The sequence below is a fragment of the Lygodium microphyllum genome, chromosome 4, assembly GCF_053477565.2.
Source record: "Lygodium microphyllum isolate KBCC chromosome 4, Lygodium_microphyllum_v1.1.10, whole genome shotgun sequence".
Classification (NCBI taxonomy): Eukaryota; Viridiplantae; Streptophyta; class Polypodiopsida; order Schizaeales; family Lygodiaceae; genus Lygodium; species Lygodium microphyllum.
Genome location: NC_141138.1, coordinates 167,090,759 through 167,234,937, shown reverse-complemented (window position 1 = coordinate 167,234,937; position 144,179 = coordinate 167,090,759). Strand labels below are relative to the sequence as shown.

General features: G+C 42.3%; 1 protein-coding gene across 3 annotated transcripts; it reads left to right on the top strand.

Annotated features, from left to right (window-relative positions):
* Positions 1-37,373: 37,373 nt before the first annotated feature.
* Positions 37,374-94,288, top strand: LOC148037869 (uncharacterized). 3 transcript variants are annotated; one of them, XM_087676828.1, is made up of 4 exons: positions 37,374-38,391; positions 61,902-62,837; positions 62,925-63,328; positions 93,786-94,288. In XM_087676828.1, exons 1-4 carry the CDS (start codon positions 38,349-38,351, stop codon positions 93,945-93,947), a joined length of 1,545 nt encoding a protein of 514 aa, XP_087532954.1. In that variant the 5' UTR covers positions 37,374-38,348; the 3' UTR covers positions 93,948-94,288. The 3 variants fall into 3 exon arrangements, with proteins under 3 accessions (XP_087532954.1, XP_087532953.1, XP_087532955.1); XM_087676827.1 differs by having other exon boundaries at positions 37,376-38,391; positions 61,898-62,837; positions 93,786-94,286; XM_087676829.1 differs by lacking the exon at positions 93,786-94,288 and adding an exon at positions 93,621-93,772 and having other exon boundaries at positions 37,376-38,391; positions 61,898-62,837.
* The last annotated feature ends 49,891 nt before the right edge of the window (positions 94,289-144,179 follow it).

The following is a 144,179-nucleotide window of genomic DNA, read 5'->3' as shown; positions in this document are numbered from 1 at the left end:
TTAACCATGTTACTTTTAGCATAGCAAAATGATCATGAAGAAATTCCCTTACATGTGGGATTTTCTCATTGTTGGCCAAACAATCCCACTATGATTGGTGATTGAGATTGAAATCCATAGCACAATCTAATTAGATTTTTCTTAACTTACATATACTCACAGCATATCTTCTAGAATTTGCTTTATCTGCTTAGTTTTCCCCATCCATTTTGAGGGTGATTGGTGATACTTAGATTGAGAATTGTATCCAATCTTTTGAACATAACTCTCTTATAATGGCTATAAAAATTTTTATCGTGAATGATCACTTATGATATTGGTTGTCCACATAGTCTATAGATGTTCTCCACAAATAGCCATGCTAATTTGGGAGTTTTAATTGTTGTCTTTGTTGGAATAAATCTATATCTTAATAGCGAGTCTATCCACTACTACCCAAATGGCATCATTACCATGATGATACTAGGAAGTTAGCTTTGCTCACTTGATATTTTTGGCAATGAATAGTATACGTTCTATACCTTATGCATTCTAGACCAATAAAAGTGTCTACTATATGCATAGGTCTTTCTTATTCCTCAATGAACTACACTAGAATATCATGATACTTATAAAGAATTTAACAATGTGTGTTTGAGTCCTAGGGTACACATATCCGACCCTTGTGAAGCAAGTACCCATCATTGATGGTAAAGTTCTTCCATCAACTGAGCTCATTATTTGTGAAAGAGGAATCCTATATGTGGAATTCACATCTTGTACATGGATTGGTGTGGTATCCCTTCTTTTAACCACATTTCACACCTTTGCATAAGACTGGTCATGCTCACATTTGATAAAGATTCTACTATGTCACTCTTCAATAATTTAAATGAGAGAGACTCAACCTCAAGCATTCTACTCAAAGCAAGCTACATCATTACATCGACCCTTGCAATAATGAAGCATGCAATCAAATTCTTGAAGAAATTTAGTCCATCTAGCCTTCCTTCCTTTTAAACTATCTTTAGTAGTAAAGCACTTGATATTCTCTTAATCAAATACTACCTCAAATATAGCACCATACAAATAATGGTGCCACTTCTTCACAACATAGACAATTGCATAGAGCTCATGTTCATAAGCAAAATATTTGTACTAAGCCTTATCTAGCCTTTTATTTTCAAAAAAACCATAGGTCTATCCTCCTAGAGTAGCACGGCCCTAATGGTTGTGACATCTAGCATCAATTTATTACTATAAGTGGTTTGTGTGGATCAATTGTGGCTACTTCACGTTTATCAAATTTGCATTCTTGTTCCTCACCCCAAGAGAAAGTGTGACCTTGAGCTTTTAATTGATTTGTTATAGGAACAACTATGTTAGCATAATCTTTGATGAACTTGTGGTAAAATCCTACCAAACCAAGGAATATCTATAACTCATCGTGATTTGTAGGATGAGACCATTGTAAGATAGTAAGATAGTATGCACCTTGTCCGAATCCATTCTAACACATTCTCCAAATATTATATGGACAAAGTAGTGAACTTACATCTTGAAATTTGCACATTTATTTTCCTTTGCATAGAATTTTTGCTTCCTAAGTAACTCAAAGACTAAGCAAAGATGGTCCCAATGGATTGTAAATAAGGATTTCATGAAGGAAAACAAGAAAAGGTTTTCTTAGGTATATATAGAAGACTTTATCTATAGGTATCACAAGTGTGGTGAGAGCATTACTTAAGCTAAAGGCCATAACCAAAAACCCATAGTGGTTGAAATATGCTCAAAGGCTATTTTAGGCACACCCTTTGTGTGTGTTCAAACTTGATGGTACCCTAATCTCAAGTCAAACTTGGTGAAGTATCATGCCCCTTTAAGTTGATTAAACAACTTGTCAACATGAGGAAGCTCGTAGTGATTCTTTATTGTGATTACATTGAGATCGTAATAGTCTTTGCACATACTCATGGACCAATCCTTCTTCTTCACCAACAATATTAGGGAAGCCCATGGATAAGAACTAGGTTGAATAAATCAATCAATTACTTCTCCACTTTTCTAACTTCACCAACAATGAGTCAATAAGGTGGTTGAGTAGTATATTTACTTCCTAAACATCAATACTATGGGTTACAATAGCTTTGGGTGGTAAACTTGGAGGCAAATCGGGAGGAAACATATTGTCGTATTCCTTAAGCAACTATCACATCTTATCATGCACATATGGTAGAGAAAGAGAACACAAGTATGTAAGAGAATGCTATGGTGAGGAATTTTCTTTTAAATAGAAAGAACAAGCATGCACGGACACACAACAGCATGTACTTCATTTATTATTAGATTCTATTGAATAAATATCCACAACATCATCGATATAAGAGACAAATTTGGGTGAAGAGAAAAATGAGATAAGGCATAACAAAAATAAAGATCTCCTATTTCATTAGGTTTTGTCAAATAATTAAACTTAGTTGCAGATATAAGAGAACATTACGAAACATTTCGCTCACCTACTAACAAAAACATGCACACCATTTTTCTCAAATATAATAGTGTTATTTTTGTAATTATGCTTCAGAGTTCTACCTAAACTATAAAACCACTCTTGAGCTAACATCACATCTACCCTAGTCATGTTTATAACTTGGAAATTTAGTTTCACAAAATGTTCTTACACCTATAATGAGATAGGACATACTTCCATATTTCATCCATCCTTGTCACTCCCATTTATAAGAGAGACAACATATGTATGAGTATTAGACACATAGGGCAAACATAGTTTCTCAATCAGTGTATATTTAAGAAAGTTTTGAGTTTATCCATCATCCACTAATATATAGAATCATTGTTTTTTAATCATACCATACATATGAACCAAGCCATGCAAACCAAATGTGGAGGCAGTCCAACAACACTCATGCTCATTAGTGTAATGGTTCAATTGTACAACTAAATATTTTGAACAAGCTTCCAAACAAAGCATCTACATCATATGCATTGCTTTTTCATTGATCTTGTTCTTATTAGGCTCACTGCCCTTGAGTTATTGACAATCCTTACATTCATGAGATCCTAAGTAATTAAAACATAATGTCTCCTTATACACTCTCACAAGCTCTTCACTTGTTGAGAGTGGCCTTCTAGCACCTTTAGGGTTCTTAGCATTATTATATTTTAATGCAAGAGTTAACATTCTCTTCCTTGCTAAAATTGAGACTTTGAGCATGCAAATGCATATGCAAATGTTTTCCTATCTAGCATATCATAAAATTTTTTATATACTCTTGATGGCCTCTTCTAATATTTTAGGATATTGAGTTTGCACCTTGGCCTTGTACTTATTCTCTAAGCCTCAAATGAAAACTTTAACCTTTTAAAATCCATCTAAGTTGTCAAGTTTGAGAACGATTTCTATCTATTTGGAGATATAGTAGATCCTCCATCCAATACTTGTCATAGGTAGTCCAACTATGATCCTTTTCATTCTCAAGGAGAAATTCTTTTCAATACATCTCCTTAAACTTTGCCCAAGGTATAGGATGAGTAGTGGGATCCAAATTCATCGACAACTTGTAAGCTTTTCCCTCAAGTATACGACTTGCCTTGAGGGCTTTAACAAAATAGGAAAATCTCGATTAGTCTCCCAACCAAAGTGAAGCTGATAGCCTATTTTAGTACCATGTTGGTATCTTTAAGCAAATCCAGAGACTCTATATTTGGACTAACCTTATTAAGTCCATTCAAATTGATCACCCATCTTTCGATTCTTGTTCCATATACCCTTATGCTCATCTTGTGGCATCTTGTGCCCTAGCATAGGCTATCTCTTGACCCTGTAACCCCATCAACACCTTAGCATAGCAACTTGTTGCCTGCTATTAGCACTATGATCGAGCTATCCTATCAATCATGTTTACTCATGACCCTTTTCTTGACAAAACAAGTAAATTTCAATGAGGAAGCATCTTCGATCAATCCAAATAAGTAGCAAAAAAAAGACTACAATGCTACACGAACTATAACATCTCAACTTTCAAGCCTTCTTCAATCATCATGTAAGGTATGAACTATATAGACTCGCCTTCTTACTCCAAATTCAAGCTCAAAACCCATCAAGGTTTGCACCAACTCGGAATAAATTATGCTATGAACTTTTGGTCTGGAAACCAATTTAGGTATGTGCATCCTAGTTTACCATTTTGTTCTAATTTACTTTTAGTGAACTTAAGACCTTGAATTTTTAAAGGTCTAAATATAACAACTTTAAATCTATAGTTTATCAGTACCACCATGTGTTCTCTTTTGAATTTAGCTCTTTAAATTTTGAGAGATAGGATAAATAAAGCCACATTAAAACATTAGCTATCAATATCATGACCTATCTTGAAAAGCAGGATCACCTTTTTGGCCTAATTTTAATGATTGGACCTAGTTTACTTTGGTCATGCTGGTTAAGTGCATGAACACCCATTTTTCAAAGATTAGTATTTCTTTAAGATGCATGCTCCATCTTAAACCATTGATCCCAACTCTCACATATGTTGAATGCTTGTGTGAGATAATGCTGATGTCAAAACCGTTTGGGAGGGTGATCATTCCCCTTTTGTTTTATGTTTTTCTTTTTTTAATCAATTCTTTTTTTCTATTTTCATATTTGTTTCTAGCATACTTATTTTTATTTTCTATTTTTATTTTTAAAATTGTATTTATGGTATTTTTTGTATTTCTTGGTAAATACATTCATTTTGGGTTAATTCTTGGACTTTTTTATAACCATTATTTTAACAAGATTTTATGAGGAGGCAAACATTTTCAATATGTACATGTGCGTTTGTGCATATAAGGGGAATCAAGAGCATGCAATATATATGAGGGAGATCAAAAGGTGCACATTGCATGTGAAAAGTGATATGTTGTAAACCACAACTCGAATTGAGGGAAAAAGAGGGTAAAATGTCCTAGTCACCAAGGCAAACAAGTTGGTGGAGAAACATAAGGACCACAAAAAAGAGTGTCACTCATTAAAGAGAATTGGAGGGAAGTTGAGCTCACACACCTAAAAGATATCAATGAGATTGGGACAAGGAAGAGATAACATTTGCAAAGTCGTCCCATATGTGCAAAGGAATGAGAGAACATTACCTAACCCCAATTGTCACCTTTAAATTAATTGAGAAAGGACTTTTCACACTCAACCCTAACACCACACTCTATTAGGAACACTAGAGGGCAACCCGATTCCTTACATCCATTGATATATCCTTACACCATGTAAGTTATGCATGCCTTTTATGCAATTGAGGGTGCAATAATACATCCCACCTGGTGCCGGTATTTAGTGCAAAAATAGAACTCCATTGATTCATATATTGTAGTGTGCAAAACATTAGGTGCATGAGACATTGAAAGGCCCATTCCATGCATGCAATGCTCATCATTTACACACCTCATCTCTCATGGATTGAAAGATAATCAGTGCACCCTTCATCTCACTCTCATCAATAAATACAAAAAGGGAAAGAAAATCTCAGAACACCATTTACTGATGATGAAAGCTCACGTCACCCAATTGTCAAGGAAGTCCATTGATTCATATATTGTAGTGTGCAAAACATTAAGTGTATGAGTACATTGAAAGGTCCATCCCATGCATGCAATGCTCATCGTTTACACATCTCATCTGTCATAGATTGAAAGACAATTGGGCTCTCACCTCACCCTCTATCTCACTCTCACTAATGAATACAAACGGAAAGAAAAATCCATTTGGCAAAAAGAGGTCTAAGGACTTGGAGAAGACTAAAAGCACTACTACTTTTTCAAGCATTCTTCTTGTTCAAGACTCTTTTAAGCTACCATGAATACTTTAGCTCTTTTTCCTGTGTGATCATTCCTTCTAGAAATCAATGGACCATAAGAGGAGCTTCTAGACATTATTTGGAGTCTATTGGAATGGAGTGATTAGCACCGGTCGTAGTTCCACAATAGTCCTTGCAATTTGCATCACAAATTTTGGGCTATTTTTGCTACTCTTCCATTGATAATCTTGCTATGCTAATCATCACCAACTCTAGTGCTCCAACTTCAAGCTCAATTTTGGCACAGTCTCTTGGCACAGTTTGATACCTCTTTCTCCATCTTCTTGGCATTTTCACTCCTAGAGACACTATTATATAGCAGGAAAGAGCAATTGATTCTTCAACTAAGCTTCAAAATTTTTTAAGAAGGCTTCATTCTCTAATCATAGGGTTTCTCTACAACAAGCATTAATCAAGAATGCACCAAGAATGGGAAGATTGAATATTCTTTTGGATCAAGAATGATACATAGAGCAAGATTTGGGGAAAAATTTGCCATTTCAACCAATTCTCTATTACTAGGGTACTCATGTTCATTAAGAAGTATACGGAGACTAAGAGGAAGGTGTCTTTGAAGCCTTATGCTTATAGGATCAACCTATGCATGCATTATATGAGGGATTCTTTATAAATCTCTTTTAAGTCTCTCTAAAATCCTATTGTTGGGCTATTTCCAATGGTTGTAGAGAGACTTTAAGGCTGTCATTTAGCCTTATTTTCATTATGTTTGATCTTTTGAATCCTTCAACCATCACTTAGAGCCCTCTTTTATCAATAACATTCAAATTTTCTATTTCAATATTCCAAAAAAATTCTTCTAATTGATTTGATAATGCTATGGATTCAATTTAACCATGACCATTTAGTGGTTTTTCTCTAAGTTATCTGTTCATTGAAAAATGATAAGTGAACAATCCATAAGTTTACTAGGTAGTTATGGGAAAAGATATGCAATCTTTATGGCAAGCAAAGTCCTGCAAGCATCATAGATGTATTGGTTGAAACAACTTATGGACCTTCAATGAAGAAAGGAATTAGCGTGTCCTCACATTTGAATGAATTTCATTCAATTTTTAGCTAGTTGACTTTGCAGGGCATTGAGCTCAAGGATAAACCTACCTTCCTTATTCTTGCTCATGGCACTTCTTGAGCCATGGGACACTTTGAGTATAGCCAAATGTTGCTTGAAACTCCAAGATGTTGAGGGTGCCTTACTCATAGAGGAAATAAACAAAAAGAATATGGATGCAGCCCATACTTCTCATGTATTGGTTATTAGAGGTAGACATGATGGTAAAAGCAGTAACGATCTCTTTGATATATCATTATTGTGGGAAGTAGGATCATATTCGATCGTAGTGTCATAATATCTGCAATGATAAGCACAGAGGGAAAGGCAATGGTAAAGTATAGGAAAAGTCTGATAATTGTAGCATTGTCCTTAGGAAGTTTAGTGTAAAGATTGAAGAGACAAATATAGTGCAGCTAGAGTTAGATGATGAGTATATCTTAGCAACTTGTTCTCTTAATGCTTCTTAGTTGACCAATTCTTTGTCTACATATTCTCGTTGTTGGCTCCTTGATTTTCGAGCTTTTTTTCATGTTATCCCGCATAGAGATTGGTTTTAGTCCTATCACAACATGACATGTTCTATGAGATTGGGAAATGACTTGATATCGGACATTATTGGCATTGGGAATGTACAACTATAGTTTCATACATGCAACTCTTTTACTATACATAATGTACGTCATGTATTGACTTTGATCAAAAGCCTTCTGTTTGCTAGACAGTTGGATGATACATGCTACTATGTATCTTTTGGTGATTCCACATGGAAGATTATCCGTGGGAATCTTATCTTTCTTTGAGGTACCAAGGTTGGCAGCCTCTATTCTTTATTTGTATCTAGGTCTCTTGTCTCTCGACCATGTTTTGGCTATGGTTAGCATACCACATGTATCTTTATGACATAGTCACCTTGGGCACATGTCCTTAAAAGGAATGAAAATGCTCTTTCGTTGGTGAACATTTTTCTTCCTTTTAAGGACATGTTGCTTGCGTGATCCAAATCAAGCATTGGAGGGTTTCCCCAAAACCGGTGCTTGAGGTAGATATGTAGGAAGACGTGGCATTTGATCCTCATTGTTGCAAGTAAGTGTTTCGAGTTTTTCAAGTTTGAATGAGTTGGTTTGATTAGCATTAGCATTTGCTTGTGATTTTTAGGGATCTGTAGGCATTTAGGTTGGAAAAAATGGGGGAAGAGAAAGAAAACCACAGTAGGATTTTGTGTAACAACATGCCTAAATCAAAGGAAAGAGGGGTTGTAATCTAGAAAAGAAGATTTAAAAAACATGGAAGGAGTATTGGAGAGGGGGTATAAAATCTTAAGGAAGGGGGAAGTGAGCTCATTTTTAGTTTCTGAGCTTTGAGAGAGAGATAGAGTGTGTGTGTTGAAGCTCAAGGGCAAAGAAGAGAGATCAAGTGCACCAATTCAAAGGTTTACGACTATTCTAGACGGTCATACGAATTGAAATCATGTCTCGCAGGACAGTTCTGCCGCCAAAATCAGACACTTGTCACACAAAGTCCAATTTTGAGAGTTGAACACTTGGACTCAAATAGTTCAAGTCGGTCCACTTAGATACCCACAATACTTGGACTTGGACTCAGATAGCCAGGCTTGGACAATCTGAGTTGGACAACCAACTCGGAATTTTTGCAGTCAGACAGACCCAAAATTGGACAGAATCGGATCTCTAAGAATCAAACCACACTAACCAAAACCCGAAATCTGACTAATCTAGCACATAAGCTAGGTAGAACTCAACCCGAAGCAAAGCAACACCCCTGTAGGCATCCAGACACGTCAAACAACTCATAGTGCCTCCAGACTTCGAGATCGCAACTCAGCCTCCTAAGAAGTGACCTTGACCAAGCCCCCCCAGACCACCCATCTAAAACGTTAGAGTGATCGCAAAAGGAAGTGAACTAGAAAAGTGCATTGCATCTTTTTTTTTTTGTCACAATCATGCACTGTGCTTGAACAATCACTTGAAGTCCACTCAGAAAGTAGAAAGCTTGATTTCACACACTGCACACGAAAAGAAGCATCCCATGAACACCTGACCTGGTCAAACTAATAAGGAACTCACATGCAAGATAAGCGACCTGAATGAACCCACTAATAGGAGCAAACCCTCAAATTGCAAAAGAGTGAGAAGACTAGTACGATTAGGGATTCAACCTTACCTGAGTCGACTAGTGTGATTGACTACATATAGGACCGAGAGCCCGACAAGATGTCACAACCAACTCTAGCCATGATAGTGACTAGCTCAACTTAGAAGAATTTCCAGTTGACATCCAACAAATGATCAATCGTTTTACAACTTACAAACCAAGATGGAGCATCATGGTAGACCATCAAAGGATATTATAGTTGACCTTGAGGATGAGTGGAGATTGGCCAAGAGAGCGTTGCAGGGCATAGCTGCTTACAACCAGGAGCAGCATGCTCAATGGATGAGGCAAGAAATAGAAATGCAAGAGATTCAATGCATTTTAGCACTTGGCAATTGGAATAGGACACGACCCAATATGCGAAGAGGGAAAGAACGTTCGAAGCCAATCTCACATTGAGCGTACTTCTCACTAAGCGACTCATAGACAACATGGTTGAAGAGTAGAGCGGAGCAGCCTTAGCAACTTCGATGCTAGTGGGACTAGGAATCACACCAAATTTGAGGAGCCAATCAAAGATACATGTAGCTGCCAAGCAACTCGACAAGTATCAACCCAATAATGACCCGTATAGCTTCATAGAGCAGTCTGAGCATGTGTGTGAGGTGAATGGCCTAGTGAACTCTAAACAACATGCACAAGCCTTCGATCTTTGTCTTGAAGATAAAGGACAGACGTGGTACACCAGTTTAGATGACACCGAATGCAACATTTTCAATACTCTCGAGAGTCTCTTCATTAAGAGATTATCTAAGCTGGGGTATTCAAACAACCTCATTATTTGACTACAATCAGAAGAACAAGGAAGACATTAGCGTAGAGCGACCTAGTGAGTGAGGTCTCTACCATCTTCATAAGTGGAATTAGGAGCAAAGAGCTTTACAAGGCCTTGGTAGGAAACTCAAACGTGCAAAGGGACGTGCTAGCTAGGGTCTTTGAGGAAGCCATACATGTAGGAAACCTACTTAAGGAGAGGAGCTCTAGAGCCATGAGCCAAGATAGTGTAGCCTCTAGAATCTTAGAGAGAGTTGCCACCGCTAGCAAGAGATCCAACTAGAATACCTAAGAGAAAGGGAAGAATGTTGACACTAGCCAAGAATTGATGGACACAAAGCTAGAGCTTGCCAAGTTCCAAGAAATGATTAGAAGACATGCACGACCTCATGTGCAATGTGTCTATTGTGGAGGGAACCATCTCTTGATCGAGTGTATGGATCCTAGGTCCAGACCTTGTGCCTGCGGTAGGTTTGGTCATGATGCTATATGCATTGCCGATTACTGAGGCGATTACCATATCCATAGCTTTACAACTAGCCATACTACTTGGATAATAGACTGTTGCAATTCAAAATGGGAGCTCCATTAGCTCTCCCAGCACCTAATGATGCCAATTAGCTATCCCCTAAATGGATATCAACCCTATAGGCATATCTAGACCACCTGGACCCTTTATGACCCATCCACTAAGAGCGACACTTCAACACATTACATAGAGGAGCCGAATGAGGACGAGTCGCGACGTTCCTCCCCCCCACCCATGACACGACGCGACGTGATGTGCCCCCCCTCCCCCTTCCCCCCTCCACTCACACCACACCATGTCGCGACGTGCCCACCCCCCCTCCCCATGACATACCCACCCCACCCCCCCCCCCCACCCATGACACGACACGACGCGACGCGCCCCCCCATGACATCCCCCCCCACCCCCCATGACACGACACGACGCGATGCGATGCGCCCCCCCATGACACGACATGACACGACAGACATACATAAACCCTTACATCTCATACAACGATAAGGGAAATCCCATCTTAATGGACTTTAGATCAATACCAGTGATGATGTTAGGTCAAGGAAGGGGTAGAGGCCTAGGAGGGTAGAGCCATGACTCAATCTCATGCTAGACTTATAGCCACCCAGGGCATACCTTGAACAAGAGCAAGCTAATTGAAAAAAGGTTGATTTGATATGCCTTGAGTGTGGAATCACTCACTTTTACACTCAATGTCCCATGAGAAAACCATCTACTAGCTCAGCCATCCTACCTTTGATGCCCTTGGGGCTGTTTAGAGTCGAAACAAGGATGGTGAGGCCACTCCCATCTCGTTGAATGCCATGAGTAGGGCACAAACCAAGCATGTCAACATTTCATTGCCAAGACCCAGCAACCTAAATGCAGCCTCGATAGGAAAGAAGATCCATTGAAGGAAGACAAAGAGGGTCGATGCCAAAGTGACGATAAAAATAGATAGCGCAACCACACTAACAAGAGGGAAGCAAGTGGCAGATACAAAGGCTGAGACTTTAGTGTCTAAAACTGCAAAGAAGGGAGTGTCAAGGTTGAGGAATACCCTCATCCAAAGCACCAATTAGAAATATTTGACAAGGTTAAGGAGTAGGTGAGAGAAGCCCAAGAGCATCTAAAGGATGTCGAGCCCATCCTAGAAGATGAGATCGATGAGTTCTCCAGTGTGAGTATGCCCATCTCACTGACACACATGAACTCAAGAGATGCATACGCACCTTGCGCAAAATCAAGGAGACAAGGCTTGGATGCCAATGGTAGGCAAGGTGCTCAAGACCAATGGCAAACGAGTGTAAGGAAAAATAAAACGCAAGCGGCTAATGGCCTTCTTGCAACATTGCTATCAGCTCCTATAGCGTTGCTGATGGTGGGGGATCTGCTTAGGCAAAGCCCTTCATTATGGCAAGAATAGAAGCAATGGGTAGAGGGGTCTAACAATCCAGGAGTACCTAACTTGCATGAGAATGATGCAACATGCGCAGATACTCAGCCTTACATTGAACTCAGTGCATAGGCCCTTGTATGTGAATGCCTTCTGGGAATGCACGAAGATGCATGTAGTCCTGCCAATGGTGGCACTAGGAGATGTCACCAGAAAGGGGATCGTTGACCACGAGAGCGAGATTCATTATACTTAGCCATGAAGTTTTGTAGGTTTGGGGTAACCCACCAGTGAAAACCACAAGGTTTAATGTCACACGGGCTAATGGCATGAAAGTCAAGCCATTCGGAGTGTTGAAGGAGTGGCCCTTGAAGATAGCAGGTGTCGAGTTCTCGGTGAACTTCATTGTTCTGAAGGGAGTAGACTATGACATCTTGCTAGGCCAACCGTGGATGAGGAACGCGCGAGTAATCAAGGATTGGGAAAATGGCCTCATATTCCTGGGCAACATATCAAAAGCATTGAGAGTTGAGATGGACACTTGGACAACCATGCTGGTTGACTTTGATGTCATCTCTTTTATCTTGAAAGGAGACACACAAGCCAAGAATTCGGGTGGACCATTGATGAAGTACATTCCCTGCCCCAAAGATGAGCAAGATTGGATGCATGTACTAGAGCCACCATCGACTTGCCATTTTTGGATGAGGAAGAAGATTATAAGTAGGTTGCAAGAAAAGCCAAGGAGTCCCATAAAGCCATCTCACCTCAGACTCCAAAGGGTAAGACCTTGCCATCAGTAGTATCACTCTATATGATGGCTAAAAACCCTAACAGCCAACAAATACCCACCCCTTTCCTCATCCCATCTAACAAACTTGAGCTCCGGGGGATTCTTGAGTATCTAACAAGGGAGTAGCTAGTCATGTAGCTGCTAATCTCAAGCTGCTCCAATATCTCATGGATGAATCGAAATGATGATGGACCAAAGTGCACGACCTAAACCTTAGGTACGATTGGGCACTGATCATGGACGAAAAGTGAGTTGAGAATAGAGACCTAAATGACAACGAGTAGTTAGGAAGCATCGATTCAGACGGTGAGTATCTGAAAGTAGTGAAAAAGAGGTCAAGATGATAGAGTACAATACTAATTGAACAAATAAAAGTAGAATCCAAATCGCCAAAGAGCCAATGTAATTATAACTAAAAAAGGAGTCCTTAGAGCTGCATGTGATCGCACTTGGCTAGATCACTTAGGTGTGATGGACTATAAACAAGCAAAGCTAGTCCAACGCCAACAAGTGTCACGCCTCTCTTAAGGATAGAGTTGACCTTAGAGTTGTGACCACTGGGGGGAAATCTATCCTCTAGCGAGGGTTGTGAGTTCAACTCAGAATCGGAGGTAAGCTTGGAGAGCAATTCAAAGATACCTCGACCACCTAAAACTAGATGCACCAAAGGGGACTTTGCTGGTCCACCTAAGCCCAGACTGTTGAAGGACTGAACGGGAGGACAACCAAGAGGGACAGAAGTTGAACCACAAAAGAAACTCCAAGATCACATAAGACAAAGAGGCATGGGACCAAGAGGCATGCGTTCTTTCCTACTACCTTTCAATGTCATAATCATGTGATCTTGGGGACCAACGGTTGAAGGAGCGAAAGGGAGGACAACTAAGAGGCATAAGACCAAGAGTGGGGAGTATTTGCATACATAGTCATGCCATTTGGGTTGATGAACGCTCATGCTACCTTTCAACGTCTAATGTACACCATCTTCAAGGACATGCTTAAGTGAGAGCTCGAAGTGTTTATTGACAATCTATGTGTACACTCTAGCTGGAAAGAGCACCTGGATAAGCTCCATGTAGTCTTTGAATGATATAGGCTCTATAGTCTCTCTCTGAACCCCCTAAAGTGCCAATTCTGGGTGAAACATGGATGCATCTTAGGGCACATTTTGTCCAAGAATGGCATTGCCACTACTAACTTCTCAAAGATTAGGGTTATTGTCGACTTACCACTACCAACCAACTATGAGGAAGTTCATTGCTTCCTAGGATACACAAGGTACTATCGGCGCTTCATTTTGAACTACGCATTGATTTCCAGATTACTCTACAAGTGGATTAAGGAGTTCCAATGTGCTTTCCAGATAGTGGAATTGCTGGAGGTCACTTTAGTGGAGATACAATGGCCCGCAAGGTGCTGCAATCTCTATTGTGATGGCCCACCCTCCTCGCAATGCACTTAAATTGGTAAAGCATTATGATGATTGTCAAAAGACTAAGGTTCCTATTTGTAAGGACAAAATGGAGTTGACCTTAGTCATAACATTCCAACCATTCGAAAAATGGGGCATTGATTTCATTGGGCCAATCAGCCTCGCAACATAGTACTCCAAAGCCAAATACATCATTGTGGCGACGGGCTACCTTACAAAATGCACCAAAGCTTGAGCCGCAAGAAAGAATGATGTTAAAACCAGCTAAGTTCATGTGGGAGCAAGTGATTCCACAATTCGGTTGCCCCATCAAACTAGTTAACAACCAAGGCACTCATTTCAGTAATGTAGTGATTGCCCACTTGCTCTCAATCTTCTTGATCATCCATAGGAAATCATTACCTTACTATCCTCAAGCTAACGGTTAGGTGGAGTCCACAAACAAGATCCTAGTGAACGTCCTAACTAAGGTAGTCTTGGCCACCTTGTGTAGTAGCAATTGGGATAAAAAACTCATGGAAACACTATGGGCCTATAGGACAACCTATAAGACGACAATTGGTTAGATGCCCTTTAAGCTAACCTTAGGAATTGAAGCAATTCTACCAGTATGGAGTTTTTTGTTCCTAGCTTGAGAGTGGTAGTACAAGAGTTATAGGAAGGGAAAAGAGCATGGACCAAACGCTTAGTAGAGTTGGAGCATCTATCCGCCTAGCTATTTATACACTAATCTGTGAGAAGGCAAGATGCAAAAGTTAGTTTGACAAGTATACCAAGCAATGCGACTTCGAGCAAGGGAACCTAGTATTGCTATACTCAGTGAAAGGCCATAAGAAAAAGATGAAATTCAGGGGATTAGGGTCTTTAAGAGTCTACAATATTAGTCAAATAGGCAATGTCGAGCTCAAAACTTTAGGGGGAGAGGGCATAGACTTCTTCAAAGGTAGTTGTCTCAAGAAGTACTACCCTCCAACCCATCCATTGCATGAGCCGCCCATGTTTCAAGTGCCTGTCAACGTGAGACTAACCACCATCATGAAAATCGAGGAGAGGACGAGGAATAGTAGAACCTGCTTATCTATGAATCAAAGTCGCTACTCAAAAGACATGTACTTTTAATGCACTCATTGATGAGGGGGCTAACTTCAACAACATGCTCACTTACGAGCATTCGACTCTCATTGGCCAGCCCTAGCTACAACCCATGAATGCTAAACTCAACCCCTTTGGGGGATAGTCCTACCCTCTGCTAAGGAAATGCAAAGTAACAGTCTCTACCGAGACGACTGAAAGCCTTCTTATGATTTTCTATGTGCTACCTAACACCAATGCTGCATGTAAAGAATTGTTGTTGGGACACACTTAAAAAGTAGAAACATTGCAATGTCGACTGCGATTCACAACACATTCACCTCGCCATTGGCACTGTGGGGATAGTAATGGCTTTCAGCAAGGGCAATGTGGCTCCACCCAAGCCCACAACACCACCGGTAGCAGTATCTAGCATAAAGTCTAAGGAGGGGGGTCATGACTTGTCCCGCCTGTGGGGTTTGATTGGGCTAGATAGTTCAAGAAGTGGTGTCTACCACTTCGACTAATCTGTAGGGTGTGGGCCAGCCACTTGTGTGAGGGGCTTGGTTTGGGGCTCAAATGTGTGCTACTTGGCTAGTTGTGAAGCTGTTGGGGTTCTAGAAACATTAGGTTGGGTCACTTGAGGGATAGCTAGTTGAGGTTTTGGTCAGTAGACATGTTGAAGTTCAATGGGTTTGGGCTATGACTCAAGTGGTTTTTTTGGTTTAGGTGGCTCATCAATCTTTAGAGATGGGCTAGTAGTAAATGGTTGAGGAGCACATGTGCTATTGTTGGTATTAGGCACCCAAATCGAGTTGTTGCCTTCATAGTAGCCTTGTGCACACAATAGGGTGGTAGGTGCCCATTGCGACTTGACTGTTCGTCAGATTCTAGAATGCCAACTACGTCTTCTATGCTAAGGACATGATGCCTGGGAGTTATGGGTCCTTGTGCGTCGACTATTGGATGCCAGTCATTGGTGTTTATCTACCCATTCTAGGTGTTGTTTAGTGGTCTTGGTTGTGTTTCCTTGGGGTTGTGATCGATCGGAATGACTTAGTCACATGCATTAGATGCTTGGTCGTCATTGACTCATCATTTTCAACACAAATGGTACACTCTCCATCTTCAATGGGAACAAGAGGGCTACCCAATTATGACCAATACTAAGTAGAGACACACCATCAAAACCTCTGAGTATGACCCGACTTGTATGGCTCCTACCTCCTTTAGAGTATTGGCCCTCACTTGCAAAATCAACCCTTAGAAGATCATAGCATGGCCCACCCCTATTTAGATCAATTCCTTACCAAGGAAGAGCTAGACATTGCTAAAATGATCAACTGTGGCGACTTCCTCATTGATGTCCTAACCTACATTACGCACGTAGGTATTAGACCTCACAACATGGACCATCATGCTCACGTGGAATATAACCCACATTTCTACGCCTGGCTAATGCAACTGTAAAGCATCACAAGCTTGTGCTTAATGCCCTTAACCTTTCGTTCTCCAATCCTAGGAAGAATTCATATCCTTCGGGGTAAGGTGGAAAGTAAAATATGTCTCAAACTTAACCAATGTTTAAAGGAATAAAACCAACTTATGATTCAAGAAAATTGTCATAATTTCTTTTGGATTGCATGGACTACTTGAAGCCAAAGTCTTTATTCTGCACTTAAGCATCTCACCTCTACATAGCTTACGATCATTATCTGCTTATTGTTTTGCAAGAGTTATCTCAAGAAAACTGATGGTAAGTTGTGGTATAGTGACAGGAACCTACGATGGTAGGCCAAGACAAAGGCAAGCTTCCATTCACAGAAGAAGAACATCCAAAGTACGGCCTAATGGTGGACATCAAGGCCTTCAATCGATTCAAGTTCAGAAACATCATGAACATGGATGACTTGGTCATGGAAGAACCACGACTCGTCAACCAGTGTAGGCTAGGGAAGTATGTGGAGAAAGTCATACAAGCTATAGACTACAACATGCGCACGGAGTTCCTACGGACCTTCGATGCCAATAGGAAATGTAGCACCGTAACATTATGACAAGGAGAAGAACCCCATAGGGTTGAGGTGGAATTGAGCCAAAAAGCAGTGGAAAAAGCATTGGACCTAGTCAACAAAGTTGAGAGGGGACCCAAGAGGGACGTCTATGGCATGCTAGGGATAGATAAAGCCCTAGTCCACACCAATGATGGCATCAACCTAGCCAACATCCTAGATCCCAAAGTTAGGTTACAAGCAAAGGTGATCCATGCCCTATTCTCTAGCCGTATAATTCCGTGATGAGCAGAATTGGAGTGCCCCTACTAGAGAGTCTTGCAGCCAAATCCCTGGATGAGATGAATCGGAATGGCTAAGTATGAAAAACCATCGAAGCTTTGACAAAGGCACTAGCCCCACAGGGATAAGACCAATGAGTGGGGAGTCTCCGGCTTCCACACTAGGGATGGCAAGGAAGAAGTCATCAATAAAGGCATCCATCATAGGGTTGGGCGGAGTGTGGGCGGAGTGTTGACTGCCATAATCCCCAAGAGGCTGTGAGGGAGGTAGAAGTGAAGAGGAAGTGGGGGAGACACCTAAAAGGTTGCCACCCTAGGAGCAGGAGCAATTGAGTGAGAGGATAGTGAGCGAGGGCAGAGAACCGAAGGTACCATCTCACTAAGGAGGGCCTAGGAGGCCACAGAAGACGACCCCTCGAAAGTAGCGAGCCAAGACTAGGGAAATAATGACAAGGGAAAAGAAGGCTGAATTATAGAGGGTGCAAGAGGATTTGAGAAGGCTTGAAAAAGAAAGAAGGAGGAAAGCAAAGGCAGAGGCAAAATAAATACTAAAGAAGGAAGAGGAGGACTTAGCTCGAGCCATCCGCATGTCGGTGGAATAGCCCTCAGGGAGGAGGAGTTAGCCGAGATGAGTCCACCAAGGGAAAAATGCCCAAGTACTAGCACCAAAGTGCCAAAGATTGAACCACCGCCGATGGCAAAAGGCAAAGGCAAGGGCTTGCTATATCAAATCCCGCCTACTTTAGTGCCCCAACCTGCAACTCCTACAACCACCCAAGGCGCCACTAGCACAGTGGATGTAAGCAACCTTATGGCCTAGGTGCAATACCTTGTGAACAAGGTGTAGGAAATAGCCCCAAATTTGAGTAGGGGAGCTCCGATGATTGGGACGAAGAGATTGGCAACTGCAAATGTTGAATCTAGGCAAGACCCCAAGAGGCAGAGATAGAGACGTATACAACAACCATACCAATAGCATCGCCATCGTCCATAGGCTACGACAAATATGTCAAAGAGCTTATCGCACAAATAGACAGGGCAAAAGGCGAAGAAGAAAATGATGGGTAGCTGAATTGGAACCCGAGAGAGATGCGATGGCAGCCTTTCAGTTGGAAAGACTTGCCATGTAGAAGGATACCAAAGAGAAATCTACGAGCTGAAGGAAGAACTTAAGGCTAGAAAGGAAGGGGAAGATAATTGGCAAGGAAGCCTAGAAGAGGAAGGGCATAGGGTTGCAGAGGGAGTACAAGCTCATCCTCGTGCAACATGAAGAGTTGAGAGAGCAGCCGAAGAGGATAGAGAAGGCAACGGAGGAACTTGAGGTATCGGACGTAGAAAAGGCCACAGAGAGGAAGAGCTTCGAAGAAACATGGAAAAAATGGAGTACAGGTTGCTGGTGGAGTTCGAAGAGCAAGGAAGACTAGAGAGGAACATCAAGCACATGTGGAAGGAAAAAGAAGAAGAAACCTAGAGGTGAAGACAGTTAGAACTGAGGATGGCAACCATAGTGCAAAGGCAAAATGAAAATATAGAGGAAACAAAGTGAAGAGCAAAATAATGGGTCATCAAAAGTGAGGGGAGAGTGAGAGAACTAGTAGGCCATCTAGCCCATGCTGAAGGGAACAGAGTGTTGGCAAAGAGCAGAGCAGAGGACGTAAAGATGAGCATGGAAGCCCAACAACATGCCTTCCTCCTCAGCACCATCTTAGATGACATACATCCAGAAGAGGAGGAGGCTGTTGAAACCCTACATAAGAAACTGGAATTTACCCACAAGGCCATCAGGCACGGCCTGTGTGTTCAAGCTCTTGAAGCAGAATCAAACCTAAGCCTACCAGAGCAAAGAGAGCACCTGCTAAGAGCTATAATAATAGTCCTTGAAATGGAATGGCTAGGGTATGTGGAGGAGTAGGGACCATCAGAGTCTGTGAGAGAAGAAGAGCAACATGTATCGCTATTAAAAGGGCAGCAGGTTTTTGAATTGAGGCAACGAGACAAGGAACAAGTCCCCCAACCACCCTCTCCAATACTTGAAGCTCAGTAAGAAGTGCCACCCGATGATGCAATGACTGAAAGAAAATAGGAAGTTCAGGAAAGAAGGAAGAAGATGTTGGAGCAAGCACGAGGAAGACTAAGGGCATGACCCCTAGCAATCCTAGAAGCTCCCATCCCGCAAAAAGAAGAATGCTTTCTAGTCAACTGGAACCTAGAACTCGTAGTGTGGGAGCAATTGGAGAACAAGTGCAAGCCCTTCGAATTCACCTTCCAATACCCACCCACACGGAGCCAAGTACTATCTCCTAAAGTGGTGGAGGAAGTGATTAGCATGGGCAGAAGGCTTGGGGACCGGTGGAGCGCAAAAAGAGAGACAAATCCAACACTGTGGGGGACAAAGACACAGGACTACTAGGAGGAAGACAAGATCATGGAGGTTCCCAAGACTGTCAAAGGGTACGAATCACAGCCGAAGTGGAGGCAGAGAATTTGGGATGGAAACATAGATGCATGGATGTCATTTTGCAGCACCCTACCCTACGAAAGAAATGATTTAGTATACATGTCATATCCAAGAAGGGTAGGGATGGACTTTAACCCCAACATCCATGGTTGTTACGATTTCCCTAAAATCTACAATGTAAATGCTACTAAGCCAAAGGAAGCCATTGTGCTCTCTGAAAAGGAACTAGGACCCTCCATCTCCCACTTGCGTAGCGAATTCTCTTGTTGCCCCAATCTTGATTTTATCACAACCTATAACTATCTTAGGCTACTTAGGGTTTTGCTTAAGCAACCACCTACCTCTCATGAATACTGCATACCACCCCTATTTTTTGATTTGAATGATGGCATAGATAGCTACGCTATGGCCAGGCTCATGATGAGAGCCACCCTCCTTCCATCCTTTTGCATGGCCTTACTAGAGGACATGAATGTCATCCAATTCACTATGTGTAGTTATCCATTTTTGTCAACAATCCCCTGAATGTACTCATGAATCTAAGGACTATACGCAGGGTAGGAACTTCATTAATAAATTGCTTAAGCCCCCAACCTCCTCCTCTCACGACCATGAATCTGATGACTAGTTCCTCATGCACATTTTTTTGGAAAAAGAAAAAGAGAGAAAAAGAAAAAAAAGAAAAGAAAAAAGGAACAATAAAAAAAAGAGAGAAAAAAAAGAAAGACAAGAGCAAGGAAATAAAAGAAAATCAAATAGAAAGAGGGAAAACACACCTCACTTGATGAGTGCCACAATCACTGCACCTAGGGGTCCTCAAGTTAAGCACGTCTAGTGGCCTTGGTTGGCCCCCCACTTTACGCTTAGGGCACATCAAGGGCAGGACACACCTAAAGAGGCCACACTCGTCTATGGTTAGACCTGTCTCCCTAAGCTACACCCATTGCACTTTCATCATACACAAGCTGGGTCCTCAAGTGGGGGATAACACCTTAGGCTTACCTGTATGGCTCCCAATTCCACTAGCACAAACACAATGCAGGGCATGGCGAGGTAGGCACACCCCCATGTAGTGCACTCTCTTTTCTTTTTCAAGTGAATCCGACAACCCATGCCTAAGCATCGACTCCAGAGGCCCCCTTCACCCACTTAATATATCCTCGGTCTCCACAACCTCAACCATTTCGACATGCTTCTCTCCCATGTTCAATCCCCACCACAAAGGTCCAATTACTAACTCACACAACCACCCTTCAGTCATACTGTTAACCCCAACACGAAGAAAGCAAAAGGAAGTGGAAAAGGCGCAGGGCAAAGGCGGAAAAAAGGTAGCCCGACTGAAGAAAGAAAAGGAGAAAAGGCCAAAAGCGCAAGGGCAACCTTAAAAGTCCAAGGCAAAGGCAAAAGGGGAAAGGTGCATTTTAAAATGAAAAGGTGCACCCTGAAATCTTGTAAAAGAGCACCGGGCTCTCACCCGTCCAATTTGTAAATGTAGACGGCCAGTGGAAAGGAAGCTAGGAAGATAGAAGGATAATGGGAAAAAGGGCCTAGGCTATGGCCGGCCATGTAAAAAGGGAAAAAGGGGATGACCACCCAAAAGGGATTTAGGGTTTTGTATATAAAGTTGAAAAGTGAATGAGAAGCTCATTCTTGTGTGTGGCCAAAAGTAGCTCTCCTCTTCTTCTTCTTCTTCTTCTTCTTGCTTGCTTGAGCTTGTGCTTGAGAGAGGGAGTGTGAGAGTGTGAGGGAGTGAGTGTGTGAGTGTGTGAGGGTGAGGGACTGAGGAAGAGAAGCTCTCTATCTTCTCCTCTCTTCTTCTCTTCTCTTCTCTTCTCTTCTCTTGTCTTGCTCGCGGCAATGGAGCTTGGAGCTTGGAGCTTGGAGCTTGGAGCGGGAGGATCGAGCTTGCTTGAAGCTTGCACTTGGATTGTGGAGCTACCGGAGTGCGCAGGAGAGGAGGTAACTCGAACGGCATCAAGGTAAGCTCACTACACTCGTAGATATGGATGGCGCGTCGGCTATGTGAGAGGTAGCCATTAGTGCTCGGCTTGGAACGCTTGAAACAATAAGTGGTCCAAGGGTCTTGGTGGTTGAGTGAAAGCCCCCACATTTTGGTTCCGTTGCCGGGACCAACGGATTCAAGCCTTGAGCGCTTGCGCGCTTTGAATCGAGCATCAAAGTAAGGGGTTTCCCCCGAACCGGTGCTTGAGGTAGATAGGTAGGAAGCGAGGGGGTTGAAGATGGTATTCGATCTCCTTGGTAAGTAGGTTTGTTGCTTTTTGAGATTTATATTGTGGAATGGAGTAGTGTAGGTATTTATTTTGTGATTTGGATGCATTTAGGGTAGGAAAAAACAAAGAAAAAGAAGAAAAAAATAGGCAAACAGTGGGGTTTTCTGTTGCTGTATAACAGGCTAAAACAGGGAAACAGGGGACCAGATTCAAGTTTCTGGGTAAGATAGGGACAAGGAACTAGCTGTGAGGTTCTGCAGTGCTCGGAAATGACCTTAAGAGGCCTGGGAGGCCAAGACAGACCTCATTTCCTTGGTTTGCCTTGTGTGAGAGAGAGAGAGAGAGAGAACTTCTGGTTCACAGGACGAGGAAGCGCTGCCCCGATTCCTAGGCATCGGTGATTCGTGCTGCTCCAGGTGAGTCTGATGTTTTCCAACAAGTGCCCTGATCAGATTTAAAAAGTTTGTGGTGATTGTGTGCACCAGACAGTGAGGAGGGAACAAACGCGCGGGAATCGCATCCGCCCGGCCGACGCACTCGGACCAACTCGCTGTGGTCCGATTCCCAGAATCGAACCACTCGAGTTCGGGAGTCAGACCATCCGATTCCCAGAATCGGACCAGCCCGATCGGACGTGCCACGTGGCACTCGGACCAACCCGTCCGATTTTGAGAATCGGACGCTCGGACGAGTCCATACTCGGACCAGGCCGTCCGAGTCCCAGACTCGGACCAGCCAAAATCAGACCAGCCAGAATCGGACCACCCTGTCCGATCCGATTCCCAAAATCGGACCACTTTTTGATCCAACTGCTAAAATCGGACGTGAGCAAAATCGGGCCACTGGTCCGATCGGACCCACCCAAAATCGGACGTCCTGAAAATCGGACATCTGAGAATCGGACAAAAAAACTGTCAAAATCGGACATGTGCCTAGAACACAAATTTTGATACATCTAAACCCCGAGATTGACCCCTAAGGCTACTAGAGCTGAAGGCATATCACAGATCCATAACCGGGCTAAAATTTAGAGCACGTAGTTCAAAATTTGGCTATAAAAGGTCCTCCAAATTGCATATGGCGTCTACCGTAACGGCCCTGCGGGCCGGGGGGGACTGCCCCCCCGGACCCCCGCAGAGGGGGCTCTGCCCCCTCCGCACCTCCCCCGAGTAGGTTGGAGAGAAAGCACGCGCCGTGACAGGTCTTCCAAATTGGACTCTAGTGAAGTAATGGCTCTACATGAGCATGGATTCTCACTTGCAAAAGAGCAACCAAAAGCCCGTACCCGAATAGAGACAAACAGAGACCCTGGAACCTCAATGGGCCCATCTAGCCATCAAGGGCAAAAAGGCCACATCACTAGAACACAAAGACATTGTGTTCATACCATGTCTAGTCAGAGTGAAATACAACATCAGCAAGCTACAAATGCCAAGATGACTAGACATGACACTCTTGACGAGAGATGTACCTTGAGCAACGCTGCATAGACAACCCAAGACAGCAGTGGAGAATCCACATCTGGTCGTGCAGTCGAGAACTTAAGGGCATCGATCAGAAGGCTTAAATTTACAAGCCAGGACCCGGAAGATGAAGACATAGTACCACTGGCTTATCTTAGGGTCAAACTCACCGCGAAAAGAGAGCATACTATCGATGCTCTGATTGATGAAGGAGCAAATTTTAACATCTTGACCTATGAATCATGGACCCTACTAGGCCAACCAGAGCTCACACCGACTAGTGCAACTCTTAGCCCTTATGGGGGACACCCACTAGCACTCATAGGGAAGTGCAAAATCCTTGCGACAATTGAAACAGAAAGCTTGTCTATCCTATTCCATGTTCCTCCAAAAAGTGCTAGCTGCAGGAAAGAAACCCTCCTAGGAAGACCCTTCAAAAGGGCTACCAAATGTGAGGCTGACTATGTAGCACAGAGGATACACGTGACACTACTGGGTGTGAGGATAGTCACCACCTTTAGCAAGGGTGACCTCATCGAACCTCAAGGGAAAGGCAAGGAAGGTGATAACATAACAGTCACGCCAACAAACGAGGGCAAGGACTTGTTGAAAGAGTTGATACAAGCACAGGTCAAACAATGAGAACCAGTGAGTGAGGCCATGCCGGAAACAAGAAGGTCAAGAGACAAGGCCAAGGATAGGGTTTGGACTCACAAATATCGTAGAAGACCATGAAAGAAGCCCAAGCCTTATAGACGGAGGCGTCGATGGAGAGTCAGCACAACACCACGATGGATATCCAAAGCGTTGCTACGTGCTCAAGGGTACTACGCAGGTAACCAATGGATTTGGGTGCCCAAACTCCCTGCTAGGCCACCTCTATCAGGAGCCCAAACTATGTCCAAAGCAAAGAGGCGTAGGAGGAAGACTAAACGAATGGCCAAGTTTCAAGCCAAAAATATTGAAGTGATTGAGCCCATCACTACTGAAATCAAGAAACCAAACATGGCCTATCAAAAAGTAGATCCTCAGCCTAGTGTGCTTGACAAGCGGACATCAGATGCAGCCACTGAGCGTGCACAAAAATCATTAGTGCCCAAGGAGCCTTTGATTTCCCAAGGGGAGAACAAACATCATAGGCACAACATTGCTCATGGCAAGGCTATTCGCTCAACAAAGCAAAAGGCACAATCATCTAATAGCCTTGAGAAAATCATTCAGCTAGTGCCACATCCACCTAGGAGTCCTAGATCTCCTACGCCCTCTTCTCCCAAACAGACACAGGAAGCACTGAAGCAGCTATCAAGGGCGACTGCTCAATTCCAATCTCTACCTCCATCTAAGCTTCCAACCGTCAAAGAGGTGGGGCATGATGCCATCTGTAGCTCTCGACCCAAGGATATGCTTGAGCCACCTGATGCGACTAGATCAGCTCATGTTCGATCTACACAAATGAGTGCTCAAAGGCCAACGAAAGACACAACCACTTCTGATTGCCCTAGGGACTTGACACCACAATCCACCAAGGGTAGCCAGTCCACTGAAATGGTTGCTACTACTTCCAATCCGGGATCACAGCAGTCACAGCCCTTGGTCGTGACAATGCCCCTTGTGGAACGTGTCCTTAGTAGTTTACCTGTGAAGGAGGTGTCGCAACCAAATCCCTCAACAACTCCAGCGCTTTCAAAGTGCCTAAAGCCTAGGACGGAGGAGTCAAACGCAAGGGAGTTGGTTGAAAAGCTAAACTCTTCGAAGGAAGCAATAGTTGTGCCCTCACAACCGGGCAAGGCTATTCAGCAAACCACGGGTATGTCCCATAAGGACGCACTAGAGAAGGGAAATGCTAAGGCCCGACCAAGCACATCAACGGTCGATATAGCCCAAGGTCCTGAGTCGTCGAGAGAGGCACCTTCATTGACCAAGAAAAAGAGGAGAAAGCAGAGAAAAGAGCAACAATTGCAGGTGGTTGTGGACCCCAAGAACATTGAGACGAAGAGCGCCGAAGAGCCGATGAATAAAGCCTCAAGTCCATCCACCAATGAACTCATTGATGCCTCTCCGAATAGCGATGAAACCCCAGACACATCCGTGTGTTCTGAGAAACCAAAGCAACCATTGCCATCAACAGTTGCTTGCAACACTCTATCCACTGACAATAGAACTCACATTGATCAATCAAGAGTGGATACAACGCTGTCACAACAGGGTGACAAATCTATACCAGTCACATCCGAGAAGAACCATGACGAAATAACAACAAAACCTCAGCAGAAACGTGAGAACCCCAAGGGCACAAGGAGTCCTAGAGTTGACCAATCTTGCTCATCTAGGCCTGAGCCCCCAGCCATGCTGAAGCCTAAGGAAAATCTTAGAACGGTGCATGAAATAGCAACTGAGCAAGCCCTCGCTGAACATAGAAATGTCGCAGAATGCTTAACTGAGTTGGAGGCTAAGCTCAAAGTAGTCGCACATGTCTACGTCCTTGCGGATGTGGGCACGATCCCCAAGGAGCAGCTCGGAGAGTACTTGACCTTTTTTCTATCATGGGAAGAACAAGAACATCTTAACGGGCACTACGACAGGCTCCTGCATGAACAGATGCGACTCATCCCTGACGAGGAGGCTGATGAACTACGCTTAACCGTCACATTCAATGAAGTGCTCTGCCGACCGAATCTCGTAGACCTAGAGCTACTAAAGCGACTGTCAGCAGGCCAGAGTCAATTTGAGCAGCGTTGGTGCGAAAGCCGTGTCGTAATGGCCGAACTAGGGGCTCAGATCATGACGGTCTCAGAAGAGCGACTGGCCAAATGGCTGTCTCAAAGAGACCCAACCTACGTGGCACCAACTTCCCTTCGAGTGCTCACTGACATTCGGGGTGCGGACTTGGCTGGGACTAGGCTACAGGGCCCTTTGATTGATAAGGTTCTCACCGAAGAGGAGTTACATATTGCCAGTAGACTCGGTCAAGGTTCCATGCTACTCGACGTGGCAAAATATCTATCAGTATTAAGTCAACTCCCACGAATACTAGATGCGTGTGCCATGCTCCGGTACAACCCCGAGTTCTACACTTGGTTCTTATCCTCGTGATGTGACATGGATTCATAGATATGTATATAAATAAACACTGATTTTTGTGTCACCATGTATAAACAATATCGACACACACAAGCAATGATAGTCAAGCGCAGGGAGAGGAGTCGGGTTTGACAGGCTAAGCTCCTCAGGTCCTCCTCATATCACACTTTTAAAAGTCGAGAGACCAGCCCCACCTCCAAGTGAAGGGCATGCAACCCATATTGCCGCCATAGGAGGCCTTGACCAACAACTCTGATGGTGTAGACAGGGTGGAGTCTCTTCCTATACACCTTCTTCCCTTTTGGTCTATCCTCCCGAGGAAGTACCCTGTCCCACTCCATGACAACCAGTCCACGCGACTTAGCATAAACTAATGTCCGCAAATGACTGAAGGCTATGCGAACATCAGCATGGGGACCATTCCCCTACAACAAACACTGCATGCCTCACTCCTCCCTTTTTTGACATATGCGCTTCATAAACCACACTAAAATCCCTTCTATGCAAACAGTGGTCTCCTATATCAAGGTCTGAACCCTTGGATTGCATCTTGCAGGTTTCCTTTTGCGGTAGAACGCATGGAGAATCATGGAGATCTAGCATGCAAAGACGCTCTGCACACAAGGAGGGAGCATGTGGCGTGCGCCCCTCCACCGGAGCGCTATGTGCCCACCATCAAGAGGTATGCCAAGAAGTGAGGCCCTAAGCGACATTGCCCAAGGCAAAGGCCAAAGAATCCTCGAGTCAAGAAAGTCAAGACTCGAAACATCCAACAGGTGGCAGCACTAGTGGTGCGCACTCCCAGCTCCCGCTCGGGCCCCAGACGCTCAAAGGCAGAAAGGGCAGCTCGGGAAAGAGAAGAATTTAATGAACTATTTAAAGATATTCTAGAGACGGTAGCGGGCCGGGATTACACCATTCATGTCCCGGCCGACATGTTCCCCGCTCACCCCCACGGGAGCCCCACACCAGCAGAGCCCCAATCACCCGGCCACCCAGACTCGCCCCGCCTCGCACAAATAGAGTAGCCCCATGTTGTATAAAGGGCTTATCAAATGCTACCGGACCATGAATTTTTGTCTTTAAATGGTTAAGTGTTGACATGATCCCGAAGTGTATGAACTTTTCAAATCTGCGTTTAATATATTTCATGTCTTTAGCAAAAGAAAAAGCTAATCAAGCGCAGGTGATAAAGATCTAAGTCAACACCATAAAATTCAGATAAGTGATGTCTCCTTGCATTGCACTGGTTTATTATAGTTGCGGCGTATACCATGCATGTACTCTCATGAAGCGGCAAGTTGATGCAGAATGACACAGGTCAATGTCTAGAAGCGTTTCACATCCAAGTCACCACAAGACCACCAACCCCACAAAGAACCATTATGGAGGAAGTGACATGAATACCAAAAAACAAAAGCCAGGACGGAAACGCCACTAGATGAGAACCCAAGGACACCTCTGCAAAAGCACATATTGCGACTGAGCATGGCCAAGCATAATCATCGATTACCTCCTCCTTCTTGGCTAAACTCTATGTTCGGCAGGAGCCACGCTTTCAACAAGGGTGAACATCTCTTCATCATCCAGGATTCAATTCCCAAGATGCTCTGCCCTTGTCCATGCACAGCTCACTCCAAGTGCTACCTCAATTGCTCGATCTCCCACATGTTACAAAGAGGTATGCAAAATCTCAAGTGTATCTCTTCATCTCAACAATAGTTCCTCTAGCAACAAGGCTGGTACACAATCATCTCTGTAACATCCATTCTTCATAGCCTTTGGATCCCAACATTTCTCAAATCCAAATGAAAGGCTAACAGCCTCAATGTATGGCATTGATTGTATTCACTTTTCCCAAACAAAAAAAAAGAAGGAAAAAAGAAAAGAAAAGAAAAGAAAAGAAAATGAATGAATGAATGAATGAAAAAAAAAAAGCACTCACGATCACAGCACTGCACCTAGGGGTCCTCAAATTAGGTACGTCCAGTGGCCTTGGTCGGTTGGCTCCGCCCCTAATCCCCTAGCCCTTTGTACATGCCCCACAGTTGTTCAGGGCACATCAAGGGCAGGACATACCTCGGGAGCTCGCCTCGCCTATGGTTAGACCTGTCACCCTGAACCACTTGCACACTTCTTTCGCACCCATCTCAATGCCATTACAATCAACGATGGTAAGCAAGACATGAAAGACACTGGACCAGTACACCATACTTTTCAAGCACTACGAGTAGCCACTAGCTACCAAAAGCTAAGACATCATAGAGCTTAATTGGGTTGCATTGCCTTGACAAGACCATAATGATTACTCAAGCAATCTTCAAGTATACTCCCCGTCTTCATCGACAAATTTTTCCATCAACTAAGCCCTTGCTTCACTGACCCATTGCTATACAAGGAACCAGGCCCATAGTCTTCTAACTAAGTAATATCTAAGTATTCACAAGCACTCATATAATATCTACACCGAAGTATATACACAGTTTGGGTCCTTAAGTGCAGGACAATACTCTCAGCTTGCTTAGAGTTCGACCTGTCTCCCAGACTAATCAAATATGTCTTGTGCACGATAAGAAGACTAGCACTACCCCTTAAGAAGAGACCACACGAGAGGTTTTCAATTGTAGGCGTTGAAGACTTCACCGAAAGTGTCGTTCGATCTTCATCAACACCCAACTCTGAATGCTTATCCCTTACTATCCGACAAGCCCACAAGGAATCGTCATGCACACAAACCCCCACCAAACCAACACTTGTGCTGGCCATCAATGCAATCCCCAACACAACATAGCCCTACCACCAACTCCAACAACCTTCCACCAGCCACCTTGGCCACCAAACAGGCCCCTAGGACCTTCTCCCACACCACCACCAACACTCCTCCACGCAAATCACAGGCGTCCTTGTCACCCATGTCTTCGGTGTATGCTACAGGCTGCTATCTACGACGGTGAGTGCCATGGGACTGGCACTCGTCTAGGAGGGGGGTAATGTTAACCCCAACACGAAGAAAGCAAAAGGAAGTGGAAAAGGCGCAGGGCAAAGGCGGAAAAAAGGTAGCCCGACTGAAGAAAGAAAAGGAGAAAAGGCCAAAAGCGCAAGGGCAACCTTAAAAGTCCAAGGCAAAGGCAAAAGGGGAAAGGCGCATTTTAAAATGAAAAGGCGCACCCTGAAATCTTGTAAAAGAGCACCAGGCTCTCACCCGTCCAATTTGTAAATGTAGACGGGTGGTGGAAAGGAAGCTAGGAAGATAGAAGGATAATGGGAAAAAGGGCCTAGGCTATGGCCGGCCATGTAAAAAGGGAAAAAGGGGATGACCACCCAAAAGGGATTTAGGGTTTTGTATATAAAGTTGAAAAGTGAATGAGAAGCTCATTCTTGTGTGTGGCCAAAAGTAGCTCTCCTCTTCTTCTTCTTCTTCTTGTTCTTGCTTGCTTGAGCTTGTGCTTGAGAGAGGGAGTGTGAGAGTGTGAGGGAGTGAGTGTGTGAGTGTGTGAGGGTGAGGGACCGAGGAGGAGAAGCTCTCTATCTTCTCCTCTCTTCTTCTCTTCTCTTCTCTTCTCTTGTCTTGCTCGCGGCAATGGAGCTTGGAGCTTGGAGCGGGAGGATCGAGCTTGCTTGAAGCTTGCACTTGGATTGTGGAGCTACCGGAGTGCGCGGGAGAGGAGGTAACTCGAACGGCATCAAGGTAAGCTCACTACACCCGTAGATATGGATGGCGCGTCGGCTATGTGAGAGGTAGCCATTAGTGCTCGGCTTGGAACGCTTGAAACAATAAGTGGTCCAAGGGTCTTGGTGGTTGAGTGAAAGCCCCCACACATACCAACCCTCACCAACAAAGTCTCGCAAGTGCCATGGGACTGGCACTTGAATAGGAGGGGGGTAATGTTAACCCTAGTGCAAGACAAAGAAAAAGAAGCAAAAGAAAAATTCAAGAAAATTCAAAAATGTGGAGCAAAATAGAAAAAGGTGGCCTAACAGAAGGATAAGAGAAGAAAAGGTGAAAAGTGCAAGGACAATCTTAAAAGTTGAAAAAAAAAGTAAATGTGCATTTTAAAATGTAAAGATGCCCCAAAAATTTTGTATAAGAGCACTAGGCTTCCTCTTGTGCAAGTTGTAAAGAGTAGATGGGCATAGGTGAAGGCATAATGTAAATCGAAGGAAATAGGAAAAGAAAACCTTGGCAAGATGGTTGGTCATGTAAAAAAGGGGATGGGTGCCCAAAGGGATGAGGGTATGTATAAAAGCCAAAGAGTGAATAGAGAAGCTCATTCTTGGTGTGTGGCAAAAGTGGTTATTATTATTATTATTATTATTATTATTCTTCTTCTTCTTTGCTTGCTTGTGCTTGTGCTAGAGAGAGGGAGTGTGAGGATGTGAGGGAGTGAGTGTGTGAAGGTGAGGGACCATGGTGGAGAGGCTCTCCATCTTCTCCTCTCTTCTTCCTCTTCTCTTGTCTCGTGCGCGCGGCCATTGAGTATGGAGCTTGAAGGCGAAGGATTGAGCTTGCATCTCGGATCGTGGAGCTACCGGTGTGTTTGAGAGAGAAGGGTACTCAATCGAACATTGAGGTAATCTCTCTACACTCATAGGCTTGAGAGCGCGTACGGCTATGTGAGAGGTAGCCATTAGCATTCGGCTTGAAACGCTTGAGCAAAAAGTGGTCCGTGGGTCTTGGCGATCGAGCGAAAGCTCCCACACCATTGTCTTTATGGTAGGTAGACACGTAATTCTCATAAAATTTCTAGCATTATATACATGGGTGAGTCTTTGGCTCTTGTGCATTCTGATGTATACAGTCCCATGCCCTATCAGTCACATCGGATGGTGGAAAATACTTTGTTTATGTTCATTGATGTTTATTCACATAAGGTTTAGGTATATCCTATAGATCAGATGTCTTATCTATATTTTAGCATTGGCTTACACTTGTTGAGAACCGGTCTGGGCACGAATTGAAATGCCTAAGGTATGATAATAGGGGTGAGGTGTTTTTAAAGCATTTGAGTAGTTTTATGAGAAGAGGGGTATTTAGTGTCAACTGCATCGTACACTCCACCCCAAAATGGTTTTGTAGAGCACATGAATATGACCATTCAAAAAAGAGTCCATAGTATGCTTAGTGAGGTAGACTTGTGACATTTTTAGGCTAAGGTGATTACTACTACTATACATTTGATAAACAAATCTCCATGTATTGCTATTGGTTGTTAGGTTAGAGATGAGGTATTTTTTGAAAAACCTCCCTCATATGCGCATCTTAGAGTCTTTGGATGTGACACTTTATGCCATGTACCCAAGGACAAAGGTAATATGTTGGATTCTAAGTCAGTGAAATGCAACTTTTTTGGTTGCGAGGTGCAAGTGAGATGGGCTATTGCCTATGGGATCCACAACCTCAGAAGGTTATCCACAACTATGATGTTGTTTTCCATGAGGAGAAGATACATAAGCAACCTGAGTAGGTAGTGGAGGTACACATGGTGATATTTTAAGAGAAGTCTCCTATTACAATATAATCAGTTAGACAACATGCAAAGCTGATATTCCAATGGCCCATTATCATGATGTTAGATTAGATATATAAGCCCCATGGCCTATTTTGAGATGATCTACTAGAGATAGATGTCAACGTAAACGATTTACACCCTCCATGGACTATGTTATGGTGATAGATTCTAATGAGCTCATTAGTTATGAGGGGTTCATGCACATAGGTAATAGTACCCTTGGGAGAGGGCCATGTGGTTTATGTTTGATTTAATGTAAAAAAGCCATACATGGGATTTGATTCTTTTGCCCAATGGAAAACATGTATTGCCATAGAAATGGGTATACAAGGTGAAGAGTACTCATGTATGCCCTAAGCTAGCATACAAGGCCAAATTGGTTGCTAAGGAATTTAAGCACGAGAATGGTATTGGCTTTGAAGAAGTCTTTTGTCATGTAGTTAAGATGACTATCCTAGGATTAGTTTTGGTCTTGGTTGCATAATTAGATTTGGATCTTTATTAGATGGATTTGAAAATGGCTTTTCTCTATGGGGACTTGCATGAGGATATCTATATGTAGCAACCTAAGGGCTTTATGGAAAAGGGTAGGGAATACCTAGTATACAACTTGTGAAAGAGACTCTATGCCCCTAAGCATACACTTAGGGAATGATACCATAAGTTTGATACTTTTATACATTTACAGGGATATACTCGTAGTGATACAGATACATATTTATACATGAAGAAGGCCCATGATGGTAGCCTTATTATGCTCTAAGGGGCTCCTTTATTCATCACAATAAGAGTACATACAAAAGGTGCTCAAGTGGTTCCATATATTAGATGTTAAGCCTATTGGATGTCCTTTACCTTTCCATGTGAAGGTCAGTCAGGCTAATTATCCCCACTAGTTAGATGAGTAGAAGGCCAAGATGGCCAAGATCCCTTATGTATTTGCAGTGCTGGGTAGTTTGATGTGTATACCATGATAGCCACTCATCCTGAAATGGCATTTGCAAAGGGAATTACAAAGGGAATTGTGGCATGCTATATATACACTTGGTTGGCAACATTAGGATGTCGTAAAGCGTATTGTGAGGTACTTGAAAGGCATTGTAGATATGTGCATTTGCTATGGTGGCAAGGATACTACAATCATGGGTTACACTAACTTCGACTATGGAAGATATATAGATAGTAAAAAGTCCACCTTTGGATATGTCTTCACCTTTGCTAGAGGTGTTGTTTCTTGGATGTCTAGGGTGCAAAAATGTATGGCCTTATCTACTACTAGGATAAAGTATATTGTAGCCAATGAGGCTTGCAAAGAGGCCCTACGGTTAGGCCATTTGGTATTATTGTTAGTCCTACACTGTATTTGGATTCTATGAGTGCTATTAAGTTGTGTTTGATCTCCCATGCGAAGACAAAGCATATCGAGGTGGGCTTTCTTCAGGGAGGTGATAGAGGACAAGTTTATTGAGCTTATCAAGATCTCAATTGACGAGAATCTTGCAAATTTGCTCACCAAAAGTCTCTCAACGAAACATTTTGCCTTCCTTAGGAAGATAATGGGCGTAGGATGAGATAATGTATATTCCTCATCCTATTGTACTTTATGTACATTTATGCTTTGTCACTTTTTTCTTATTTTCTCCTTAGTCAAGGCACATTTGCCTTTAAGTGGGAGGTTTTCGAGGGTAAAGACACCTGTGCCTACACTGCCCTATTTTTACTACACACACCATGACATGAATGTGGATAACATGTTTAAAATTACCCCACCATTATTGAAGAGCGTGCCTTGGTTTCTCACAATCTCAATAGGGCAATCAAATCAAGTTATCACCTACTCCCATAAGAATTTTAATGTCATCCTTACGACATCTTTTTGCATTGCTCTAGTCTTGGCCTGTAGGTGGTGGGCACCCATCACTATCACTTTATTCTTTATTCTTTTAGTGACTATTGAATAAGGAAGGCTAGTCACAATCGTTGGAGTTTCCACATCTTTTTTTAAAATGAAGATAATTGAATTAAGTAGTAAATATTTTACATTAGACCATTAGGTCAGCTTAGAAATAACAAAAAATAACCAACATAGACTCTAACACATAAATATTGTGACCGTTGGGGTTTCCATCCTTTTTTTCTCTCTCTCTCTCTCTCTCTCTCTCTCTCTCTCTCTCTCTCTCTCCATCCACCATAGCTCTTGCTTCTGCTTGTGTGCTTCCACTCAAGCACTACCTTTCATTTATGTCCTGAGCATCCCACATGGTATTGGCAGTGACTATGAGGAGTCCCTTCTCATGCTATTATTGTTTTAATTTAAGTATATAATATGATTAAGATGAGTGAAAAAAGGGTTCTTCGATGTCTGATATTCTATCGTATTTCTAAGTAATGGATCCATATTCTCTATTGCTTAATTCTCACACCACAACCTTATGAGTTGATCAATGGTGGGCAATTGTACCAGCTAGGCTAAGACAACTTGTTGAGAATGCAAGCATGGAATGTATAAAGTTTTAACAAGTGCATATGCAAAAATTGAAGGAGGATACTCTAATGAAGACTTAACCATGCAAAAAATCCTATAGTCTCACTTATGGTGGCCCACCCTTTTTTGCAATGTGATTAGATATACTAGGTTTCCCTTTTTTGAGGGCATATGAGGATACACCTATTCTTATTGACCTAATCCCAATAGCTGGTCTGGGTCCTAATTCCATGTGAATCACAAAAAGAGGGAAAAATCAAGGAATCTTGGTCAATATCAGTTATTATTCTTAAAACTTGTGAGGAGAGCCCCATCCCCATCCCCATCCTAGGTATGTTGGCCCCTCTGTCCTTCAACCATCGTGGAGGGGGGTGCCTTACCTAGTGGGCCCCTAACGTCTATGCAATCTACTCCACCATAACTGTCACAACTCTATAGAAATAGAATTTGTATCATTTTTCATTAATTTGTCTATATAATGATTTATTAAATTTATTTCCTTTGCACTAATTAGATATAAAGAAAAGTGCATTGGAGCTGGCCAATGATGAGTGGTCACAGGTTATGGTGGACCCACGCGGTGGGTTAGAGAAAAGATAGTTCACACTTCCACCTATATGACCCGATTGGGCGCCTGTGACTAGAACTCACGCATATCAGGGTTAGACTCGCACATAGAAAGGATTGATGCCTTGAAGTGTGGGCTAGATCCACTAGAACAAACAGTTACAATCAACAAGATGGCATGATCATGAAATGCTTGTATAATATGCATGTGTGGGCTGAAAGCTTGAAATGCACATTTCTTTGCATAGGAAAGTCACATGAAGATTCGGATACAATTTTTGCGATGTACACGGAAAAAGCTTTCATATGACACCCATATTGGGGGGGTCCCTAAATTTTAGGAGGTCCCTAAAAATTTTTAGGAGGTCCCTAAAATTTAGGAGCCTCGAATTAGCCTAAAAATGCTAGTCCTAAAAAATAGGGATGTCATTCTAAAAATAGTAAGTTCTGTACTCTGACTGTGCTTACTAAATTTGGTTGTTTCTATTCTTGACAGTATTCAACCCAAAAAAGAAGGCCATAGAGAAGAGACAAGTGTCAAGACACTTGTCACACAAGTTTCCAAGTGTCCCACCACTTGTCACATCTCATGACATGTGGCTGGACACTTGTCTTGTGCTACTCCCCTTTCCCCTTTTATACTAGCTCTCCCCTCTCCTATAAGTAAGAGCTCGTTTTTCTTCATTCAACATCATTTTTCTTTGCTGTAAACTCATGTACAACATCCACAGATAGCTAGAAACTGGCCCCATCCATCCCCATCATCATCCCCCACTTCTCCATTATCAAATTCCTCCATATTCCCTCTTCTATCATTGCTGTTTTACAGGAGAACAAGCTGTAAATTCATTACAGCACCTCCTTCTCGAGCTCTTTCTTCCATTTTAGCTACAAGAAGAAAACCCTATCCATGTACTGCTGATCAACGATGGAGAAATGTTGAATTTCCCTTTTTCTTCTCTCATACTGTAAAGAAATCAGTTCTTATCATTGCATAATAGATAATGCATGTGTGTTTGTACATCTTTGCATGATCTTGTGAGAGTGAGAATTACTTCTTCTCACTCTCAGGTTGATTGTAACTGAGCTCTTCCCTAAGGGACTTGGTTTGAGCAAGAATACATTCCTTCGGGGGGGCGGGGGGTTGCCCATCTTCAACCCTCAATCTTGTCTCCATTACTTTTACATTTTCATGGCTGTAATTTTGTGAGTAATTTTCATTTTCAGCTTTAAGTGTTCATTCTCTTTTATATTAAATCTCGAAAACAAGCGAATATCATAATTGTTAAGCATACTACATTGTTCGGGGCATTTACAGATGAAAAAGGATACAAATTCTATTTCTATAGAGTTGTGACAATAACCTTCATAAGTAATATCCTTCGGCCATAGATATTCATAATGATGATCAAGATAAATGATTTATGATGCCATACCTTCCCAACATCTTTGCTAAAGCTTCATGTAATTTGTGAGGCTCTCTCTCCAAGAGCTATGAATAATTGAATGTGCTAGCTCACAACTAAGGTAAAAAGTCTCGAGGAGGGAAGTCCATTCCTATGGCAACCTAGTTTAAAAGGTTCATAAAATGAAGTTTTACATATTCAAATTTCACACTATGTGGTAGTATGTTGCACTTAGATAACTAAAGATAATTTGGATACGTATGTGGAAGTGGATGGGCATTACCCTCGATGGGTGAATCCTATGGCTAAGTGAACATAGTCATACGGTTTTCCAATAAAATGAGAGAGAGAGAGAGAGAGAGAGAGAGAGAGAGAGAGAGATTTTAAAAAGAGAATAAAGAGAGAGAGAAGATGAAGAAAAAAAAGGAAAAAAGAGGAGAGGGAGAGAGAAGGAAAAGAGAGGAGAGGGGAGAATAAAAGAGGAGAGAGAGAGAGAGGAGGAAAGAGAAAAATAAAAGATAAATCGTTGAGCGAAGTTGCCGCGTGATTTCTCTTGGCCGCGCAACAACTAGGAAGAAATTGAGGGCACATGGCAGAGTACACTCTATTGATCTTATATAGAGTACACTGTATTGACCTATAAGATGAGATTTGCTTTGAAATGTAAAGATCGTAAGATAGGTGGTTTATCGGACACACTTTTTACAGAGAAAACTGTGAGCCTGGTACGGCGGGGTGGGTGGCTCGGCTGAGGTTTGGGCGTTGGGGCGATCGTCGAGGCATCATGCCGCATGCGATGCCTTGGGATTTCGAATTACCCATTGCTTGTGAGAATCGAGGAACTCGAACTGAGATTGGAGGAGTGGGCCCGTTTAAATGCCTTGTCTCATGCTGTCCAAGCTCATCTCTGATTGGTAGACAGACTCACAAACACGCGCACATGCCACACGCCCGCGCAGATCCCGGGTCGTTAAAAAGTTTAGTTCCAAAATGGAAACGCCTGAACTCTTCACTCAGTCTCCTTTATTTTATCCCTTTCCCCCGGACAGTACGAGCTCCTGGCTGCCATCCATCTCTCTCTCTCTCTCTCTGCCCCCTCCGCCCCCCCGCGTCTGTGTTCATGGTCATCAGCAATTCCATGCTTTACGGAGCTTCGGCTTCCTGAGGAGTTTCCTACATCTTTCCTTCAAGAGTTTTTGCACCTAGAGAACATCTTTGTTAAGCAGGTCGTGCCCTTAGTTACATGAATTCCCGCATCCCCCCTCCCTCGGCCCCAACAACATCAAGGGAGTCTTTGTTGCACCTAGTGAGGATTTTTTGTAAAGCAGGTCTTGCCCTTAGTTGCTAGAAGCTAGCTGTCAAAGATCGCTCCCTCCCTCCAAGATCAAAACTTCTTCACACAAGCTCTTTGTACTTTCCTAGTCAAGAGCTGGGAGAGCGTCTCTTCCTCTTTGGAAGAATAAACTTTCTGCATCTTGGAAACTGCACTGTTTCAAGAAAGTGCTATCAATGGCCTGGCAAGGCTGTAAGGACTTCGTTTTACAGCTGGGCATCCGATGGACCGCTCCTGCAGAATGGCATTCGCAGTCACTGTCTTTATAAGTTTATACCTTAATGTCATCGAAGGCCTATCGGAAGCCAGTCCCGATGGATTGACTTCACAAGAGTCGTAGCGGCTAGTCAAGCGGGAGCAGCAACGCACGTGCATGCCTTTTATCGGATGAAACCATGGCAGACTCTTCACAATGCTTGACTATGTCGAGTGATGACATTAAATGGAGACGGCCACCGCCACCTCCTGTCGTGCAAGAAGATTTTGTAAGTTGATCTATCTTGCTGTAACGTGAAACTGGTTTTCCCCTTTGACACGCCCCACCCCAAAGAAAAAGTCCCCATTACCACAATATGCATACATACGATCTGGACATCGTATCGTTTTCATGTCAAGGAAATAACATGCCATTGCTTTCATTCTTAAGTTGAAATCGAATTTAGCTTATTTCAGGGTTCTGAAGAAGACGGTTTATTTCATCTTAGAGCTGGTCCAAAGTTTTGAGAAGACCTTCTCGATGTCCGAGAGGAAAGTTTCATCTTAGAGCTGGTCCAAATTTTGAGAAGACCTTTTCACTCTCTAAGAGGAAAATTGCCTATTCAAAGGACCAATGTAGTTTCAAGTCTGGTGAAATATGGAAAAAAGACCAGCTTAAGCTCTAAAATTCCTCCTCATCCTAAGATGAAAGGGATTTATCTATGGTTCAAACAAATATGTTTCCTGTACTTACAGCCAATGTGACATTGGCTTCCATAAAGGGCTACGATTTACCATGCATTTCAAGGAATGATAGATATGCATCCTATTAGGCAGCACAATTTTGTTTGAATCTCTCATGCCATTGTTGAGTGCGTGGCCAGGGAATTCATGTCTTTGGCTAGGATAGTTAATGGATGCCATCAAGATGTATTGGAAATCGCAAGCTTGGCCTTTCCACATAAGAATTAAAATAGTGCAAAGAATCATGATACCGATGATTTCATATTACCTTCCCTTGCTCCCTTGGCCGAAGTCTCATTTACAACAAATCACTCAACCTGTGTGGTTTTTGCTTTGGAAAAAAGAGGGATCTCTTGGCACCATGTTTGCACTCCCAAAAGAATGGGTGGTGGGGGTGTTCTAGATTTGGAGACATATATGATTGCTCTTTGTTGGTCAAGTGTGAGGGTAGGCAACCCTGGTCCTTGATTGCTAGAGTTTTCCTTGAGAGACTTAGGGTATCAAGCATGGGAACACCAAGATTTCTGCCTCATGGTGGCATGTGCTTAATGCCGAACAGCCTATCCATCTGAAGTCTTCTATGCTGTTGCATCATTTGGTCCAATCATGGAGATCGGTCCTTGCTAAATCTTATTGGCACCCTTCTTTAGATCAGGAGGCAGCTAATTCCTGAGAGCGGAAGTGCTAGCGGTTTCAAAGTTGCTCTCTTGGCAAGGCAAAGAGAAACAAAGGCCAATGTTGAATAGGATGGCACGCTTGGGACTTGTCACTGTTGTTGATGCTCTTCTACTTGTTAGTGGGGCTGTTATGTCCAATAGATCAGCTTGATGCTACTTTCATGTCCCTTGAGGCTACCACAATTTGTGGAATGCCATCTCCACCTCTTTACGAGTCATGTAGCCTATCCTCTCTTTGGACCAGGAGGCCTCTTGGTAGGATTGGTTGATTAATGGTAGCCTCCCTTTGGGTTGTGCTTCCGCGAATCAAATATATCATTTGCTTATTCATGATAAGGACTGGGTTGTCTAGAAAGACAATACCACCACGAGTCTCTAGAAAGGCCAAGCGTGATGGAAATCAGTGGTGAAGACACTTTGGCTTAACAAAACGCCTTTTTGATCCAAGGTTTTCATTTGGCGAATGTTGATTGGTGCACTTCCCCTTGCCTCGACACTCTTCAAGTGAAGGATTTCCAATGGCTGCTGCTTTTTTTTTCAGACATTGGTCAAAACCTCTTGCCATTTGTTCCTTACTCCCCTGGTTGCAAGCAAGGTTTGGTCACTACTATTGGCCATTTGGTTGCGAGTGGTTGGCCTACTGATGCTTCCAAAGGACTAGGTCTTTGGACATCCCAAGTTTGCAGACCTCGTGTAGGCGGATATGAAAGTGCTCTTTCCTTTATTGTGCTTATGAGGTTGCCGGCGTATATGGACCATGAGGAATGCATTCATTTTTTATGCTTCATCGGGCATGCAAAGCCATATAGCCCGCTTGAGAGGGCTTCTTCATTGGTAGCTAGGCTTGATTGAGTTAACTGATATTCTTCCTCGATAAGATTTGCTTGCTTGGCATACCGTAGTTTCTTCTGCCTCCCTTTAGTCACTCTACTTCCTTTGTACCTCCATTGTGATGTCTTTGATTTTATGCATGATGGCTTAGAGCTATCTTGTATCTTGTAATCTTGTACTTTTTTCGTAATTAATACTATTACCTTTTATGAGAGAGAGAGAGAGAGAGAGAGAGAGAGAGAGAGAGAGAGAGAGAGAGAGAGAGAGGTCCTTCTTGGGTCAAACAATGCAAGGCATGGGATTTGGTTTGAGGATGTTTGGGCTTATCAATACTATTAGCATGGATTCCTCTTTAAGAGTTTTGCATAATGGTGGCATCACGACACCCTTTCCCCTTTGTTGATCGGTTAGGAAGGGTTGCTGTTCAATCCTATGTTCTTTGCCTTGGCCACTCACCCTGTTCTGACGATGTTGTGTCATCTAGCGGTTGGTGGTGAGGTGGTTGGACTCTCTCTCCCTTCATAGGAATAGTTGGTGGGGCAGGCCTTGGCGGATGACACCTTCATGCTTCTTAAGGCTGATCGGGATAATATACGAAGAGTGATGGCCACATGGGACTTATTTTCCCTCACCTTGGGACTACACAATAATGCATCTAAATTGGCCTTATGAGTTGCATTGAGAGTGATCTCCGAGCATTGGGTTGGCCAGGCGAGGTGGTACTTAAAGGCTTTGTCTTCATGCACTTGGGCTCAGGGTTGTCACATCCGATGGCATCCGATTAGTATTGTCCGGTGCCAGTATGGTACTAATTGGACTAATAGATCTTGGATCTATGTCCGATGAAAAAATAGTACATATAATTTTAATGCCTATACTTAATGTTGGGGCTCAAAATAATACACTTTAAACATTTAGAAACTTTATACTAGGAGTTTACATATTAAGAGCTTGAGGATAGAGAGGATGGCCGATGAAGAGCTTGAAAGTGGAGGTAGGGTGGAGATATGGTGAAGGACCTTGAGGCTGTGTGGTTAGAGAGTGTGAGGAGAGTATTTGACAGTAGAGAGCTTGAAAGTTGAGCTTGAAATTAGAGAGGGAGAAAATGCATTGCAAGAAGAGAGAGAGAGAGAGAGAGAGAGAGAGAGAGAGAGAGAGAGAGAGAGAGATTGGGGGTATGTATAAGTGTGTTGTGGAGAGGAAGCCTAAACAACACCTACAATTACCCCAAAAGTAACCCCAAATGGTTAGAAATAGGCACTTTGAAACAGTCAAACAATTTCCATCGGATGCCATAGGATGCGATCGGACGTGTGGTACCGGATAGGGTGGATCGGACTAGTTGACCCATCCGTCAGACATGGACAACTAGGCTTGGGCAATTCCTTGGGGGTGTAGGTTTCACCTAAAGTGCTAGTTGATTAGATTTCCTCGTGCATTATGGATAAGTTTGTGTATTGGAAATCACAAGCTTGGCCTTTCCACGTGAGATTAAAAATAACACCCATTTGGTTTTTGCCGTGGAAAAAAGATTCTACATAGATGGGTATTTCCTGGATCTCTTGGCACCATGTTTGCACTCCCGAAAGAATGGTTAGTGGGGCTGTTTTTTGGACTCGGAGACACATATGATTGTGCTTGGTTGGTTGCTATTCCAAGCTTTGTGCGAGGGTAGACAACCCTGGTCTTTGATTGCGAGGTTTTTCATTGAGACTTAGGGTATTAAGCATAGGAACACCAAGAGCTTTGCCTCATGGTGACATGTGGCTAATGCTCAGCAATCTTTCCATCTGAAGTCTTCTATGCTGCTGAATCATTGGTCCACTCTTGGAGATTGAACCTTGTCAAAGCTTCTTGGTACCCATCTCTGGATCGAGAGGTGGCAAACTCCCTTAGAGCAGAAGTGTTGGTGGTTTCGAAGCTTCTCTCTTGGCAAGGCAAAGAAGAACAATGATCAATGTTGAATAGGATGGTATGCCTGAGATTCATCACTGTTGCTGGTGCTCTTGTACTGGTCAGTGGGGCTGTTATGTCCTTTATATTAGTTTGTTGCTGCGTTGTGTTCCCTGAGGCTATCACAATCTTGAGAACACCATCTCGACCTCTCTACAAACCATGCAACCTCTTCCCTCTTTGGACCAAGAGGCCCTCTGGTAGGATTGGATGAGTAATGGTTGGCTGCTTTTAGGTTGTGCTTCAGCCAATTAGATATATCACTTGATTATACGCAATAAAAACTGGCTTGTCTAGAAAGGCACTACCACCTGGGGTCTCTTGAAAGACCAAGTGTGGTGGAAATGTGTGGTAATGACAGGTTGGCTTAATAAAATGTCTTTCCGATCCAAGGTCTTCATTTGGCGCATGTTGATTGGTGCATTTCCTCTTTCCTCTGCACTCTCCAAGCAAAGGAGTTCCAATGGTTGCTGCTTCTTTTGTTAGACGTCGGTAGAAACCCCTTGTCATTGGTTCCTTACTTGCCCGATGATGCAGAAGATTTGGTTACTACTTTCAGCCATTTGGTTCCCAGTGGTTGGCCTATCGATGCTTCCAAAAGATTGGGTCTTTGGATAGCCAGGTTTGTGGATCTCGTGTAGGTTGATATGAAAGTCCTCTTTCCCTTGCGTTTTTAGGGTTGCTGGCACATATGGACCATGAGGAATGCATTCATCTTTGATGCTTCATTAGGAGTGCAGAGCCATATAGCTTGCTTGAAAGGACTTCTTCATTGGTAGCTTGACTTGGAGTTAACAGATATTCTCCCTAGATAGGATTTGTTGGCTTGGCATGTTGCAGTTTTTTTTGCCCCCCTCTAGTCACTCTGCTTCCTTTGTACTTTGACTGTGATATCTCGGATTTTATGCACAATGACCTACAGCCATCATGTATTTTGTAATCATGTAATCTTGTACTTTTTTTATAATTAATACAATTACCTTTTATGGACACACACACACACACACACACAGATTCAGTCATTCGGTTATTGCCCAAGGTTCCCTCTCCCCTTTCTTTAAAACAATGGAAACCCATTTCTGTTATGGGCTCTTTATACAAAATCTTTTCAAAAATCATTGCCAACAGATTGCACAAAAAGTATTTATGCATTTGCTTCATCCTCACCAATACAGTTTCATTAAGGGTTGGAATATAATGCATAACATTTTGAATGTTCAACTGGGGATCGACTTTGCAAAAGCTTCAGGCTCGCAGCTGGTCATGCTTTAGCTTAATATTGAAAAGGCATTTGATCATGTAAGGTGGTCTTTTTTGAGGCAGCTAATGTTCACCATGGGTTTTGGGTCACGTATGGTTTCTCTTGTGGATACTATTGGTCAGGGGACAGTGGCCCGTATTGCACTTAATGGAGGCATCATTGATGAAATTACCTTATCCCGCTCTCTCCGTCAAGGCTGCCCTCTCAGTCCTTTGTTGTTTGCATTAGTTACTCACCTTATGCTTTCTTTGTTGGATAAGTTGGCCAATCAAGGTGAGATCGTTGGTTTGGTGGGGCCCAACTTGTGGGTCAATCTTTGGCAGATGATTCCTTTATGTTTCTTAAGGCTGATCGCTCCAATGTTAATCGGGCAATGGTCGTGTGGAAACTTTTTGCTATGGCATCAAGACTCCATATTAATGCTCAAAAATCCACTCTGCTCTCTTGTACGGAAAATGATTTGCAGGCTTTGGGTTGGAATGGTATTGTGATTCCCAAGGGGAATATAACTAGAGACTTGGGTTATCCTATTAGGGTGGATTTGGCTCCTCGTGCCTTGTTGGATTGGATGGCATCTCATATTCACGATCGGTTTATGTACTGGAAGTCACAAGGCTGGCCTCTCCATGTGAGACTTAAAGTTGCACAATGCATTATGATCAGCATGATTTCATTTTTCTTGCCCTTGCTTCCTTGGACTAAGAAGGCCCTATTGGAATTGGTCCAACCTATCCGATTCATGTTATGGAAGAAGAAAGAAAATCGCTTGGGTTAGGTATGGATTTCATGGCAGCACGTGACTACTCCTAAAAGGATGGGGGGAGCAGCTCTATTGGATGTTAATTTTCATATGGCTGCTTTGAGGTTAGCTCTTTTGCAGGCTCTTTGTGTACAGACTCATCCCTGGACAGATATAGCAAAATATTTTATAGAAAAGATTGGCATTTCTCATGGTAGTACGGTTATTCATGCTTCTTGGTGGCATATGCTTAACTCCACAAGATCTTTAAGGTCTCCCAGTCTTTTCTCCTTTCCCATATGATCCCATCTTGGAAGACGATGTTACGTTTTTCAATTTGGCATCCCCCGGATTCTTGCAAGGAGGAGAATTCTCTCCTAGGTGAAGTACTGGCCTTTTCCAGGTTGTTGGACTGGCTAGACAAAGATCTGCAGAGAGACAAGTTTAATCGCATGGCTCGGTTGGGGTTGCGGTCAATCCAGGATGGTGTTATTCTTGGACAGGCCCGTCTTTATTCATTTCGGCGTATTCGCAAGCACTTTCGGGTGCCTAGAGGGTATCATATTATTTGGACGGTCATACAGGACAGAATTACGAGCTACTATCCTTTGCCTACATTATAGCCCTCGTCTCCCTGGTGCGATTGGATCTTTGTGATTCTGGATGATTTCGAGAAAAGGTTGGCCAATCAGATATATCATCAGATGGTAGAGGCCAAGAGATGGGTCACATCTCCCTGGCGCGACTGGATGTTTGTGATTCCGGAAGATTTTGAGAAAAAGTCAGTCAATCAGATATATCATCAGATGGTAGAGGCCAAGAGATGGGTCATGGATAAGGCAAATAAAGTATGGCGCATTCGGGAAAGCAAAAAGAAGTGGCAGGACAGATTCATCCAGCTCTGGAAATCTAAGGTTCCGTATCAGGGAAAAGTGTTTATGTGGAGGCTACTTATTGAGCTCTTCCTACTGGGAATGTGTTGCGTACTCGTAAGATCTTTGCTGGGCGATGCATATTCTGCACTACATGTGATGAGACAGGGCTTCATCTTTTTGTCTCTTGCCCTGTTGCAAGGCAGATTTGGAATTTTGTTTTTCGTGTCTGGTCCTCGTTGACTTGACACCGGATATCAGCTCGTTCGTGGATTTTGGGAAAGATGACCTCCATGACCTCTTTGAGTTCAGATTATTCCTGCCTTTTCCATTTCCTCAGATGGACAGCCTTGTGGCATATTTGGCGTACTCGGAATGCCTTCATTTTTGATTCAATATTTGGGATTCATGGTCATGTGGCCCGAATCTAGGGTTTAGTGTTGTGGCAAATCACCTCTATGGTGTCTGCTGACCTGGTTCTTCCTGATATTGCTACTCCCTGGCTGGTACACTGTCCGCTCCACAGCAGCTGTGCTTTCAGTGTGATATTTCTGTGTTAGAGTCTGTGTAGACTTTCCTTCATGACTATTATTTTCTGTTATTTCTAAGCTGACCTGATGGTCTGATGTAAAATATTTACTACTTAATTCAATTATCTTCACGAAGAGAGAGAGAGAGAGAGAGAGAGAGAGAGAGAGAGAGAGAGTAGTGTATATATGATGGCCTAGAGCCACCCTGAATTTTGTAACCTTGTTATCTTGTACTTTTTTTTGTAATTAATATAATCAACCCATTACAAAAATAAAAAAAGAGAGACCAAACGGATGCAGTCAATTGGTTAAGTTAAATGCATGTTGACATAATCATCTTGAGTTCAATTCCTACAATTGTGTGGTCATTTAGTATAGGAATATAAAAGGGGAGATTTGAACCGGGGCTAGTGGGTTAATAAAAACAAGTGGCTTACCACTAGGGTAGCCACTAGATTACCGAGTGAGAGGGGAGAGAGAGAGATGTCTGTTCAGCTCACCTGATAGTCCAGCGTGGGAGGACAAGAGCAAATCAATGAGCGGAGATACATGCAGAGAAATAGTTGGATCCAAGATAGCGTAGTCCATCTACAACAAATCTATTCTTGTGACCTGTTGTGTGGTAGAGTTGGTGCGCATGGCGGACCTGCAGGGCTGCATCCCGGCAGCTGATATAATCAGAGAGAGAGAGAGAGCGAGAGTGAGAGAGAGCGCAGGTCATACTTGCATCACAGTAGGTCTTGATTGCAGCTTGTCTTTTTTTTGCAAGTAAAATGTGGTTGATTATATTACTTAGAAAACTGATTACAACGGAGTGCTCATGCTCAACAGACTAGCTGGAGTAGATGAAAGTCACAAGTATATCATATGTACAAGCCTCTCAAGGCGGTTCGGGGGGATGGCGGCAAGAAGCCATGGAGGGGGGTGTATCGCCATCTGGGGCTGCTCGCCTGCATCACGAAAAACAGGTCGTGGCCGCCCCAAGTGCACATGAAATGACATTGGAGCTCCCGACGAGCCCTGCAGTCGCCCTGCACCTGATCCCATTGGCCGTGGAGGAAGTGGATGATGGAGGTCCAGAGCTTTCCTAAGTTCGCCTGTATTGAAAGCCTCTTTCTACCGAAAGCCTCCTGACACCGTGCCTTCCAGATATGCCAACTAGTAAGACTCCCTATGATCTCCCATACCTCAGAGCGGTTTGCTGTGGGCTCCAGAACCTGGCAGATGGGTAGAGCCTCCAAACCGACCACTGCGCACAACCCTGCCTTAATAATGAATATTGTGTCCTGCATCCCGGCCTCATACAGAAGGTGGCGGCCCTAGCTGACTGCCTGCTAGCAGAAAGCTCCCCATGAGATACATCCAAGGCTGGGTGCTATACGGTGAAGGATGCGGCATGCACCTCTCCACACGAGCTGCGCCGTCTCACACGACCAAAGGCAGTGCTTTGGTGTTTCCAGAGGCTGTTGTATGCAGCGCATACAACCTTCCTCCTGCATCTGGACAAGCCAACTTTCCACCGCCAAGCCTCCGTGTGCCACCAGCCATATGAAATATGATACCCTCCTCGGCCTCCAACTATCCCAAAGGTGGCGCGAGAAGGCTCTTCGGAAAGGCTCCGTGATGCCGTGCTTCGCCCAGTGCTTGCTACGAGACGACGCCCAATCCATATCCTCCTGCATCAGTACGTGTTTGCCAATCCTGGCTGTGTACTCCAGGAACCTCGGTGCCTTCTTGGCGACTGCTGTGGCCGGCCATAGTCACTCTCCCGGATCCCACTCCAACTCATCAAGTGGCATGCCCTCGCAGATTTAGAGGCGCCACTCCTCGAGCTCCTGCCAGAAGACAAGAGGGTCTAGCTGCCATGTCTTCCGCGAAGGCCAATAACTCGGATCCTCCATGAAAGGACAGTTATCCCCTCCTCCTGTTGCTCTTTGTCAAGGGCTAGACGCCCCCCCTCCTGTACGGTGAAGAGGGTCCCAAATGGAGCGCCGCCCACTCTACCTACCACTTGTAGGGGGATGCCTGCTGGTGAAAACCTAGCGGCCCATACCTCCCAGGCTCTATCGGCTCTCGTCTTGGGGGAGCAAGCCACTCCTGAGGTATTGCTGCGTCTATCTTCCTTCTCCTTAGCTCCACTCCTCTCTGGCAGGCAGATACTCGCTGCAGCACCTCCTTGTCCACCATCTTGTACACCTCCTGCCATGTCCTGATGGTACAAGCCAGACCGGCCTCCCAGCGAGCCCACTGGATGTGGGAGTGCTCGCCAATCTGTGCCCCTTCCCGATCTTTGACCTGGGGGTTCTAGATTATCGGCTGACAATCTATCTCCTCCTAGTAGCCTCGGGGGCTCTGGATTAGGGTCTTATGGAGGCCCTGCCATACGCGGAGCAAATTGCGCAGGAAAGGTGATCTGGGCGGGGTGATCTGGACTGATGTGAAGATCCATCTCAGGGACGACCTCCACTCACCGCCAAGCCTCGGTCTACAGTCTCGAAGACCCTCCTGCAATAGGACCTTTCATGTCTGCTCTCCTGGTGTGAGGCCGCAAACAACTAGCTTGCCCAAGAGGGCCATACTTTGATACTCTGGGTCTATGATCCCCAGGCCTCCCTCTGACCGATGCCGTATGATGGTCGCCCAAGCCACCTTGGCCCTGGAATCCTTGGAGCCGTCAGACCCGGACCAAAGGAAATTCCGCACTAGGTGGCGAAGCTGCACTACGTAGGACGAAGAGAAGCACCAACACGAGGCAGTGTACCAGGCTGTCGCTAGGAGGACCTGGTTAACCACCAGGGCTCAGCCTGCTAGTGAGAGGCGAGCTGTACTCCAGTAGGTCAGATTCCTCCGAATAGAATCGAGGACTGGAAGAATTTGCTAGGCAAGAGTGATGTCGAGTCCCACCTAGAATCCTAGGTAATAGACGGTTTGTCCTCTGCTTAACCATCTAAATCCCAGGTGGACTTTCCACTCGGTGCTAGAGTCCAGGTCTGTGAGGAAACCAACAGACTTTCGCCATTTAATTTTCGCTCCCGCTACAGAACAGAACACCTCATTCTCTCCAACATCAACTCATCGTCCTCTATGTAGAGTGCTGTATCATTTGCATACTCTTGAGTCTAACAACTCAGTCTCCCCTCTCACGGGAAGTCAGAGGCTGCGTAATCCACTCATTCGTGACTTGAGGAAATGAGACATCGCCTCTGCAAAGAGTAGGAATAGGTACGGAGCTTATGCTCACATTCCAGGATGCAAGGTGTAAGCTCATGGGGAAACCTGTGACTGATCGAACAAGCATCTGTTTGGTGTGGAGGCTGCTGATGAGGAGGAGAAACTATGGGGCATGCAAGTATGCTTTGCCGCAGATCTGGATGGTGAACTCCAATCCCTCATGGTGGCCCTCGGCCGGGACCATAGGGGTAATAGATGCTCCAGGTGGTACTATCAATGCATCTATCAGCCATGTTGAGAGTCGTGACTCTGTACATTGGTAGAAATGGGCCGCGTGTGCTAGGGTCCACTTGATCACATCCCACGGAGCTCTCCACTGTGGAGGGGCTCGAAAGATAATGCTCAAGTGCGGGATCTCGGCACTAGCCCACCAGTTAATGTCCATCATGCAGCCAGACCGCTGTTGTGCAAACAGTGCTAGTCCTTCTTCTCCCATCCACTGGGAGATGTGGTCCACCTAACTCTTCAACTCCTCTATTTGTCGTCGTCCAATCCCCTGAGTGAGAAAACTGAAAGAAGAAAACGTAGTTTGGTCCATCCGGTGGTGCTAGTAGATGGACCTTGCCCCTCCTTGACTTACGAACCACGAAGATCCCTACCTCTAGAGGTAGTGGGAACTCTCTGCGCTCCGCAACTCTCAGGTAGGACCATGGGCCATTGTGGAAGAACTCCTGTGGCAACAACTATGCCTGTCGTGGGAAGGTGTGACGGGCTGTAGGGGCAGATGAGCTGGTGGTTGTGTGGGAGGGGGAAAATTGCTAGTGCGAGGAGGATGTAGGTGTGAGTGGCTTATCACCTCCTGTGGGAGGAGGGGAGGTGGGTTTGGGGGGGATCACCTGAATCGGGGGCGGGTCGGGGGGGGGAGGGGTGCTCGTCGGCAGGGGAGGTAGTGGGGGGGAAGAAGATCGAGGGATGGTGGGGTGGTTGGAGGTACGTGGCGGGTGTTGGGGGGGGGGGGGCTTGGTGGCCCTGGTGGGGGGGGGGGGGCATGGTGTTAGCATTTGAGTCATCCCTTGGACAGGTTGTAGACTGTGCAGGTGCCATGTGGCAGCATGCAGTGCAGTCGGACTGTTTTTTAGGCATTATTTTATTGCAGTCGGCTGCATTTAATGCAGCCGACCTGTTTATTTTATGCCCTTTATTTCTGCTTTATATAGCAGTCCTCCAACACATTGTTTGTAAATTATTTAGTGATTTCAGATTCTGATCTTGAGATTTGTTGGCTGAGACAGATTGTGCTCGGGCTGACGGAGATCGAGGTCATTAAGTTGGAGACATACGCAGATATTTCCTCTGTCCCCTTGTGTATTTCTGCACTCTTATACAGCATACTACACCGCAGATTTTCTGCGTTTACACTGTCTCCTTTTCTCTCTCTCTCTTCTCTCTGTGTTCACTCTTTCTCAGTCTTTGTCCTACGCTTCCGCATCGTTGCATTGTGACATGGTATTAGAGCAGTGAAGATGGAGTGACTGAGGTCTGAACCAATCTGAAGAGGAGATTTCAGCGTGATACAAGGCTGTGTTTCCAGGTTTCGAGGGTGAGTGGGAGGGCTGTGCATTAGATCAAGGCTGAAGCGAGCGTGGGCCTGCGGGAAAGGAGTCTAATCGGTGAATTTGCTGCAGGTTATTGCTGTTCGAAGGGGAGGAAGGCTGCGTTTGAGGCCTTCCATTGTAGATTTTATCTTTTCATCGCCTCCGGCGGGTGAAGAAGGTTTGGGTAGTGGAGGAATCAATCCTAGAAGGCTGCGTTTTCACAGTTAGAGGGGGCTGCTTTTGCGTTTGTGCAAGTATTGCAGGTTAACATGTCTACAGAGACTGATTTGGAGTTCCAAGCGATCATGGATAGGAATGTGTTTGTCCTACCAACTCTTCCAACGGATCAAAAGCTTGATGGTGACAATTACTGCATCTAGCGGGTGATGATGTTGGCCATTTTAGAGTCTTATGATTTGGCGGAACTGGTGCTGGAGGAGATTAATAGGCCCTCGGTGAGGGATGAGTCCAAACTCTCTTTCAATGCTAGTGCGGAGTTGTCCAAGGCCCAGTCTCATTGGGACAAACTGAATGCCAGGATTCGATCTTTTCTGTTTCTGTCTTGCACCACAGCCGTGATAGTTCACATTGAGTACTTGACGATGGCTCGTGAGATATGGCTGGAGCTCGACTAGATGTACAACCGGATGACCCTAATGAAGAGGGTTTCTTTGGAGGTGCAGATGTGGACTTTGTCTGTGAATAAGTCTTCTTTGCTTTGGGAACACATAAACAAGCTTCGGCAGCTTTAGATGTAGGCTCAAAATGCGGGGAAGTCTATTTCCTCCGAAGACATGGCGATCACTTTACTATCCCAGTTGCCGCCATGATTCGGTACTTTTTATTTTGCTCTTATTACATCAGGGCGGGAGCCGACTCTTCGGTGGGAAGAGTTGGTTTTTATGGTCTTGGACCAGGAGGAACAATTGAAGGGACAAAATGCTTCCAAATCAGAGGCATTGGTTGGTCAAGTCTCTTAGAAGAAGGGGAAGGATCAAAAGAAGGAGGACAAAAAATCCAAGAAGGACAAGGAGAAGGAATCGACTTGCCATATTTGTGGAAAGACCGGTCACTGGAAGAAGGATTGCCCCGACAAAGACAAGAAGGATACCAAGATGAAGGACACGAAGGACTTTGGAGCGGTGGTTGCACCCTCATCAGCTGCTTTTCTACACTTAGCAGTCATTGAGGACTCTACACCGACAACTTCTGATGTTGTGATGATAGCTCCCTAGGCTCGAGAGTGGATTGTGGACAGTGGTGCCTCACGGCACATGACTCCTTTTTCCGTTGGTGTTGCCCATTTGCGACCTTCGCGTGGGCAGATTCTCATTGGAGAAAACTCTTGTGTCTATTGCTGCGCGGGGTAAGATGCAACTTATTCCAGATGGACGTGGTGGTACCCACACCTTTGAGGTGTTGCATGTGCTAGGATTGGGGTATCATTTACTTTCGGTTCATAAGATTTGTGCTCTTGGCCTCTTGGTGGAGTTTGACTGTGATATTGTTGGAGTCCTTGATCGTGGATCGAGGAAGGTTCTCTCTGCAGGATATGAGGAGAATGGTGTCTACAAATTGAAGTCTTCTTCAGCTCTTACTTCTCTTCTTCTTACTTCTCAGACACAGTCCGAGCTATGGCATGCTCGGTTTGGCCACCTAAACTACGAGTACCTTCGGAAGGCGTCGCGAGGGTTGTTTATCCAAGGCTTGCCAGACATAGTGGTGAGCCAACAGCCATGTGTCTCTTGCATTCGTAGGAGACTACATCGGGATGCGATTCCCAACAAAGCTTCTAGGCGGTCTACTTCACCCATGGAGCTTGTATCTACGGATCTTTGTGGCCCGATGAGGATGGAGTCCCTAAAGGGGAGCTTGTACTTCATTTTGATCGTAGGTAACTACAGCAGGATGACCTGGGCCTACTTCTTGCCTTTGAAGTCGGAGGCTTTCTCTCATTTTTAAGGATTGGCTTCTCTTTGAGGAGAACCGTTCTGGCCAGTGATTGAAGACCTTGTGTTCAGACAAGGGAGGTGAATTTATGTCTAATGAGTTTGCTCGTTTTTGTGCAAATAGGGGCATTCACCAGGAGTTTGCTAACACCAACACTCCCCAAGAGATGTGCGGTTCGTGGAAGTTCCGGCCACAGAGGGGGGTGAGGAACACCCCGTCCTTAGAGATCCAGGGGAGAGTTGGGCTCTTGAGACAGTTCCTTTGGAGCCAGAGCCTCTTGATGGAGATTCTTCTTTTGATTTAGGGTCTTCTCTTCCACCGGCAACCCTCGAGGAGCTTTCGCCGGTGGATGTTCCTGAGTCTTTAGCAGATGGAGAGCGATGGAGAGAAGTTCGTCCTCCTCCTCGTTGGGCCCGTGACACACTTCGAGATTCAAAGATCGAGGGGGTCCTTGAGGAGTGGGAACCGCAGGATGGACTGCGGAGGTCAAGGAGGAACCAAGCACATTCTTCGGAGCTTGTTTGCTCCAACTATCGTTTATTGACCCGTGTTATGTAGGATCGAGAGCCCACTTCAGTGAAGGAGGCTTTACAGATCATTGGCGGAAGGCCATGGAAGCCAAGTTGGAGGCTATTGAGAGGAATGGCACTTGGTCTCTTGTGCCTCGTCCCTCTCATAAGAAGGTGATTGGTGTCAAGTGGGTATTCAAGACCAAGTACCTTAGCGATGGTTCTTTGGACAAGCACAAGGCTCGCCTTGTTGCTAAAGGTTTTACTTAGCGCCCAAGCATTGATTTCCATGATACTTTTTCCCCCACTGCTCGTATGGCGACTATTCGAGCTGTTCTTGCCTTGGCTGGCCATAGGAGATGGCCTGTTTATCAGTTGGATGTGAAGTCGGCCTTTCTGAATGGTGACTTGCAGGAGGAGATCTATGTTGAGCAGCCTCCTGGCTTTGGATCCTTGGATGGGAAAGTTTACAGGTTGAAGAAGGCCTTGTATGGCCTCAAGTAGGCTCCGTGTGCATGGAACGAGAAGATTGACTTGTTTCTTCAGTCAAAGTTGGGATATTGGCGCTGCAAGGCCGGTCCGCAGCTTTATGTGCACACTTCCGAGGTTGGTCGTGTGTTGTTTGTATTGTATGTTGATGATTTGATTTTGACAGGGGATCATGCACAGAAGGTCCGAGAGACCAAGACAACTTTACATCAGGCATTCAAGATGACGGATTTGGGGCTTCTTCATTTCTTCTTGGGTCACGAGATTTATCAGTCTCAGAGGGGGATTTCCATCTCTTAGCAGAGGTACATTTAGGAGCTCTTGGTGACTTTTGAGATGGAGACTTGTTGGTCCATTACCACTCCTATGGATCCGAATTGGAAGGCCACTTCACACTCAGATTCTCCCGTGATGGATGCTTCATGCTATCGTCAATTGATTGGATCCTTGATTTGGCTTCTCAACACTCGTGTTGATCTTTGTTTTGCTTTGGGTCTTTTGGCCGGGTTCATGACGGCACCCCAACAGGTGCATTGGCAGGCTGTTGTGAGGATTCTTCGGTATTTGAGGGGGACCTCTGACTTAGGGACTTCTTATCTCGCAGGTACAGATGCTTCAGATCCGGTTCTTGCAAGTTGGAGTGACTCGGATTGGGCTAGTGATGTGGACCACTAACGGTCTACTACAAGCTAATGTTTTATCTTGGGTACAGGTGTTATCTCTTGGAGTAGCAAGAAGAAGCCCACGGTAGCCCTTTCTTCTATTGAGGTGGAATATTGGGCTGCGTTTTCCACCACATGTGAGATTGTGTGGCTTCGGAGATTGTTGGAGGAGCTTGGCTGCCCCCAGACTCGTCCTACTCTTCTGTGGTGCGACAATGAGAGTTGCATTGCCTTGGTACGGAATCCATGCCTGGACGAAGCACATTGAGATCCAATATCACTTCATTCGGGAGAAGCTTCCGGATGGAACCATTGATGTGGAGTATCGAAGACGGAGGATAATCTCGCAGATTAATTTACGAAGGGCCTGCTCTTCTTCGGCAGCATTCCAGATCCCTCAATATGATGCCTCGTCCAGGATCTGAGAGGGGGTGTTAGCATTTGAGTCATCCTCTGGACAGGCTGCAGACTGCGCAGGTGCCATGTGGCAGCCTGTAGTGCAGTCGGACTGTTTTTTAGGCATTATTTTATTGCAGTCGGCTGCATTTAATGCAGCAGACCTGTTTATTTTATGCCTTTTATTTCTGCTTTATATAGCAGTCCTCCAGCACATTGTTTGTACATTATTCAGTGATTTCAGATTCTAATCTTGAGATCTGTTGGCTGAGACAGACTGTGCTCGGGTTGACGGAGATTGAGGTCATCAAGTTGGAGACATACGCAGATATTTCCTCTGCCTTCTTGTGTATTTCTGCACTCTTATACAGCATACTACACCGCAGATTTTCTGCGTTTACACTGTCTCCTTTTCTCTTTCTCTCTTCTCTCTATGTTCACTCTTTCTCAGTCTTTGTCCTACGCTTCCGCATCGCTGCACTCTGACACATGGGAGGTGGGTGTGGGGGCTGTGGGCTCTCAGGTGGAGGAGCTTGTGGCACGGGTGGTGGATGTGGGGGGTTGCAGTCCTTCCGGGTGGGGACTGCGGAGTGCTTTGCCGAGGGGGCGTTGCTCGCCCTCCTGCTCCCTACTTTCGAGGCTGCGCCTGAGGAGCTGGCTGCGGCCCCCCTTGCCACCTTCCTCTTTGTCATCTCTGGACCTGTGTGAAGCCGTCAGCGTCCACATACGGGCTTGTCGATAGAGCCGCCTTGACTCCGAAGCGCGTACAGTTTGCTGCATGATGCCCAAAGTCATGGCAGCGCAGGCACTGCCCTGGTTGCCCGGTCACAGTGACCTCCTGTCTCAATCTCCAAGAACTTGGGTATACTCTTTGTGTCTTTCACGACCACTCGTACCCTAGGGACTCCTGCGACTGTCACTGCATCCGCGAAGGAGGCAGGAAGAACTGTGCCAAAGAGCCGTCCAAAGTCCTCCACTAATTGGCGGTACTCTATCGCTAGTCCGGGGAAAAGTAAAGTGACTGGGTGTCTGAGAAATCTATTGTGGAGCTCAAATGATTTCACTGTGAAGCTGTTGTACCAAGGAACCATGTGAATGACCCCCTTCGTGGAGGCATAGGGCGAGCTCTCCACTAACTCATGAGCTACGTTCGCAGAGGTGAGACGAACCATGAAGATCCCTTGGCCCATGAGGATTGCCTCCATGATCTGCGCTGTGCCAATGCGCAGCGTAGAGTGAAGCCAATCCTGAAGTTGGGCCCTAGATGGAGAGTGTCCTATTACTTGACCGAAAATCGCCGTTTCCTTAAGTTCCAGGTTTGTGGCACGGACGGCCAAGAGCTGTTCCTCAGAGAGGACAACGCGCAAGGTGTTTGATTGGGGGGCACTTGCAGAATGCAACGGCATTTGACCAGGGGTTTCCATGGCGCGACCCTTTTGAAGACCTACTAATCCTGCTACTGTGTTGCCGAAAGGGGGGGGGGGGGGAGCGCAGTAAGTCCTGATGGCCAGCCAGGTGGGAGGGGGGTGGGCGTAGTGTGCCTGTTACAAAGCAGCACAGGGCGGAGGGAGAGGGATGGCTGGGTGGTGGGAGGAGGGGGCGAATGCTGAGGAAGGCCGGGAGGGGGGGGGGGGGGGGGACTCTTGGTTAGTGCAATGGAGGGGGGGACAGAGGAGGCACTGGTGGAAGAGAGGGGAGCTGATGAGAGCTGGCGGGAGGGGGGTGGGCGCAGCGTGCCTGCTGCAAAGCAGCGCAGGGCAGAGGGAGAGGGATGGCTGGGTGGTGTGAGGAGGAGGGGGCGAACGCTGAGGAAGGCGGGGGGAGCTCTGGGTGAGTGCGATGGAGGCGCTGGGTGGGCGTGATGGCCGCGGAGGTGTGACGTGGGGGCAGTGTTCGTGATGTGACGGGCAGGAGCTTTTTTCTTGGCTGCAGCTTTTCAGGGTTCGCAAGCAGTCAAAAAAGGATGTGACTGCAGCATGCAAGGGCTGCAGATCGGCCTACATTATGGCTGGATTGAATACTGCATTTAATGATCAGGTGGTGGAGGCCCTAGGACCAGATTCTGATATGGAAGAGGAGATGGTTCCATGCACGGAGGAAATGGCAGTGTGTTTAGATGTATAGCCAGCTGTCAAATGCAACAAACAGTTGCAGATGAACCTTACTTGAAATACCTTCATTTTTGATTTCCATTTGGGTGTTCAAAATCACATTGCTTGGCTGAAAGGCCTTCTTTAGTCACCCCTAGTTTTTGGTGCAGCATGCAGGGCTTCTCCACCGAGAAGATTTGGTCTCATGGCATACGATGATTTCCTTCGTTACTCTGCTGTCCATTTAGCTCTAATTACTCGTTACGAAGAAAAGAGAGAGAAGAGAAAAGGTGGTGTGTTAGAATCAATTGATTTTTGAGTTGTCGGGTTGCATATAATCACGATCGCCATCATCATCTGAACCCTGCTGTCCTGTATACCGGCGCAGATTGCATACAGGCAATCAGGCCTGATTATTGTTGGGCGAGCAGTCCTGGGTTGAGTGCAGACCCTGTACAGCCTTGTGCACAGACAAGTGCAGGATAAAAATGTAGACAACCATGCAAATAGGCTCCAAGACCTATTGACATGGAGTTGCAATGGTACAGACGTGCAATCACATGGGGCTGTAGAGACAAATTTGCAAACAGAGAAAGAGACAGAGGGACAGCAAAGTGTAGACCTGCAGGCAATCACACAATTCGCAGGCAGTAGTCCTTTGACATAGTAGACAAACTGCAGATTAAGGATTCACACAGAGTAGAAGAACTGCAGATCAGGGACTCGCTGTATGATTTTAGAATTCTGTGTTTTGACCTGTGAACAACTGACCTGTGGAGCATCATAGGTCAAATTTCCAAATTTGAAACATCATGCCTGATCTTTCAGAGATTAACTGGTGGCCCTGGGACCAGATTCTGAAGAAGAAGAGGAAATGGTACCATGCACCAAAGCATAGCCAAATTGTTAAACGCAGCAAGCATGCTGCAGATGAGCCCATGTTGGGTTTTGAGAATCTTACCCCTTTAGAACCTCCTGTGCGCTCCTATGCATAGGTTGCTATGCAATATGATGACTGCCTGGATCTAGATTGGGAACATCTGCTGGAATTTGCCAACACCCTGCTTGGTGAGTATATTGAACATAATCATCATAATCTTTCGAAGTGTGATAAGGAGGATATATTGGATACTTGTGTGGACACGAAGAGAGTGCTTCGCTACTTTTCTGGCATTTATGAGTGTTGAGTTATTCTCTTTTCCACTGCCAATATTCTGGCACTTCCTAGATCCACCAATGGCTGACCTCGATTTTGCAGGGGGATTGTGTGGAAGAGATCTTTGTGGGTCCCCGGGGCTTCTATGAGGTCATACTGAAATTGATAAAGAACTGGGATGATCTTTGGGTAGGTTGCCTCTTTTCTTTGATAGACAGCTGGTACATGTGGGGTACCATGGAGACCCATGGCTACTTTTCAATGTTTACTCAAACAATAATGTTCAGTATGAGTTGAATGTGAAAACTGCTTGGCAGTTTTGGCCTGTTAAAGGATGCAATGAAAGCTGTTGGCCCTATTTTGATGCCTCCAGGTATAAGGGCAGAAAATGCAAACCACATGTGTATGCTGTGGGATACTACAAGGACAAAGGCCAAGTGGTTGCATTTGAAATGTATTACTATACAACCGTTGAGGTTTAGACTTAAATGGGACACTTTTGTTGGTCACTGTTTCTCTTGTGGCAAGCTTGGCCACTTCATGGCTGAGTGCCTAGAAAAAATGGATGTAAGGGCCGACCATAATACAGACACTGGCATGATGGTTGATCCACCAGCCATTGATGAACAGCCTGTCCAAAGAGATTTGGCTAAGGGCGAGTAGCTTATGCTATCTTTGGTTCTGGAGGGATCAAGATAGATTGATGGTCGGAATAAAAAAAGGCAATAAGATTGATATTGAGCAGCCCACTGGCCCATCGGTAGGCTCCCAAGACTCCTTTTTGTTTTGCTAGTATATGAAGATCACCACTTCCAATATTAGTGGGGTCTGCTCTCGTAGAAAATAGCACAACATGTGGCATGTCTTACATGAGAATAATTGGAACATGTTATGCATAAGACTCATAGCGAAGCATGTAGAATTGTTATTCTTTTGTGGGTTGCATGCATCCTTTGCTTGGGAGAATATGGTGAGACTGTAGAATGCTGATGGTTAGATAGTCACAGACCCCTAGTGCATTGTTCATATGTGTAGACAATATTTTTTGGATCTTCATGGTTCGAGGTAGACATCTTTTAATTAGATTGCCCATGCTCGTTTAGTATTTTATGCCTTGGTCAGGGATCAGGTTGCTCCTGATATTCATGTTGTTTTGGAGGTTAATATTCACGAGGATGAGGCTGTGGATGTCTTATTGTGATTGGCCAAGGATAAAAGCCCTGGTTGGGGCGGTCTTGTGAATGAATTTTTCGAGACTTATGGTACTTCCTTGGTGAAACCTTTGACAGCCATGTGTTAGGAGGTTTGGGCTTTTGGAGCCATGCTTGTATCTTGGAAAGCAAGGGTTGTTAAGTTGATCCTCAAGGTCCCTTCCCCTTTGATACTCAAGCATTGGTGATCGATTTCCTTGATGGATACTACGTACTAGATTTTCTTGAAGGTGATGGCTAATTGCCTTCATGAGCATCTCCCTACAATTGTGCATTCCCATCAGTATATGGGTTCATCAAGGGCAGGAATATTTTGCACAATATCTTGAATGTACAGATGGGCATAGATTATGTGCAACACTCTAACTAGGAGGTGATTCTTGTTCAACAGGGTTTGGAGAGGGCCTTTGACTATTTGGAACGGTCTTTGCTTGAGGAGCTTATGCAGGCCATGGGTTTTAGGCCATGTATGTATCAATTGATATTCACTATTAGCAGTCATACTTCTTCGTGTGTCATATTGAATGGTGGTGTTATTGAGCCCTTTACCCTTGCACAGTGGGTTAAACAAGGCTGCCCTCTAAGTCCCTTGTTTCTTTCTCTTGCTTGCCATCGAGTTTGCACCATGTTGTCACATCTAGTTGAGACTAGGTAGCTGGCTCGTTTATGCCTCCCATTGAATCAACATTTTGTTGGCAGGCATTGACTGATGATAATTTTATGATTTTGAAAGATAATCATGATAGCCTTCGCATGGCATTAGAGATTTGGGACATGTTAGTTGAGCTTCAGGCCTCCATATTAATGCTACTAAATTGTCTCTCACATCAGCTACAGACTACAGTGAATTGGATTTGCAAGCCTTGGGGTGGCAGGGCGGAGTTATTCTGTGGGGCCATATTGCACGGGATCTAGGTTATCTTTTGGGTGTTGACATTCAGTCTAAAAAGTTGCTGCAATGGATTTCTTAGAAGTTGAAGGCTAAATTTCTTATTGGATTGCATGTGCACCTCAAAATTGCATAGACTATAATGCTGCCTATGCTTATCTGTGGTGATTATTTGCCTCTTTTGCCTTGAGTTATGAGTAGTTTGAGTGACATTACCTGGCATATCCATTTCATGCTATGATTTGGATGTTGAGACTCATATGGTTGCTCTCCGTTGGTCATTATTGCAAGTATGCTGGTCAACAATCTTGGATCTCTATTGTTCGTTTTTCTTTTGAAGACTGAGGAGTGGTGCATGGGAATACTAAAACTCAGGGTTCGTGGTGGCACATGCTCAACAATGACTCCCAACTCTCGGTTCCTTCTTTTGTTCTCTTGACCCATTTGGTATGCTCAAGCTTCATGGAAGGCTGTCCTATAGAAAGTGAATTGGCATCTATGGGAGGATAGATTGCATGCTACTTCCTTGTAGACTGAGTTGTTGGCTGTGTCTCGGCTGCTGTCTTGGGAAGGAAAACAAGATGATCGCTCCAATCTCCACCCCAAAACAAGCTATTACCAAACTTTCATAAAAAGGATCAAACTTTCCTAGAAAGTGTATGTGTCCCCTAAGCCAAACCCTAATTTGGGAGGATCCACATATCTACCATGGTAAGTGGCCCTCCCACTCAGCCAATCTCATCTTGCGAATTGCTGGTGCCTTGTCTACTACTGTCTACACCCCTTCCAGGCAGATATCTCAGTTCGTGCTGCTGTTCATCAGCTAGACCCTAGTTTCCAGCCCTCCACCATCCTGCGTTTGCTGCTGACCAGCGGCTGTGTTTTGCTGCCAACCATCACCAGAAGGCCACATCATCAACTAGCTGTGAGCTGCCTTCCAGACTGCTGTGTTTTCAGCTTGCAGCTGCCACACAGCCTGGTCACTGTTTAGAGGTTGCATGTTGCATTTCAGGATCCGTTCTGAGTACACCACACTCCCTAGCTCATCTCTTTGCCCCAGTCCTTTAGAGACATAGGAGTTCGAGGTTTTGTATTCACTCTGCACAGTTTGTTTTCTGCATTGAGAATTGTATTAATGATTCTTCATTCTTCTTCCATCTTCATTGTCTCTGAGTCACTCTTCACCTCTAACTTCTATTGTTATCACTTTGTGATTTGTCGTACATTTGAGTTTATCTTTTGGGTCAAACTGATGGTCAAGTATTTCTTTACAGATGGGTTGAACTAATGGTCCCATTTGTTGGACATGGTCAGCCCTGGAACATTGGTAGTTACATACACACATTAGGATAGTTTGGGCTGATGATTTGGATTTCAGCCCTTGTGATGGCAGCTTGGCCTGACATGTTGCTAGTAGCAGGCTGGCTGGTGACTCTATGGTTGGGAGGTGAATCTAATGTCCATCTGTCATGTCATGTCGTGTGCCGGTCGGGTTTGTGTGGGCATTTCAGCTTCTTGTTAACGATATCAGAGAATACACTTCAATATCTTTTCATAGGAAGCAACATAGACCTTGTCATCGATGTTTGTGCGATTATATTCATCAAACAAGTAAAATGTAAAGGATTGATGCATGAGAATGCTTTGAGAAATATTTACATGAATTTGCTAATGAAAACTGTTTGGGGCTTACTTTTAAATGCTTGAAGGTCTTGGCGCTTGAGCTCTGATTGCTTCATTTATAGCAGATCTTGTAACTAAATAGATGGCTTGAGGTGGACAAGCTTTTTAGGGCGTTTGTTAGGAAATGTTACAAAGGATTATTGTTTTATAGGTGATTATTAAATTTGAAACTTCCACAGTTGGATTCCAGATAGTTGGACAAGCTTTTTAGGGCATTTGTTAGGAAACGTTACAAAGGATTATTCCTTCTTAAGTGATTATTAAAATTTATAGTTTGCATTCTAGATATTTTGATCTTTAGAGTGTTTTCTCTTTATGAACATTTTGATGACATTCCTATTCCCTAGGAGGTTTGCTTCATGTCATAAAAATATATGTTATGTAACAGACAGGGTGGAGAAGCTGTTGGGGGAAGTTCCAGTGCTTAAGATCAAGAAGAAGAAATAATGGCATGCTCTCTGGTGAGGTGATAGTTGCAGGGACATCTACACTGGAGGCTCATTTTGAAAAGCGGGATATTGCATCAAATTCTCTCAATCAGGCAGCTGCTTCGTCATCTCCCCTTGTGCACGCCCCTCCATCTTCTCCTGCATCCATTCAAACTTCCACCAACCTATCTTCTGTACCATTTCCGGGTGCCGTGCTTACATTGTTTCCTTTGAGTTCTAATCAATTGATTATAAAATCCGATTCAGCACTGACAAATCTTCCAACAGTGCCATTTTCACTGGACACTGTGCTTGTAACTCCTCCAGTTCACTCTACTTTGACTACAGCCCCTGTGACTCCCCTTTCCACTGCTCCTTTTACACCTCCTCCTGAGCTTGCACATCTGACAACGCCTCCTTCACCTGAGGTTCCTTTTGCAGAGCTTCTTGCTTCCTCTTTGAGTGTTAAATGCTCTCTTTCCTTGCAGGACGCTGTACAGAATAATTTGAGTGATATTGTCCCTCCTAATTTTGATCTTGATGGCCAGCCTCTTAGTGAAAGTCCAGTTGGCCAGCTGATGTCACCCTTACGTGCAGTTTCCATATCAGAAACTCCCTGTTCCTTACCACATAGCATTCCCTTTTCTGAGAATGTGAACTCACAAGATACTGTCATAACAAGTTTGGTCTTAAAGGATGAAATCAATCAAGGGACTTCAGTAACTACTTGCCGGGCAAACAATACAGAAGTGCCACAAAATGATGTGCAGCTTTTAAAAGCTGCCCAGAGTGGAGAACTTACAACTGACATTGATGAGAAAGTTGATCTATGTGCTTCAAATGAAAAGAATGCAGACCAGAGCTTGTTACCACCAACTAAACAATTCAAAGATTTTGAAGGTGAAAGTGCCACGGCATCCATACATTCTTGTTAGTCCTTTTTCTCACATAGTGGACTAGGTTTTGACTCATCAAGCTTTTTGGCAGGGGCAAGAACGAATGCCTGTGAAGAAGAATCCTTCATCAGAGAAAGCTGTTGTGCTCTTCCATCAAAGAAGTTTGCAATGCCAAGGCAGTTGGCTTCCATAGCAGTTACTGATACTCCTACTGAAATCAAGGATGCTGATGAGCAGAGCAGAGATTCAGGTTTTTTCCAAGGTGAGGTGATTCATTCTTGCACAACTGCATGCAGCTTAGTGGAACCATCACAAAGTGAAGTACAAGATGGGGTCTGTTGCTCCACATGTGGACACCTTGCATCAAAATGTAATGCTTTGTCTAAAGCTTTGCAAGAGACACAAGAGAAGTTGATCCTAATTGAGAGAAAGGAGACCTTGATCGATGATCGTGAAAAAAAGTACAAACAATTAATCCAATGGTTGCAGCTGGAAGTAAGTCTATGAAACGCATATCTAATTTTGGTATACTAATTCTATGAAATAAATTTATACAGTTGGCATGATAGTGCTAAAATTTCTCCCTTTATGTGTCAAATCCCTTTTTGAATTTTGAGCATGTAAATATAAATTTTAATGTATCCAGGATGCCAAATATCTTAGTTTCTTTCTTGTACATGTCATAGAAATTTAAGTGACTTTCTTGATTTCCTAAAACAATATTGGCTTTTATCCCAAATTCTGGTTTAGGGTCCACTTTTGGCTGTGGTTGGTGCTAATGCTGATGTATTCATTTAAGCAAGAATCTGGCAAATTTGAGTCACATTTTGTCATATTTCTTGAGTCATATAGTCAAGGGATTGTGTTTCCAAAACAGCTTTTCTAGTATCTATCACATTAGTGACCAAATATTCTCATGTGTATAGCCATTGCTAATGTGTATAGCCATTACTAATAGTGACCACCCTCACCCCATGTTTACTTTGTGTTGACCTTTGGGTGGTAGGTGGGGTTGTTAATATAGTAGAGGCTATGGAGGATAAAAGGGGCATATGCATATTAGAGGAGGAGAGTAAACAACTTTGGAGGAATTTTTCTTTCGGATTAGGAGACATGACCCTTGGACCTTGGTTCATGGCAGAGTTAGTAAATCAAATAGTTCTCTTCAATTTTCCAGAAGAGATAGGGCAATTGAAACCAGAATCTTCTCCCGAATAGACATTTTTTATGTAGATGATTGGACCTATGATAGAGGAGCCTTAGTTGGATTTGTTCAAAGACCACTTTATTGGACAACACACCAGTGCAATTGGTTCTTATGGAGGGAGTTGGGGGAACTGCTACAATGTCAGGGTTTCTGCTTACCTATACTGCCATGAGGATCTAAGAGGATATTTCAAAGATTTGGGGGGCAAGACCCTACTCGGCTGTGGAAGGGAAGCTAGGGATTTGGATGAGAGTGTGTAGCAGATCAACTCTTTTTCAGAGAAGATGCTACTAGTAGGAGAGAGCCCCGTAGAGAGAGAGAGAGAGAGAGAGAGAGAGGGGGGGGGGGGGGGGGCGCTTCTATAGCTTCATTGGCAGCACATCAAAGAGAGGAAGAAAAGGCAGCTAAGATGTAGGTGGATGGCTGAGAGGATGCATGCTACCAAAGCAAAGATAGATGCTATGGAGGAGGCCAGATGAAATTACAAGTACCATGCAATGACTCCTTTTTGGACATAGGCAGGGAACAATATGTGAGTTCTTTTTTTCTTTTTCGGGGCACTAAAAGTCCTAGACACTTCAAATAGGGTGTCTTGCCTAGGGGGGGGGGGTGTGTGTGTAGAGAGAGAGAGAGAGAGAGAGAGAGAGAGAGAGAGAGAGAGAGAGAGAGAGAGAGAGAGAGAGAGAGAGAGAGAGAGAGAGAGAGAGAGAGAGAGAGAGAGAGAGAGAGAGAGAGAGAGAGAGAGAGAGAGAAGCGCGCGATGGCGGGAGCGGGACCGAAACCCTGACACGCCATCGTCGCGTTTGTAGCCGCCGTCGCCTGACACACCATCGCGTCTGTCGCCGCCGTCGCCAGACACGCCATCGCCTGTCCGCCGCCTCAGTCGCCTGTCTGCGCCGCGATAGTCGCCGTCGCCCGTGCTCGTCCGCCTGTGCTCGTCAGTCGCTGTGCTCGCCCGCCTGTGCCCGTGCGAATTGCTGCCCCTGTTGCTATTCCGCTGGTGTCGGTGGACTACGCCACGCTTGACGCAGGCCCCCATCTCGTTTCGCCATACTGCCGTTGCACTCCGGCCAATTTTCCTGGGCGTTGACGGAAACAGGTATTGCGGGTCCTTGCTTTTGTGTGTTCGCCTGTCCCGTTTCTGCCTTCGGCGAGCTCTGGCCTTGTCCTCCTGCGAGCTCTGTCCCTGCACGCCTGCCACCTGTCGTCTGTACCTGCCTTTCGCGACCTCGGCCCGTCAACGCCTGCAACCTGTTCGTGTGACGTCCTGAGGGTCGTCCTCCGCCGTGTGAGAAACCAGCTTACAGGGGTGCAGATTTCTAACTCAGCCGACAGCGATCTGCACTGTGCGTCAGTCCTCCTTCGAGATCAGATCGTGATACACGATGGCTGGTTTGGATCTGGATTTCATAGACCAAACGGTGGCAGCACTTGGCCCGGATTCTGATGCTGAGGAACCTGAGGATATGGTTCCGTGCACCGAAGAGATGCCCCCGGGTCTTGACATCCAGCATGCGGGTAAACGTACCAAGCATACCTCGGAAGAGATAGGTGTTCATCAGGATCGTTCTTATGCGCAGGTTGCTTCGGATTCTGTGGACTCTCAGGATGTTGACTGGGAGCATTTGCTGGAATTTGCCAACACTCTGCTTGGCGATTATGTTCAACATAATCAGGAAGTCTTTTCTGACTCTGCACCTGACGATGTTCTGGAAGCCACCGTGGACCCAAAAACTGTCCTACGCTCCTTTTCGGTGTTTTATGATCGCGCTGTGATACTCTTCTTCACTGGTCGAATCCCGCTGCTTTCCCGTATTCGCCAATGGTTGCAAAGTGTGCTACAAGGGGAATGTGTTGAAGAGATTTTTGTTGGGTCCCGAGGTTTTTTTGAGGTCCTGTTGAAATTTGAGACGCACCGTGCTGCTCTCCTGTCTAAACTGCCTTTGTTTTTTGATCGCCGGTTGGTTCATGTGGTTCCATGGTGCCCGATGGCAGATTTCCAGCGCCTGCTGCAACGTGAATGCCCTGTGTGGGTAGAAGTGGAAAATTGTCCGGCTGTTTATTGGCCACTATTGAAGGATGCTATGGCCGTTGTGGGCACGGTTCTGGTCCCTCCCAGTCTCAGGGCTGTGAATCGCAACCGCTTGTGTATGTTATGAGACACTGCAAGGAAAAGGCCTGCTTGGTTACGCCTCAATTGCTCTGGCATGCATCCGTTACACTTTCGTTTGAAATGGGGCAATTTTGCAGGACATTGCTTTTCTTGTGGACAGTTGGGGCATTTTATGGCCGAATGCCCGGAGCAGCAACACACTTCAGATGTTGGCCATGTTGCGCCGCCCATGGAAGATATGGTGTGTGATGCTCTGTCGCTGGATACTATCCACCCGCCCCAAGTTCTGGCCAAAGGTAAACAACAGGTTTCGGGTCTGGATTCCCGTGCCACTGATTGGGTTGAAGTACGTGCAAAAAAAGGCAACAGGGTTGTTGCTGGCATGGAGAATAGTGTGCCTACTACCTCACAAGATTCCATGCGTACATATATGCACATGAAGGAAATGTTGTCTTCCGAGCGCTCTGCTCCTACTATGGTTTCCTCTGCCCCCCGTCCTCAGCCCGCCAGGAAAATGTATTCGGATCGTCCAAAGGGTCCATCTGCTAAGCTGGCTTTTGATACCAGAGGCAACGTCATTACCCCGTGGGACCGTCGTTATCCCCGTTCCAACCCGAAGCCAGCAGATATGTCGTCTACTTCCAAATCTGGTCCTCAGAACTCTTTTGCGGTATTGGCGGATTTCTTGGACGAGGGAGTCCTGGACATTCTCGCCGACAAAGTCAAATCGAGGCAAGTTGTGCCTCGTACCTGATTTTGTTTTGAATACACATGAAAATAGCCACGTGGAATGTGCAAGGAATTTGTTCTTGACACAAGCAACATGCAATGTGGACTGCATTGTATGAGAATCAGTGGGATGTCCTGTGCGCTGTTGAGCACAAGAGTCACGGTGAAGCCGGAAAAGTTGTGGATTGCCATGGCTTTCATTTGTTCGATGCAGGAACACAGGCCATGCATTATTCGGGTGTGCTCATGATTGTACATGACAAATATCAGCCTGTTCTTATTAAAAATGATGTTCATGGCCGCTTTTTGGTGATTGAAATTTTATTCAAAGGGGAAATCTTATGGTTACTTGGCCTCTATGCTCCGAATGATTCGTTATCTCGCCGGGAGCTTTGGCAGACTTTGCAGACCTCCTTGTCACTTGGCAGACGGGGCTTCTTCATGGGGGATTTCAATATGTGTGTTGATTCTTCCGAGTCCACATCGGAGCACTCGGTAATGGATGCGTCGGAAAGTCGTATGTGGCATGAGTTGGCTCTTGCTGTTCTTAAGCAAGATCTCTGGTCCTGGCTACACCCGTCTTCTACAGGGTTTACTTTCCATTCTGCCCAGTATGCAACAACATGGTCGCGGTTGGACCGTATATATATCATGCAGAATGATGATTTTCTTTCTGAGATGCTCGAAATAAAAGTGTTGCAGCAATATGCCTTGTCGGACCATTTCCCTCTGCAGCTCGAGTTGCTTGCACAACCCATTGCACCTTTCAAGCAATTTCTGAAGAGACTCCCTTTGCGTTTCAACTCGTCTTACTTGAAGCATGCAATCTTTCAGGGCTATATGCAGCAATTGATTGACAGATTCTTCTTGAACTTTTCCTCTCAGGGCACTGCGTCATTTGAAAGATTGCTCTCTAATGTGCAGCGGGTTGCTCGGCAGTATGGGATCTATCATGCCTCTCTTTGTTGGCGGCGTCGACAGGCAGCGGAGGACCTGCTGGTTTTGGTTCGTTCTCTGCTGGTGGACACTCCGGATGATGCATTTCTGCTCGCACTGGCCATGCGGGTGGCTGATCTTATTAAATAATTCTAGTTGAAATCATGTCAGCAGGCCAAATTGCAACATCTGATAGAGACTTTGCAAGATAGTGCATGTCAGACCCATAAGTTCTTTCGAGCTCTCCACGCCTCTCCTGCTCGAGAGAATATGACCAGACTCGAGGATGCAGAAGGCCACCTTATCCTGGATCAACAGACTATTGTGCATATGTGCAGGAATTATTTCCGCGACCTTCTCGGTTCCACTTCTCCACCTTCAGCCCAAATTACTCAGGCCCGTTTGGTTTTTTATGACTTGGTCCGCAATCAGCTTCCGCAGGACATGCAAGCTACTATGGAGTTAGATATTTGTGAGGCAGAGGTTATGGACGTCTTGTTACACTTGCCCAAGGATAAAAGTCCGGGTTGGGATGGTCTCACCAATGAGTTCTTTGAAGCTTTTGCTACCCAACTAGCGAAACCATTGCAGGCTTTGTTTCAGCAGGTGTGGGAAACGGGGATCATGCCTTCCTCATGGAAAGAAGGACTTATTAAACTGCTTCCAAAAGTTCCTTCGCCAGCTAAGTTGACACAGTGGCGCCCAATTTCTTTGATGGGTTCAATGTACAAAATCTTTTCCAAAGTAATGGCGAATCGGCTCCATAAGCATCTCCCTGCCCTTGTGCACCCTCTCCAGTATGGTTTCATTAAGGGCCGAAATATTCTGCACAATGTATTGAATGCTCAACTAGCAATTGATTATGCAAGGCATTCTAATCAGGAGGTAGTACTGATTCAACTGGACCTGGAAAAGGCGTTTGACTATCTGGACTGGTCTTTCGTTGCTGAACTTATGTTTGCTATGGGCTTTGGTGCTCGGATGTCTCGTCTAATCTACAACATTAGTGCTGCGACGTCTTCACGAGTCATGCTGAACGGAGGTGTTACTGAGCCATTTGTCCTTGCCCGTTCTGTCAGACAGGGGTGCCCTTTGAGCCCTCTATTCTTTGCCCTTGCGACACATCCAGTTCTTTTCATGTTATCTCATATGGTAGCCTCTTCTCAGTTGGCCGGACTGTCGCTTCCTACAGGACAGCACTTCATTAGCCAATCCCTGGCGGATGATACCTTTATGATTTTGCGTGCAGACAAGGATAACCTTCGAAAAGCATTGGATGTTTGGGGTCTCTTTGGTCAGGTGTCCGGCCTTCGTATCAATGCGCTCAAATCAGCCATTCTAAGCTGCACGGAGTCGGATTTGCAGTCCTTGGACTAGCAGGGTTTGGTTGTTCCTCGTGGCTCCATTGTCAGGCATCTTGGGTATCCTTTGGGTGTTGATGTTTCCCCAAAGCAGCTTCTGCAGTGGATTTCTCAGAAAATGGTGGCTAAGTTTATGTATTGGAAGTCTCAGGCCTGGCTCTTCCATGTTCGCCTCAAAGTAGCCCAGACAATTATGTTGCCAATGCTCACATATTTCTTGCCATTGTTGCCCTGGACTACTACGACTCTGAATGCTCTTACTCAGTCTATTCGCTTCATGCTATGGAAGGACTCATTGCATGCAGGTATTTCCTGGATCTCGTGGTCGCATGCGTGCACCCCCAAACGCATGGGTGGCGGAGCTGTTTTAGATGCCCAAACTCACATGCAGGCACTCCGTTGGTCTCTTTTCCGCGCCATGTGCTCGGATCATCATCCGTGGGTTGATATAGCCCGTTATTTCCTTGAGGGCCATGGGCTTCTGCATGGCAATACCCAAATCCGGAGTTCTTGGTGGCATGTTCTTAATGTTGATTCGCGGTTCTCCAGTTCTTCTTCATCGCTGCTTACTCATTTGGTATGTTCCTGGAAACACGTCCTCCAGAAGGCTCAGTGGCATCCAACGGAGGATCGCTTAGCTACTAACTCTTTTCAATTGGAATTACTGGCAGTCTCGCGTTTACTTTCGTGGGAAGGTAAACATGAGCTTAGACCACAATTCAACCGGATGGCACGTTTGGGCTTGTCTTCGGTTGCGGATGCCACCCTTGCCAGTCGCAATGTGCTTATATCGTTTCGTATAGCTAGGAGGCTTTTCAGGATCCCTCGTGGATATAGGCCTTTATGGGAACAGCTTTTGAGGGTGCTCCAGAGCAGACAACCCTTTCCTGCCCTTGCTTCGGATCATCCCTGGCAAGATTGGGACCTACAAGGCCGGCTGAATTTAAGCAAAGCTTCTGCTAACCAAGTGTATCATCTTCTGATTAAAGATCATCAATGGCTAGTTACTAAAGCGAATGCTTTATGGGGATTGCGTAAATCTCGGTCATGGTGGAGGGCAACTGTGATGGAGGGCTGGTTGAACAAGACACCCTTTAAATATAAAGTCTTTCTTTGGAGAGTGATGATTGGTGGTCTTCCGCTTGCTTCAGCTCTTTCCAAGCGACGAATCTCCAATGGCACCTGTTTCTTTTGCACCACTACTGTGGAATCCGCCCGCCACCGATTTATTTCTTGCCCCATCGCTAAGAAAGTCTGGTTATTTTTGTCGGCTGTTTGGCAAGGGGTGGTTGGTTTCACCCTGTGCCCCTTTGATTGGGTTTTTGGCCAGCCCAAATACCCCACTCCGGCACAGCCACATATGAAGCTCATGTATCACTTTCTTCGATATTGGGGCTGTTGGCATAACTGGACCATTCGGAATGCTTTTCTTTTTGACTCTGCCTATAATGTTCAGCAGCATATTGCGAGGCTTAAGGGCCTCTTGTATTGGTAGTTAGCTCTTCTCCACCATTCTGATTTGCTCTCTAGGGAGGACTTACGTCCCTGGCATATGGCAATTTCCTCCGCGCCTTTGCCATGACATTGTAACTTGTAGTACTTAGAACCTCTTCACATGATGGCTTAGATTGTCGTCATGTATCTTGTAATGAAGTAATCTTGTATTTTTTTCGTAATTAATACAATTACCTTTTACGAAAAGAGAGAGAGAGAGAGAGAGAGAGAGAGATTAACGTATACATAAGGCCAATGTGGCCTATGAGACAAAATCCAGAGTACATCCATGTCTAATGTCATCCCATCAGTAAGGAAAAGATAACATTACAAATAAGTGGGTGGCCTATGAAACAATACTGAAAATAACTATACGATGGGACTATACTAGGGTTGAACCATGTGTAGTGTTGTTCCATCGATAGAAAAGAAAAGGGAAGGAAGGAGAACCAGATCTGATAGAACCATGTACAAAAGTGTGGTGGGGACTATGGGCTGTAGCTGATCTTAAGATCTGCACATGATCTCAGCTATTATGTGGTCCCTAGCTGCTTCACTGATATCCCTGGTGGTGAGTCTGTGGTGTCTCGTGATAATGGCTCTAATCTGACTGTGGTGTGGCCTCCTCGGACGTGGTCCTAGTAGATGGGGTCGTCGTGCTTGACGAAGGGAAATGGCTCTATCCAATGTGACTCCACGGTGTGGCCTGTAAGGTGTCTGGCAGGGTGGCTCTGTCTCTGCTAGGCTGGTAGTGTCAGTGGGGTCGGCTCTGTAGAAGAAGTCTGTCACTGCTCTCCGTGTGTGTCCCTCTGGGTGAGCTGACCTCCTATCTCGTAGTGCAGTTTAGCGCCTCTCGAGCTCTAGGAGGAAGAGATCTAGGCATCTCTGGTCCTCGTACTCCATGATGCGACGAAGGGGTCCAAATCCATCACGAAAGAGGTAGTGGTACTATCCTTGTATGTCATAGTATACTGTGCATTTGCATATGTAGTGCTCCTCTGTCTCAGGCTCTCGACCGCAAAGCTGGCAAGTCCTATCCTCTGCTAGGGTATTTGTCCATCTGCCTGTCTCCATTTGAAGCCTATGCGAGGAGGTGCGAATTCGTCCGATAGCAACCCGTACGCTATGGGAGAGATGGGTGTCCATATATGTTGGCCGAATAGTGAAACCATCATCAGAGAGACACAAGAAATGACTCATGTAGAACTCCATCCTCGATCCTAGAGGGAGTGGTGGATGAATCCATGTCCTTGCTGTCTCAATCCTCAAGATATCAGCTCTGATCACCTGGTTCATCTCTGATTGGTTGAGAGAAAGTGTAGGGCAGTTAAGGCTATAATCCAAAGGTGGAAGACACAATATCCAAACCATGTAGGCTCATCCAAATAGCCATCTGTGAAAACCAACAATTCTTCTCGCCTCTTGGTGCTAGTTGTCTAGATGAGGTTAGTGCCAATCTAGAGTATCTATGGCGTGGACGTTCCCATAGTCTGTGCTTAAAGGTCACTGCCTTGAAGAGTGTCTTCGTAACTATAGGTTATATCGAATTGCAAAGGAAGTACAAAAGTTAGATCATAGATCAGGTACAAAAGTCATAGCAAGGAAGTAGAAGAGAATGCCATATGCAAAGGAGCTAAATCCTAACGAGGGAGAAGATCAATATGCTGGACAAGATCTAATTGCCAATGTAGAAGACCCTTAAGTTTGGCAACATGTCCCTGGACACTTGCGGCAAATTCCAAGACAAAAGGATTTCATGAGCCAATTGTACCAACACCGCCAAAATCTGAAAAAATGGAACAAAACCTTCATATGTGGCTTTGTTGGGGTGGGGTATTTTGCCCTAGCAAGAACCCAGTTAGAAGGGCGCAGTGATAAGCCAACAATTGCTCGCCAAATGTTTGATAGGAGAGTCCATCTTCCTAGCCAAAGGGAAGGAAATAAATCTATGATGTGAAGATTCTACAATGGTCACGAGAGAGAGAGAGAGAGAGAGAGAGAGAGAGAGAGAGAGAGAGAGAGAGAGAGAGAGAGAGAGAGAGAGAGAGAGAGAGAGAATATGAAATAAGGCGATGTCGTGATCGCGGCCGTTGCCTGTCGCTGTTGTCGCCTGTCAAACCTGTGGGACCTGTTTGGTGTTTCGTCACACCTATCTGCCCATCACTTTGCCTCGTCGCAGACGCTCGGCCTGACTCGATCGTCCTACTGTCCTCTGGCCCTTTTGCTCGCGTTCGCCCATTTTTGCAGAAGGGCCGACCTGCTGTAATCCTAATCTCGACGATTCTCAAACGAATAGAGCGCCTTGCCCAGTTACACTGCATCTGCTGTCCCGCTAACCATCTGGTCTACGTCCTGCTGCTCCTGGGCGCCACACTCTGCACGCTGTGGTGTGGAGAAGGGTGAGAGAGTTTCGTTATCTCACAGTGCGAGGCGTGTGCTGTTTCTGCTTTCCGTGAGCTCGTGGCTCTGCATCTGACCCGCACAAGTGGTGATACAATATGGCTGGTTTGGATATGGCCTTTATCGACCAAACGGTGGCAGCCCTTGGTCCGGATTCTGATACAGAGGAACCAAAGGATATGGTTCCTTGTACAGAGGAGATGCCCCCTAGTCGTGACTTCCAGCCTGCGGGCAAATGCACCAAGTATACTTCAGAAGAGACAATGGATCATCAGGAACGTTCTTATGCTCAGGTTGCTTCTGATTCTGTGGATTCTCAGGATGTTGACTGGGAGCATTTGTTGGAGTTTGCCAACACTCTGCTTGGCGATTATGTTCAACATAATCATGAAGCGTTTTCTGACTTTGGAACTGAAGATGTTCTGGAAGCCACTGTGGACTCGAAAAATGTCTTGCGCTCATTCTCAGTGTTTTATGAACGTGCTGTTATACTCTTCTTCACTGGTAGGATCCCAGTGCTTTCCCATATTCGCTAATGGCTGCAAGGTCTACTACAAGGGGAGTGTGTTGAAGAGATTTTTGTTGGGCCCTGAGGCTTTGATGAGGTGCTGTTGAAATCTAAGAAGAATCGTGCTGATTTGCTGTCTAAATTGCCATTGTTCTTTGATCGCCGTTTGGTTCATGTTGTGCCATGGCGCCCAATGGCTGATTTTCAGCGCCTGCTTCAACGTGAATGCCCGGTGTGGGTTGAAGTGGAAAACTGTCCAGCTGTCTATTGGCCACTGTTAAAGGATGCCATGGCTGTTGTGGGCACTGTTCTGGTCCCCCCAAGCCTAAGGGCCATGAATCATAACCGTTTGTGTATGTTATGGGACATTGCTTGGAAAAGGCCTGCTTGGTTACGTCTTAATTGCTCTGGCATGCATCCGTTGCACTTTCATTTGAAATGGGGTAACTTTGCAGGGCATTGTTTCTCGTGTGGAAAATTGGGGCATTTTATGGCCGAATGCCCAGTAAAGCAACCGACTTCAGATGCTAAGCATGTTTTGTTGCCCATGGAAGATATGGTGCTTAATGCTCCATCGCAGGATGCAACCCAGCCACCCTAAGTTTTGGATAAAGGTAAACAACATGTTTCGGGTTTGGATTCCCGTGGCAATGACTGGGTAGATGTACGTGCAAAAAAAGGTAAAAGGTTTGATGCTGGCATGGCGGATACTGTGCCTAATGCTTCACAAGATTCCTTGCGTACTTATATGCGTAGGAAAGAAATGTTGTCTACAGAGCACACTGCTCATGCTATGGTTTCTTTTGCTCCTTGGAATCAGCCTACTAGGAAAGTACATACGGACGGTCCAAAGGGCCCACTTGCTAAGTTGGCTTTTGATGCTAGAGGTAATGTGATTACCCCATGGGATCGTCGTTATCCCCGTTCCATCCCCAAGACAGTGGATATACCGTCTACCTCTAAATCTGGCCATCAGAACTCTTTTGCCATGTTAGCTGATTTTTTGGATGAGAAAGTCCTTGACATTCTAGCAGAAAAGCTTAAATCGAGGCAAGCTTTGCCTCGTTCCTGATTTTCCTTTTTGAATACACATGAAGATAGCCACGTGGAATGTGCGAGGCATTTGTTCTCGCATTAAGCAACAAGCCATGTGGATTGTATTGCATGAGAATCAGTGGGATGTCTTGTATGCTGTTGAGCATAAGAGTCATAGTGAAGTAGGAAAAGTTGTGGATTGCCATGGGTTTCGCTTGTTTTATGCCGAGACACATGCCAGGCACTATTCTGGTGTGCTTATGATTGTACATGAGAAATATCAGCCTGCTCTTATAAAAAATGATGTACATGGTCGTTTTGTGGTGATTAAAGTTTTATTTGAAGGAGAGATCTTATGGTTACTTGGCCTCTATGCTCCAAATGACCCTTTATCCCGCCGGGATCTTTGGAATACTTTGCAGACCTCTTTGTCACTTGGCAGACGGGATTTTTTGATGGGGGATTTTAATATGTGTGTTGATTCTTCACAGTCCACATGAGAGCATTCCGTGATGGACACTCCGGAAAGCCGTGTGTGGAATGCGTTTGCTCTTGTTGTACTTAAGCAAGATCTCTGGTCATGGCTACACCCTTCTTCTGCAGGTTTTACTTTCCATTTTGCGTAGTATACAACTACATGGTCGCGGTTGGACCGCATGTACATCATGCAGGATGATGATTTTCTTCCTGAGATGTTGGAAATGAAAGTGTCGGAGCAATATGCCTTATCGGACCATTTTCCTCTACAGCTTGAGATGCTTGCATAGCCCATTGCACCTTTTAAGCAATTTTTGGATAGACTCGCTTTGCGTTTCAATTCGTCTTATTTAAAGCATTCAATCTTTCAGGGCTACATGCAGCAATTGATTGATAGACTTTTATTGGACTTCTCCTCTAAGGGCAATGCTTCTTTTGAACGATTGCTCTCTAATGTGCAGTGGGTTGTTCGGCAGTATGGGATCCATCACGCCTCTCTTTGTCGACAGCGGAGGAATTATTGGCTTTGGTTCGTTCTCTATTGGTGGAGACTCCAGATGATGTATTTCTGCTGCCATTGGCTATGCGTTTGGCTGATCTTATTAAAGAGTTTCAGTTGAAATCTTATCAGTAGGCCAAATTGCAAAATTTGAATGAGAATTTGCAAGACAATGCTTGTCAGACTCGTAAGTTCTTTCGAGCTCTCCATGCATCTCCTGCTCGAGAGAATATGACTAGACTCCAGGATGCAGAAGGTCAAATGGTCATTGATCCTCAGACTATTGTGAATATGTGCAGGAATTATTTTCTAGACCTTCTTGGTTCTACTCCTGCACCTTCGGACCAAATTACTCATTCCCGCTCAGTTTTCTATGATTTGGTCCGCAATCAGGTTCCACATGACATGCAAACTACTTTGGAGACAGATATTCGTGAGGCGGAGGTTATGGATGTTTTGTTACACTTGCCCAAGGATGAAAGTCCTGGTTGGGATGGTCTCACCAATGAATTCTTTGAGGCTTTTGCTACCCAATTGGTGAAACCATTGACGGCTATGTTTCAGCATGTTTGGGAAACGGGGTTGATGCCTTCCTCATGGAAAGGACTTATCAAGCTGCTTCCAAAAGTTCCGTCGCCGTCTATGCTGAAACATTGGTGACCAATTTCTTTGATGGGTTCTATGAATCGGCTCCATAAGCATCTTCCTGCCATTGTGCATCCTCTTCAATATGGTTTCATTAAGGGCCGAAACATTCTGCATAATGTCTTAAATGTGCAACTGGCTATCGACTATGCAAGGCACTCTAATCAGGAGGTGGTATTGATTCAATTGGACCTGGAAAAGGCTTTTGATTATTTAGACTGGTCTTTCATTGCAGAACTTACGTCTACTATGGGCTTTGGTACTTGGATGTCTCGTTTGATCTACACCATTAGTGTTGAGGCTTCTTCGTTAGTTATGCTGAATGGTGGTGTTACCGAGCCATTTGTCCTTACACGCTCTGTGAGACAGGGTTGCCCTCTGAGTCCTCTCTTTTTTGCTCTTGCGACTCATCCGGTTCTTTCGATGTTATCTCATATGGCAGCTTCTACTCAGTTGGCAGGATTGTCTCTTCCTTTTGGACAGCACTTCATTAGTCAATCCTTGGCTGATGATAGCTTTATGATTTTGCGTGCGGACAAGGATAATCTTCGCAAAGCATTGGATGTTTGGACTCTTTTTGGTCATGTTTCTGGCCTTCGTATCAATGCTTTGAAATCAGCCATTCTCAGTTGCACGGAGTCAGATTTATAGTCACTGGACTGGCAGGGAATGGTTGTTCCCTGTGGTTCCATTGTCAGGCACCTTGGGTACCCGTTGGGTGTTGATGTTTGGCCGAAGCAACTACTTCAGCGGATTTCACCGAAACTCGCAGCTAAGTTTCTATATTGGAAGTCGCAAGCTTGGCCCTTCCATGTTCGCCTCAAAGTGGCTCAGACAATTATGTTGCCAATGCTCACATATTTCTTGCCACTGCTGCCTTGGACTACTACTACATTGAATGCTCTGACTCAGTACATTCGTTTCATATTATGGAAGGACTCCTTGCATGCAAGCATTTCATGGATTTCTTGGTCGCATGCATGTACCCCCAAACACATGGGTGGTGGGGCTATTTTGGATGCAGAAACTCATATGATGGCACTCCGTTGGTCGCTTTTTCGTGCCATGTGCTTGGATCATCACCCGTGGGTCTTTATAGCTCGTTATTTTCTTGAGGATCACGGACTTGTGCATGGTAATACCCAAATTCGGAGCTCCTGGTGGCATGTTCTTAATGCAGACTCGCGGTTTTCTAGTCCTTCATCAGAAATTGTTCTCCAGAAGGCTCAGTGGCATCCAGCGGAGGACCGCTCAACTACTAACTCTTTCCAACTGGAATTGTTGGCAGCCTCGCGATTACTTTCTTGGGAAGGCAAACATGAGCTTAGACCACAATTTAACCGCATGGCACGTTTGGGCTTGACTTCAGTTGCAGATGCCACCCTTGCCAGCCGCAATGTGTTAATATCGTTTTGTACAGCCAGGAGGCTTTTCAAGATCCCTCGTGGATACCGTGATTTATGGGGTCAGCTTTTGATGGTGCTCCAAAGCAGACAACCCTTTCCTGCCCTTGCTTTGGATCATCCTTGGCAGGACTGGGACCTTGCAGGCCGGCTGAATTTGGAAAAGGCCTTAGCTAACCAGGTGTATCATCTTCTGATTAAAGATCATCAATGGCTGCTTACTAAAAGCTAATACTGTATGGGGTTTATGTAAACCTCAGTCATGGTGAAAGGTAACTGTGATGGAGGGTTGGTTGAACAAGACACCTTTCAAATGCAAGGTCTTTCTTTGGAGGGTGATGATTGGTGGTCTTCCTCTTTCTTCAGCCCTTTCCAAGCGTCGAATCTCCAATGGCAATTGTTTCTTTTGCACCACCAGTGTCGAATCGGCCCGTCATCGATTTATTTCTTGCCCTCTTGCTAAGAAAATCTGGTCACTCTTGTTGGCAGTTTGGTGAGCAGTGGTGGTTGGCTTCTCGTTAAGCCCTTTTGACTGGGTTTTTGCGCGGCCCAAATACCCCACACCGGCTCAGTTGCATATGAAGATCTTGTTTCACTTTCTTAGATACTGGGGCTGTTGGCACAATTGGACCATTCAGAATGCTTCTCTTTTTGACTCATCCTATAATGTTCAGGGACATATTGCTAGGCTTAAAGGCCTTTTGCATTGGCAGATAGATCTCATTCGGCACTCTGACTTACTCCCTCAGGAGGACTTACTTCCTTGGCATATGGCAATTTCCTCTGCGCCTTTGCCATGACTTTTTGTAACCCTTTTGTCGTTTACTACTTTAGAGAGAGAGAGAGAGATTTTACACATGATGGCTTAGAGCCATCGTGTATCTTGTAATCATGTAAACTTGTACTTTTTTTCGTAATTAATACAATTACCTTTTACGAAAAAAGAGAGAGAGAGAGAGAGCGATACATAGTTTGGCACCTTCTTGATCTTTGTAAGGAGGAGAATTCGCTGCAAGGAGAAGTGTTGGCTATCTCCATGTTGTTGGATTGGCCTGATAAAGATTTGTAGGGAGATAAGTTTAATTGGATGGCTCATTTGGGGTTGCAGACAGTCCATGATGGTGTCATTCTTGGACAGCCCCATCTTTATTCTTTCCATTGTATTCGTCAATACTTTCCGGTGCCTCATGGCGATCATGACATTTGGTCATCCATACAGGACAAGTTTTTGAGGTTCTCTCCTTTGCCTACTTTATAGCCATCATCGCCTTGGCAAGATTGGATGTTTGTGCTTCCTGATGATTTCGAGTAAAGGTCAACTAATTAGATCTATCATCAGATGGTTGAGGCCAAGAAATGGGTCACTGAAAAGGCTAATAAATTATGGCATATTTTAGATAGCAAAAAGAAGTGGCAGGAAAGATTCCTCCAACTCTGGAAGTCTAATGTTCCTTATCAGGGTAAAGTATTCATGTGGAGGTTGCTTATTGGGAGTCTTCCAACTAGGGATGTGTTGCGTGCTTGCAAGATCTCCCACGGTCGCTGTGTATTTTGCACTACATGTGATGAGACATTGCTTCATCTCTTTGTCTCTTGCCCTGCTGCTCGATAGATTTGGAGTTTTGTTTCCCGTGTGTGGTCCTTGGCAACTCAGCTACAACGGATATCAACTCGTTTGTGGATTATGGGAAGGATGACTTCTATGTCTACTTTGCAATTAGATTATTCCTGCCTCTTCCATTTCCTTGGATGGATAGCTCTGTGGCATATTTGGTATACTCGGAATGCCTTTATTTTTGATTCGGCCTCGAGCATCCATGGTCATGTGGCTTGTGTTTGTAGTTTGGTGTATTGCTACTTCTTGGTTGGATATTGTTCGCTCCACACCAACTGTCCTTTTTGTGTGATATTTGTGTATTAGAGTCTTGGTAGCCTTTCACCTTCATTTGTGTTTGTTCTGTTTTTCTTAGCTGATCTAATGGTCTGATGTAAATATTGCTACTTAATTCAAATATCTTCACGAAAGAAAGAAAGAGAGAGAGAGAGAGAGAGAGAGAGAGAGAGAGAGAGAGAGAGAGAGAGAGAGAGAGAGAGAGAGCAATGCAATCTGTCTTTTCTTTTTCTTTTTTTCGTCTAGATACCTGTTTTATGTTGGATAAGGTTTATGTACACAGGCAGGTTCACATCACTACCTTCCTAACCTCTTTTCAATTATCTTATGTTTACCTCTTTCTATCCACTAGTAGGCCTAGATCATCAAAGTTATGCTCACTCAAAGCTCACCTAGCTTGTATATTGACCGACAACCACTTCAAAATGCACCAGCCTAGTATCACAAACCAACCCATGGTATTTCCAATACCAAGATGATGAAGATAGCATTCTCCTTGGCTTTTGAAGATGTTGCATAAAGACCAAGCAGCTAATTCTACTGCCGCAGTTGCTTGGGAGTGCGATTAACAAAGGAAGAAGGTGAGGACCTCGTGAAAAGGGTGGCGGTGCCGTTGGTGCTAGTGCGGTGTGTGTAGTCACTAGAGGAAGTGAAGGATCTTGGAAGGGGGGAAGGAGAGTACCATGTTGTTGGGTATTGTCACCCTCTATGCAAATCCCACTAAAGTTTCACACAAGGATGCCATGGCAACTCAATCTCTCTTTTTCTTTTTTTTGTGAATAGAAGTATATTAATGGCAACTCAATCTCTCTCTCTCTCTCTCTCTCTCTCTCTGTGTGATACGTCGACCACTGCCACCTTAGACACTACATCTCCTATTGATAGGTGCCATCGAGGGATATCATCAGTTGGCATCACAGTAGACAGAGCTACAACATTATGTAGAGCACGATGCCCTAGGGTATCTCTTGGGCAATGTAGGCATGCTCATATATGACACATTTGCATCACGATTGCTCGTTACAGACGAAGATTACCACGATGACTCAATCAGAGGTAGCTTGCAAAGTCTTGGTGGATTCCATACACAGAGAGAGAGATACTCTATTCTCTTTTCAGTTTTTCAATTTTCCATATTTTTCATTTTCCATTTCAATTTATCATGTAGACCTAGACATAATTCTGTTTTCTTCTCTGATGAGAGATGATGATACTAGTTGTATTAGTTATGGTCTCATAGGCCATTTTGGCCTTCTAGAGACGTTAATAAACTCTCTCCTTCTTTCGTAATGGGTAATTTATATTAATTACGAAAAAAAAGTACAATATATCTAGATTACAAAGTGCAAGTTGGCTCTTGGGCATCATGTATGAACCAAGTGCAATGGATTTAGTAAGTGCAACAAGATGAGAGTGCAAAAGGCATCGTCGGACTAGATAGACACAAAGGATCAAGAGTGGGATTTAGCTGCATGGGACTAGGCTTTAGCTACCACCAATGTCTCCAGTACACCATCTTCAAAGAAGTGTCCCAACATCACAAAGGGATTGGGTGGTTGATCTTCATGCCGTGAGGAAGAAGGCACATCAGTTGGGTGGGAGGAAGAACGTGGATACCTTTCGACCTTCGATCCCATGGGGTGATAACTCTACCAGCAGCATCAAAAGCTAAGTGAAATGGAGGGTCATAGGTGTGCAATGTCGATTGGGATGGTTGTTGATGTGGCTATTGCTCTTTGGGGGGTAGTGGTTCCTTGGTAAGAATGGAGGCTTCAGCGGTAGGCGCATTCAAGGATTTGTCTCTTGATGGAAATAAGTGCGGAGGGAGTCCTGTGAAGAAGAAGGGGCAGCTGGTGTGGTTAGGACAAAACTCTTCTTTGCCTTTCCTTTGTTGCATCGGCACCCTTGGTTTTCCAAGTCTGAAGAAGGAGCGGGTTGCTTATCTTTGGACTTGGCTGGGCTGAGCAATCTGTTGCTCAGCAGAGTGAGAAGGCATGTTTTGGTCCTTGTCCATGGGTTGATCCACCAAGGCACTCTTCTGATTTGGACATTCATCCATAAAATGACCCAGTTGACCTCATGAGAACTAGTGACTAGCAAAAGTACCCCACTTAAGCTAGAACACCAAAGAGGCCGCATGCCTATACAATTGAGGTGCAACTAGCTAGGTTGCTTCCTGGCAGTGTCCCATAGCATGCACAATCTATTTCTGTTCGCTGCCTTCAGGCTGGGAGGTACCAATACATGGCCTTTGGTAGCCATTGGATCCTTGAGAAGGGCCCAAACAGTCGGGAAATCCTCCACTTCCACCTATATTGGACACTATTGCTTCAGTAAAGATTGGAACTCTAGCAGTGGACGCCAGGAGACAATATGCAAAACTGCTACTCAAAGAAAAGGGGCTGCTTTTGAAGAAGGAGATTGCAGGCCGAAGCTGAAAGAAGGACGACCTCATAAAACCCACACGGACCAACAAAGATCTCTATGCCGTCGATTTGAAGAATAGAGGTCAGCCAATGGCGGATCCTGACATAGGCCAAAAAGGAGTGAAGAACCTCATGAGTCGGCACTTTTGTATCAAGAACCTCCTCCTCCACATAGGCAGGAATGGCTTGATGATTATGCTCCACATATTCTTCCAAGAGGGAGTTTGCGGACTTGAGCAGCTGCTCCAAGTTCTATTTCGGTAAATCCTGTGAATTGGAAGCCACCTGAACATACAAGCGAGGTGCAGAATCACCCATGTCTAGGGTTTTAGGAGCAACAATGAACTCATCATGAAGATGCTTGCTGCGTTTGATAGATGGTTGGACATCAAGAGAGGGTGATGCCATCTCCTCAGTGCAAGTTACCATGTCTTCTTCTTTGACTGCTTCTTCTTCTCACCTCCATATCTAGACCCAAGCCTTCAATTGATGGATCCATATCAGCTTGATCTAGGCCCTCCATGAAAGGACAAGGCTGTCATGTCATTCTCCCTCCGTTTCCCACAGGTTGCCTTACCTTGACACACGGCAGCAAAGTAGACTTGCGGGATTGCTGTGGTGTGCAGTTCGGGACAGCTGAAAAGGAAGGGACTGTGCAGAGTGTCAACACCCAGCCACAAACATGGTGATGTGCAGAGGATAGCAGGGCGGTGTGTAAGGCAGGGCGACCTACACAGACAAGAGAACAATGCTGTGAATAGTGAGGCAGGGCGGCTCCCTGCAGAGACAAGAGAACAGTGTTGTGTGAAGCAGGGCGGTTCCCTGGAAAAATGGGCCAATCCGCAGCAGCTCCTAGCAAATGAATGGATGACGAATGGTTGCAGGCACAGAACTCCAAGGCAAGTAGGGCAGGTAGCGTTTGTTGCTAATGCAGGGAGGTAGTCGCACAGGCAAAACTAGGCGGTAGCATCAGGGGCTTGACACCATCCTTGTTTCTTTCTCTCCCTCACACACCTCTCTCTCTTTCTCTCTCTCAATCAATCAATCAACAAGATGCTATTCAAATGTAAGGTTTGACCTTCAGCTACATCCAAGATCTGAGAGGGGTGTTAGCAGCCGTGTGCCATGCACAGTCATCTCTTGCCTGTAAGCCCCAGTCGGAGTCAGACAGGGACATTAAGAATTGTGACACTCATGTTTGTCATGTGTTTTGATGGAGGAGGCAACTCTCTTTAAAGCACACACTTCTTTTTCAGCGAGTTTTGGGTGTGTTCACACTGCCACAGATAAGTTTTCAGCCCCTTTGCATTTCCTTTTCAATGACTGGAGGAAATGAGGTGATTGGCATTATTTACTGTGATCTGCATTTTTTAATTCACCGCTAGCGTTTTCTGCATTATTTCATGCAGGTCGGCAGCATTAAATGCTTGGCCTGATGCTGGTCGGCCAGTTCTGTCAGGAGCAGCCTATTTATTCTGCCCCGCTCAGTTGGTTGGTCGTTACTAATCTTGCAGGTTTTAGCACACTCCAATATTCAGGGACTCTCCTCCATCTGTTGGTGTTGCCTTCCATCATCAGCTTGATCCGCTGTCCTCATTACTGATGCCTTGGACTGCATGCATGAACTGATCAGTCCACTCTTTGTATTCAACTTTTACATGTCTCAGGCTTCTATGCTCCATCCATGAGTTTGTTGGGTCTTTGGAAACTCCCCAGGATTTGAGAGAGGGTTGTTAGCATTCCTATGCATTTCATGCTAGTCATCTCCTGGTTGTGAGCTTTGTTTGAGTCTGGTGGAGACGTTGGAGCTCTAACAGCCCATGCACTTTAGTTTCTAGCCTTGCATTTCAGTTTTAGTGCTCCATAACTATTTGCAGTTTGCCAAAGGCTGCTCAGAGTCAGCAGAGCTTTACGTTCCCTTGGCAGTTCAATTTTTGTGGATTGCATGAAAGTAAGATACCATGAAAAATGAGCTACCAAGTGAACAGAAGGATCTACCAACTGAGTGGTGGGCTCTACTGAACTGCAAATAGTTATGGAATGCATTAGAAGCAGATTCCCATATGCTTGAAAACATTGGCCAATTGATTTGCAAACCAATGTCCTACATGGTAGGGGTCATTAAACCATAGTTGGTATAAACAAGCTTGATGGAGTGTGGCTAGTTCCTCCAAGTTTGCTGTGAGAGAAGAATAGATTCTCTGTTGTATCCTCTGCTTTTGCTTTTGCAACTGGCTCTGCTCGTGTCTCTGGGAGCCTTAGATGTCCCAATCGATGGCTATGTTAGATCAAATCTTGGATTATTAGCACCAACTGAGGAAGAAGATGAGTAGTGGAAGTGGAAGTAGGGAGTGAAACTCAGGCTAAAGGATGGAGAAAAGGGTAAGAAAAATCATAAAAAGAGGATGGATTAAAGGAAAGGAATTTAGGAACAGATGTAGAAGCAGATAGGAATTGAGTGAGAGAATGACCTGAAAAAGTGGATTGTACGGGAGTAGGTGAAAAAGTACGATCAATTATGTACAGAAATGAGTAAATGAGAGAAGCATGGTCTCCCTGACTGCCACTATCTTTAAAAACTAAGCGGACCACCTCATTCAGTAAAGTAGAGAACAAGCATTGTTGATGGTAGTATACCTAGAAAGAATGATTGGACTGTTCCAACTCCAGAACAGTTGAAAGGTTGAGTAAATGGTCTCCATAGGAGCCTGAATATGCTTGACCATAGCTTGGAACTGGGGACACAAGCATGCTCATTTGTATACATCAGCCAGCCCAGCAGGCTGTGAAGAAGGGGCTGCAGTAACACTAGGCCTGCTGCAAAGCTTCTTGGGACTGAGTCAACTTTTGTTGAAAATCTTGCATTTTCTTGGCTTAAATATCTATTGTAGCTTTGGCAAACCGTAAGTCAGCGTCCTAATTATGGGGTGGATGTTGTAGCCTCTAAATAGGCCTTTATGGTGAGATAGAAGGGCAAGGGCAACCAGTCTAGAAATGCTCTGCAGAGTTCTAGAAGTTCAAGTACTTCACAAAGCAACAAGAAGCAAGGGGGCACACAAGCCGAGAAGGGCAAGTGCCATTATTGTGAGAAGCCAGGTCACTACATTACGGAATGTAAGAAGCGCATTGCCAAGGAGGAGTTAGGGATGTCTGTTTCTAATGTACCTTCTACAGCTATAGAGCTTGCGTCTTTTGTTATTGACCGTGACTACTGTTTTTACACTTATAGTTATGATTCTTTTTGGGTTGATGGAGCATTCAGCTCTATTGAGAATGCTAGCACTTGGTTCTTTGACAGTGGTCCTTCTAAGCATATTACATCCCACATGGATTTGTTTGCCTCTATTATTGCAGCTCCTCTTAGCAAATCTGTGCAATATGCCAACAATGCATCTTGCTATGTTAGAGGTGTTGGGGAGATTGACTTGAAAGCCATTGATGGCTCTACTCTTCGCTTACAGGATGCATTATATGTTCCAGGGATAAAGAAGAATTTGTTGCCCATTTCTTATTTAGCAAAGTGTGGTATGCAAGTCACATTTGATGATGAAAAATGCATGGTCAGGGATATGGAATTCTTGACTTTGGTATTGACTTGCACATTATGTCATAGACTCTATGAGTTAGATGCTTATTTGATTGATCAGTCAGTCTATTTGGCATCTTCTATGAGTCATGCAATTTTATAGGCAGAGTTATGGCATGCTTGCATGGGGCATGTTAACTATGGTAGTTTGATGCTTATGCAGTGTACTTAGATGCTAGATGGTTTACCTCTCTTGGAGAGACCTCGTGAGCATATTTGTGAGTGATGCATTTTGAAAAAAATACATCAATTTTCTTTTCCTCGTGATGTTGCTTTTAAGGCAATAGTTAGATTGCAAATTGTGCATTTGGATGTATGTGGACCTATGCAGACAAAGTCATTGGGTGGATGTTATTATTTCATCATCTTTATTGATGACTTTACTCACTTTTGTTGGGTCTATTCATTGGTGAAAAAGTCAGATGTGTATGATGCATTTTTGGCTTTTATTGCACTTGTGGAAAATCAGTCTAGTTGTTGAATCAAGACTTTCCGTTTGGAGCGAGGGGAGAATACATGTCTTCTTTGTTGAATAATTTTTTGAAGCAAGAAGGCATTGCCCATTGGTATACTATTGCATATACTTCACAATAGAATGGGTTTGCAAAAAGGAAGAATCGGTCACTCGTGGAGATGGCCAGATGTATGCTGAAAGCTAAGAATGTGCCACATGGCTTTTGGATGGAAGCAATTATGTGTGCTTGTCACGTTTTGAATAGGTGCCCTACCAAGGCATTGAAAAATGTCACGCCTTTTGAGGCTTGGAACAGTTGGAAACCTTCAGTTGATCACTTTCGTACTTTTGGGTGTCTTGCATATGCTCATATTTCGAAAGTAGTAAGAAAGAAGTTAGGCAACAAGGCTGTCAAATGCATTTTTGTAGGGTACATCAGTGAGAGCAAAGGATACAGATTGTACGATCCTGTTTCCAAGAAAGTCTTTGTTAGTAGGGATGTGATTTTTGATGAAAAATCAGAATTATCTCTTGTCGGTTTTGACACATATCAGGCTGCAAATGATGTGTTTAAAGGGCTGCTGCCCACTTCTTTTGGTGATACAATTGGAGTTTCAGTAAATGAATAAAATGTTCGGCCAGTTGCTCCATTAAGCAATGCAGAAATTCAGCCTATGGCTGATCTGAATATTCAGCAAGATGCTGAATTTGAGGTTCATTAGGAGCATGTACATAATCACAAAGCTGGGCAAATGCCTAGATTGTACTTGTAGACTATGAAAGATAGTCATTTGGATGCTCCTATTGTTGGTCATACTGGAAGACAACCACGTCTACATGATCATGCTAATCAAATGGAGTTTGTTATGGCAGCACACACACTTGATGATAAGGAGCGTGATTGTTTTGAGGATGCACAACAAAGTGTGCATTGGATGGCAGCAATGTAAGTTGAATTTGATTTTATTATGAAGAATCAAACATGAGATTTAGTGACATTGCTAGTTGGAAAGAAAGCCATTGGTACTAAATGGGTCTATAAGCTGAAAAGAAAAGCGGATGGATCCATTGATAAGTACAAAGCCAAGCTTGTGGCAAAAGGCTACGCGCAAAAGAAAGGCATTGATAATGAGGAGGCATTTGCTCTTACATCCCGTATGACTACCATTTTGTGTATGGTTGCTTTGGCTGCCCATTATGGTTGGATTGTGCACCAACTTGATATTAAAACTACATTTTTACATGGGAACTTTAGGAAGAAGTGTATGCATATCAGCCCATTGATTTTATTGTTGAGGGATCCGAACACTTGGTATGCAAGGTGGAAAAGGCTTTGTATGGGTTTGAAGTGAGCTCCATGAGCTTGGTATGCAAAAATTGATGTCTTTTTACTCAGCCAAGGGTTCATTAACAACCCATCAGAGTCTACTCTTTATGTATGCAAAGAGGGGGGTTCCTTGCTGGTCATTTATCTTTATGTAGATGATCCTCTACTCACAGGGACACATGTTGATCACATTTCAGCATTCAAGAAACATTTGCAACAAACTTTTGAAATATCAAATTTGGGGCCTTTGCATTACTATTTGGGCATTCAGTTTATTTGTGATGCTAGAGGCATTGGATTGTCACAACCCAAATATATTGGAAAACTCCTTGAGAGATTTGGCTTCTATGATTGCAAGCTAGTTAGCACACCGATAGAGATTGGACTCAAGCTAACATTGCATGATGACAGTGATTTGTTTGACATTCATACATATGCTCCAGCAGTTGGATGTCTCATTTATTTATGCAACACAAGGCCAGATATTTAGTTTGCAGTTTCAGCCCTGAGCAGATATATGCACAGCTACGCATGTCACATTGACAAGCTGTGAAGCGTATTTTTCATTACTTGCAGGGTACTAGGACTCTTGGATTTTTTTATGCCAAGGGGGGACTACTGCAATTACATGCTTACAATGACTTAGATTGGGCTAGTGATTTTGATTCACGTCACTCTACAAGTGGAAACTGTTTCTTTCTTGACTGATATTGCATTTCCTAGCTTAGCAAGAAAGAATCCACTGCTGCCGCATCGTCTTGTGAAGCTGAATACAAGGCAACTTTCACTACTACAATTGAATGTGTATGATTGAGACTTTTGTTGGCTGATCTTGATGTATCTGTCATGAAGCCTACTCCTTTGTTTACTGACAGTCAGAGTGCCATTGCAAAGGCATGGAACCCAGTGTTTCATGCATGCATGAAATACATAGAGATCCACTATCACTTTGTCCGAGAGAGGCTACGTGTAGGAGATATCAACCTTTTCTACTGTCCTACCACTAGCAATGTCGCAGACATCTTTACCAATTCTCGCGACAAATTTGAAGCATTTTGCAATGCTTTAAATTTGATCTCCTTTGGCAGATAATCCTTGTATGCTGATCACTATTCACTCTAGGGGGGCTTGTTGGGTTTGACTCATGCCTACGCTCACTGAGGAGTGTCGGTGATCCGATGTAGGACATTGAGGCACTTTTTAATCTCCTTATGAGAGATTTTTTTCCCCAGTTACATCATTTTCTAATTTGCGTGTTTATGTTACACAGTTCGGTCACTTATCATACTTTATACCTTTTGGGTGTAAACGCACCTTAACAACCCTAAGGTCTAAGGGTTGTACTTTGTAATTTCTCTTACACACTTGAATTGCATCGTGTGTCGAGCTATCTTCACTCTCGCTCTCTCTATTGTCTACTGTGTACTTTCAGCAGAGAGCTTCCATCTCTGATCTCACAGGCCATAAGTGTTAGTTGGTGGCATTAGAGATGTGGGGTTTAATGGTACTTAACACTAATTTAATGGTCAAGAATGGCATAGGGACACTTAGGAGATGAACTGATGTAAGCAATTTAATTATTGATTGGTCATAATATTTTTCTGGGCACCGAAATAATTATTATATTAATTTTTGTCATTTTAGGCAAAAAGTTAATATAATAATATGCATAATGCTGAAAATTCAGTTTGAAGACTACCATTTAGCAAAACTTGACCATGCAAGTTTGGGAAAGATGAACTAGGGCTTAAGGGAGAAGGAAATTTGGTTTTTGCATTTTGGAGCTGTTCGAAAGAGAGGTTGGTGGGCTGTTGTTGTTGCTTGCTTTTGGGGCCATTTCTCAGCCATTTGAGACCATTTTGGTGAAGGCAATTGCATATTCTTGACTGGGGGAAGGTGGTGATCGTGGCTAATGCATTCTCTCCCAAAGATTACAATCTCTAATGCTCCCTTTGCTATTGGTGAATCCATTTGGGGCCAAGGTAACTACGAAACATTTCACCCCCCAAATGTTTCACCTTGAAACATTGCGTTTCAACCCGAAACATTGCATTTCACCCCGAAACGTTTCACCTTTGGATAAGTCCCAAATAAAACACCAAGTGAGACGGTTGAACAATATATGTGATATAATTTTCTTTTAAATAATGAGTTGCAACTTACACATTTATACCATGCATACCCTTTTATGTCAAGAAATGATATCTATCATATATGCAAAGTGTTTAAAAACTCTCAAAAAAGCAACAAAAAAACAATTGGTTTCCATTTAAAAATCTTGTTTTAGTCATCTGTTTCATTCTAGGCGTTCCGCATTTCAGTGAAACATTTCAGATGTTTCAATTGTTTCGCGTTTCAATGCCAGCAAAAGCGTTTCATGGTTACCATGTTTAGGGCTGGAAAATTGGGTCAGCAGCTCAATTTCACTAAATTCTCACAATAAATATTTGAATTTTCTCTCTCTACAACATTCTCTATCTTTGTCTAGCCATTTTCCAACCTTGCTCTAAGTTTTACAACAATCCAACTGTTGGAGGTGAAGATTTTGGATAAATCTTTGTTGTAAATCCTAATTTACAGAAGAAATTAGGGTTTAGTAGCTACCTCAGGAAAGGTGCCAGACATGGATTATTCAAGGTTGAAGGTGATTTTCAGCTGAAATTAGGTAGAGGATCATGCAGCTATCAAATTTGGGGAATTTCCACTCTTCTCAAAGTGGGTGAACACCAATTGATTGCTCGAATCAAGGGGCAAATCAGGTTGAAGACTTGCTGGTCACTTTGGATAGAAGGGGAGTTTGGATTGTAAAGGGGATTGGGAGAATCCCTTTGTAAATCAACTTTTACTTCAATCAAGCTAAAGAAATACCGAAAGGGGCGCCCGGTGTCCATTGTCCAAAGATTAGTAGGTAAATTTGTAATCTTATTTTTGCAATAAATGCTTGAAGTTGTAGTTAAGTTGTAATGAAGGAATTACCATGCATCCACTGAAGGAAGGTTGGTTTCATGGTTTCATTGCTAGGATGCTATCAAATCCTTTGAATCGGTGGGCCCATGGAACTTGATTGCAATTTGAGATCATTGCAATCTTGCTGAAATGGCTCTCACTAGTGAGTTACAGCAAACATGTCTTCACATGGTGATACGAGATCAAGAGGAGTGGAAGCATCCCTCGTTGATCATTCACATGGATGATGGAGAAGGAGATAATGCCATTTTGATTTTGGACATGGGTCTCAACATGGACAATAAGTTGAAAACATGGAAAATAATCCAAATGTCGGCACTTCTTTGCATCAAGAGGCTGAAGAATTCAATGATAGCTTCAAGGATCAAATGTGAGCAGCATCAAAACACTCTACTGAATTGACAAAGGATCCCCAGTTTACTTGATTCTTGAACGCTCCAAGGAAGGACAACAAAAGCAAAGAGAAGAAGACCTCTTTTAAAGCTTCAAGATAGTCGGAAAAGTTACAATTAGTTATGTTGTACAGATACTAGGTTGTATGTAGTGCCAATGATTGGTCTAAGTCATTTATTTGGCCGTAAGTGTTAGTTGGTGACAGTAGAGATGTGGCGTCTAATGATACTTAACGCCGATCTAATGGTTAAAGATGGCACATGGACTTGGGAGATGAAGTGGCCTAACCAATTTAATTACTGGTTGGTCAAACTACTTTTTTGGGTACCAAAATAATTATTATATTAATTTTAATCATTTGAGTCAAAATAATAATATAATAATGTGGATAATGCTGAAAATTCAGTTTAGAAGACAAAGCTTGCTCATATAAGTTTGGAAAAGATAAAGTGGGGCTAAAGGAAGAAGGAAATTTGGTTTTTGCATATTGGAGTTGTTCGGAAGAGAGGTTGGTAGGCTACTGCTACTTGCTTTTGGGGCTATTTCTCAGCCATTGGACCATTTTGGTGAAGATAGTTGCATATTCTTGACTAGGGAAAGGTGATGATCGCAGTTGATGCACTTTCTCCTGAAGATTACTTCTCCCTTTGCTATTAGTGAATCCATCTGGGGCTAGAAAACTAGGTCAACAACTCAATTTCACTAAATTCTGACGATAAATCTTTGAATTTTCTCTCTCTACAGCATTCTCTCTCTTTGTCCACCAGCCATTTCCCAGCTTTGCTCCAAGTCTCACAACAATCTAGTCATTGGAGGTGGAGATTTTGGGTGAACCTCTTTTGTAAACCCTAATTTACAGCAGAAGTTAGGGTTTAGTAGTTGCCTCAGGAAAGATGTCATACATTGAAGGCTCCAAGACCTGAATTATTTAGGGCTGAAGGTGCTTTTCAGCTGAAATCAGGTGGAGGACCAGCCAACCATGAGATCAGGCGGAGGACCAGTTAGCCATCAAATCTGGGGCATTTCCACTCTTCTTGAAGTGGGTGAAGGCCAATTGATTGCCCGAATCAAGGGGCAAATCAGATTGAAGATGTGCTAGTCACTTTGGACAGCAAGAGGAGTTTGGATTGTGAAGGGGATTGGGAGAATCCCATTGTAAATCAACTTCTACTTCAATAAAGCTAAAGAAATACCGAAAGGGGTGCTAGTTTTGGGGCCAACTAGGTGTCGATTGTCCAAAGATTAGTAAATTTGTTTTTTTAGTTTTGCAATAAATGCTTGGTGCTATAATTAAGCTGTAATTAGGGAATTAACACCCATCCATTGAAGGAAGGCTAGTTTCATCTTACTTGCAATCAGGTGTCTCGAGCCCACTTGCTCGAGAGAGTCAATGTATCCCAACAATGGAACCATGTAACCAGCCTTCCTTGATGGAGAGGGTGGTGATTTACTTGATTAACCAACAATATATAACAAGCAATAATTTAATAAATAAGTGAGAACCTCAAAATGCAATGGTTCACTACTTTGGGCTAGAATGCCGTCAAGAAATTGAGATTAGATGGCACCTAATTGGCTCCAAAGACATTAGCATCTGTTGTAGTATGTCTTTTCACATTTTTTCAAGATCTTGTTTACAACCAAGACAATGATCGAATCTTGAGGAAGGTGAAAGGCCTTGCCACAAACTTAAGAGATTTGCTCTCAAGTCTTCACTTCCTCAATTGACCAAGTCAATCTCTTACAAAATTTGGAATATCTTATTGTTCTCTATAATCAGCAATCCTAAATTCCAATTTACCCCTTGATTATGGAATCAAGGAAGCCCAAATTGAATCTTCTCTAGTTGCATGCAAAACAGTCTTATAATAGACTTTCAACGTCTCATTTGTTGCATATTGACCAAATTTGCACCCATAACCTTCATAGAACACTGAGACATGCATGCACACATCCCAATGCAGCCATGCAAACCCTAAACCTTGATGGTTTTAGACTTGGGATCAGCAATTTCAATCAGCAACACTTCAAGCTGAAGTTGAGGTTTAAATCTTCAATTTTTATCATCAGATTGTACATGCATCGGGCAAAGATGAGAGAAAATCAGCAAGAGAAAGAAATCTCTAAATTTGAGCTCTAGAACAGTGACCATCATCAATTATGATGGGAAGATATACATAGATATGAGGCTGATGTTATCTGCTTGTGCAGGATCATAAGCAGCTTGCACTTGCTGTGATCAGTCAAGGTACAATGATTATAGCATGTCTTATGTTGGTATTTCGTGTGATGATCATACGTTAGGAAGGCACATTTTTGAAGGGCGTTAATAGTGCAACGCATCATGAATTGCTCAAGTATGTGCCTTTTCTTCTGCTTGTGCCCCTACACTTTAAGAACAGAGGGCTCACCTCGAAAATTATTGAACTCTTCACATATCCATAACTTTGGGAGACTTTTGGAATAGAGGATAACAGGGAAGGAGTTTCCCACATGCTTGCTGTGGCAAAAGAGGTTGAGAAAATATTATTAATTAGCTGGATACCCGGGATGTTTGGACTTTGGCAGAGAAAAAGTTTCTTTCTTGTGAGGTTCATGCTTTGGGATTCAGTCATCTTTGGTGCAAAGTATGGACGAGGGGTTTATACATCAAGCAGAGCTAAAGAACGAACTCGGGTACTTGCTTAAGCATTTTGCACAATGCAGCGAAATCCTCGACCTTGTTTGCTGCTGCACAGGGCGGAAATAATAGATTTTGAAGCTTTCCATCTTAATAGCCTACTTATCCCCTGCCTTGCATATTTGTAGATCTTTTCCTCCGAAGAAAATAGCTTGTATTGATTAGTTTGTGAGGTCTACGTGGATTTGCGAACTCTGATATATGGGTGAGAATTTCTCTGCTGGAGCTTTACGTAGTCCTCGACGTATGTGTGCAGGATGAATGAAGCAGGTTCTGTAATTTGGTTATGCTACAAGTTCACATAGTCTAACGACTCTAAGCATGAAATGAGCTGATTAGGGTTTGTTCAGTTAATTTTATAAGTCATTTGGAGGCACTGTAGAATCAATCAGGAAAACGGCTCACGAACTGTTGCCCTCAGGCAAGGTCGCAACAAGAGAGCATCTTCCGGTTGTCCGAGGAGTTGTCCTGGCAAGAAGCCGCCTTTCTTGATTTGCAAGCAAAACATCTTGCTGAACTAGGTGTTGCTCTACCTGAACGAGTCAAGTCTAGATATTGTAAAGAAACAGGAGAATCCCCTTGAGGCCTCTTGGAAGTGGAATCTGAGGGAGAGGAGAGGACCGCCTCATAACCTCCGACACCTCAATTTGAACTTTCAAAGGTTTGAAACATTGCTATGGGTTCACGAGGCTCTCTAAAGGTTTGAGATCTTGGCCACAATCAAAATTATATATAGCATCCATTTTTGAACTTTAGTCTTGTGATATTTTTCAAAAGCTATTTCTTTCTCTCTCTCGTAGAATCTTTTGGGCCATAGGCCCCATATTTGTTGATGCATCTATATATTTTGTTGTAGAGTTGAATGTATTATATTGATGACTATCCACTCAATATGGCTTGGTCTTATGCTAACATTGCTTATCCTCCCCCCCCCCCCCCCCTCTCTCTCTATAATAACTCCTAAGCAATAAGTTACTTCTAGGGCAAATGGGTAGATTATCAAGGTGGTAAAGTCATCATAGAGAACTTAGGAAGCTTAAGACTAAGTTACTTTTAGATCATGACTCACTAGTAACTTTGATGGCTTTAGTAGTTGGTTCCTTTTGGTGCTAATAGTAACTTGGCATGTGTTTCTTTTTGTGCCAATGGCTCCCCAAAGTGTATTGTAACAAAAGACTTTGATTTATTTCTCTTTGTCATATACGTCTCTAAGGTGTCTAAAAGAATGTTAATACCACTCTCCCTCCCTCCCTCCCTCTCTCTCTCTCTTTCTCTCTCTCTCTCTCTCTCTCAATTATTATCTAGGTTGTGCTTTGTTTATTGTTGAATTTTATCATTTTACTTCAAAGATAGATTGTTTCACTTTTAAAATATCCTTTCAGAATGTGAATTTATGAGTTGCTTTTCAAGTCCTAGACTCAGAGATTGTTGGCATCTAGTCGGTTAGCTTTTTATCATGGAATATCAGAAACTTTCTCCTTCTAACTTTACCTTGAAGGAAAAGTTGAAAGAGGGGGCTTAGAAGGATTATGCACAAGTCTTTGCAAACTCTAAATTGGCTTTGTTTCATTGTTTGCACGCAACAAGAGTGATAATGGTATTTTGAATATCACTAGAGTACAAGTGAGTTTAAAAAATATATTTTTATGTTCAAACTATTTATTTCATATAGAGCTCAAAGAAAAAACATTGTAGCATTTTGATATTTTTATTAAGTAGCCCTAGTTATAGATGAAGGGTTCATAAAAGAGTGCCATATAGGGGCCAATAGAGTGACACTCAAGGATGTATTGCTTTAAGGTATAAAATCCAAAGTTTTTTAAAAAATTACATGGCTACCAAATTGTCACTCAATTTGGATGGGGTGTGTTCTCTTTTTGGGGGGCATCACATTATTGACCCCTTTACCCTATGACATCTCCATTCATAAATCATACCCAAAAGGGCTCCAATCACCAAAATTGTGCCACATGCTAACACTTGCTTCCAATTTAGAGAGCCATGCTAACACTTGCTATCAATTTAGAGAGCCAACAAGTGACATTCAATTCTTTTGCATGGGGATTTGTGTGTGGCAATCAATAGGCAGGCTTTACCGTCCATCTCATCTCAAGCAAGCTACCTCTTGCTATAGAATTTTTCCATCCACACCTTCCACTCTCTCTTCTCTTGTACAAGTATAAAGAGTAATTTGTTCCATTGTTTGTTTTTTTTCCCATGGCTTATTTGCATAAGCATTTCTGCGATGACTCTCTCTTCTCTTGCTTGCCTTTTTCATAGAGTTTTTCCTTACAATCACTCTCTCTCTTTGATTCTAGGTCCTTAGAGGTAGCTATTCGATAGATTAAAGATTTTCTTACTTATGTATGTTTTGGAATTAAGAAGGCGAGTTTAGCAATGTTGATCCTATGATTCATGACAAATCTTGAAACTTGAAACTTGATAGAAAACAATTTGTTGGAAAAAGATGCCTACAAGTATCTTAGATGCTAGACAAGGCACCTTCTACTCAATTGGGTCCAAAATCCAGGTACTAGGCCTTGGCCAAGGCATTGGCAAGTATATTTTTCCAACAAATTTTCACATGTATGCTCTTTCTAGCCTTAATCACAGATGCTACTGCCACAAGCATTTTTTAAATCGTTAAGCTTTTTTTTTCCAAATATTAGTGAATTTATATCAAGGGAAGGAGGTTTACCATCTCTTAACCATCTCAAGTACTTGATATCGAAGGAGTGTGCTAATCACATGATCAATGATGTGGTGGTATTCCATAGAAAGTGATGGGTTGGAGGAGACAAGTCCATTATGAGGATGTGAGCATTGAGACTCATAACTCCATTTCAAAAGGCACCAAGAATATCCATTATAGAGAAGGTTGTGTGGGTGAAGAGTTCAAAGCTATTGTACCTCTTTGAGTGTTTACATGGTGGGGTCATCCACATGCTTGCTACATAAGGAAAGATTAGGGATATGAATTCGTCGGTGCTTCTTGAGAAAGAAATGTCAAGGAAGCAACTTCTTTAAACCACCATCCCCTCCAACAAAAAAGCCAAGGTTTGATTGACTCTATTGTTAGGCATCGTAGTGATTTTTTAATTGTACCGACTTTGATGATAATGTAAGATTTCTTAGTTTAGTATAACTTTACTCTGAATAAGTAGTCTTTTTTTTTCTTAATATGGTTGATTATGCATGTACATACATGACATGTACAAGACATGCTAGATATGTGGTGCGAATCATTTTCATATTTGATCACTTGCGACATAGGTACTTGTTCCATGACTATCATGGATTGCATGTACATGTAATTTCATCTACACATATAAACTATGCGAGGGGCAACCCTTGACAAACCGCATGGTTTACATATCATTCATTAAGTACCATAAAATAATTAAACAAAATGAATGCAATTAAAAAAGTGTGAAGGAAATATTTTACCTATAGTATCTTAGACCTTTATATATAATGTAGTGTGGTGATACATATCTACAACCCTTGAAGTTTCTAACTAACGTCATTGTATGACCCCCCTCCCCTTGGCCCTCTCTCTCATGAAGATGGACTACGATATTTATGTCCTCTATGACAGTTATCGTCTTCACATGTATGGTTGCCAATCTAGTGCAATCAAATGCCATACAATAAGGTGTCCTTTTGCAATAATCTATAAGGCCTCCATGGAGCCTATGCTAAATTGACATACGAGACTACCATGTACTACTTATTACCAAAATGTGCTAAGGGTGGTGTGTTGTTGATATTGTAAAATAGACTTTGGGTTACCCCTATTGTATACGTTAGATCTCTCTCACCACCACAATGTTAGGTCTCCATCTCCTCTTTTGCTACATTGGGCTTCAATTCATTGGGTCATCTTCTACATGCAAGGAGCCACTAGCCTATGCTTTGAGTGTTGGCATAATAGGAATACACTTACCTCCTTGTAGCTCTCTAGGTGGTATCATGGGAGTCTTCTTAGATGGGGAGTGCTTTGAGCTTGCTTAGTGCGTGCCATGGGTAAAAACAATGGATAAGAGGAGTGAAAGAATGAAGTGAAAATGTGAAGGAGAGATCTATTTAACCCTTTTAAAACTAAACATGTGTAAATGATCATCACATGCATGTATAGTGAAAAAATTGAATGAGCAAGATGTTCATACTAGAATGTGATGAAATTTGCAATCAAGTGGCCTAACACACTAGACTTCAACCATGGGCGTTTCTAGCTTATTTTCTTAACAAAAAGTATGCATACTCCTCGTAGTCCTATGACATGTGTGTCAACTCTCACATTTATGTTGTCAAGTCATGAATCAAGTTTGTATTACTCATAATCATGTGATTGTAATAAAGTCAAATATGTAACATTAGTATTATCAACTCCAAGAAATAAGGCACCCTACAACCCAAATGAGCACGTGTATCAGATTCTATTGCATTCCAACTATGTCAAGCAATAAAAGAAATTCATTTAAGAATAATGTGCAAGCAAGATTTCAAAGAATCGACATTAACATCCTTGACTTCAAGCAATACAATAGCACACTTTGTATGCTCCTTAGCCCCATATGGACACATGTCAAGTTTTGTCATATTTAAGTACCATTTACCAATAAAAACTTATCTATCTTGTTGAGAATCATGCATGAGTAAAATCATAGAATTAACATTGAGTTGAATAACATTAAGCAATAGGACACCCTACTTTTGAAGTTATAATCATGTGCAAGTAAAAGGTTAAAGAATTAAGCGTGAAATCCATTTATGCTTTTAAACTCATACAATAGTTCTTCACTCATGGCATTTGGCAAAAGTCAAACAAATTACAACCATTATTCCATTTCAACGAATGCATCCTTCAGTTCTCAAAAGTTTCTAATAAGTAACGCACTTAGTATGTATTGCATACTATTGAGCATCACTCATCAAATCTACAAGAAAAGCTTCAATAACCTATTGTATAACTTGTGAGAAGCTTGCCTTGGGAAAGATAGGCTCAAAGGAGAGATGGAATTTCCTAATTTACCATAATACAAATTTGCATATGCTCTACCTCTACTTACATTTCTTGTGAGGTTTTTGAGGAGGACGCTATCGATGATAGTAGGGACTTGAGGGTGGGCCATCAAAAGGATTAGAAGTGGATCCTCTATTTTCAAGGATATAATGTGCTGCCTTGACTAGAGTCTTCTTTGCATGTTGATTGGTCCTAGCCAATGTTGCCCTATGAAGTAGTAGATGTGAAATTTCAATGAGAATGATGAAAATATATGTTAAGAGAAAACCCTAGAATGTAGGACCTACATGCACAAAAGTGATTCTACACTTCAAAACATTTTACACACAAATGATAAAGATAAAGTACCGTACACTTGACTAGTTTGTTTCTCTTAGTTCCCTTCGAACAGATTTTCCACCCCCTTCGACACTTGTTATTAACCACTTTACATAGTTCTCTTTTCCACATCATAAAATGTTTATTTATACATCTGATGTAAATCATTGCCTTGGCATCCAATTCATTTGTGTTCTTCTTTTTTGTTCTCTTTGATCTTGAGCTTCATCAACCACTATTATCCTATACCACCAAGATAGCAATTGAAGCACTATCTTGTTGCTATGTAGCTCTCTTCCATGATTGGTCTTTCTCTAGTATGAACCATGAGCTATCCAATGTAAACTTTCCATTCCTTGAGTAGAGAAAATTCCAATGTTTCCTTGTGTTGCAAACTATGGCCCATGCACTTGTAGAATATGCTACAAAGATACACATTATTAAAAATATAACTCCAAATGAAGCTAATGTAAATCCTAGGCACCCAAGAATTTCATTGAAGTACTAACAATATAGTGTGCAATAAAGCTTGCATCCTAGGTCTCCATTATATTATCATAGAAACTATGCACAATGTCATACAACTCTTATTTTCATTATCCAAGACTATCTTTCAAATAAATGGAGCATGTATATGAGAACTAATCTAAAATTTGACTTTTTTCACCCTTTTTTTCATGTATTGCTATGATCTAGAATGGTAACATGTAAAATTTCCCAACCTCCATAGTCTTCTAGGTTTCCAACTGTAGTATACCAAGCTTGCTAGCTATGGAGAAAATAAAAATTTCCAGCTTGGGCCCCTTCATAGCAAGGTTTCTTAAGCACAGTTTCACTCTTTCCCAATCTCTTCTCTCATCTTTCTCAATTGCTACTTAATATTTGTGTGGTCATATATCTAATAAAACTTTCTCCAACTTCTTGCAAGTTGCAAAAACTTCTACTTTTAATTACACTTTTTACACTATGGAAACAAATCCATCCAAATAGCATATATGATAGGCTCTAGGTGTATATTTAATATAGACTTCCAATTTGGGTCTTCTTTATCTCATGACTAGGTAGGAAAGATGCTGCATATTGTCACACTGATTGTCCTTTTTTTTTTGCCATCAATATCTTTTACCCTCCATGTCAAGCAATATAGGCATGGAAATTTTGCATTTGCACCATTGGAAATGCAAAACCAAGTATTTAAAAAGTCTTCAAATAATCTATTAGATGCTATTCATCAATATGTTTACCAAATCCCTCAATCAAGAGCCTCTCACACTCTTTTTGATGTGATTGATAATCTTTAGGATAATCATATGCATGAAGAATAGTTTTAGAACCTTAAGTGCTTCTTTTCGAACTTCAAATGAAGCAAGCTACCATATGTTGCACTCTGATTGGACACTAAAACTCCTTGGATTGTGTTTTAAATAATATAAAGCTATATTCTTCAAACTGATTTCGACTCTCTAAAGCTTCACCCCTTTGTTAACTTCACTTTCATCTAATTTGATGATAAATTGTATTTTACAATCACATTTTTGCATAGTCTTATTGTACTATATCACTTTTGCAACTTGCACTTTGTAAAGGCTCTAAAAACTATCGTTAGTCTTTGTGAACTTGACCTTGTGAGCATCCTTTGTCCTGAACTTCAAAGTTTCAACACGTGACATGCATGGCATCTAGCATCAAGTCGAAAACCTTAGTGTTGAGCATATTTCATACTCTATTAATTTTGATGATCTAAGTAAGAGGCATAGCCCTATTCTTATTTAATACACCACCAAATCCATATTTACACCTTCAAATAGTTTGGAGTAATTCATTATGTAAATAGCAACCATATCATGCATAATTTTTATATCCATATCAAAGGTTTTATTCGAAACATTGTTTTAGAGTGGACACTACAACCATGTTCTTCACAATCTTGAACTTAGGTTATTCATAGAAGCTTGTGTTGGAATATCAAAGTTGCAACATGGAAGAGTGTGCACAAGAGGAAGAAGAGATCTCACGAAGTACAAGTAGAAGATCTTGCTTATTCAGTGCTCATGAAGTACAACATTCACTGCACACACCCCCCCCCCCCCCCCCCCCCCCCCCCAAAATACCAAGGTGGCATTGGATTACATAGCATGAAAATGTTCCTCCCCTCAATCAATCAATGGGATGACTTTATAAAGTAGCCTACAAGGATTTTTATGGAAAGGACTAAGAGTTGATCACGGGTTGTTGAGGTAAATGCTAAGCTAGTGTTGCCTTCCCTTTGATTTCTTTTCTCCTCATCTGGACAAGAATGAATGTTAGCTTCAAGTGTAGGATTTGATACATTTGTTAGAGTAGTTACAAGAGTTGGGAAGACTTTCATTAAAACTTTTCAAGACATTACAATGGCATCTTCTTTAGCAACTAGAGCTTGGACTGAAGCTAGTTGGACCATCAGTCCCTTCATGTGGGAAATGAACTTTCCCAAGTCTTCTCCTTGCTTGTATTCCAAGCTAGTTGGGCATTCAGGTCCTTCATGTGGGAAATGAACTTTTCAAAGTCTTCTCCTTGCTTGTATTCCAAGCTGAAGAACTCTATTTTGAGGAAGATTTTGGAGTTCTTTCCTCTTGCACCAGACAATTCCTTGAGCTCATTCCACTTCTCCTTTGCATTTGTAAGTTGCTCAATGTGGTGAATTAATGATTCAAGGATAGGAAAGTAAAAGGTAGAGTTATAAGAAGATTTTTGGTGAAGTTTAAGAACTATTCACCAATGGATGCCAAATGAATGGAAGAGGTTGAATTGGCAGATTCGCCTCAATTATTGTAACTTTACTGAGAAGCTTTCTTATTGGAATATATAGTGACTTAGAATACTTTTTGAAGCAATGTACATTCTCTATTGTACAGTTGAATATTGCATCTCATTGAATAATGCACAATATCTTTATAATTGGCAGCTTGCCTTTTGGTTTAATATCAAACAACAATGGTTTTTTCTTTTATCCTATATTAGTATCCCAACTTTGTCAAAAGGAAAGGTTAAATATGTGATTTTGCTAGAGTATCAATGTGTACACTTCGGAAAATCTAAGCGTACCATGTGTCAATAGAAGGGTTATTTTATCTAACAAAATTAGTTAAAATTACAAACTATGTTGACTTCTACATGGAAAATTTTCATTGTAATTTGAAAAAAACCATAAGTTCATAATAAAAATGGATTATTATATTGCCTTATAACATGTAACGAAATGGAAGATTTTAATACAATTTGAACACACATGATATGGATGATTTCTTAAGGGGGCATCCTTGAAATTATTTTTTATGTAATACATATTTGAAATAGAATCCTATTGCTTGTGGTCATGGGTCCAAACAAGTTATGCTAGTTTGAGGAGTATACAAGGATAGGAATTAGGTTTGTCAAAGTTTTATGCACTCAAATAAAAGACTTCACTGGAGCTCTTATTATTTCAAGAGTTCAACCATTTATGATAGATTAGCTATCGTGTAGCCACTCTTTTCCTTTCCCCAAACCATTGAGTTCACTACTATGCAAGCAAAAGCAACTCAATAGCTTTGAGATTGTAGTAGACACACCTTGGTCTTTCTAATCACTGTAGTCTTGATTTGAAATTAGACGTGGCCTCACAACACTCATGCCACCTTGACACACTCCAAGCTTTCAATATACACTATCGAACCTCCTCAATCTTGAACCATCATTGCAAGAAGAAGAAGAAGAATAAGAGAAAGAAGAAGATGTCAGACTCATTGGAGTGGTTCACCTCTCTCTCTCTCTCTCTCTCTCTCTCTCTCTCTCTCTCTCTCTTAATCAATAGCATGCAAGTAGGCAAGAGGTAAGAGCAAGAGAAGGCTTGAGGATAAAGTTGACACACTAAATTGAGGTTCCATTCACTTTTCTAGTTTTCATAAATGGAATAATTTTAGGGTTTCTTCCTTGAACTTGGGCACCCTATCCTCTTTTGAGGCTTTTGGGTTGGCCCTTTACATATAATACTTGACTTTAGGAACACGTTTAATTTTGTCATAGATGGAAATGCATGTTTTTCTACCAATATATTTTACACTTGTACATGATCAAGAACAACTCTCATAAAATAAATTACATTACTAATTTGATGATTTTTCTATACATGAAATTTCACAAAGTTGGGAGGGAATTAAAAGTGGGAACTTTGAAGACTACTTCTTTCTCTTAAGGGTCATCAGGGTTGTTCTTTGGACACTTGCAATGTAGGTTCATTTGTTTAATGCTCATCAATGAATTACCTATTTGCTTTTTGGCAAGACAGTGTGTGAAAGTGTTTATTCTTGGCTACCGTTGTTGGTTTCCATTCTTAATTCTTACAAAGAATTCACAAAGGAGATAATAGTTGAGCTTAATGTCAAAGTATCTCTTTTCAGGTTTCCCCATTCAATCATACTAGCTAGTTGAATTAGCCTAAGAAGCTTTCATAAATCTTTTGAATACCATAGTGTACACTAAATTGACATTATAAAATGTTACAAAAATATACTTTATCTTGGTACTAATGGCCTTATATTAGTCATTGGATCATCTCACATGAAGTGCAAATATATCTCACTTTCCAACTTCAATAGAAAAGGTACTTGGTGCAATACCATAAGGCTAGATGCAACTTACTTTGGAAGAATGCCTAAATTATAAATTCTTAGTTGTTCTTTGAAGTTCCAAGTAGAACTTCTACAAGTCTTGGGTAGCTTTAATGTAATGAGGAATAACTTGAATTTGTAGATTTGTTTCTTTGAGCATAGCTTTGGATGCTTCCACCTTAAGAGTGGGCCAAGAAGTTGAATGGAATATGGCATTATTGTTTGTATAGTTCTTGCGATGGGGACATCTTGATTGTCTATTGGTAGGAGGCATTATAAAGCAAACTATACAAGAGGTAGATGGTTGATCCACCATCTCAATTCTCTATCATAGAGGTGAATCTTGGGATGTCTTCAATGATTTGATTTAACCTTTTTATTTTCCATCAATTTGTGGATAATAAGCACAACTAAAGCATAACTGAGTCCTTATGGCTTGGAATAAACAAGTGCAAAACTCCAATGTAAACTTGAAATTTCTATCACTAACTATACTTTTTGGTAGTCTATGAAATCTAAATATCTCCTTGATAAAGTCTCGTGTGATATCAAATGACTTGTAAGTAGCCTTGATTGAAATTGAGTGAGAAACTTTGGGCAACAATCTCTCCACCACTACCATGATAGAGTCATATTCACTAGCAATTGTGGGTAATTTGACTACGAAGTCCATGATTATAGACTTCCACTTCACTTATGGAATGTCTAAGGATTGAAGTTCTTAGGCATCTTGATTGTTTTTAGCCTTGATTCGTTGGATAGGTTAATCATTGGGTTATGTACCATAGTATATCTCTCTTCATTCTTGCATAATGATGGAGCTTTTACGAAGTGGGTTAAACTTCTTAGTTTATCTCTGATATCTAGCAGTTTTTCAATCATGGGCTTCCCATAAGATCTTGGTCTTAACATCTAGATTGTTCGAAATATAGAGGTGATCTTGGTAGTAACAACACCCATTTCTTGCATGATGGTCTTTTTAGCTTGACTCCTAAACTTCCACCTTGGAGTACCTTGATCATGAGCAATTCTTTGTTGACATGGGGAATGGCTTGGAATACAAGCTCTAGACTAGGGTTGTTAGGGTATTGACACAATTCTTGAGCTTTGCATCTTGACAATGTTGACATGCTTTTTGGCTTAAGGCAATGGCAATCATGTTATCCTTACCCAATTGGTTGTTAGATATGCTCAATGCCCCACCCTCATAAGGTGCCACCAATGATCCATGGTGCTCAAAGTTGTAAGGCTCCCATTATGAGGAGAAGCCAAATGTGAGCCCGGACATTGGTTGAGTCCTGACTTGCATATCAGATGAGGTCTATGTGACTGGATGGCAAAAAGGTGACCATTGTGGGTCTAATCTTTGGGTTGGACTAAGTAGTTAAGCTGGTAGCAACTCGAGGCACATTGCATCGAGTTGTGGGGTAAGGGAGTTAAAAGGGGCTCCTATTTCCCGACGGTAAAGGGAATATTCCCTGGCCAACTAGTGGAGGCTCATATGGTAGGTCGGTCATGCCAACCTAACTGCCTTCACGAGCTATAAAAGCTAAACCCCTTCACAACCATGTATCATCTATCTTTCACCCAGTCAGAGTTGTTCCAGCTAGCCTTAAGCTCTTCACCTATCTTCTGTCTAGATCGCCATCTAAGCTTCACTGTGGAAGCGCACGGGTGGACAGACTCTATATCAGTTGTTTTGAGCTAAAGAAATTTTCTAATTCTCCTCTTATTTGTTGTGTACTCTCTATTTGTATCTCTTTCTCAGATTCCGTTCGCTGCGCCATGTAATTTTTACATTGGTATCCTTTTTAGCTTAAGGAATTGGCAATCATGTTATCCTTTCCTAGTCAGTATTTATTTTTAAAATCCTCTTGCAATGTTCCAATCCATATTCTCTACCTCATGTTTAGGTAAATTTGTGTGAAATTCCATTTGATACTTATGGTCCATCACTAGAGTTTTCTTTCCAACACAAATAATGTCTCCATAGTTTTATGGGATCAATCATTGCATGTAACTCGAGGTCTTGTGTGGCTCAAAGGATTTTAACTTCGATAAGCTATAAGACAAAGGCCTTCCTTCTTATACCAATACTCCAATTGCAAGTCTACTTGCATTGATGATCACCTAAATTGGTCGAGTGAAGTTGAAGAGTTTCAGTAGAGTGAGGCAGTGGTTACCCTAATTCTTTGAGCTTATCAAAGCTCTTTTTCTATTCATATTGGTTCTAAATACTTTGGTTGTCTTTACAAAGATCAACTTGGATAAGCTCAAATGAGTGCTCATCTCTCTCTCCCAAGAAATCCTCAAATTTCCTTGATTGTCTTAGGTATCGGCCAATCTAGGATATCTCTATTTCATGGTTAGCTTCTCAACTTGGGAGAAATTATGTGAGCTATTTTGGAAAGACATCTTTGAAGTCAATAATCCATGAAGATAATGTGCCTTTCTTTGGTCTTTTTAGTATTGTTTAGTTTGATCATATAGACTATCAATCCCTTCTAGATTCAACTTGTCTTAGGTAGTTAGAATCTTGTCCTCCCAACTTTTCATTGGTCTTTAGCATGTCTCCATGCAAGTTCTTAGATAGCTTCATCTTTCGTACACAATTTGGGATTTATTTTTCTTGAGCTAGTCTATGCCTAAGATGCAATCATAGTAACCCAATGCTATGATTCAAAAGTTAGCTTCAAATTTCTACTTATCTAATTAACATTCAACTTTCCCTATAAGTTCAATAAAGGTGATCCCCTTCCCATTAACCAGCTCTACAAAACCATTTTCTTTGCTTTGCTAGACTCTAGATGCCACCTTCTAACTGTATTCCTTGCAAAAAAAGAATGAGTAAGCTTTCAATAAATTAGGATTTTGAAGGACTTACACATATAAGTCACTAATATATTAATAGCAAAGCATTGGTGGTCCACTCCATTGTTCATGTGACAATCACTTCTATTACTCCTTTTCTATTTCCTTACCTTGGGTGTAGACTCCTTTTAGTTGGCATATCATAGTATTTACTCGAGCTTTGGCTACTCTTTCTTATCCATGGCCTGTAGTGTTATTACTCTTATGGTTTTGCTAGTTCACATTAAATGGATGGTTTGGGCAGTCAACTCTCGTGTATCTACCATTTTTCCATTGGTAACATTGTTTATTAATTAGCCTACTTGGTCCCTCAATAGTAGCATCAAGATAGACATTTCCTTTGGCATTGTTCACATTAGCCTTGCAATTTAGATAGTTTCTTCCATAGTTATTGCCCATAGTGTGGTTGCTTTGGCCATTTAGAGCAATCTCTTTGGCTATAGGCTTTTCTCACATGAGGGCATCACCCAAGGTTATGGTTCTCATTGATTCAAGAAGGGTATTGAGGGGTGTATTCAAACCTTGCTAGACTCACACAATCTACTGAGTTTCCATCATCGATTTCTATCATCACAAAAAAGAGGGATAGTTGAATGCAATAGGGTTTCAATCCTAGACTTCATGCAATGGCACAATTACAAAAGTTGGAGGTTTCTCCATTATTTCTAAGGCCTTATAAGATTTAGACAAAGGAGAGTATCTCCTAATAACATATCCATTTTGGGCATGTCTTCATGTACCACAATATGGTCAAGGGGTATGGCTCACATGACTTGATTGTACACCCAACAATACAAGGTCATCGTCTTATGGTAGTCCTCATGACCATCCTTGTTGGATTCCATTATTGTGTGGATTGGGGAGGTTTTGAAGAATCATCATCATATTCTTCATGAATTCAATATTCGAGGATTAGCAAGAAATTTGATACGCTACTTTGAATACCATAATCAGTTATAGGAATAATCAACACCTTGTAAGACCATAGTACTACACACAATTAAAGAAGCAAATGTATCTTTATTCATCATGGATAAATACAAGATTTCAACAATGGATTCAATCAAGTTCTTTTGTTACAAAAGTAGAACGATTAGCATTAGTTCCTAAGTATCAATAACAACTTGAAAGATTAGGGTATTCAAAGAGTTTATAGTTCTTGGACTTGGTTCACCCAATGATAAAAATCTTGTCAAGTTAATAACCATGGTATACTTGTCATGAAACTACTTATTCCTCATTACAAACATACTTTTCTCTATCTTCCAAATATAGTTGTACTTATAAGTTTGATCAACTTAAGTTCTTCAAGCCATTTCAACAACTTAAAGTGAGTTCCCAACTCTTTGGGAAGATTCACATCCATATAGAACTAAGTATCTCATGTTGCACTCCATCCATAGCTTCTCTATAGACCAAGGCAAGTCCACACGCACATCCTCTCTAAGATACTCATAATATTCTCTCAAAATTCTCACACAAGTGATCGACACAAAGAAATCATGTATACGAATTCAAAAATCAATCGCATGCAAGGTACCTCATCAATTACATGTCAAAATACTCTAATCAATAAGCATAGGCACATCTCACAAGTTCTTACAAAAGCAATGATGGTTCCTTTTATTAATTTAGTATGGTTTACTAAAATGTTCAAAGATTGAGCTATAGTCATTCAATGCATCAATTCATAAATTTTCTCTCTATAGAACTAATTTGAATGTACATCCCCATAAGTTGGTGGGTTTGTTCAAGTGTGACAAATAACATATTGCTTGGGAACCTGAGGGTAACCCTAACACCTAGTTCCAAGCATAGGCTTTCTCGACACTATAGCCATTAGTACTATCTGCAACACCTGCTAATGGATCCACAATGTTTCAAGCCCTAGTTCGTTGCCAATGTCAAGCAACCATTCCTTGTATGAAATATACAAGAATTATTTACCAACCATCTTTACTCTTTCCACCTAGTGGATTCTTCATAGCTCATATTGGAATAGAAGTTTTGGTCTATATAATTTTCCATGTGCAACCAGTTGCATCGCCAAAAAGTACTCATATACCACACCAAAATGAGGTTGCAAAACATCTAGAGTAATGAACATCTTCTCTATAACATCAAACACAAATTCATGGTACAAATAGTTGTTTGAGCCTAGGGCCATCTAGTACATCAATGGGAAGATCTCTCTTGATCAAACAACCTCCTCATCTCCAATTTTTTGTTGTTGTTGGTGTACACATCAAGAAGTCAATGCAAGTCCTTGTATGAAATATATATGAATTATTTACCAACCAACTTTCCTCTTTCCACCTAGTGGATTCTTCATAGCTCATATTGGTATAGAAATTTTGGTTTATATAAATTTCCATGTGAAACCACTTGCATCACCAAAAACTACTCGTATACCAACCACACACCAAAATGAGGTTGCAAAACATCTTGATGAATGAACATCTTCTCTATATCATCAAACACAAATTCATGGTACAAATAATCGTTCAAGACTAGGGCCATCTGGCACATCAATGGGAAGATCTCTCTTGATCAAACAACCTCCTCATCTCCAATTTTCCATTGGTGTTGGTGCACGCATCAAGAAGTTAGTGCAAGTCCTTGTATGAAATATATATGAATTATTTACCAACCATCTTTATTATTTCTACCTAGTGGATTCTTCATATCTCATATTGGAACACAAGTTCTAGTCTATATAAATTTCCATGTGCAACCAATCGCATCACCAAAAATTACTCATATACCACACACCAAAATGAGGTTGCAAAACATCTAGAGGAATGAACATCTTCTCTATAACATCAAACACAATTTCATGGTACAAATAATCATTTGAGCCTAGGGCCATCTAGTATAAATATGGGAATATCTCTCTTGATTGAACAACCTCCTCATTTTTGATTTTCTATTGGTGTTGGTGTACACATTAAAAAGTTAGTGCAAGTTAAAATCAAGGGTTCAATTCAAATAAGTGTTATTAACTTAATTTGTTCCTTTTATTCATATGCCACATGTGAGGTGCCTCTTCTAAAACTTAGAAACGTCCTTTAGTAATAGTTGACTAAAACTCGAGTCCATGTGTAATACCATCTAGCCTCCCCTTAGGAAACCCACCTAAGAAGTGTCACTTTGTAACCAATCAAAGATAAGGGTGGCCTGATACCACACTTCATTCAAAGAGAGTGGAGTTGTCTTTTAAACTTCCACGGCCATTAGGGTCAATACCTATGATCCCCTATAATGATGTTAATTTGGCTCTATCATATTGAATTGGGGGTTCATGTTTTGGTAGCTCTATTTATCGTTTAGAAATATTATCTGGCTTATCAAGTCCATCCAACCATAGGTATTTGATCATCTTGGCCAAGGCCTAGTTCCCTTGATGAGTGTTTTAGTTATCTAATTAAGCAAGTCATGTAATCACATTCTTTGAACATATAATTTTTTTAAAAAATTAATTTATTACAAACATAAGTAGATACTTTTGAAAAATACAAATTCATAGTAATTCATAAAGTTTATCCAAAAGCAACAGTCTTGCAAGAGTGGCAAAAAACCATCCCAATTAGGATGGAACCTTCCAACCTTGCAAGTTCAAGTCATTCATGATCACACTCCTTCCATGGTCGATAGGAAATTTACAAGCTTGGAGCCACATTAAGCTTCACTGAGCATCTAGAATTAGTCTATACTATGGGGACACTTTATCACTCGATCCTTTGCCCTATCAAGCAGTCGAATAATCACAAAACAAAGCATCCAACTCTTACAAGAGCATAGCATTCTCACCCTACGAAGTGAGTTTTTCATACATCCCACAAGATGCTAAGATATGTTGATGTGGGGATCCCAATCGTCTATATCACCGCAAACTCTTTTCCAATTTGGTTGTCACAAGTATGGATTTCTAGGTTAAGATAACCATCACATTCAGAATCAAAAGAAAGTCCTATACAATCAGAAAACATCTCTTTTTAAAACTTTATAACAATGTTATGCATGAAACTACATTTTTCAAGTCTTGCCTTACATTCCTAAAAAGAAAATATTTAAATAAAGTTTATTTTAAGGTTTAATCAAGTCAATTCTCAACCACTATGATTTTAGAGCCAAAATACTAATTGCGCATGCCTTTTCAACCACTTTCAGGTTTAATTTTTAATCATGCTAATGTGTACATAACCATTATTTAATTTAAAGAGGAAAAAACGTGAGCTTTTATTTAATGTAGAATTATTGGACCATAATTTATCCAAACATGGTTATCCTCATTTGGCAATCTGTTGCATGGAACCATCGTGACTTGAGTTGGCATGTGACCATTGCTATCTCAACTTGTGGGGTTTCATAGCCTCTTTGGATTGTGCTTTAGTCTTAGGATGCACCTTGGCTTTAGCCATGATTTTGTTGATGGAAAGTGCACATGCATTCTCCCTCCATTTTTCATGGCCTTTGAAAATAGTATTCAAGACACAATTTGCTCGCATGTGCATGAATAGCCTCCAAACTCCGAAATGATGTTACTCAAGCTAGATTAAGGGTTCAAGAAAATGCTTGAATTTTTGGAAGTTAATCCAAATTCATTTCGACACTCGAATAACCTCAAGAGACTTAGTGGCTTGGAGGATAATTTAGGTGTAAATAGACTTAAGAAGGGCTATAACATCAGATATTTAGGCAACATGCTCAAGTATGCTTAAATTTACTATGATCGATCTACTCTATCTCTTTATCAACTATTTGCACCACTGGAATCCTCAAGATCTTAGGGTCGTGTACCTTCAAGGGCTCATTCTAACTTGTGGTGTGGAGAGACATGGATTTCTTGTAAAAAGGAGAAGGTTTATATAGATGTTGGACTTAGAGAGAGAGAGAGAGAGAGAGAGAGAGAGAGAGAGAGAGAGAGAGAGAGAGAGAGAGAGAGAGAGAGAGAGAGAGAGAGAGAGAGAGAGAGACCATCATGCTTTTCCTCTTTCTCTCTTTTTTATTTTAAAAAGTAGTGAGTTTTCCTTTATTTAACATGCCTTCTCTCCCAAAAAAGGTATTTCTTTTGCCCCTAGACCAAAAACCTTCAAAGAATAAGGAAGAGCACACTTTTTATGTGATAAAATAGTGGGATAAGGGGAATAAAATTGAAAGGGGAAAAGAGTAACATGTAATAAAATTGTAGTGACTAATTTTTCAAAAAAGTGGTGTCTACATAATTCGTTTTCTCTAGTTTCAATGTTAAACTGTTTGTCTTAAGATATTAGGATTTGCCAAGATTTTGATTGTATATGTGAAATTTATTTAATTATACTTGTGTTTGGCAATGTGTAAATGTAAAAATGTGTTCACAAACTTAATTTCTTAAATGTGAGCACTTAAGTAACACTTCTTGCACATTAATTTAATTGTTTTGAAATTCACATTTCTTTATTAATTTTAGTACATAATGGGAACATTACAAAGTTGGACATACCATTAGTCCTTCTTTCTAAAAAAGAATCAATCCTCTACTAAAATAACCAAACCTTTGTTGCTAGAATTTAAATTCACACTCTCTAAAGAAGTTTGCAAGCAATGGAGTTGAAAAGGATTTGATGATTAGCTATATCATACTTAAGCATTAATCACCCATCTAATAAAATTGAAACTTAAAAAACTTGGATAGTTGCTCTACATGTACACATTATGTATACATTAGGATTTGGTAATAGCCACATAATCATAGCCTAGAAGGTGTGTTTTATTCTTTTGCAAATTATGGTTATTCCAATAATCTTATGTTTGTCAACACTACAAAATTTCTCTACTAATAGCAAATGACTTGAAAGACAACATACTTTCTTCAATTATTCAAGGAGTTAATCTCTTACAAATAAGAAATTTAAGTTACAACTTAGTACCAAAATAAGACAAGCTATGTACTGAATTAAGCCTAGACACAACAATTATTAAGATCGATTGCATTTGAACTTGGAGAACCTTAGAGCTAAATTTCATCATTCAATCAATTCGGACTTGAACATTTATGATTCTTAACAACATGATTGTGACCTTGTATATGTTAAAAGGGATCAATTTTGTCAACACTAAGGGAAAGATAATCAAAGGACTTGGAGACAACACAATATGCCTCATGACCACCACAAAGTTGTCTATAAGCTTGTCACACTTCAAGGGGAAGAAGATATGAAAATAAGGCGAGTGGGCTTGATGTATAACCAATATAAGAATGCTTGGATCACACATGCACATAGTCCTCAACCTTTTTCAATGATACCTATTATCTAACACAACCCCCATACATATTGGGGCTAGGGTGGCGATAAACTTACTAGCTAGACTAGTAGCTAATATACAAATAGGACCCTACTGCAAAAACACTAACCATTCTTAAACAAGCCAATAAGTATATGGGAGGGGATGGCCCATATGCCTTTTGGAACAATTCAAACAAGTTTGAGTAGCCAATGATTTAGTGGACATGATAGAAAAGCTTAGGCCTTTAGTATATGCTTATGACACAAGGTTAGAACATTGTTCATAAGCTTGTACAATATCAAGAAGGATCCATTCTCCACCTTGAAGGAATTATTTATCAAGAGGTTCATGGAAGTCGAATATGCAGAGAATCTCCTTATTTGAATGATGAATATAACCCAAATAGAGAATGAATTAAATAATTTATCATTTTTAATTATGAATATTTTATATGAATAGAGAGAGAAAGAGCAAAGAGAGGAGAGATAAGATAGAAAAGAGAGGGAGGATAGAAAAAAAGTGTGTAGAGAGGAGAGAATAGAGAGTATAGAGTAGAGAGAAAGTAGAGAGGGGATAAGAGTGTCAAGGAGAGGGCTGAGAGGTGAGAGAAAGAATAATAGAAGAGAGAGTAAAGAGGATAAAGAATGAGTGACAAGGAGAGAAAATGACTAGAAATATAGAAAATTGGAGAGAGAAGCAATGAAAGCTATGAACAACGAGGTGAGATGAGAGATAGTAATTATATTATTACAAAAAGATGTCCAAAAATTACATGTCTCCACCTTTTATGCCTATGTTTGTGTGACAAGATATTATTAATGATTTCTCACTAAAACATATGTCTTCCTAGCTTTTTAAAATCCATCCCTTCCCAAAGGTTTTTTCCCACAAAAACAAATTTGTGATGGTGAAGAAGGATAGATGAAACAAAGAGCTACTCGGATTTCACCTATATAAAATATAGGAAATGGATGAAGAAATTAAGATTTATTGACTAAAGTAAAGATAGAAATGAAAGCCTCCACCATATACATAATCCACATGTCTTCAAAAAGAAATTGGAGCCTTTAGATTCTCAAGAAATAAACTTTGTAATGAAAAAATAGCTTGATGTAAAATCAGGCCATGTTGAACAAAAATTGCCATGTCAAAAAGTAAGTAATGAAGAGTTCTTTGATCCTATGTAGGTGGTATATCTTTGAAAATTAGGTAGAGTGAAAGCTATTCTAGAATAGATTGCTATCTAAGCCTTATTTATACCACAACTAGCTTCCCTATGGAATATGCCTCAGCCATTAATACATCCCCTAGGTAGGGAAACTTGTCCAATATAGAATCTAGCCACCAAGAAGGTTCCTCAATTGGCAAACCTTTCCACTTGATCAAATACTCAATGACTTCTTTTCATGTTGACCCATGATCTCCTCAAGGATGTACTAGATAAGACCTTCGTTATCCATATGAGACAACTCATGAACTGTTTCCAGATAAGTACCATAAAAGGGTTTGAGCTAACTAACATGAAATACATTATGAATCTTAGTGGAGGAGGGAAGTTTCAATCTATATGCCAAGTCTCTAGTACGCTTCAAGATCCTATAGGGTCCATAAAACATATGAGAAAGACGAGACTTGTACTTTCAACAAAATTAACTGTCCCTCTTGGAACTCTATAGATTGTTTCTTCTCATTAGCATATATCTTAATTTGATCTTGAGCTTTTCTAAGATTCATCTTACACTATTGAAGAAGGGTCTACATTTTTTCTAATTCCTCTTTTCCATGAGGGTTAATCTTCTCACTAAAAATGAATGTGGATAAGGGTGCCTTATACCATACATAGTCTCAAAGGTGAAACTCCAAAACTAGCATGAGTGGAATTATTACCAAACTTAGCCAAATGTAACCACGAATCTCATGCATGATGCACATCATGACAAAAATGGCGAAGGTAAGTCTCTAACCACTTATTTACCCTTTCTATTTGGCCATCAATCTACAGATGATAAGCTGTAAAAGGAGTCAAATTAGTACCTATGGAGGTGAATACTGCATGCTAGAAGTTTCTCATGAACTTGGTACATGCATAATCACTTGTGGTAATCCATGTAACCTAAAGGTCCACTCCATGAAATGACTAGTCACTTATGAAATAGCAAACTAGGTCTTTATAGGAATAAAATGGGTTGCCTTAGTGAGTCTATCCACTACTACATAAATGCTATTCCATCCCTTTTGGGTAGTAGGTAAGCCAATAATGAAATCAATGGTAATATGTGTCCATTTTCGTTTAGGAATAGGCAATATAACTACAACAAACCACCAGGCTTATGGGTGCTATCTTTGTTCTACTAAGAAGGCATTCACTTCATGACATAATCCTTAACATCTCTCCACAATCCCTATCAATGGAAATTTTACTGATCTTATTATAGGTCTTAAATACTCTAAAATGTCCAACTATAGGTGAATAATGCAACTTCTCAATCATTTTTGGCTTGAAAAAAGAAATAGAGAGAATAACAATATTACCATTAAGCCAAATTAAGCCATTTTAAAGCTGATAATGCGAGTTTTTATCCATGAGACCTTGCTGTAATTTTTGAAATACATGGTTGAGCTCATCATCCACAAGATAGGCCTTGTGTAGCTCCTCAATCTAATTACTATGTAGCTCACAACAACTAAAACATGACATGTCCACATTCTAAAAAGGGAATCAACTATCACATTATCCTTACCCCTTATATGAGTGATGTCAATTATCATAGTTTAGCAAAGTAGCTATCTATCTACACTACTTAGGAGAAAGATCTCAATGAGTAAGAAAGTACCTTAGGAACTAAATCGGTTGCCACACAAATAATGGTACCACTTCTTATCGCACGAAGAATAGCCAACATCTCTTGGTCATAGACATTCATAGCCATTTTTCTTACATTTAAGCTTGTGCCTCTCAAAGGCGATAACTCCATGCTCATGTAGCAATATAGCCCCTACACCACGGCCATTGGCATCACACTATATGGTAAAATCTCTAGAGAAATTTGGGCATGCCAAAATAGGAGCAGAAGTAAGAAGTTCCTTTAATTGATCGGAGCTAGAATTTGCAAGTGCATCCCAACAAAGAAATCATACCTTGTCACATTGATATATGTTTAAAAGATGGAGATATGTAATTTTTGGATATCTTTTTATAATAATAGAATTACTATCTCTCATCTCACCTCCTTGTTGACAACTTTCGTGGCTTCTCTCTCTTCTTTTCTATATTTCGTCTCTCTCTCCCATTGTTACTCCTTCTTTCTCCTCCTTTCTCTCTCTTTTTCTCCTTTCTCTCACCTCTCAATCATCTCCTTGACAAGTGGTATCATAGCATTGGTCTTTGATCCATTTGGTTCAATCTTTCTTTAGATTTCCTTCTTAGACTAGTTACATTTTGATTACTCAAGGATAGGGTATCAACTTGGAAATGGACAAGTACAGAGACCAAGGACAGCCTAGTAAGAGCTAATTAGAGTATATAAAGATAAAGTTGGAGGCATCATGGACAAAATGGCAAGCTATGCACAAGATAAAGGCTATTTTGGAGGTAAAATGATAAAAGAGAGAGAAACTAGAGTTAGGGTTGGAAGTCCAATTACTTTTCAAGATAGGCTTTCTCTTTCCTCTTTCTTTCAAGATTTTGAAAAAGCTTTTATGGTGGACAACAAAAATCCTTTTCTCTTGATCAATGGCCAATTTCTCTTTCTCTGCAATCATGGAGCACTGATTCTAAACCTTTTGAGCATCAGGTAAAGCTCCATAGTGCTAACAATGATTGAAGGATTGCTCTAGGATCAAACACGTGACTTTCGGTGCAATTTTTGCTAGCTATACTACTCAAATTTTATGCTCCTCTTGACTTCAATCTTCTCTATGCTCATCAAGAAACCTTGGAACACTCATTTGGGAACCATTACAACAAGCCTTTATTGCAAGATTTGAGCCCCTAATCTTCATTCTCTTTGCTAAAAACCCTAAAAACTAGCATGTAGCCATAACCATAAATTTAAAGCCTTAATTTCTTCAATATTTGGCACTTCAACTTCTAAGAATTCTCATCTACCATTTGCAAGCAAGATTGATTTCAAGATTGAAGACATTGGCAAGATTTTAGCACATCAAGCTTCTTAGAGTACATAATGGAGCTATATTTTGGGGCTTTTGCTTAGAGAGCTTGAATCTTGGGGATTCAAGTGTTCAAAAGAGCTTAAGGCATTGATTCTTCAAGATTGAAGACATTGGCAAGATTTTAGCACATCAAGCTTCTTAGAGTACATAATGGAGCTATCTTTTAGGGTTTTTGCTTAGAGTGCTTGAATCTTGGGCATTCAAGTATTCAAAAGGGCTTAAGGAATTGATTCTTCATGGATCTTATCATCTTGAAGCATGTATGTGCTAAATTCAATAGATTATCAGAAGTATGAAGCTGGATCTTGGGAAATCTCTTGAATCATTGGACATGCTTGATTCTAAATGAAACAATCATATTCTTCAAGCTTAATAGAGACACAAGCTTAATAGAGACACATTACTTACTTAATTTATGAGATCTCTTACATCTACTTGTTCTAAGATTTCTCACTTGTTGATGGGAGATTTTTTATTAATTAAGTCTCTGAATTGATCAATAGATAAGAGATTAGTGCTTCTTTTCATTAATTAGAGCCTATCAATTGAATTTTAATATTCATTTCAATCCTCTTTTATCATGATTACCATTTACATTGTGTTGATGCACATAACTCTAATTTGATTGTGTGATTCTCTTGTATGAAGAAAGAAATATTGTAATGGGTAAGTACTTGCAATTAGTGAGTCATTGATTTGCATTAGTAAGACTTTCAACCAATCTCCATTTCTTGATTCCGATTTTCATCCATCAAATCTTGCATATCATTGAAGGCTAACAGAATTTTACAGTGATGCATTTCATCCATGTTTACTTAAAGAGAATGTTCTTGCCGTGTTGATATTTCAACCAAGGAAAAAAGATGGATGTCGAGGGAGATAGTGGGACAATAGAGAGGTGACCCTTCCCCCCACTACTAAAGTTTCCAAAGGGAACCAACCAACCCAAGGGAAACTTTGCCCACCTCCCAATGATCAGGAGCATGTTATATCCCTCACCACAAGTATTGTGAGTGGAGTCATTGAATATCTAAGATTTCAAATGAAGAGCATTGATCAAGGCATCATTGATTAGTTATAGGGATTATATAGGTCTATTACAAGTTTGTTATAGGGATATTTAGCCTATTTTACCCTTTATTAGTAGGGTATTATATAGGAATAATAGGGCATTTGGACATTTATTTGGGTTTATTTTCAGTCATCTATAGGTGCTACAAGTTATTTAAGATTGATTATAGGTTTTACACATGGTATTACACTCAAACAATTAATTGGGACCATTTTGGAAAACTTCCTACTTAGTTACAAGTGTTGCAAAGTAATTCAAAAATTTTCTAGGGCCTATATAAGGTATTTCATGTTATACTTAGCCTCTACAAGTTATATGTAGGGTACCATAGGGTTGGGAGACTTTGCTTTGGAACTAAGAGAGGTGGGTAGACCAAAACAATGATTTTACATGTTATAGGATTGTTTTGTATAGTAGGGAAATAAAATATTATATTTTAATTGTGAAGTAGAGTGCTATAGATCATCTCGAAGAGCTATTCATTATCTTTGTTTTCTATAAAAAAATTTATTGATTTCGATATTAGAGTGAAAAGTTATAGCCATTTTTGTGTCAAGGAATCTACTAGGACTACACTGTAACATTGAGTAGAAATTGCTAGAAACAAGGGAAAGAACAAGACTAATGATGATGTTCAATAACAAATTAGGGAAGCATGTGAGGCAATACCTAAGGCACATCATGATGAAGAAGATTCTCAAGAATATGGTGCATATAGTACTCTTAATATCACTCTTTGTAACCATGAGACTAGGCATTCTATCAAACATATGGAATTAGTCTCTAAATTGGATCAAGTGGTTGAACATATGGTTCCATCCAACATTCAAACCAACAAAGTCATGGCACAAATGACCTAATCTATGAAGGATTATTTTGAGAAGTTTTCTTTTTCTACTAGAGATTCTTTGAACAAACTTCGTACTCAAATCTTTATGCTTGTGGTGGCAGGATGAATGGTAGACAAAGAGAGTAGAGACAAACAGTCCTTTCAACCACATCAAATAATAATCCTTAGTCATGCTTATTGGGAAGAAGGGTACACCACATATCACTTTTGAGATTGGGGAGATTTTCTTTAGGAGGATTGATGAGCCTATTTTGAGCATTAAAATCCTCCTCAAGCAATTAGAAGTCAGCCACCTATTCCTCTAGGAAGGTTTCAAACTAACTACTATAGGAGTGTCTCTAATCTTTCAAATAGAATTGGCAATTACATGGATATGGATCCCCAAGTAACTAATGGACATTGAGGTTTTTTTGAGAGGGAACTCCATGATAAGATTATGTTGACCAAATATAGTGGCCATTCATCACTACCGATTGATTTGGAGGAGCGGACTTCAAATTTTGATCCTATTTTGACATTTTTCCTAAGTCAGATGACCAAAAGATTCACTTTGCTACACTTCACCTGAAAGGCTTTGTTCATATGTGGTGGAGATACATAAAGAGGGAAAATTAGCATGTCCTATTGGGACAAATTCAAAGCTAAGATGGCACAAGTATTTGTATTAGGAAGGATATTCCCATGTCGGCTTTTTTTGGACATCAAAGGGTTGTTGGTAAATAGGGCAACTTTGGTGGAAATTATGGATTATCCAATACTTCATTTAGCACCCCCAAAGTCCTACATACCCTACTTTCAATGCTTCTAGACAACAAAGTGCTTCAAAGCCAGCAATTTAGAGCCTAAGCAAAGTGATAATAGACCTTGAAATAATTAAGCAAAACAATGGCAAATTTATACATATAGATCTTTTTAAAGAGTGTAAAGAGAAGGATTTTTGTTTTAAATGTGGTGAAAATTATCTAGATGATGATGCATCCAAGTGCACTTTTAAAAGAATACCAAGGCCAAGAATTACAACATGATAGTACTTGAGGATATGGATGATGAGGTCATTGAAGAACCAATAGTGAGTGCACAAGCTAAATTTGAAGAGCATGATGAGGATATTGATCTCAATCAGTCTCATGAGGTTGTGGATGGATTTCCATTTGACCCTAGTGGGCATGTTCCCTCTAATCCTAGTGGGACATATTCACCTATTGTTGCCACTACCCTTTGAACTATTTCCATGGATCCTTGGACAAGTTCAAAGAGACCTAATACACTTCGTATGAAGGGTACCATTCATAGAAAGGATGTGTTTATCTTAATAGATAGTGGCAATATGTATACTTTTGTGAATAAGTTAGTTATGGATAGATTACATTGTTTTCCCACTAACTTATAATAGTGCATAAGAGTACAAGTAGATGATGGTGAAGAGGAAATCAGCACTCAAATGTGTCTATAGCTTCCCATATAGTTGGCTAAAAATCATGAGGCACATGTGAACCTAATTCTTTGGAAATGAGATCCATAGATATTGTGTTTGGGTGTGATTAGTTGATGACTTTAGGGAAGATTGTTATGGATTTCTTGCAGTTGTACATGGAGTTTGCAATTGATGGGCAGCCTATCCATCTACAGGAAATCCCTAATGAGTCTAATTTTCAACTTATCACCATAAAGCAGCTTAAAAAGGAGTTTAAGAAGCATTCTCAGTTTTTTATTTTACACCTAAATAAAGAGTTGGAGGATTAATCTAGGAATTCAGCTGAGCATTCAACTTTGAAGACTTTACTTGAGGAGTACATGTGCTTGTTTGAAGTCCCTACTTCATTACCTTCCAAGAGAGCAGTGAATCACCCTATAGATTTGGAGCACGAAGAAGTGACCAAGAAAATCAAGGAGATTCTAGGGATGGGTTCATTGAGACTAGTTTTTCACCTTATATATCTTCAGTCTTGTCAGTGAAGAAGAAAGATGGATCCCTCAGGATGTGTATTGACTATAAGGATCTAAACAAGATCACAGTGAAGAACATGTATCTAATTCCAAGAGTTGATGATTTGCTTGATGAGCTCAAGGGGGCTAAATTATTTACCAAAATTGAATTGAGATCAGGATATCAATATATCCATATATGAGAGGGTGATGAAGTTAAAACAGCCTTTAGGATTGATCGTGGGGGGTTATATCATTTTTTGGTGATGCCATTTGGGTTTACATATGCTACAACTACCTTTAAGGGTTTGATAAATAAGTTCTTACTACCTTTTCTCTTTTATTTTATCCTTTTTTTCTTTGATGACACATGATTTATAGTAAGACACTACACGATCATTCGTTACACATATAAGAAATGTGTTTTGTTGACTGTTGAAATGACTTGATTTTTTGGCTAATCTTTGTTGTTTTTGTGGACTGAATGGTTGATTTTTGATTGATTTTGTATGTCTATTAGTTGATTTGGAAGTGTTTGGGAGTATTTTAGATAATATTGAATATGTTTGAGAAGCTCACGATAGTTTTTAGGGAAGATATGATATTCTGACATGTTTTTGTTAATGTCATGATAGTGTCAGATTGGTTCTAATTGAGTTTGTTGAGTCTTTGTTTTGTTCTATTTTCTTTATGTATGAGAGGATGGAACGATGATTAATGGAGTTTGAGAGTGTTTGGAAGCTTATTTCTAATGACCTTCTGTATGGTATTGTAGACCCTTTGTTGTTGAGCTTCTGTGGAGCCTCTGTCTCTATTCTATTTCTGTTATGCATACCTTTGTAGGTGTTTTGTGGGGATGAATGTGTAGCTTGGGGAAGTTTTCTAATCTTTAGAAGAGATGAATAAAAGTTCAAAATAGCTCAAAGAAGTGAAAAAAGTAGCTACTAAAGACTCAAGTAAAGACTCAAGTGACAGTGACACTGTTGACCTACGAAGAGTCACTATAATGGCTCTGGTGACCTTTCATATTAGACATACCTCTCTTGGGAGGGGTATCCATGACCAAAGAGGGGTTATTGATAATTATTCTTGATGATTCCAATGTACCATTGAGAGAGAGCGTGTATGGAAGAGAGAGAGAGAGAGAGAGTGAGAGATATCCAATTTTTCATGGAAAACAATGTATCTAGGAGTGAGAGATCATGAGAGAGACTATGAAGAGTATGAGACTACTGAAGATGAATACTATGTGATGATTTTCATTCAAAGTGGAGCATTCCTTTGTGTTCTCTTGTTCTTTTGATGAAGAATATGAAAAATGTGTTGAAGTTTTATTGTGATAAATCCGTGGGAGAATTGTTATATGATGTTGTGCGAAGATTTGAGAAGATTGGTGTTGTTTTTCTTCTTGTGGTTGATTAAAATATGAAAAATGTGCTTGTTGATGATACAAGATAGATTTTCTTGTAGTAGATTCCCTGTTTTTCTTGGTGTTTCTCTTGGGGCTCCATGTTTTTGGTGCGCAACTGGGGAATATTGCCATCAATAGGTATAAAAAAGGGGCTGAAAATGAAGGAAATGACATTGCTAAGAGCAGAAGAATTCAATAGATGCTTGAAAAATTCCTTCTACCACTAAAGAATTGGATATTCTCATTGCCAAAGCCACTTTCTACAAGAAATCTATCCCATAATGGCAAAAACATAGCACCATCTTGATGCAAGCTCTATGTGGTGGACTATTTTCTCTCCATGCTGTTGTTGAAGCAACATAGAATGACTATCCATGGGAGTTTTGGCTTTCATTGAGAAGAGTTTCCAAACATCATCAAGGGGGATATTGTGAAGAAGCTTCAAGAGTCATGGTTAGTTGAAATTCACAAGGATAAGAAGGAAAAGAGTTAGAATCTATTTGTGGATGCTCAACAATGTTGAAAATGAGAGTTGGAAGTATGAGAGAGTGTGCACAAGAGGGAGAGAGAGCTCAAGTACAAGAACAAGATCTTGTTTAGTCAGTTGTTCAAGGTACAACTAGTACACTCTCCTCTCTATTGAGTGTGTACTTTAGGCTATTTATATAGCCTTTGGAGGAGTTAGGGTTAGGGTTTCCCCTATCCTCCAATCCATTTACACCTAGCTACCCTTATCCTCTCCAGTGTAAGGAGAGTTTCTATGCTTATCTTTCAACACCCCCCTCAATGCTAGGTGGCATTGGATAAAGCATGATAGGATGCATTCCCTTAATACACAAGGAGATGCCTTTATAAATCAGGCTACAAGAGAAGGTTATAGGTAGAGAGTGTTACAAGACTCAAAAGAATCGGTCATCTATGGATTGGGAGGCAAAGTTGGCCTCCAATTCCTTAGATACTTCTGGAACACTGGGACACTTATTGGTGATATGCCCGGTCTTTTTGAATTTATTGCACTTCATTTTGTCAGGATATTTCTTCTAGCAGTTGCTCATAATATGCCCATTTTTGTGACAGAAGGAGCACTTAGTAGAAGTTGTATGGACTAACACTTGCTCACGGGAAGTAAATGTTGAAGACCCTTCAGTATGATTTCTATTTTCTTCATCCAGGCATGATTGGATGGTACTTGCTAAAGTTGGGTTCGGGATATTAGTTAGGGTAGTCAAGGGTTGGAAATACCTTCTTCACATACTTTAGTAGGATAGCAATGGCATCTTCATCATGGATGGGTGCTTGAATGGAGGCAAGCTATACCATAAGCCCCTTCATATGTGAAATAGACTTGCTTAGATCTTCTCCCTGTTTGTATTCCAAGCTAAAAACTCAATCTTGAGAAATATCCTGGAGTTCTTCCCTATTGCACCGTAGAGCCTTTCAAGCTCATCCCACTTTTCTTTTGTAGCTAAGAGTTGGTCAATGTGATGAATTAAAGATTCATCTAAATAAACCATGATGATGGCATGAGCCCGTTCATCATCTTCTACATCAAGAAGATTGGATGGGTAATTACTTTGGTCCCTTTTATGAAGGGCCAATATCCTCTTCCCATCATTTTGTATTTGACCAAGGCTTGCCAAGGATAGAAATATTTTCCATTAAATTTCCGAATTTGAGGACAGACATCAGCATATGTTGTGGCCATTGAGAAGGTCTTACCACTTGTTAGGACAAGGGTAGTGTCTAGTCCCTTACAAACCAAAAGGTGGGAGCCTTCGCTCGATCGCCAAGACCCACGGACCACTTATTGTTTCAAGCGTTCTAAGCCGAGCACTAATGGCTACCTCTCACATAGCCGAAGCGCCCTCCATATCTACGGGCGTAGTGAGCTTACCTCCATGCCGTTCAAGTTACCTCCCCTCCCACGCACTTCGGTAGCTCCACGATCCAAGTGCAAGCTTCAAGTAAGCTCCATCCTCAAGCTCCACGCTCCAAGCTCCATCGCCGCGAGCAAGAGAAAAGAAGAGAAGAGAAGAGAAGAAGAGAGGAGGAGTTGGAGAGCTTCTCCACCCCACGGTCCCTCACCCTCACACCCTCACTCCCTCACACTCTTACACTCCCTCTCTTAAGCACAAGCTCAAGCAAGCAAGAAGAAGAAGAAGAAGAAGAAGAGAGCCACTTTTTGCCACACACAAGAATGAGCTTCTCATTCACTTTTCAACTTTATTTATAAAACCCTAGATCCCTTTTGGGCGGTCATCCCCTTTCCCTTTTTTACATGGCCGGCTGTAGCCTAGGCCCTTTTTCCCATTCTCCTTCTATCTTCCTATCTTCCTTTCTGCTGCCCATCTATATTTACAAATTGCACGGGTGAGAGCCCAGCGCTCCTTGAATTAAACCGCGGTGCGCTTGCGCTCTTTTACACAAGTTTTGTCTTGCACTTTTCCTGGTGCGCCTTTGCCTTCAATTTCTCTTGCCTTGGCCTTTGTCTTTGTCTTTGTCTTTTATTTTAGCTTTCCGGATTTTCCACCGCCTGACACTCTTTTACAAGATTTCACGGTGCACCTTTGTATTTTAAAATGCACCTTTCCCCTTTTACAGCTGCCTTGGACTTTTAAGGTTGCCCTTGCGCTTTTGGCATTTTCTCATCTTCTTTCTTTAGTCGAGCTACATTTTTTCCGCCTTTGCCCTGCATCTTTTTTATTTCCTTTTGCTTTCTTCGTGTTGGGGTTAATAATAGTGATGGAGCTTGAATGCATAGCAATGGTGTTTATCTTATAGAAATTTCGATACTACCTACAGTCCGATGCATTTCAAATTCTATGTGGATCATGAGGCCCTGTCCTTATTGATGAACAAAGAAGATGTGAAGAGAAGAATGATGAGATGGCTCCTTCTATTTGAGGAGGTTAACTTTGAGGTAATCACCAAGCCTAGTCGCTCCCATGTTCTGACTAATCATCTGTCATCGCAGATGCCTCAGAGTGATAAAGAGGAGCAGGATGACCCACACCTCCCTAAAGCTTCCCTTTTTCTAGTCAAAACTGTAACCCCATGATATGAAAACATAGCCAAACTCTTGGCTACTCAATAATATCCTCCTGGTATCTCTAGCAGTGAGAAGAGGAAGCTTCTATTGGAATCGGCCCCTGCACCTTGTTATGTGGCACTCTGTACAAGAAAGATAAGGATGAAGTACTGCGAAGATGTATTGCAGGAGATGATATTAGAATAGTGCTAAAAGCCTACTATAATGAGCCTTGTGGAGGACATTTTGCAGGAGAAGTGACAGCCAAAAAGGCCTTGCTCTCAAGATATTGGTGGGCCGACCCTCCACAAGGATGCCCATGACTAATGCAAATGTTGTGATGCTTATCAATGGATGGGAAAGCCCACCAAATCTAGTGCTATGCCACTACAGTCCATCCTTTACCTAAAGCCATTCAAGAAATGGAAAATGAACTTTGTTAACCCTATTGATCTGCCAAATCCAAAAGGAAGTAGAACAAATACATCCTAGTATGTACTGATTATGTTACAAAGTGGTGTGAAGTCAAAGCTCTGAAACAAGATGATGGCAACAACATGGCCCTATTTTTGTACAAGAATATCATAACCTACTTTGGCAGTCCCTTAGAATTGATAAGTGATAGAGATACTCATTTCCTCAACAAAATTATAGAAGAATTAATAAAGCTGTACAAGATCTGCCATCGCAAATCCACCCCCTACTACCCTAGAGCCAAAGGCCAAGTCAAAGTCACCAATCGCATCCTCTACTTGATTCTAACAAGGACAATAGCTGCATATCACCGTGATTGGGATGATCAACTTATAGAGGCTCTCTGGGCATATAGAACCTCCCATAAGGCTATTGTCTTTCCTGTTCAACTAGAATTGCCCTCTTTGCGCATGGCTATTAGAGAGCTCTTGGGAGATGATGAGTCCCTCCGGTGCCGTCTCTTGCACTTGGAATGCCTGGTTGAGACTCATAAGATGGCCATATAGTGCATGAAAGCCATGCAAGCTCGAAAAAATGCTTATCATGATAGCTTCATCAAGCAGAAGGAGTTTAAGGAAGGTGACTTAGTCCTTGCTTATGATTCACATTTTAGCAAGTTTCTAGGCAAGCTTCAACATCTTTGGATGGGCCCTTATAAGATACTTGCCGTCAATCCTAATGACTCTATCCAAGTGAAGGTTGTCGATGCCTCTAACGATTCCTTATTAATTAATGACTATTGCCTAAAGAAGTATTACCCCCCTCCCCGCCCTCCCCCTCGAGGATCCTGACAATCATCACCAATAGTCCCTTCATCCTTTGTGTGTCGATTTGTAAGACTTTGCATATTTCTCCTGATAGCCCTCCTACTTAGTCTGATGAGGTGGGCTCATTCTTCTAGCCCCTCATAGCCACCTCCCACTTCTACTTTGTTCCCTTCTTATCAGATCCAACAAAGGTGGAGAGGATGGTTCTGATACATGGTGTTCCTATCATTCTCAATCTATAAGTTGAAACAAGGGGCAATTAAAAAAAATATATCGAGGAATAATGGGTGATATGGCTAACAAATCAAAACGCAATTCCAGTGCAAAAAGGCACGTTCACATGAAAAAAATAGTAAATATGAGCATGAAAACACAAGAAGAAATAAATAACACAAAATCCGTGAGCCAAAACATGATGGAGAAAAATAAAAATTGTGCAGGGGAGTAGGCGAGACAAGACTATCTAATCAGAGTTGAATAGGGCTAGAGGATCATATGGTAATTTCGGTGAATGGAGGCTACATTCACATGGAAAAGTGACAAAATAGAGGATAAAGACAAATGGACAATAAATGAAATTGGGGGTGGGGTGAAAATAGGGTGGGTCGGTGGGAAAGAGACCCCATCAGGGAAAAATCAGGACATCGTATACATGAATAATCAGAGAGAGGCATTTTCATGAGGGTATGCGCAGAACATACGTGTAGGGATGCATCCCCACACTTAAGACCTTATCGAGGAGGGGCTACTAGGAAATAAGAACCTAGGACTTGACCACAATCTAGACTTTGACATCCCCACACTTAAAACAAGACTGGCACTTGTAAACAAAATGAGTAGGGTTAGAAAAACTTGGTCCAATTTGCAGATGGTTGAGGTGAACTAGCTGACACGTGAAGAGTTATAGTCTCGATAGAAGGTACCATGGCTCACCATAGCACACTCATCCAGTCTGGCAGGGACCATGTAGCAGCACCCAAGGAGATATCATTGTTGATGAAGCTCTAATTTATGTGTCGATGATGATGAATACAACACTCATCTCAATAGTTGCTCATGTGAAGATTATAGATCAAGTACTCGCTCTGTGACTCACGTCATTAGATGGATAATAATAAAAACTTGTATCTCACACCTCATTTAGAAATGAACAAGAGGGATGGTTCAAAGGGAGTATGCCAGCGTGCACAGTTGATGGTGCATCGATGTGTCCCAATCCATCTAACATAAGTGTAAGAAGGAAGGTCAAGGAACCTTGTAGTGTAGTACAGCGAACAGAGTGAGGTATGTATTGATGATGGAGGAGGCTTATCCCATGTGTGCATAGGAAAACAAGAACATACTTGACTCCAATTGTCGTAACGTTCCTCAACTCTCACCTCTCAAGAATTGATTGAAGAGAACACCAGTCACACTTAGCCCCCCCTCTATATGTTTTTCCACATTCTACAAGGCCATTCCGAAACCCCACTGATGCAATTTTTTTTTGGTGGGGGTTCTTTGGTTTTTGTTTTTGTTTGTTTTTTGTTAGAGAAAAGTAAAGTTCTATTATTACACAGAACAAAGTGTTCCAGGGCAAAAAACCAAGTACAAAGCAGCCTTGTAAGGGACTTCCATATGAAGAATTATATGACAAGGGGAGGTCTATTACAAAGCTTGACTAAATAGCCAGTTGGAAGGTCTATAATGCTAAACCAGGTGGGTCTGGATGAGGAAAAATGTGCCAGAATCCCATGTTTTGAGAAAAGTGTCTCTCCTCTTCCTCATAGTCTTCAAACTGCAGTTCAGTGTCTGCTACATTTGCAATATGTGTAACATCTATGATCAGCTTCTGTGAAACTATAGTTGAAGGGAACAAAGATCAAGGCACAATTTTCCTCAGGTTAGAATACATTCTGAGGGTAAAATCTATCCATCTTTTCCATAAGCTCCTAATGCTACAATTAGAGCTTATCAACATCTACCATCGAACGGTTTCATGTTTGTACAGTTTGTGAAAAGATCTTGAGAGCATCATGATCAACATGTTTTCCAAAATTTATTTGATATTGTTGTCTCATTGGTTGCTACCACTTTGAAGGGACGTTAGCATATGCTCTCACTCCACACTTATGATTTTGGATTGATTCCTTTGAGGTACTAATAGACACATATTTTGAGGTAGGCTCTATATTTGTATAGTATCAATGCAGGGTTACAAATTAGGGCCTAAATCCTCAACTTGTATACATGCCTAAACCTTGAATTTGGTTTCTTGCAAATTGCTTCAGACCTTCTTTGTTTCTTTCAACCCCATGAAATCCTTGTTTGCAATGAAAGTGTTGTTTTGCCTATTGCCAAATTTCCATCTTTGATGCAAGACTTTTAATAATTGGAAATGTAGGACATGCTCGAGATTTTCTGGCCTTATAAAATGTGCACAAATTTCTATTTTAAGTGTGGGGATGTTAGAGTCTAGATTGTGGTTAATTCCTAAGTTCTTATTTCCTAGTAGCCCCTCCTCGATAAGGTCTTAAGTGTGGGGACGCATCCCTACGCATCTGTTCTGCGCATACCCTCATGAAAATGCCTCACTTTGATCATTCAAGTATACGCCTGATTTTCCCCTGATGGGGTCTCTTTCCCACCCACCCACCCTATTTTTACCCCGCCCCCAATGTCATTTATTGTCCATTTGTCTTTATCCTCTGTTTTGTCGCTTTTCCATGTGAACATAGCCTACATTCACCGAAATTACCATATGATCCTCTAGCCCTATTCAACTCCGATTAGATAGCCTTGTCTCGCCTACTCCCCTGCACAATTTTTATTTTTCTCCATCATGTTTTGGCTCACGGATTTTGTGTTATTTAATTCTTCTTGTGTTTTCATGCTCATATTTACTATTTCTTTCATGTGAACACGCCTTTTTGCATTGGAATTGCGTTTTGATTTGTTAGCCATATCACCCATTATTCCTCGATATTTTTTCTTTTTATTGCCCCTTGTTTCAACTTATAGATTGTTGGGAATTAATTTTTGTTCGAATTTTTGGGTGTGTTATTATTATTTTTTCCATGAGAACCCTCCCATTTGCCATCAGGACCCTGTTACAACTGGATAACCCTCTTCCAATTTTCCATTTTTGGGTTTTATTATTTTACCATTTTTCCCATATGAACGGATCTTATTCTCATCGGAGTTGCATTCTAACATGATAGGCCTGTCTGAATCCTCATTATGGATAAATTTTCTTCTTTTCGTATTTCGTTCCGACTGATGAATTTCGTGAAATTGATTTTTGTGTGATTTTTTGTGGTTGATTTTTCATATTTATTACGTGAATCCCCATTCTTGTTGACCAACGCACCGGACACATTGTCCATGCCATTTACCCCATCACTCTACCTAGTTTTGCCTTTTACTTTATCTTCATTCGATGCCCAAATCTCTTCGCAGTAATTTTCCCATTCAAATTTGACTTTTTGTCCCTACGTGTCGCATAAACAATCGGTTTTTGCCTCGATACATGTGTTCAATCTTCGCGGTATGGCGTTTAGTTGCTTGATTTCTCATGTGCATGTCAGTGCAAAACTTTTTACCCCCCCCACTTGTATTTGTACTCGGGAGGGGGGCATGCTTTAAATTTTTTAAAGAAAATCATGATAATAATAATAATAACTAAAAATTTTAAAAAATCCCTCCCACTGTCACCCCCACCCTCCATTCTCTCTCTCTCTCTCGCATATCCCTCCTCCATCCTCCTCCCTGCATCTCCTCCCCTCTTGCCCCTTTTCCTTCTCCTCTCCCATCTTCTCCTTCTCCTCCTCTTCTTCTTCTCACCCCCTCCCTCCTTCCCCCCTCCTCCACCCTCGTCCCTTCTCCTCCCTCCTCACCCGGTTCTTAAGCCACCACCGTGTAGAGTTCATCAACATCGCCATGTAGAGTTGGTCACCACTGCCCAATCGTTGTGCTCACTTCCGCCACGTTGTGTCCACCATCGTGGTCCTTGTCGTCGCAACCCCGTCGCTTGTAGTACCCTCGTCACCTCCTGTGGCGGCCGCCAGGCCTATTGCCACTGCCGTTTGCAGTTTTGCTATCGCCCGCTACCACCATGTCGCCACCCCTCGTCTTCCTTCCCTCCCCTCCCCTTCCCCGCCTCCCGCCAGGCCTCCTCCCCTACCTCACCTCCCTCCACGCCGCCGACCCTTCCCCCCGTCCCTGTCCAACCTACTCGAGTCTCCCTACCCGCAAAAACGCCCCCCCCCCCCCCCCCCCCCCCCTAACCCCCCTAATTAACCCCCTTCAGACCTTACTCCCCCTACCCCCCATGTTTTCCCCCCCCCAAATATTCATTTTTACCTTTCTATTGTTTATTTTCCTTCTACAATGTGAACGCCCTCTCCATAGTGTCATTCTCGCGTGTTGACTCCATCATGCCCATTCATGTGCAGTTTTGGTGTTCATGAGGAGTGCATGTTTGTGCTTAGCGATCGTTCACACGTGCGGACGAGCATGTTTGTCCATGCGACAGGGCATTGGTTGCTATTCACATGCAATCCAAACCCCCAAGTACATGCATTTTCGTTTTTCTTAAATTATGAAAAACATTTAAAATCAAAAAATTAAATAAAAAGCATAAAAATTCAAAATAAATAATAAAAATTTACCAAAAATAGCAAACCAAATCTGATTTTAAAAAAATTGATTATGTAAATTAGTTGAAAAATAAATAAAAATAACTAAAAATTAAAAATCTTATAAAGATCTAAAAAATATATTAAAAATCATAAGGATTCACAAAATAAGTAAAAAAGTTAAAAAGATCTAGTAAAGTTCCATGATTGCTTTTTTGACTTTGTTTTGTTGATTTTGTATGTGTGTGTAAAACAAAAACAAATAATAATAATAAAAACAACATAAACAATAAAAACCAAACCAAACACATCCAAATAAATTAAAAAACATACAAAAAAAACTAGAAAAAAAACAAAATAAAAATGGGTTGTGGTATTTTCACTTATATCAAGAAATTTTCAGCTAGCTAAAGTGTATTTTGGACTCAATCATGATTGTGCTTCTTTCTCCTCATATCAATTGATTTTTATGCACATTCAGACTCATTTGCATTTACATCCTCCTCGAGGTACCTCGTTGCTTCCCTTATTTTTCTTTTTGTACCAAATATCACAATTAATTATTAAAAACAAACTAGTTGACCACATTTTTCATGTGCATTTGTGCTAAACACACATTTTATTTAATTAAAATAAACTAGACGTTCACGTAACACATGCTTCGTGTGCCAAACACACCTTTTTTATTTATAATAAAATGAACCTACCGTCACAAGTGCACGTACTAATAAAAAAAGTGCTTCACACACATTAATTTGTAAAAAATAAACTTGCATTTAGAGACCCTGAGTCGATACGTAGTTCGGGGATGTTAATAAGCACCTAAAACTTAATAAGTTTTTTAATAGATCAAATGAATTGTTGTTTTCTTAATAAGGTTTATTACCTAATAAAAAGTTCACTCGTTAATTAATTTACAAAATGAACATTCACTTAAATTTTCCCTTTTTCCTCCCATTACACAATTTCCCTTTTTCAATGAAGCGCTATGCAGGGGGTGGATGATGTAGTTGTTAGTCTTAGTCCCTATTGACCGTCTTAGTCAGTTGAGATTTGGTTATTAGTCAATTTTTGTTGTCCAGTTTTTCATTGATCATTTGACTGGAGTCAAGGAGATTGGAGCCCCAAGAGGAACACCAAGGAAAAGTGAATTCTCTTGCAAGAAAATCTATCTTGTAACATCAACAAGCTTGTTTATCATGTTTCATATGATCACAATGAAGAAAAGAACACCAGGCACAACAAATCTTCATGCAGCATCATGTAGACCTCCCACGGTTTTAATAGAATCAATCATATTTTTCAACATCTTCACAGAATCCATCAATAGAACAAAGAAAGCAAAGAAGTACACCATCTTGAATGGAAATTCATCACATATTATTCATCTTCAATATCTTCATAGTCTTCTCTCTCAATCTCTCATATACAATCACTCTATTTGAGTAGAATTGGCTATCTCTAACTCTCTCACACACACTCCATCAATAATACATCATATCCTCACTACAATCTCTCAAAATTCACTCTTAATAATCACTCTTAGGTCGTGGATACCCCTCCCAAGAGGTATGTCTGATATGAAGGGTCACCAGAGCCACTACAGTGTCTCTTCACAGCTCACTACTGTCACTTCACTCTAGTCTTCTCTTGAGTCTTTAACAGCTACTTCTTCCACTTCCTTCAGCTCTTTTGCACTTGTATTCACCTCTTTCCAAGGCTAGAAAACTTTCCCAAAGTCACACATACATTCCATAGAACACTTACAGAAGCATACAGAACAGTCTACAGAACAGTACCAGAACAGCTACAGTACAGAACAGAACAGAAGCAGAACAGAAGCAGAAGCTCTACAGAAGACCTATAGAAGGTTACAGAAGGTCATCAAAACTACATAACTCATTCTCAACCCATTCCAAACTCTCACAAAACATTCACTAAGCTTTCACAATATCTCATTCTTCATCAATCAATACTCCATCCCTCCTTACAGAAGACAATCAGAACAAAACAGAGCAAAACAGAGCAAAACAGAAGGTATACAGAACCTATCAGAACATCACAGAACCATCAACAAACATCATGATCTTCCAAAACACAATCAATATCATCCAAAACACTCTCAAACCACTTCCTAATCAACCAATCATCCCATAAAATCAACCATTCAGCTCTCAAAAACAACAAAAATCAGCCAAAAAACAAGTCATTTCAACACTCAACATATCCCCACACTTAATAAGGAAGCGTCCTCGCGACCCAGGAAAAAGGGAATACAAGTTCATAGAAAAGCTCAACTTTGATCTTCAATATCTTTTCAAAAAGAATCCATCCACCACGACCCCAACTTATAACCTGTTTCTGATATAAAAATACAAAGAAAGGAAAACTCTTTTGAAATTAACACCTCTTATCAAACTAAAAATCACCACAAATTTGTAAAGGATATAAGAGTTTGCTTCTTCTTCATCAGCATCAGCTTCAACTCTCCAACCACGACCCCATCTTACAAATCTCCAAAACATAGCTCGTACACGAAATCCAATAGGAAACCACCACGTTCGTTTGACATACATAAACTCACAACACAAACACTAATACACAACACAACCATCTGAATGACTTCTTCAAAAAGAGAGTTTGGCATTAAAAGCTTCCAGTATACATGGGAAAGGTATCAATGAAGATGATCCCTCTTAAAAGATTGACGTTGTCGGAATCGATCCATAGATAAGGATTCATCTACAAAGTTTTTAGGAGGATTTTGAAAAAATTGGAGACAACACATCCTTTCCAACAGGACCAAGTATCTGCTAGGCAAACAGAGGGCATGAAAATACAGTATCTCCAACTGTTGGGAATCAATGCTAACATTGACATTCATGCACAACTTTGGAATAGGCTTTGAATCAGTATGAGAGTGCCTATGCATATACGCCAGGTACCAAGCAAAGTGAGCAGTTAATCTCACTGAGGGATCTGCAGACTGTGAATATTGTTGGGCAAAATGAACATAGTTTTGATAAGCTTGACTGGAAGCTGTCCATTCTCCTGGAATTACTGGCCAATTAATCTGCGGTCCTGTAAGGCAATCATCCGAACTCCATCCCCTTCTTCTGGAAATCTGATTATCAAAACCGTCACAGTCACTAACCAACTGAGGTGGTTGAGATATGGAAGTGTTAGGAGAGGGTAATGGAATAAGGGAAAGTGGATGTAGGGAAGGATAGGAAAAATCATAAAAGGAAGAAAAGGTTAAAGAAGGAGTGGCAGAAATTTGTAAGGAATCACTAAGGAACGGTGTTAACTGATAAATAGGAAATGTAGAGGGTACATTAATGAGGGGTGAAGGACAGGGTGGAGAAGGGGAAAATACCCTATCCTCAATAAAGGAACAGTAAGTGAAAATGGAAATTTGAGGGAAAGATGAAGGTTGGAAAAGAAGTGGTAAAATTACTGTGGAATTAGTTTGACAAAGGGAAATATATATAGCATAGCGGTGAGCCAATTGTTAGTAATAGAGGAGGGTAGGAACAGAAGGTCCCAAGAGAGATCGTCTATGATAGGCATAAAAAAAGGTAGCATCAAATGGATTATGTTTGGAAAGATAGGTTAAGAGATCCATCCTCAGTTGGTTAGTACTCTGGACAAAGGTAGGAGCTGTGTTTTGTCTTTGATTTAGGACCACCGAATCAATCATGGAATGCCACGAATTATCCTAACAATCAGCTACTTTGGAGGAATAACTCTGAAACATATCAGCTATGCGCAACTCCAAATGATTGACATATAGAACAGCCTGTAAGACCACATCCCCCACATACCATGCCATATCTACCTCATCGGGAATTAACAAATCTCCTCGGAGATACATGTATGACATCAACATGGTGTCTGGCGTGACAGAATCTTCAAAGACCATTCTGACTACCTCTGTCAACAACTCAGCAGACCAAGCCCCACTCCAGCCATCCTCTGGAAAAGGTAAATCCATCGTGGAAAGCTTCATATAGAAGACCAACTTCTGTAAGTGGTAGTGGACAAAGAAAGAATGGTCTGGTAGGACAAAGTCCTGAAATTGTTCAAAGGTAGACCATAACAAGTCAATTTTGGACTGCAATCTTTCCACTTTGTCTTGAAATAGAGGGCACAAAGTAGCCTGTCTCTGGAGGGCAGCCAAGTCCTGTTGTGAAAGAGAAGGAATTAATGGAACAGGAGGGCTTGGAGGAACAGAGCGGGACTTTGCAAGCTGATCTTGCAGCTGCTCGATTTGGGAGGCTTGGTTGGCCACTGTGTCATTAGCCATCTGTAAAGCTGAAAGCTTGTCATCTAAGAGAGCTTGGAATTCTTTCGCTTCGCTGGACATCCTCTCCTTCTCTGCTGAAAGGCTAGTAACCTGTGACTGAGCCTCGAATAACTGGATCTTTAATGAAGAAATCTCATCGCTTTGAGTGGCAACCAGTTGGGTTTGCTGTTCCATTTGCTTAAATAGATCTGCTAGGGTATCCTTAGCAGATGCTAACTCAGATGTTGCCTTATGCAACTGGTCTTTGGACTGCATGAGCTCCTCATAGAAAGATGTGTACAGCTGTTGAACACGGGCTGTCACTGACAACTCAATGGAACTTTGAATATCCTTGCAGAGGAAAGGAATGGCATCTCCTGAAACGAGACTGTTCAGGGAAGGAACGGAGATCTCCAAGGATCCTTCTCTATGTGCGCGGAACAGATTATTGCAAGTGAGATACCCAGGGAGTTCACTGCCAGAAGTAGCAGGGATAGGCACTGAGGGAAGTACAGTAGGGGCTTTGTCCGCTACCCTCTTCAAGCGTTTGCGCTGTATGACTAGGGGAGGCGGAGAATCATCATCCTCTATGTCAATAGGTGCTGACTCTTTTGAAGGTGGAGGAGGAGGTACTGGATCTGATGGAGGAGGTGGAGGCACAGTCTTCTGTAAACCTGAATAGGTCAAGAAGGCAGACAAATATGATCCGTATGTAACATTGGTAACATTACCCCTCGTGACTTTAACAAAATGCTGATCCATTTTAGTAAGGAGGTATGTGCTCCAATCAATAGCAACTCCTTTCAGCACCATCCTGGAAGCTGTGAAAAGCTCTTTGGACAAATAGTGGGATGGCATTTTGGCAGGCATGAACCTGTCCTGAAGGAACTGACACGTCGTCTTCCATACGGGATCAGTAATCATAGAAAAAGAAACTCTTGAAGAGTTTATCACTTTCTTAACATCAAGGACTTCCCTTGTCTGCTTCTGCAACAGCTTGAGAATCTCTTCATTAGAGAAGAGCTGACGAGTGGTCACAAAAGGTTCTCATTTGAAGGGTAAAGACAGAGCCTTCCCTAAGCCTCGAGACGTCAATGTCATAGACATGCCTTGGACTACTCCTGTCTTCTTGCTGTAAGAGGCCAGGAACTCATCACATAAGGACGGATCCTCTGGAAGTAATGGAAAAGGAGTGGCCACAAAAGCAGCAAGTCCTGCCTTCGTGAGGGGCTCAAAAGTAAGTAGGGACGAGTAATCCCTACTAACTAATGGGACGTACTGGATAGGGGGAGGAGCATGAGAAGGCGCCATTCAGATGGTTACACACACACCACAAACACAGACAATCAAAGAGAATGCCTGCAAAGCAACAGACAAAAACCAAGGATAAGAGAATTACCAATCAAAACATGACCCGACCTACTAACCCCAAGCAAACCACATCCTAGAAAAAATTTGACATGACCTTGAGACAAATGCGACTGAAAGCTTCATGCGATGCATCAAACAAACACCTTGAACCCCGTATCAGGCAATAAAAGAAAAAAAAACTGCATACCGTACCCGTAACCGTAACAAAGACAGGAAACCAAAACCATACCATATCCGACACATATCAAAACTACATCTGTGATAAACCAAGACTGGACCATGGAAAATAACACTAAGAACTGCGTATACCCATCCCACGAAACGCTTCATTAAAAAGGGAATTAAGTGCAGTGAGGGGGGAATGAATTTAATGAAGGGTTGATTTTAATCAATTATTAAAAATGGGTGAATTTTTATTAGGTGATAAACCTTAACAAGAAAACGGCGGTTCCTTATTATAAATTTAATTACCAATTATTAGGTTAAACGGTGCAGTTATGCGATTCCCGGACTTCAATTCCCGACTGGGTCTCTAAATGCAATTCATTGATTATAATTTAAGGTGATGTGAAGCGCTTTTTTGCCAGCGCGTGCTCATGTGACGGTTGGTGGATTTTAATTTAAAATTTTAGAGTGCCTCTGGAGCGCACGTAGCGCGTGCTAAGTGAACGGTTGGTTCTTTTTAATTTAAAAAAAATGTGTGTTTAGCGCGAATGCGCGTGGAAACGGTGGGTGAATTAAAGGGTTCATTTTAACAATTAATTTGTGATTAAGGGGAAAAATAAATAAATAAAGCACATAAAATAAATACCTGGAAGGGGTGTGTATGTAATGCAGGAATGCGTACGGAAGAGTTCCAGTAAAGGAAAAGTAAAGAGCACTGAGGAAACAACAATGACAACACCTTAGCAGATGTGTTGATTTGGTTTGCGTTGGTTTTGTTTTTATTTTTATTTTATTTTTATTTTATTTTTTAATTTTTAATTGTGATGATTTATAGTTGAATAAATGAAAAATGAGCAAGGGAGGTGAGGGGAATTTTTTAGAATGTTTTTAGAAATTTTTACAATTTTTTACAAGTGTTTAAATGAATTTTCTATATTTATTGGCAATTTAGGAGTAAATTTAGGAAATATGGAATTTTCAGAAATTATAGGGTAGGCAATTCTCAGCAGACCACTTTCCAAAAATTGACAAAAGGCAAAATGAATTTTTAGAAATTTTTCTGAAATTTTTTTATGGAAAAATTAATGTAGTGATTAATTAAGTCACCTAAATCACATTAATCACATAAGTCAGTTAAACATAAGTCAATTAAGTCAGGTTAGTGGGGGTAAGTCAGGTTAGTCTAGCTAAGTCTAGTTAAGTTAGTCAAGGTTGATGAGGTTAGTCTGAGTTAGTTTAGGCTAGGTAATGTAGGTAAGTTAGGTTAGTCTAGGGTGGTTAGTAGTCAGGGTTGTTAGGTCAAAGTCTAACCAAGTTTGGTTAGTTAAGGCTGGTTAGTTAGGTTAAAGCTAAGTAGGGTAACTAGGTTAGGGGGTTAAAGTAACTAGGGTCAATGGGTGGGGGGGTTAACTGAGTTTGGTTAAGTTAGTGGGAGGGTCAACTAATCATGGTTAAGTTAGTAGGGTGTAAACTAACTAGGGGTTAGGTTAGTGGGACTAACTATAGTTAGGTTAGAGTTAACCTAACCCTAGTTAAGTTAGTTTTTAACCTAAGTCTAGTGAAGTTAGTTTTTAACCTAACCCTAGTTAAGTGATTTACTAACCTAAGGTAGGTTAAAGGGTGACTTAGGTTAGTGTTTAATCTAACTTAGGTTAGTGTTTAATTAATCTAAGTTAGATTCTAACCTGGGGCCGGTGAAAGGGTGGGAGGAGGTGGCAGAGGGGGAGGAGGCGGTGGAGCGATGGAGGTGGAGGCGGCGCACGATGGAGGTCGACGGGCGGCGGGGGTGTGGAGAAGGGAGGAGGAGGCGAGGGCGATGAAGGAGGGAGTGGGGAGAGGAGAAGGCGGCCGCGGAGGTGGTAGAAGGCGAGGTCGCAGGCAGCGGCGGAGAAGGAGGGAGTGGGGAGCTGCGGGGCGGGGCGGTGGAAGAGGGAGCCGCTGGGGGGCGGGGAAGGAGGAGGCTGCTGGCGGAGGCGAGGGTGGGGGAAGAGCAGGAGGGCGGGGAGGAGCACGCCACCGGGGGGGCTGGGGTAGGAGAAGAAGACGAGGGAGAGGGAGGCGAGGAGCAGGAAGGAGGAGAAGGAGTGGGGGGAGGAGAAGGAGGAGAGGGCGCAGGGAGAGGAGGGCGCTGCTGAGAGGGAGAAGGAAAGGAGGAGGAGGTCGGGGGAGGAGATTGGAGATGGCAGGGAGGTAGAGGACGCAGGAGGAGAGAGAGAGAAAGAAAGGGAGAGAGAAGGGCCGTTGGGGAAGGGATGGGCAGTTGGGGGGGGAGGGGTGGGGGGGCCCATGGGGTGGGCAGGTGGGGGGAAGGGTAGGGAAGGGTAGGGACAGGGGTGGGCAAGGTGGGGACAAGGATAGGGACCCCCGTCCCGCGCACATGCGCGGGGCGGGGTAAAAAAATTTGCCGTGACGGGATTGAAATGGCACCGGGAAGACGGTACGGGTTTCGCGGACACAACCGGGGCGCGTGGAGACTCGGAAAAGCGAAAAAGGGCGCGTTCACGCGCAAAACGAGCGCGAGAAAAAACAGAAAAATAAAGAAAAATTAATAACTCCCAATTCGGACGTCAAAATGAAATATCGCAAAAACAAAAAGTGGGCAGGACGACAGGGGGGAAACAAGAAAAATACGGGACGGGGGTTCCGGGAGGGGTAAAGGGCGGTCACGTGCAAAAAACACAAAAAACGAACCAAAAACGTAATTTAAAAATTAATATCGAAAGATCCGTGCATCGGAATGAGGTGCAGAAAAAAGGAAAACTGTGCAGAAAGATGTGCCCGACAATCCTATCACGTCAAAACATAATTCCGACTAAGGTAAGACGCGTTCACATGGGAAAAACCCAAAAAAAAACCCAAAAATGGGATCAGAAATTAATATCGGACAAACCATTCACCGGAATGACATGCAATAAGAAGGAAAAATGTCCACAAAAAGGAGTGGCACAGGGTTATCATGTTAAACCGCAGTTCCGGCGGGAATAGGAGGGGTTCACATGTGAAAAACTCCAAAAATACTCCCAAAAACTCATTTAAAAATTAATAAGTAAAAATCCAGAAGTTGAAAAAGGGTGGAGGAAAAAGGAAAAAGGTAGGAGAAGGCACAGGGGACACGGTTGTCAAATCAAATTGGAATTCCGATGCAAAAAGAGCAGGTTCACATGGAAAGATGTCAAAAATACACACGAAAAAGTCTTAAAAAACCGGAAAATTAATAACGGACAAACCGTGTATCGGAATGATACGGAATAAAAAGGAAAAATGTCAGGGAAAAAGCGTTAGTCAGGGCTATGACGTCAGAGCATGAGTCGGAAGGAAGAAAAGCGCGTTCACATGAAAAACCGGCTAGATTGCATAAAATGCTTCAAAAATTAATAACTCAAAAACCGTGCACCGGAACAGGGGTAGGTAAAAAGAAAAATTGATCAGTTCAATGGGGGGAACAGGGCTATAAGGTTGGATTGGGACTTTGGTGAACGTAGGACGCATTCACATGGCAGGACCGCAAAATCAGGGAATGAAGGAAAACTGCAAGGGAATAGCCCCAAGGGTGGGTGGAACATAACCGGGTGGGTGGGAAGGGACCCCAGGAGGGTAAAAGCAAGTCATTGTATACATGCATGAGCAAGATAAGGCATATGCAAAAGGGTATGCAATGTAGACGCGCAGGGACGCGTCCCCACACTTAAGACCTTAACGGATAGGGTTAACCAAACAACAGGGACCTAGGACCACGCCATAGACCATCCACTAACGTCCCCACACTTAAAACATGAACATCACTAAGAAACAGAAGTTGTAGGGTTAGAAAAACTTGGCCCGTTTCGTCAAGAATCAAGGTTGAATGTCCACGATACGTCCAGTGTGGTTGTCGGCGCTGGAGGGACCAAGGCATCTTCTCGGCACACGTTCGTCATGGCAGGGACCACGCGGCAGCACCCAGGGAGGTAGCTGATGGAAGGAATCGCAGGAAATTCGTCGATGATGAGGGATACTACACTCAACTCACAGTCACTCAATTGGAATGAAAGATCAGTCACTCGCCCCATGACTAATATCACTCGAGGAAGAATGATTAAAACCCATATCTCATACCCGGTTGAGGAATCGACAAGGGGGAAATGGTGCAGAAGGAGTAGGCCAGGGTGCACATTTGATGGTGCATTAGTGCGTCCAACCCGTCTGGCATAAGTGCAAAGAGGAAGGCAAGGGAGCCTTACAGTGCAGTGCACAGAACAGGGTGATGTGTCTTGTGATGACGGTAAAAACCCATCCCGTGGGTGCATAGGGAAACAGGAACATACCTGACTCCAAGTCTCGTAACGTCCCTCAATCTCACCTCTCGGTAATTGATTGAAGAAACTCCAGTCAAACTCAACCCACCCTCTGTTTCACGCTCTGTTGATAAATACAGGAGGGCAGCCTTTTCCTGAAACCCATTGATGTAATCCTCACAATCACTTGTGCAAAGGGTGTATGCCTTGTGCGCAGTTGATGGTGCAACAGTGCATCCCGCCCTATGCCGGCATACGGTGCGAGAATGAAGGCCAGGGAGCCTTATGGTGCAGTGCACAGAAACAAATCGTGCTTTGTGCTTTGAGAGGCCCATCCCGTGCGTGCAACACTTCATTCACACTTCTCACCTCTCATTCGATTTGAAGAGAAAAGACTGGTCTCTCGCCCCACCCTCTGTCTCACTCTCGGTTGATAGATACAGAGGGGCAACCCATACTCACTCCCCCATCCGGTTAGGATGAAAGCTCACATCACTCAAGGGGTTGTCGATGAAGATCGCGTCATCAGTTGTTGAAGAGGCGTACCCAGGGAGGTAGCCATCAAATCGAACATTGTGTTGAATAGGACATGTCATCTGCTAGAGGACAGTTAGACACTTTGCAAAGAGACCCATGACACAGCGTACCAAGGGAGGCAGCGTCGGAATTGGATCCTAGGGATATCAATTAATGAATCCACTTTCTGGATTGCTGGGTGTTACCATCTTTCCCACAGCCAGCTTCTCGCCCAAGGGTGTTTACCACCTTTTCTTGGAACGAGGCGTGCTATGATAGGGAATTGCTTCCTTTTCTCTCATAACAGATTTGTTTATTTGTTTTTTTTTTTCTTTTTTTTTCTATTCCTGAGGGTGTTTCCACCTTTTCTCGAAGGATAGGTCGGCATGACAGGGATCTAAGTCCTTTTCTCCCATGACCGATATGTTTTGTTTTTTTTTCTTTTTCTCTTTTCTTCAAATTGAACAAGGGAATGGTAGAAAGACCATGTGTCAGAACCCACCTCGCCACTGTCGCTGGTGGAAAATAGAGGATAAGAGATCAAGGCTAGAAGGGGGGTTTGAGGAGATAGAGGGTTGTGTCCACTTCATCAGGAGTGATTGAAGAACGGCTATTAGAAGTAGCATCATAAGAAGTATAGTGCCGTGCCAACGAGGGAAAGGATCAAGTGTCCGTAATTGTCAAGATCCCCAAGGAGGGAAGTACTTCTTTAGGCGATATCCATTGATCAGAAAGGGATCATCAGAGGCATCCAGGGTTTGTACTTGAACAGAACCATTAGGGTTGACTGCAAGTACCTTATAGGGGCCCATCCACCGCTGCTGGAGCTTGCCAGGAAACTTGCCAAAGCGTGAATCATAAGCTAGCACCAAATCACCTTCTTTGAACTCCTTGTGCTTGATGAAACTGTCATGGTAAGCCTTACGTCGAGCTTGCGTGGCTTCCATGCATGTAGAGCCATCCGACGAATTTCATCCAAACATTCCAAGTGCAGGAGACGGCGTTGCAGTGAATCATCATCCCCCAAACGCTCTTTGATAGCCACTCTCAAAGAGGGTAATTCCAGTTCAACAGGAAAAACAGCTTCTGTACCATACACCAGCTGGAAGGGTGTTTGTCCTGTTGCTGCTTTATGGGAGGTTCTATACGCCCAGAGGGCCTCTGTAAGTCGATCGTCCCAATCACGACGATGTGCGGCAATTGTTCTTGTCAGAATCGAGTAGAGGATGCGATTGGTGACTTCGACTTGACCGTTGGCTCTAGGGTAATAAGGAGTGGACTTACGATGGCGGATCTTATACAACTCTGTCAATTCTTCCATGACTTTGTTAAGGAAATGAGTGCCTCTGTCACTTACCAGCTCTAAGGGACTACCAAAACGGGTGATGATATTCTCGTACATGAACAGGGCCACGCTATTACCATCGTCCCGCTTTAGGGCTTTAGCTTCACACCACTTTGTAACATAATCCGTACATACGAGGATGTATCGGTTCTGTTTCCTTCTGGTGGGAGGATCAATCGGACCTACGAAGTCAATGCCCCACTTCTCAAACGGCTTCAACGGAAGGATAGGTTGTAGTGGCATGGCACTTGTCTTCGTGGGTTTCCCCATTCTTTGACAAGCATCACATCTTTTACAGTAATCATAGGAATCTTTGTGAATGGTAGGCCACCAATATCCCGCTAGCAGAGCCTTCCTGGCTGTAGCTTCTCCTACAAAGTGACCTCCACATGGCTCGTCGTGGCAAGCCTTCAGAACAATCCCAATCTCATCCCCGGCAACACATCTTCGGAGCACTTCATCTTTGCCCTTCTTGTACAGTGCACCGCCGAGCAGGGTGTAGGGGGCTGATTCTAGCATGAGCTTCTTCCTTTCCCGACTAGAAATACCAGGAGGGTACTGTTGGGTTGCCAGCAGATTGGCAATGTCCGCATACCAAGGAGTGACAGTTTCTACCAAGAATAGGGAAGCATCAGGGAGGTCTGGATCATCCTGCTCCTCGTCTGCAGTTTGTGGGATACGCGACAGATGATCAGCCAGAACATGGGAACGACCAGGCTTAGTAATCACCTCAAAGTCAAACTCTTGGAATAAAAGGAGCCATCTCATCATTCGTCCTTTCACATCTGCTTTGTTCATCAAGAAGGACAGGGCCTCATGATCCACATAAAATTTAAAGTGGGTAGATAGGAGGTAATGGCGGAACTTCTCCAGGGCAAACACCATTGCCAAGCACTCCAGCTCGGTCACTGTATAGTTTCGTTCCCTATCAGTGACTTTTCGGCTTGCGTAATAGATTGGTTGATCCAGCTTTGAGGAGCCCTTTTGGCAGAGGACAGCACCTAAGCCTTCAATTGATGCATCAGTGTGTACGTGGAACTCTTTCGTCCAATCAAGAGGTTGCAGAATGGGTGCCTCAACCAGACACTGCTTCAAAGTGTGAAAGGCTTTGTCACATTCTTCCGTCCAAGTAAACTCTGCATCTTTCCTCAGGAGCTTGTGCAAGGAAGTTGCCTTTGTCGCAAAATGAGCTATGAACCTTCTATAGTAACCCACATGGCCTAGGAATCCCCTCAACTGTTTGAGGTTGGTGGGTGCTGCCAGAGCGGCGATCTTTTCAATCTTTGCAGGGTCTGTTGATATCCCTTGTGCAGAGACAATGTGGCCCAACAGAACTCCGGAAGAAACCCCAAAGATGCATTTGTCGGGGTTGAGGGAAATCCCATACTCCCGGCATCGGTCAAAGCATTGTTCCAGGTGGTCCCAGTGTTCA

Excerpts from the sequence above, each read along its gene's own strand:
- LOC148037869 (XM_087676827.1), top strand. The coding sequence starts at position 38,302 with ATGGCAGACTCTTCACAATGCTTGACTATGTCGAGTGATGACATTAAA. Across the intron at positions 62,838-62,924 it reads ACAATTCAAAGATTTTGAAG|GGGCAAGAACGAATGCCTGT; the intron begins GTGAAAGTGCCA and ends GCTTTTTGGCAG. Across the intron at positions 63,329-93,785 it reads TCCAATGGTTGCAGCTGGAA|GCAAGGTCGCAACAAGAGAG; the intron begins GTAAGTCTATGA and ends TGTTGCCCTCAG.